The sequence below is a fragment of the Sceloporus undulatus genome, chromosome 3 (assembly GCF_019175285.1).
Source record: "Sceloporus undulatus isolate JIND9_A2432 ecotype Alabama chromosome 3, SceUnd_v1.1, whole genome shotgun sequence".
Lineage (NCBI taxonomy): Eukaryota > Metazoa > Chordata > Lepidosauria > Squamata > Phrynosomatidae > Sceloporus > Sceloporus undulatus.
Genome location: NC_056524.1, coordinates 106,660,508 through 106,774,012, shown reverse-complemented (window position 1 = coordinate 106,774,012; position 113,505 = coordinate 106,660,508). Strand labels below are relative to the sequence as shown.

The 113,505-nt window shown below is 41.6% G+C and overlaps 3 protein-coding genes across 10 annotated transcripts in view; 2 read left to right on the top strand and 1 right to left on the bottom strand.

Moving 5' to 3' along the window:
• TMCO3 (transmembrane and coiled-coil domains 3) overlaps nucleotides 1-24,799 on the top strand; it is a 25,940-nt gene extending 1,141 nt beyond the window's left edge. For all 3 annotated transcript variants that reach the window (XM_042457548.1, XM_042457546.1, XM_042457547.1), the window contains exons 2-13: nucleotides 2,474-3,351; nucleotides 3,848-4,027; nucleotides 4,565-4,756; nucleotides 6,896-7,024; nucleotides 8,540-8,632; nucleotides 9,710-9,896; nucleotides 11,531-11,648; nucleotides 12,429-12,624; nucleotides 15,634-15,784; nucleotides 19,476-19,555; nucleotides 20,889-21,038; nucleotides 24,039-24,799. In XM_042457548.1, the coding sequence (XP_042313482.1) occupies nucleotides 2,830-3,351; nucleotides 3,848-4,027; nucleotides 4,565-4,756; nucleotides 6,896-7,024; nucleotides 8,540-8,632; nucleotides 9,710-9,896; nucleotides 11,531-11,648; nucleotides 12,429-12,624; nucleotides 15,634-15,784; nucleotides 19,476-19,555; nucleotides 20,889-21,038; nucleotides 24,039-24,152 (2,112 nt within the window). In that variant the 5' untranslated portion in view covers nucleotides 2,474-2,829 and the 3' untranslated portion in view covers nucleotides 24,153-24,799. The remainder of the gene's footprint in view (nucleotides 1-2,473; nucleotides 3,352-3,847; nucleotides 4,028-4,564; nucleotides 4,757-6,895; nucleotides 7,025-8,539; nucleotides 8,633-9,709; nucleotides 9,897-11,530; nucleotides 11,649-12,428; nucleotides 12,625-15,633; nucleotides 15,785-19,475; nucleotides 19,556-20,888; nucleotides 21,039-24,038) is intronic.
• A 3,147-nt stretch (nucleotides 24,800-27,946) lies between these two features.
• Nucleotides 27,947-89,477, top strand: TFDP1 (transcription factor Dp-1). Of its 6 annotated transcripts, none has more exons than XM_042458283.1 (12): nucleotides 27,947-28,103; nucleotides 29,743-29,828; nucleotides 43,310-43,376; nucleotides 45,371-45,477; nucleotides 46,020-46,141; nucleotides 48,330-48,495; nucleotides 60,074-60,217; nucleotides 61,747-61,815; nucleotides 71,736-71,887; nucleotides 73,071-73,237; nucleotides 74,030-74,111; nucleotides 88,211-89,477. In XM_042458283.1, exons 2-12 carry the CDS (start codon nucleotides 29,817-29,819, stop codon nucleotides 88,359-88,361), a joined length of 1,239 nt encoding a protein of 412 aa, XP_042314217.1. In that variant the 5' UTR covers nucleotides 27,947-28,103; nucleotides 29,743-29,816; the 3' UTR covers nucleotides 88,362-89,477. The 6 variants fall into 6 exon arrangements, with proteins under 6 accessions (XP_042314217.1, XP_042314212.1, XP_042314214.1 ...); XM_042458278.1 differs by having other exon boundaries at nucleotides 60,071-60,217; XM_042458280.1 differs by lacking the exon at nucleotides 27,947-28,103 and adding an exon at nucleotides 28,136-28,265 and having other exon boundaries at nucleotides 60,071-60,217.
• A 4,377-nt stretch (nucleotides 89,478-93,854) lies between these two features.
• ATP4B (ATPase H+/K+ transporting subunit beta) lies at nucleotides 93,855-100,618 on the bottom strand. The gene is made up of 7 exons (XM_042460481.1): nucleotides 100,507-100,618; nucleotides 99,505-99,633; nucleotides 98,077-98,190; nucleotides 95,895-96,094; nucleotides 95,367-95,423; nucleotides 94,403-94,492; nucleotides 93,855-94,056 (listed from the first exon to the last, which is right to left on the bottom strand). The coding sequence occupies exons 1-7, from the start codon at nucleotides 100,616-100,618 to the stop codon at nucleotides 93,895-93,897; spliced, it is 864 nt and encodes a 287-aa protein (XP_042316415.1). The 3' UTR covers nucleotides 93,855-93,894.
• Between the last annotated feature and the right edge of the window lie 12,887 nt (nucleotides 100,619-113,505).

The window sequence follows — 113,505 nt, the reverse complement described above, 5'->3', positions numbered from 1 at the left end:
ATAAATATAAAATAAATAGATTAAACATTGAAAAGGGCCAGTGCTCCAGCCACTAGACCACACTGCCTAAATAAATATGAAGATAAATATAAAATAAATAGATTAAACATTGAAAAGGGCCAGTGCTCCAGCCACTAGACCACACTGCCTAAATAAATATAAATATAAATGGCAAACCTCCTGTGAACAAATCCTGCCACGAAAACCCCATCATAGGGTCGCCATAGGTCAGAAACCACTCAAAGGCACACAACACACACCTGTCCTTGTAATAGTTAGGTAAAACAAGGAATTTCAGCAAGTGTTGCTTGTTAGCTGGTTGTGTGGCAAGTAGCGCCTACTGAATTTCCTCCTTTGATACATTAAAGGAACAGGAACCCTCTCCAGTTTTCAATCTTGCAATCCTGGTAATATGGAAAGGTCTGTGAGGGGTGTGGGTAAGTTGGTGAATTGAACAGCTTTTCAAAATGAGATAGAAGAGACTTACGCATAGACATCTGGTTCATACTTGGCACAGGCTGTTCTAACTGGAGTCTTGGTACTTTAATGCAAAAAGCTTAAAGTTCAAGCTTAAATCCAGTTAGTGGTTCCAGCTAGTGTAGATTCATTGGGTCAGTGACACTTGCATAGGTACTGTATTGATTTACCAAGTTCCCTGTGATTCAGTGTATCTACTCTAGGTGGAGCTAGAGACTGGATTTAGGCCCTAGGGGTGCTCAGTCCCTTACATGCTATCTGAGATTGTATCCACACTGCAGAAATAATCCACTTTCACACCACTTTAACTGCCATGTCTCAATGTTATGGAATTCTGGAAATTGTATTTGGAGTAGCACAAAGTTCTCTGACAGACAAGGCTAAATATCTTACAAAACTATAAATCCCAGAATTCCATAGCAGTTAAAGTGGCACTAAACTGGATTATTTCTTCAGTGTGGATGCAGCCTAAACTCTAGCTGGTGGGTGTCTTCAACTGTCTGCTTGGGGCCGACAGATACTTGAAAAGGAAGGGACCAAATCCCATCTCATCTTGGAAGCTAAGTAGGGTCAGCCCTGGTTAATACTTGAATGGGAGACCTCCAACAAATAAAAGGTGCTGTAGGCTACATTTCAGAAGAAGGAACTGGCAAATTCTTTGCCTAAGAAAAACCTATGAAATTGATGGGGTCACCATAGATCGACAGGCAACTTGGATACACACACATATAAAGTATATTTGATTATTATACAGAAAAGAAATTTCATACTCCTTGACTAAGAATATGCTCTGTCTGCATAAGACCTGGAAGAGAAGAATAAAGATTAGGGATTCATGGTCCTGTTGGGCAGTGGACAGATACCAGCACAAGTGAGATGAAGTTCAGAATAGGTGTTCCTGTCCAGAATAGGAGGGTTTGAGAGGAATGATTCAAATGGCTTGACCAATAGAAGAGAAGGAAGAGAAGATGAGGAGTTCCAGACAAAAAGGGAGACACGATAATAAAAGCATGACAACAGAGATGACAGTGAAAGATGATGACCAGGGACATTAGTGACAGGTGGATTTTGTGGAGAGGAGAGTGAAATGATAGAAGGGACAGATCAGTTTGGGTACAAGGAATGGGAAAGGAAGAGGGAAGCATGGGAGCAAATGGAAATAACCAACATTTGTGCAGCTTTAAATTCAAATATGTTAAATCTTGAGAAGAAAAATAATGGAGTAGTGAAAGGAGAACCTGGAAGGGCCATGTTTTCAAAACCTTGAGATAAATGAACATTTTTCAATGGAAAGGACCACATTCGCTTGGGGGATAATAATAAAATAATATTTTTTATTTTTTTTTTGTATCCCACCTGTCTATCAGAGATAATGAAGCCAGTAGTGAATAGGTGGAGAGCCCAAAAAGGGTAGGGCTTTTTGCCATCTCCTTTTCTCCTCTCCCTTTCAGGCCTCAGGGTTTGGCTGTAAAGCTACATGTGTAAACAGGGAAGAAAGGTAAAATGTGAGATGGCCACATAGGCACAAAATGTAAACATTGAGAAGAAAGTAGTATCGAATCAGGAAGTGGGAGAAAGAAAGAATAATTGAAAGTAAGAGCAGGAAATATAGAGAATATGAGAGGAGCATGCAAAAAGACATATGTTGGAGGCAAAATGGGTTGTGGAAGGATAATCCTGTGCTGGTGAGAGGGAACACAGAATGGAGTATATATGGAGAGTTCTAACATCTTCAGCCTTCATGTTGGTATGAGTTAGGGGACAAAAGACAGGGCTCTTTCCTTTTCTGATGCTCTAGTAGCATTGTACCTGATGAATAATGTTGCTAATGTAGGTATGGATTCCTCAGACTCTGCAAATTCAGCCTCTTTTGTTTTTGTGTTTGGGAATATGTGTAGAAATGCATCTCTATGCCAATAAGATTTTTTTAGAAGTTGAAAAATCTGGATTGTAGTTCCTGTAAGTAATCTGTTATTTTACTTGTTTTTAAAAATAGGATTGAGATTCTCATTCATTCTCTCCTCGTAAGAAGATCAGACAAACCATTCAGCTGGCCAGATTCACAGAAGACAATTTCATATTATCCAGAAAAAAGAAAGATAGAATATTCCTGAGTGGAGTTGATCTTCCCAGCATAATAGATGCTAGCTAATGCTATGTTTTGGATGAAAAATAGGCTACAAAAGAAGACAAAATTTCTAATAAAAAAGAATACAGAAGAGCTTGCAATGCTTAGCATATTTTGTTTTCAAGCTTTCCGGAGGTTGAATTCATATTTGGTTATGTGGTCCAATAGTATACTATGGATGAGAGCTAATTTTTATTAATTAGTCTTGCTGCATTGTATTTGAGATGCAAAAAGCATATGACAGAAAGTGGGGCATAACTTCTGAGTGCTTTCATACAGTTAGCACTAGAAACTGGACAATGAAAGTAATGGGATTTATTTGCTTTTGGATGTTAGTGTTGTTACTTTGCTGTCAGCTGATTACCTCTGCAGAACATGATGATATAGTGAAACATGCAATAAAGCTGCATCGTGGGAAAGGAGCTGCTATGACGCAAAGGAAACAGTGGCTTGTAGAAAACTGCAGAAAGCTATCTGGACTCCTGCGTCAAAAGAATGTGGTTCTCAACAAACTAAAAAGTGCAATAAGAGCAGTGGAAAAGGACCCACAGCTGTCAGTTGAAGAAAGGACTTTTCAGGTCCACACATTTGAAATTTTTCAAAAAGAGCTCAATGAAAGTGAAAACTCTGTCTTTCAAGCGATCCATGGACTCCAACGGGCGCTACAAGGTGATTACAAAGATGTCGTGAACATGAAGGAGAGCAGTCGGCAGCGACTGGAAGCCTTGAGAGAAGCTGCAATAAAGGTGAGTTCTCCATTGCATCAAACTAAATGGTGAAAAAATAGCCTAACAGAAACAAGTAGGCTGATTTGGACCAATCTGTCTGCTAAGCTTGGAGTATGAATAAGACTGTTGTGATGAGTCCACTGGATAAATAAACAAGCTGGAGTTTCCTGGGGAAAAGGCTAATTAATTAATAAATTGTGGTTTCGGTTAGAAGAAATGTAGCTGTATTCATGTTCTCAGTTCAAGTATGTGTAAACCTTCCCTCTTTTTATTGGAGCCCTTAACAACTTAAAATGGGTTTCATTGAGGATCTTGTATTTGAAAGATGGTTCTAGGGCCACAAAAACCATGGAAAGGGGCTTCACAAAAAGCTCAGAGTTGCTCTGCAACTTTTAAAAAGTTTTTTAAGTTTCCAGTTTTTAAGGAAGAGATTTGAGAAAGTGAAATATTGGGTTTTTTGTTTGTTTGTTTGTTTTTTGCTCTGAAAATAATCTTAGCATTTTAATCCTAATAGGAAGAAACGGAATATGTTGAACTTCTAGCAGCAGAGAAGCACCAAGCTGAAGCCCTGAAAAACATGCAGCATCAAAATAAAAGCCTATCCATCCTTGATGAGATTCTTGAAGATGTAAGGAAAGCAGCTGATAGACTGGAAGAAGAAATAGGAGAGCATGCTTTTGATGACAACAAGTCAGTAAGTTTATCCAGATATTGATATACAGTAATAGCTATCTAGATCTGTTACAATATAATAGCAATTTGCCAGCATTATACAGTTACAGTAATTTCACTCGGGGAGCAGATAGTAACAATGGTTATATTTGCTGAAAGAAAACAAGGGGAATATTAATGCTTACATTGCTTGCTGGAAAACAACTTAAGAATATGGAGTATTTTGGCATAAAAAAAGAAATTGCATGTCATCTTTTAGTAGTGAGAGGAAATTTCTTTTTTAAGTTCTAAAAAGAAAACAAAGAATACTGAGGGTTGCATAGAGTGAACCCTCTCCAGTAATAGAATGGCTTCTGCCAGGTAAGGACCAATTCCACTTTCTGACTTTAGTCCCTGTACAGCCTCAAAACATGCTCCTTAGAGTTGAGAGGGACTCAAAAGCTGATATGGGGTAAGGCCTGCGAGTCTGCAGACGGGAGGAGGAGAAAGTCTGTCCATACAGCAATGAACTTTGCCATAACTAAATAAAAGTATTGATAAATCTTTGCTTCCTTGACAGGTGAGGGGAGTAAATTTTGAAGCCGTTTTGAGAGTGGAAGAGGATGAAGCAGATACAAAAAGAAACATTTCAAAAAGGGAAGTGGAAGATGATTTGGGTTTAAGTATGCTTATTGATTCACAAAACAATCAATACATACTTACAAAGCCTAGAGACTCAACCATTCCACGTGCTGACCATCATTTTATAAAGGTGACAGGCATCTTTGAAAAACATAAAAGCTAGCATTCAAAGATATAGCCGTGTTAGTCTGTAGAATCAGTACGTAGAGAGATCTTGTAGCACCTTTGAGACTAACTGAAATAAAGATGTTGGCAGCATGAACTTTTGTAGACTTCAGTCTACTTCCTCAGATGCATATAGTGGAGTGGAAACCATATATATGCCATTGGTATGTGAGAATCTCAATTGAAAATCAAAATCCTTTGTGTATGGAAATGAAGTAGCAAGTCCAGTTTTAACAATGGTCATTAGTGAACAAAGACATTGTAAACTGGCCAGTGTGTATGGAAATGAAGAAGCAAAATCAGTTTGGAAACTAGTCTGTAGGTGAAGAAAATAGATGAGTGTAGAACGCTCCCTGAGGATGGGGTCAGATAGCGTTGAAATGTGTATAGTGAGTCAGGAAGCCCTTGTCCCGGTTAATCCATTGCTGAGGGACTGTAGTTTATGGATGAATTCCAATTCTGCTGCTTCTCTTTTCCAGTCTACTTTTGTAGTTCTTTTGTTCAAGGACTGCTGTTCTGAGGCCTTAGATGGAATGCCCAGGAAGATTGAAATGTTCTGCCACTGGCTTTTGTGTATTCCCATTCCTAAAGTCTGATTTATGTCTATTTATTCTCTGGCACAAGGACTAGCCTGTTTGCCATATGTAGAGTTCTGATGGGCACTGATGACATAGTGTGGCATAAATCACATTGGAGGATGAACATGTGAAGGTTCCCCTAATAATGGTGATGCCATTAGGTCTTGGATAAATTTCCTGTCATCAATGCCCAGTTAATCTCAAAGGTGCTACAAGCCCTCTTTCTACATAAAAGCTAGCAGTCTGACTTGACTTTTTATAGATCAACATTTCAGGAAATCTATTCAGAATGGCAGACTCCCTGTCATGTAAACCAAAATGCTGGGTTTAGAAAGATGACAATCAGTTAATAGTTATCATCATGGCTCTGTGCTGTGTTTACAGTAACTATTTGGTCTAACAGCAACATAAAAAATGGATGTGTAATTCGTAGTAGGATTAATTTATTTCTAAGAGTTGACAATACAAATATCAGACTACTACTCTGTTTTACAAGTAAAACCAAATATGTTTTGAATGTATGAATAATGGGAGCTAGGGAATGAGGACTTATGTCCTATGTATTCTATTACATTATGGGATTGAAGATTTTTCTTTTGATGTAAGTATAACCCAACCAGTATAATATTTATTGTGATAAATTGTATAGATTTATTTATTAATGTTTTTAATGATGTTTGTTATTCCCCTTAAACCTATTTTTTAGCAGAAAGGTAAGATAAACATGAAAAAACATATAAATGAATTTATTACTTGAATATGTTTCAATGACCCCCCCCCCCAAAAAAAAAAGTAGGAACGCTATTTAGTTAAATAGAACTAAGGAGTTAATCATATGGAGTTTTTCCCATGCAGAAATGGGATTTAAAACAGGGAAATCTCGCAAAATCAGGATAATTTTCACATGACATCATGGGCATTGAGCATTAACACAAAAATAAACCACATAGAAAGTGGACAAATCTGCTTTTTACTTTCGAGATTGTCTTGAAAGTAAAAAAAATGCTGATTTTGTCTACTTTCAATGTGGTTTATTTTTACGTTAATGCTCAATGCCCCTCACAAGTGTAAAAACAATCCTGCTTTTGCAGGATTTTTTCTGCATTTCAATCCTGTTTTTGTATGGGATTAGGCACTTAGCCTCTCTTGTGATAAACTCCTAAGAATTGGGAAGGTCTTCAGTTAAGGAGTAACATTACTATCTAATGTTGAGGCTGAATATGAGCCATATTTACTCGAGTATAAATCCTATTCTAGTCAGGGCTTATTTCTCTTGGAAGAAAAGGGAAAGAAAGGGGTATGAGTGGAAGGTTTTCTCTTCATCTTATTTTATGACCAGTTTAGAGTCTAAGAAATAAACAGGGTCAAAGATTGATAGTGAACAGTGATGATCCAACAAATTAAATCTGTTTTTTCCTGGATTAAGTAGCACCCACTATTGTGAATGAATGATACTTCCATATACATATTATCATATATCTGGAATCATCTCTAGAGAAGAATAGTCTTTTTATTTTATTCATTAGGATATTGTGACCATAGGAATGCTATCCTTGCCTTGTGGCTGGCTGTGTACAACAATAGGTTTACCAACTATGTTTGGATACATTATTTGTGGAGTGCTCTTGGGACCATCAGGATTAAACAGTATCAAGGTAGGAGTATATTTTAAAGATAATTCATATTCTCTGTGTGTTTGTGTGTTAGATGTATGTTCACTATTCAGGAATTTTGAAAGCTGTATAGGCTATTGGCATGTAAAGAAGAGTGTTGGAGTAGGTGAGTTTTGCATCATTTCCTACCTTAAAGTTAATGAAAATAATGCTTTGTACAATATTTGTGTCGTATTTCTAGACTACCATATATACTTGACTATAAGTTGAAAAATTTATGCCCTAAAATTGGCCCTAAAGTTGTGGGCTGACTTATATACAGGTCAGTACAGTAATACTGCTTAGAAACGTCCTGAAAGAAGCACCACCCATTGTGTCTTGGCAGTGATTTCTAAAAGAGCTGCCCAGGCATATTTGTGTGTGTGTCTGTGAGAAAGAGAGAAATAAGTGATTCCTTTCTCAGTCCAATGTTAAAACCCTCTCTGTCCACCAAACACCCCATTTCCCCCCACTTCCTTCCCTTCTCAATTGGATGTTAAAACCTTCTGTCCCCACCAAACACTCCATTTAATTCCACTTCCCTCCTTTCACAATACAATTTTAAAATCTTCTCCTCTAGCACCAGGGAAGTGGTGTTAGGTGGTTGGGAGAGGTCCAGAGAAGGAGGGAGGGAAGAATGTTTTCTCCTGACATCCTTTGTTACATGCCCCTAAGTTTTACCCTCGACTTATCAACCGATCATATCAAAATCCATGATTTTGGCTAAAACCTGAGTTCAAATTGTACATGAGTATATATGGTATGTCAGATAATTTGGGGTAATGAGGATTAGATTATTGGTTTTACTCAACTCAATATGAAGAAAATAGGATAATACTGAAAACTAAAACTAGAGACATTTTAATTGTTTTTATAGCAAAATAGATTTGCCAATTAGAATGCTTTTATTAATTCTTGTTCCAGTCTAAAGCTCATCAGAACCCAGTGTATATGCAGAACTCTGCATTAACAAGATATCCCTTATTTAATGTAACAGTAATTAAACATTAATGGTGGTAGGTTCAGCTAAATACAAATAATACACAAGTAGAAAACATCTCATGGACAATAGCTTTTTAGACACTTTAATGACAATTCTTTATCTTCCTGCTTCATAATGAAATCTTTGTATGTATAATTCTTCTATATATCCCCCCTACATATGGGTTTGCATAGTATATTTTCTTTTTCATGACACATTTCAAACCCAAGATCTGTTGTTCATCTTACTTGAGAATCATCTTTCCTGGTAACATTTTTACTGTAGTGATTTTGACCCTTGTTTTTTCCTGTTTTTTCAAAAACCACAATCTAATGGGGTGATTTGGTCCATATATGCTTTTACAGGTTTTTAGGAATCAACCAAATTTTTAAATCTTGGATTTTTTGGAAATGGGATGTAAGCAAAATATACACATAAGGAGCTTGCCCTCTGGATACACCATGTAGTCTTGTATGAAACTGTTAAAAATGTTGTAAGAAGACTGTATCATATTGAATAAACTTTTATTTTTTCAGTCAATTGTCCAGGTAGAGACACTGGGAGAATTTGGTGTATTCTTCACATTGTTCCTGGTGGGCTTGGAGTTTTCTCCTGAAAGGCTAAGAAAGGTATTGTTTCACAATAGTCACATGCATAGATATTACAATTTCTGAAGAGGGAAGATAGAAAGTCAGAGTGAATGTTATATTAGAATGTTTTAATAGAAACTTTAAAGACAGTTTCAATCCATATGTGCCGTTCTATTAAGAGAAGGGAACTTTTCATTTGTGGAAGGGACTTTGATCAAATGGAGAATCCTGATGGAGGAAGGAGGGCAATTTTTGCCAGTTGTCTAACTTCCCCCACTCAGTAGCTTGCAAATGCTCTGATTATCTAGGAAACCCACTGAAGCAGAAAAAGATGTGATGATGAGAGTTGCAGAGAGAAGGAGCTTTGGCAAAAAAGGTGAGAAGTCCCTCTTCTTTAGAGTAGTTTCCCATGACTGGAATTCCACTCATGGAAAGAATGGATTACACCTAATGTTGGTTGGGGAAAGAGTCTTTGGAAATATAGGACTGTATTGATAAAAACATATATTTAGTATGTCATTTGTATTATTATTATACAAGTTGGAAATGTATTGCTGTAATTTTGAGGTTTAAGGATCCTAGCCTTGATTCTAAATACCTTTTTTATTCTGATATCAAGTACCTATTCCTGTATAAACTGCTTCAGAGAAATTAGTATTGTTACACAGCTTGATTATAAATGAGTGCAAAAATGGGATGTTTAAATGGTCATGCTCATAGTTGGAAGACAAATTAACTGTTTATTCCATATACAACTATTTGCCATTTGGAATAGCAGATATTGTAATACTGTTCCACTTAATTTAAACAACCTTGAGGACCAGGTTTATATTCAGCAGTTGTGAGTGTTCAAGCCCATAGTATATTTTAATAACACAATGATTGTGTGTACCTGCATGTGTTCAAATATATACACATCATATTGTCTGGGAATTCATACTACTCAATATCATTAAAGGCTGGAAATTGAAATTGACAGACAGGGTCAGAGAATTCTTGGTGTCTTACACATTCTGAATTTTTTATCTGCAGTAAGCACTAATGTGATATTGAAAACAATATTTTAAGAATACTGAAACTGTATTAGTACAATCAAAGTTAATATTATTTTCAAAGGTGTGGAAGATATCATTGCAAGGACCCTGTTACATGACACTTCTGATGATTGCATTTGGCTTACTGTGGGGACAATTGCTACAAATTAGAGCCACACAGAGTGTGTTCATTGCTACTTGTTTATCATTGTCAAGCACACCATTGGTATCCAGATTCCTTGCAGGGAGTGCTCGGGGTGATAAAGAAGGTAGGTGCAATTTAACTACTAGATAGAGTAGTCCCATGTAAACTTATCTACTGTACTTGCTGGTATTATGTGCTGCCAAATTAGCTTCAACTTAGGGTGACTTTATGTATTAAAGACTTCTAGTGGTCTCTGTTGTTAACAGCCCTACTCAGGTCTTGCAAACTCAGAACCCTGGCTTCTTTTAATTGAGTTCATCTGTAATGCAGTCTTTCTTTTTTTCCTACAACTTTTCTTTTAATTTTACCGACCTTTCCATTGAGTCATGTTATCTCATGGTGTGTCCAAGTACAATGACCTCAATTTAGTCATTTTAACTTCTTGATAGTGTTCAACAGCCTGAAGTACTGTTCTACCAAAGGCTGCCTGACTAGCTCTAAATTTGTCAACTTTATAGTATCCCACAAAAGTGGATGGTTCCTTCCACCCCACAGCCTTACCAACATCCTCAATTGAAGCTGCTACTCTATGTTGCAGCCTTGGGACTTTTCCAAAGTCATAACACTGATAAATACAGGCCTTCAGTCATCTGGACAACACTTGTTTAGATGCCTACAGGGAGAAAGGCAGGATTAAATAATAAATAAAATAATAAATAATAAAATAAAATACCTTGAAAAGCAAATTAGACAAAGTCATGAAGGATATGGCTTTCAGTGGCTGTTAGTCACAAACTATGTATGCGCTCGTATTATTCCTTTTCCCTCTTTTCATCCTGCTGTCCAAAGTGGCTGAATGTGATACTGGAAGAAGGCATTACTGTAATTAGTTAAAGTTATGGGAAAGGACAGTCTGCAGCACACAAGTGAAAATGCAGAACATTTTTATTGTATACATATGCTTTGATCCTTTCAGCTTTTCATTAATATGTAGGTTAGACAGAAATGATTTGAGAGCCAGCATGGTGTAGTGCTTCAGTGTTGGACTAAAACTCCTGGAGACCAGGATTCAAATCCCTGTTTAACTGTGGAAGCCTACTGGGTGAATCTGGGCAAGTCATACTCCCTCAGCAAGAGAAAGGCAACGGCTAACCTTTTCTGAATACATCTTGCCAACAAAACTCTAGGATAGGGTTGCCTAAAAAGAGTTGACATGAAGACACAAAACAACAGAGAGAAATTCAGAAAGCTGAATCTGGCCAGAGTCTGCTGTATCTTTGTGTAAAACAAACATTTTCAAGGTATTCTGGAAAGGGAATTCAGATGAAGTTCTAGGAAGTGATTTTGAATATTACATTCACTATGCCTCATGCATCTTGAAACATGGGTGTGCACATTTGAATCTTGAGAAAATAAAACGGAAAACAGACTTTAAGGACTGTGTCCACAATATTAGGGTCAGGAAGGCAAAATGACCACTTTTTAAAATTGCATTCAGTGAGTAACATTCTAAAATTCACAACTTGACATAAGGAAATAATTCAACAATATGAAGCAGAACTTCAGATGCATTTTCTTGGATACAAATTTTATTTATTCCTTTACACTTTGACCTGCTAGTGTTTGGATAAAATGGATACATAACAAATACATTATTATTTGAATTAAGAAAGTGACAAATTCTCATTAATGAATTAGTAGTACAGTAATATTATTATATTGTCTATGCATACTTCTTTGTGCTCTTTTGTTGAACAGGAGACATAGATTACAGCAGTGTTCTGCTTGCAATGTTGGTGATGCAGGATGTACAACTTGGCTTGTTTATAGCAGTCATGCCAACTCTAATTCAGGCTGGAGTTGGCACGCATTCCAGGTAACAAAGTTCACCCAAGTGCTTCTGTTCATTACATTTTCATCCTTCTCTTCCCCCAAGAATCTCAGGGTGACATATATGGTGTGTTTTATTTTGCATACATGTTTTTTATTTTGCTTCATGCTTTACCGTTTTAAAGTGTTTGTATTTAATCTCACATCCAATAGCTACTTTGCTATAAATCTTTATGGTAAGTACATATATGTTATGTTGGAAGCATTTCAGAGATATGTTTGAATTAGGCCTGTAAGTATACTGAAGTTGCTTGGCCAGTTTCTTTTCAACAGTAAACAAGTTCCTCTTCTTCCATCTCCAACTGGTCTTTGGACTGTCTTTACTTTGATATGTATTTTGCTGAAGAGGGATTGACCAGTGTACTGGTACATGCTGTCATTTGGATACGCATACGACATTGCACTAAATCATATCTGTTGTCCTTACGATTTAAATTTTCAATACATCAAAATAAAAAAAATACATTATTGTTGAAGTTTTGCTTCAGTGGAAAACGTTTCAGATATTTCGGTTGTTACTTCAGTAGTAACAGTACGTTATCCTTTTAAAAAGTGTAAACCAGGGGGAATAATCTGAACCATAATTGTTGTCTGAAGTTCATTCATCTTTAACCTTTTAAATTTTTGTTCAGCTGTAAATGAAACTGTAAATGAAAAATACAATGTGAGCACAAGTTTTTTTTAATATAGAAGGTATTTTTACAATTTTAGAGAAACCATTTAGAATTATGAGGCTGAAACTGACTTTCTATCTTTCCTTTTCTAGCATTATCAAGGAAATAATGAGAATATTGATGCTGATTGGACAAATTCTCTTTTCTTTGGCTGCTGCCTTGCTTATATGTCTTGTTTTAAAGACTTATCTAATAGGACCCTACTACCGCAAGTTACATGTGGAAAGCAAAGGAAATAAAGAAATTCTAGTTCTAGGAATATCTGCTTTTATGTTTCTTATGCTAATGGTAATTTTTGCAAATACTTATATTTATTGACATGCATCCGATATAATAATGCATTTTTTAAAAAATCTCACGTAATTGGGGGAACAGTAGAGTTCAGTTACAGGAAAAGGTTTATAGGTGAAAACAATTTAGTATATACACACACATTTAAATAAAGTTTCATCTTTTAAAAACTAGAGGTTTAAAAGTGGAGTCCCTGCTGGGAAAACCAGTTACTCCTACCAGCTGTTCTCAAATGTATAGCTTTAATTTCCTTCCCTTTGACAGCTGTCCTTGTAAATTTCTACATAGAGGAACTGGTATTATTTGAAACTTTGACATCTGCCCTAGTATCTTATGATGCACCCAAGAACTCAGACGTTTTGAGATCATCCTTCATTTTTATCTGTTTTAGGGACACCTAGATATCTCTGAAGAACCCTACTTTGGCTCAGTAATTGAGATTTCCAAAACTCAGTAGGTGGCAGTTGTCTTAGGTGTATCATAATAGAACTTGAGTCTTCCTTACACGGAATCCTGAAATCTGAAATAATCCAAAAGCTAAAACTTTAATAATCCAACACTAAAACTGAAACAGGCTGTGTGTGCCTGTCTACAAAAGGCAATGTAAATAGCATTTGCCTTTGGAATCCCTTACTGAGCATGCATGAAAAGCAAAACAAAGAGCAAAGGGAAAGAACATTAGGTTGCTTCACCATCTACCACCAGCATGTTAAAAAAAGCATAGCTCTATATAATAATAATACTTAATTATATTTATTTATTTATACCCCACTCTATATGTAAGGCCACCAAAATGGAAATTATAAGAAAAGTGGAAGCTTGTAAAAGACGGGCCTGAAAGAGATGGGCCAAAAGTGCTGCCTTTGGGCCGATACAGGGTGATGGTGTTCAGATGACATACATCCCCAGATCGGGCTGAAGTTGCCCCACAGCCAAACCTGACACAAAAAGGAGCACAAAAGAAGCGCTCCTTGCCAGTGGTCCATTGCCGAATGTTGTCTGGTCACCACAGTCCTGTGCCAAACGGAGAATGATTGGGGCATATCCTTTTGCCCTGTCTGTTCGAAGCCAAAGAAAAAATCCCTGGGTGCATTTTGGAAGAACCCTTGATGTAGTCTCTAGGTTCAAATGTTTTTGTACTTATACAAGGCTTACCTGACCTGGTTGTTTGATTTCACATGTGCATATTGTTGTTTTTGAATGAAAGTTTGATGAAGCATGTTGAATTGCTCTCCTTTTTTTGTGATGTAGGAACCTATCACTGTTCTTTCTACCTCTGGTACCAATGTTTCTGTCAAAGAAGTAATGTCCAGGAATATAGCTACTTTGTTAACTGAGGCATACCTGTATACGTTAATACAAAAGGTAAAAAATCCAAGCAATACCAATTTGTTACTTAACTATGGCAAGAAGAAATAAATACAATCTGAATTATTCTGAGTTTGGTCCAGTTCCATGTAGAAACCTACGGTGGTGGTAGTAACAATTCATTAGTTAAGGGTTACCTACCTTTTGACTTTTCAAGATTCAAAATGTGACTTATGAGACAAAAATAATATGAGCTTAAGATCCATTTTGATGTCTTCAGTAGTCAACATACTTAGTTACCTGGGCCATTCTGATATCTGGTACGTCATGTCAGCTTGCCAACTAATAATCATCATTCAATGCCTGATGGAAGGGAGAATCCAAATGGTAACTACAAATGGTCCAGGCAAGACAAGGTAGGGGTCTATGCTATCTTTCCTCTCCAGTAAGGTGTAATGAAGATGCATAGCAAGGTGAACGATTTGAACAAATAATGATAAAGAGTTACTTTAAGAGAACTATCCATTTGTACTCTTTAGCTGCTTTATTAATGTTACAGCTTTTGCTTTATGCTTTCATTTTTGGCCTCTCATTATCAGAGAGATACTTTTTATTACTGCAATCAGAATTTAGATATGCCTCAGTTTAAAGTAGATGTGTTCCAGGATATTGCTTCTTTAGCAGAAAAATTTATACTACAGGCATAAATAACATAGAAGGAATACAGAAACGTTCCAACAAAAAAAGAAAAGCAACTCAGTATGTTTCATCAAACTTGTTATTCAAAACAATATATGTGAAATGTAAAAAATCAAGTCAAGAAAGCCTTGCATAAGTAAATACGACTATTTGAGATCTTCTTCCAGAATATATGCAGGGATTATATTTTTCCCCACTAGCCCTTGTTTTCACTATGTGGTTTTGTCAGTTCTTTCCACTGAAATTGCCTATAGCACGTGGCATTTGTTGCCTCTCTCTCTCTTTCCTTACACATACACACATACATTGTCAGTTTAGGCAATCATATCATGTATCTTACAATATAGGCTGTGGTTTATGAAAGTTTAACATATCATTTATTGCAGTGTCTTTGGTACTACAAGACTCTTGATTTTTTTTGCTATAACATATTAAAACAATTGCCTCTATGTCTTATAAAACAGCTGGACATTAAGGAATTTTCTGGGTGCAATAGTGATTGATATGGCACAGCTCATGATAGTTTGCAAAATCATTTAAATTCTAAAAAATCTCAGACTTCATGTGATTGGACACTTGCAACAGGACTATTGTGTCTTCATACTAAATGCATTTACCAGTATATAAAAAGACCTTGTTCATGGGTGAAGGCAATGTGATCTCATAGCCAGAGTACTGAGTTTGTATTTCTGTGTATTTAACAATATGTGTAAATGTCTTCAGGATTAGCAGATAAATCTTTCACTGTGGCAATATAGGCCAGATTAAAAAACAAACAAACAAAGAATCACTTCACAAAGATATATACATTTTTGAAGTCATCAATAATTGTTACATATGTATGTGCTCTATGCATTGTTATTTATGAAACTGTAATGATAAAATGTTCATTAATGAAGTAATATTAGATGTAATATGTTGTTTTGAAGTAAGTTGATTAAAAAAACATATTAGCACATAGAAATTAGTGACACTGTACTTCTTTTCCCTACCTAACAGATCACAGAGTTATTGGACGTTTCAATGGAACTGGGATGTTTTCTAGCAGGAGCACTTATTTCTTCTCAGGGCCCCGTGATTACTGAAGAAATTATGTCCTGTATTGAGCCTATACGGGACTTTCTTGCCATCATATTCTTTGCATCTATAGGTAACTGGTTACAGAAACATATATAAACAAAATTTAATTTTATCAGCTTAACAGGAAAAGGAAATGAATATAATTTCTGTAAAAATGAGTAAAATATTAAGTTATTCTATTTGTTGCTGCAAAACCTCTTGGTACCAATTAGCTGGAGTTAGTGTGATGACACACAGCCCTATTCTCTGAACAACTACAATATTAACTATCAGATCACAGTCGGAAGAACTGTGGAATTCTGTGACCCAATTCTTGTAAATTTTAAAAAAATTAGAGTACAGTGGTCCCTCGGGTTACGAAATTAATTCGTTCCGCGGCTAATTTCGTAACCCGAAAAAACCTTCGTAACCCGAAACAATAAATCCCTATGGGATTTATTCGTATCCCGAAAAATTCGTAACCTGGGTAATTCGTATCCCGAGGTACCACTGTACCATAATACTTGGCACAACAAAACATTTTTGAAACTAAGGCCTGAAACAGACGGGCAGACAGGGGCGACTTCTGGCTGCTCAGGGTGTGTGGTGTTTAGACGTTGCATGGCCCCAAACCACATTAAAGCCGTCCTGGGGTTGTTCTGGGGCTGCCTTAGGCGGCCCAAAAAAAGCAGATGTTTTCCGCTTCTTTCTGCAGTCCATTTGGGATCATGGCAGTAAGCGTCCTTGGGGCTGTGGCATGTGGTTGCTGCAGCCCCAGGGCAATCGGGTTGGGAGCATCTTCTGGCTGCTCCTTCCTGCCAGTCTGTTCCGCCTCTAAAATGATTTTAGTCTTAGGCACAATATTTGTGATCTGACAAAAAAAGTTGTCCCTTTAACTATAACATCTCACAGTCCCTTGAACTGAGAAGAAGTCCTAACAGTTAATGATATTTAAACCAGGGGTGGCCAACTTGTAGAAGTCTGGGAGTTGCTCATTCCACCCACTGAAGGCTGTACCTATTCATCTGGCTAAGCTGCCCTGGCAACACATATTTTTAACTTTTAAAAAGCCCCTCATGTCCTCCAGTGAGTGTGGGGACAAACTCTTGGCACATGATGGCTTCAAAATGTCTTCAAGGAAATGTGATCTTCAAATGCATCATTATGCGCTATGTTGAAGCAAATTTATGACTGGTTTTCCCAAATATTGGGAGAAAAACTATTCACATGAACCATGAAATCTAAAATTTAGTTGACATGAGTATTATCCCTATGCATATGCTAAGTCTATTTATTTTAATTGAGCACACACCTAAGGATATGACTACAATTTACTTGTTAAATCTAATTAGACTGATATAGTTCCTAGAGGTTTTAGATTTAATCCATTTAAAAATACATTGAGCCTTTGGTATCTGCTGGAGTTTGGTTCCAGGTTCCTCCGTGGATGTGGTGTGGATGTAGTGGCTTAAGTGGTTAATACGCTGACTCTGCTGATTGAAGGATTGACAGGTTGGCAGTTTGAGGCCTGGGTGCTGCGTGATGGGGTGAGCTCCCATCACTAGTCCCAGCTTCTGCCAACCTACCAGTTTGAAAGCATGCAAATGCAAATAGATAAATAGGTACCACTTTGATAAGAAGGTAAATAGTGTTCTGTGCAATCATGCTGGCCATATAATCACAGAGTAGTCTCTAACAACGCTGGCTCTTCAGCTTAGTAACGGAGATGAGCACAGCCTATGATCGGACACGACTTGACAACCTTGTCAACAGGGAATGCCTTTACCATTTACCTTTCCTCCATGGATACCAAAATCCACAGATGCTCATGTCCTATTTAATACAGCCTATTTAATACAGTTATGTAGTACAGTGGTGTATCTTATATAATAAGATATAAAATGGCAGAATCAAGTTTTGCTTTTTGAAATTTATATATTTTTAAATATTTTCAAGCTGTGGTTGGACAAATCTGTGTATGAAAGATCTTTTCCAACTTACTCATGTGAAAACTGCATACTAGTCATGAAGCCTTTTGATAAATTAATATTTTAGATCTTGGAGAGTTGTAAAATAGGTCTAACCATTTACAGGTACTTAAGATTTTTCACTGTGTGCCAACTAATTAAATGGTAACAATTTCTAAGAATGTATGTTTTCCCCCCATCTAATATTTCACCTTTAATAAGCTAATATAAATCACCATATCTGCAGCCCAGTGTAATTTAAGCCTGTTTAGGGAGCCAGTTTGGTGTAGTGGCTTGTCTTTGATTACAACTCTAGAGACCAGGGTTTGAATCCCTGCTCAGCCATAGAAACCCACTGGGTGACACTCTCTCAGCTTCAGAAGGAAGGCAAATGAACAATTTGCCCACAAAACAAATCTTGATAAGAAAATTCCATGATAGGATCACCATAAATCAGACACAACTTGAAGGCAGACAACAACAGCTGAGGCCTATTTATTTGGAATGGAAGTCCTACCTTTAGACAATTCATGTTTCCAAATGATTTTCCTTAAGATTTTTAGCTTTAGAGGACACTAGAAACTTGTTTCAGGAAATAATTAAAGCCAATTGCTCAAGTTTCATTTCCCTTCTTACCTTTTCCTCAAGTACGTACCCATCTCCTTTTCCAGATCCCAGTTTTAGCCTGCTCCTTTGCCTACATGTTGCTCTCATACGTCAGAGGTGGGCAAAATGCAGGCCATAGGGACCTCCAACACTTCCTGCACTTCTGGAACCTTACCAGTCCCTCTCAACACTCCTCTTTTATTCATAAAGGTTGGTCATATCCTCCAAGGGAAATTAAGATTTGGTGTGTTTCACTACCTGTTTTGGGCCCAGTGCCAAAAACACCTTGGGAGGACATAATGAAATTGCTTTGTTCACCACTGCTGAGGTGTGTGTGCGTGTGTGCTTTCAAGTTGCCTGTCAACGTATGGCAACCTTGTTAATTTATCATAGGGCTTTCTTTGGCAAGGTGGTTTTGCCAGTTCCTTCTTCTGAAATATACCCTACAGCACCTGGTATTTGCTGGGATTCCCATTCAAGTACTAACCTGAGCTGACCTGTTTAGCTTTCAAGATCAGATGGGATTTGGGATCTGGTGCCTTTAGGATATTTAGGCCCCTCCTTGAAGGTACAGGTAGCTTTTTCAAACCATCATGCTCCAAGAAACTTTCTGGATCAAAGCTTAGATTCCTGAATGCCTTTTCCAGAAAGATTTCTTGTTACTGAGGTTGGTCTACATCTGGGGCAGAGTTGGGGTGGTGTGGGGTCAGGCCAGGCCCCTGGGCAGCCCAGCTCATCAGGGTCACTACAGCCCTGTCTTCCTGCCTCTTGCCATGGAAACATTGCCTTAGAAGGAGGAAGTTGGGAAAATGGGGAACGGCAGTAATAGTGGTCCTTGCTCATTGCTGAGAGATAAAGAGATGGCACTGATAGCAAATCTAGCCATTCTTTTGAATGTCTGCTGGAGCAAAAGCACAGTAGGAGAATGAGAATGAGAAAAATGCCTATGTTGGAAACTGCTCTTACAATTACTTAGAGAAATCCCTATTTTTGATTATTATTTTAGATTTATATTATACTACTCTGATAATTGATGATAATCTCATAATTATTACAGCCTAAATATTATTAGGCTATAGAGCTCTAATAATCTAATTAATTTTTAAAATGTGGCATGTTCTTATTTAACAAGTGATACGAAAGATGTTTTTATGTGTTGCCGTATTTAGAAAAAGTTCTGAGAAATGTAAAACTGTTCTTCTCTTGCAGGCCTTCATGTTTTCCCTACATTTGTAATATATGAAATCACAGTCTTGCTGTTCCTTACATTTTCAGTGGTAATAATGAAGGTACTTACATTTTATTATTTTATAATAGTATTAGATATTAAACAGCCTAGATTGCTCCATTTAGTGGTGCTACCAAATATACCTAACTCTGCAGACCACAGCTGGCCAAACATCACTATTGTGGTTGTCTATGGCTATGGGAAGGATCATCTTTTTGAGTTTATCTTTTGGGCCTCCTTTCAGAAACCCAAAACAAATATGGAGTTCTTAATCTAGTACTGTATGGCTTAAAAATGCAAATTGAAGACAAAAGAGAAGCTTTCCCTCTGGAACCAAGTTTTATTTTAGCTCCAATGATGCAGCTTTCTGAATGCACAGTAACACCTAATACAGATTTTGGAATTGGTATTAAATATATGTTTTGATCTCTAGCGATACTATGAAACTCTAGACTTGCTTTAATGTACAAAAAAAGTTATCTTGAATTCTATGGAAAATGCTTTTTAAAAATTTTAAGAGCGGGTATAATAAGTTGGCTGTTTTTCTTATCTTAATTTTTTGTCAGTTTTTGCAGATTATCATTTTTTCACAGTTGTAAGCATTGTAAATTAATATTCAGTTTTCTTAAGATACTGATAAAAGGTCATATCCTGATTTGAGGCAAATGGAGTTCCAGTTATGCAGGAGCACTTTCCTGCTCCATCTTCCCAATTGCAAAACTCTCTCCAAGCTTTCCTGAGTGTTGAAGTGCATAGAGGAAAATCAGTGAAAATTGGGTTGGCAGCAGATGTGAGCCTCTGCCTGGTTTTTAGCCATTTACTATCTGATACCCTCTCTGTACTGTTTTCCAAAATTTTGCTGAAGACCACTTACTTGCCTTTATAGCAATAGCAGCTTCATTTATATACTGCTTCATACCACCTAAGGCAGTCTCTAAGTGGTTTACAAGTGTAAGTTAGTGGTAGGCTGCAAAGGGAGGGGGAAAGTAGAAAAGCATCAGTGAGCAAACTTCTCTTTATATAAACTCAGTATATAATGCAAAACATGACAGATGTAAATGTATTTCATTATTCTACTATATTTCATTCAAATCTCTCTTACTTTTTCTGTTCCCCCAGTGGCCTGTAGTGAACTTCATTAAGGAACTTTTTACAATGATATTATTTTTAAAAGGTTATGTTCCTGCAGAGATGGGGGATGTGTGTCACCATAAATGTTGTTGGTCTCCAGCTCTTATCACCTCTAGCCATTATAGCTAATGCTGAGGGATGTGGCCAGCAACATCTGGATGGCTACCTATTTCCCATAGTTATTTCACTGAATTCTACTGTATTTTGAAAAAGAGTGCATTTTGTTCTGGTGTGCATTTTAAAAAAAACAATGTCTCTCAAAGTTTTTCCTGGCAGTACTTGTCCTTTCTATGATTCTTCCAAAGAGCAGCCAGTATATCAAATGGATTGTGTCAGCAGGATTGGCTCAAGTCAGTGAGTTTTCTTTTGTCCTGGGAAGTAGAGCACGCAGAGCGGGTATAATTTCTCGAGAGGTGAGCTGTGCTCTTCTTTCAGTGTTTTATATACTGAATCATATAATAAAAGTCTGTTTTATAATGGGTAATTATGAATTACTGCCTTTGCCCATACCAATATTCTCCCACTCCTGAGAACAACATTGAATGCACAGTTTGGGTGCCCACCTGTCAGTGCAAGTAGGCAAGCTCAAACATGAGATAAGGCCTTTTGAATACTTGTCCCCTAGTTCTATTTATATGTTATGTGGATTTAAAATTTTTTTTGTATTTTTTGTAATTACATTTTATACTCTGTCTTAGAGAAATTTGTCCGAAAAATTAGCTTCTGATACTTTTCTCTTTGAACTTGAGAGGCTGAAAAGTGAGCAGAGGAGAAAAAAGAAGATTAATTCTTTGTACACCAACTAGTTTTATAGTTTAAATACCTTCAGTTGTGTCTTCCACTGCAAACAAAAAAAAGGGGGTCTGTCTTCATTTTCACATGGGTAGAAAAGTTGTGACAGGTGGGGAGGATTTAAGCATTAAAACTTACACTCTCATCTGTGCTAGCTTCATCTTGCTATTTCTAAAATTGTTTTTCTTTCTTTTAAAAAATGTTGGGAAGCTTCAACACAGCATAACCTTGCTATATCTACGTATTCAGAAAGCTAGCCCCTACTAGTCCCCTACTTTTTCTAATAACCTTATATATGTGGGCTAAAAAGTAACATTGCAACTCCCAATAAAGCAACTGGGCTGTATTGAGACCTAGCCCTTTATAAATAGAAAGGCTCAGTCTGTTCACTGAAGGTTTATGCTCTGGAGCTGGGAACTTGTTGTTGGACAGGGGTATCAACTTTTTGTGGTTGCTCTCCTCCTCCCTACATTTCCCAGTATTACACTGCTCTGGAGGATCACCCAACAGTGGTGTGACAGGGTGTATGTGGTTTGCACCAATGGCTTCCTCCTGAGAAGGAGGCTGCTATTTATTTATTTAGGTATTTATATCCCACCCTTCAGCCCTAATGGCTCTCAGGGCAGCTTACAATTATTATTTTTAATCAGACAGTTCCCTGCCTTCAGGCTTACAATCTAAAAGACACGAAACAAAAGAAGAAGGGAATGGTGGAGGGAAAGGGGATGAGGTCCAGTGGTTCTTCTCTCCCTCTGAGGCCTGGACCAAGGCAGATGGATTGGAGGGAGGGCTCTTCCTTCTTCCAGGCTAGTAATGATGGAGCTGGACCTGCCTGGTGAACTCCCTCTCAGGCCGGCGGATGGCAGTTATGGAGGGCGGAGTCTCTTCTTTCAGGATAGTCCTGATGGAGCTGGACCTGCCTGGTGAACTCCCTCTCAGGCCGGCAGATGGCAGTTATGGAGGGCGGAGTCTCTTCTTTCAGGCTAGCCCTGATGGAGATGGACCTGCCTGGTGAACTCCCTCTCAGGCCGGCAGATGGCAGTTATGGAGGGCGGAGTGTCCTTCCTTCAGGCTAGTCCTGATGGAGCTGGACCTGCCTGGTGAACTCCCACTCAGGCCCGCGGATGGCAGTTATGGACGGCGGAGTCTCCTTTCTTCAGGCTAGTCCAGATGGAGCTGGACCTGCCTGGTGAACTCCCTCTCAGGCTGGCGGATGGCAGTTATGGAGGGTGGAGTCTCTTCTTTCAGGCTAGCCCTGATGGAGCTGGACTTGCCTGGTGAACTCCCTCTCAGGCCGGCGGATGGCAGTTATGGAGGGCGGAGTCTCCTTCCTTCAGGCTGGCCCTGATGGAGCTGGACCTGCCTGGTGAACTCCCTCTCAGGCCGGCGGATGGCAGTTATGGAGGCAGAGTCTCGTCTTTCAGGCTAGCCCTGATGGAGCTGGACCTGCCTGGTGAACTCCCTCTCAGGCCGGTGGATGGCAGTTATGGAGGGCGGAGTCGCCTTCCTTCAGGTTAGTCCTGATGGAGCTGGACCTGCCCGGTGAACTCTCTCTTAGGCCGGCGGATGGCAGTTATGGAGGGCGGAGTCTCTTCTTTCAGGCTAGCCCTGATGGAGCTGGACCTGCCTGGTGAACTCCCTCTCAGGCCGGTGGATGGCAGTTATGGAGGGTGGAGTCGCCTTCCTTCAGGCTAGTCCTGATGGAGCTGGACCTGTCTGGTGAACTCCCTCTTAGGCTGGCGGATGGCAGTTATGGAGGGCGGAGTCTCTTCTTTCAGGCTAGCCCTGATGGAGATGGACCTGCCTGGTGAACTCCCTCTCAGGCTGGCGGGTGGCAGTTATGGAGGGCGGAGTCTCCTTCCTCTCAGGCTATTGGGGCAAAGGAGAAGGGTGAGTGTACCCTCCAAGCTTGGCGGTGGCAGTGACTCCTTCCTCAAGAGGAAGCCACTGCTGTGGTGAAGATGAAGGGAAAGTGCTCCCTCCCCTCCTGGCACCACCCTCCTCCACTCAAGGTGACATCATGTGTGGGGGTGCCATTGCCCCCCCAATGCTCCAGAGCAGATTTTCAGAGAGGCAGGAGCTACAGGAGTAATCAGCCAAAGTTATCTCCCCAATTCTTGAGCAGGCATGACATATGGACCGATGCCTTTAAAGGACAAAAGGCATGCTCCTTGTCATAAAATGGGACATGCCATTGCATCTTGGTTTTCTTTGCGTTAATTCCAAGTTCGTGTAACAGAAACAATTATGTACATCTGTGAGTAGTGATGCTTCAGTGCCCAATTATACTGATTAAAATCCTAATCTAAATTTGTTGTTGTTGTCCTTATTGTTTTCTGCCTTCAAGTCATTTCTGATTTATAGCAACCCATCATGGGTTCTTTTCGGTAAGATTTGTTCAGAGGAGGTTTACTGAAGCCCTTTTGCCAGACATCTCTCATTTTCGTCTAGTCATGTCTGATATCCACCTATGATATAATATATGTATATGTGTGTGTGTGTGTGTGTATATATATATATATTAGTTGTATCAATTATGTAAAATTAAGTTGATTTCATACATCTGTTATTCTTAAGGAAAAAATGTGAAAGCAACTAACATTGTCCTTGCTAATTCCTAGGTCTACCTCCTTATACTGAGTGTGACGACTCTAAGCCTGTTACTTGCACCAGCCCTCTGGAAAGCTGCACTTATGAAATGTGTACCAAGATCTGAAAGAAGATTAAATTTCTGAAGATATTTAGTACAAACATTTCCATGAAAGAAACAGCTTTATATTCATTACATTTCTTATGATTTCTTATGCAGCAAATGAAAATACGTTTATGTTCCCAGCTTAGTTAGAAGACTTACATTTACATTTCCCCCCACAATTAATATTCTAAGTTTGGGAATATGGACGGATATAATTTCTGACAAACTGATTTTGTAGAACTTGGTTTTTAGATGTCCACAAATTCAGTAATTGACTAATGTGCCTTTTTGATTATTATTTTCAGTCAGTGCAGAAAATGTTATTAACATATATGGTGCCCATGGTACTGTTTAAAGAATTATGTAATGAGTTAGTAACCAAGTTTATCATCAGAAACATTTTCAATGCTATGTAAACTTGAGTTTTTCCATTCCAGGCTGGAAACTGTTTCAGCTGAATAACGAAATATTTTTCCCCAAGTGTTATTTGCTCTAATTGATGCATCTTAAATAATGTAATTATTTGTAACTTTGATATCTTGTCATATTTGTGTTTTGACAAATAAGTTTATTGTGATCAAGTGATTTCTCAGTACAAGTACAGGTATCAAAAATTACTTGTATTGATCATGCTAACTGTTCAAAACCAAAACACCTTAGAATTAAAACTATTTTTTGGAGGATTCATTTTGTGTTTAGTGTCATTTCACTCAGTAACACATTTGGCAGATACCAAGAAGGTCTACCCATCTTGGGAGAAAAGCGATATACATACATTCAGTAAATAAATAAGAAACAGCTTGAGTTTTTAACTCAGAATTTGAAGTCACGTTGAATAAATATTTCAGTCTCCATGTCAGTTCTTAAAGCTAGACACTATTAAAAATTGGCAATGTACTATTGAGGTACAATGCTCTCTTTCAAATACTGAAAAAATATGTTTCTTTAAAAATCTTAGAGACTAGCATTGTTGTTGTTTGCCTTCAGGTAATTTCCAATTTGTAGCAACCCTATCATGGGCTTTCTTGGCAAGATTTGACCAGAGGTTTGCTGTTGCCTTCCTCTGAGGCTGAGAGAGTGTGATTTGCCCAAGTGGGTTTACATGACTGAGCAGTTATTCAAACTCTGACCCCCAAGAGTCCTAGTCCAACACTCAGACCACAATACCATGCTGGGGTTGGTGGTCAGTATTTATACAGTGTCATTTTGATATTAGAGCATTGGTTATTCCCGTTTTCTCAATTTGTCAGGTAAAAATAATGGTAGTCCCAAATAAGCATTTATTTAGACCAGTGGTTCCCAACCTGTGGGTTGGGACCCCTTTGGGGGTCGAATGACCCTTTCATGGGGGTCGCCTAAGACCATTGGAAAACACCTATTTAATTACAGTTATGAAGTAGCAATGAAAATAATTTCATGGGTTTGGGTCCCCACAACATGAGGAACTGTATTAAAGGGTCGTGGCATTAGGAAGGTTGGGAACCACTGATTTAGCCACTGTAGATAGATACTATTAGCATTATAATGTTTTAATGCTGGGATTAACTTCAAGTCTTAAATAGTTAGATAACTAGCACAATTCAAAATTAATTTCAATATTCATGGTTGAACAAATATTTAATTAGGACTACCAGTATTTTTATCTGATAGATTGAGAAAACAGGAGGAATAACCAATGCTCTAATCTCAAATTGATATTAATACTACCTAGTAACCTTTTAAAATGGCATAAGACAATGGCAATCCTCCTCTGAACAAACCATAGAAAGAAAACCCCATGGTAGGGTCCCCTTATGTCAGAAATGGCTTGAAGGCACATAACAGCAGCAAAAGACCTTAAAAGCACTGGATCCCAGTGCAGAAGCTAAGCAGGGTCAGCCTTGGTTAGTATTTGGATGGGGACTGCCAAGGAATGCTAGGTTCTGTAGGAAGGAACTGGCAAAACCTTTTCTTGTTATGAAATTAATGGGGTTGTCATAAATCAATTGGTTACTTGAAGGCACATACATACACACAACTAAAAGAAGAATACAGAAACTAAGTTGGAATGACAACAGCTTGTATGTAAATGTAAATATCTGGGCTGTTTATTGACCTTTTCAGATATTTCCCCCCCAAATCCTTTCTCCCCGTAAAAATTGTGCCTCAAGAAATAGAAGCACCTTTGCCTCAGCAATTGTTCTATCCTTAACATATCAACACGATAAAAGTATTGTTCTGCCTCATACATATTAATATATTAAAGGTATTGTTTTATGTTTAACATTAAATAATGTTAAATTTATGTTTAACATTAAAAAAGAAGAGCCCTCCCTGCAGTCCATCTGCCTTGGTCCAGGCCTCAGAGGGAGAGAAGAACTGCCGGACCTGAGGAAGTAGACTTAAGCCTAGGAAAGGACATGCTGCCAATTTCTTTCAGTTAGTCCCAAAGGTACTACAATATCTCTCTGTGTACTAACATGGCTATATTATTTAATATATAGAGCACCTTTGAGTTAACTGGAATTTAATAATAATAAATAATTTTTTAATCTATATCCTGCCTCTCTTTCTGAGACAACGGGGGTGGCTTCTTTACCCACAGGTGTAGTGGATTGGATCAGAAATTTCCACCTCTTTTAGGTCAAGATATTGCTTATGTGCTATTTGTAAGTATTTCATTGCTTTAGCAACATCAAGATTGTAAAGCTGTGTGCCTGCTAAAACTAAAGACTAGTAAGAGAATTCAAACATATAGCCATATTAGTCTGTGTAGAATCAGTGTCGTCCGAAGAATCGGAATCATAGGATTGTGTTGCAACTATATTAATCTGTACAATACAAGATCTCTCTGCGTAAAGACTAGTAAAGTTGTGTGCCTGCTAAAACATAAAAAGGAACTGATGGAACAGGCTGTCAATATATTTTAACTTAAAGTCTATTCAGTACTGAATTTTGCAAATCTTTTCAACTACAAATCTGTGGCGATTTGTCATTCAAGTAGAAGGGCGAGATTATTATTTTGGGTTCCAAGAAATGAAGCATGGCGCCATCGCATGACATTATGGTAGGCCAGCTAAGGCAACGATTCTCAAGTGCGCCTGGCCCTAGGTGCTTGTTCAGCCTTGGTGCTTTAAACTTTACCTCCTTGCTTTGCAAATATATTTCCCCTTTCAAAATAGTTTCCCTCCATTCCCTACAGATGTGCATGAAAAGACATATGCAAACTGGGCCATTTCATTTGTTAGGAGTATTGCACATAATGTACAGTACACTGGATATGGAACCAAAGCTGTGGCATTTGCAAACTCTACTGTAAGAGAAACTGTGGGCTACAACTGAACGCAGCCCTGTTAGATACAGAATTGAAGGCTATAGCCGTGTTAGTCTGCAGAATCAGTATGGGCAGATCTTGTAGTCTGTTTGAGATACACAGAAAGAAAGAAGTTGGCACAGCATGAGCTTTCATAGACTTCGGTCTACTTCCTCAGATGCAGTTGGCATGTTAAGAGACAGTAAATGCAGGCAGCAGTCATGCCTTATTCCGCAGCTGGAATGACAGACACTGCACCACTGGCATCTGTGCAAGGAAGGCGCATGGGAGATGCCAATGCATGCACCCTTCCCTTCAGGAAGAAGGCGGGATGATAATAATAAGCCTAAGAACGAAGGAAGGAGGCAGACCCAAGAGCCTCGAGTCTCGCGAGGGCAGCGCTTGCTTCCCACTTTGCAAAGACAAGAGCAGCAATCCCGCTCTCGCGCTCAGCCTTCCCGCGCGCGCACTAGTTCCCTGGGAGGGAGGGAGGGAGGGAGGGGGCGTGGCTTTGGAATCCCGAAGGCGCGAAAACCCCGCGCGTGCGCAGTAGCCGATGAAAGGAAGCTGGCGAAAGAGAGGAGTAGGAGGGAGCCTTAATCTCTTCCCCGCGTATGTCTTCTCTTATGTGGGGCACACGACGTTCCACCCCGTCGTGACGTCAGCGCGCAGCGTCACGCCGGAGGGACGCACGAAAGTGTAAGTTTCAATTTTTTCCTCTCTCTTCCCCCCCTTTCCCCGGTCTTCCTGCCAACCGCCAAAAAGAGGCAGTTAGCGCGGGGTCTCCCGCGCGCGACCGGAAGGGGCACCCCTCCCCCACTTTCCCTGGCTCCTCCCCTTTTTCCTGAGAGCGGGAAACAGGTGCGAAAAGGAAATTAAAACAACGCTGGAGGAAGGAAGAATGGCCCGGTTTGGCAGCGCTTTGACTGTGCCTGGCTCAAGGCTATGGAATTCTGGGAGTTGGGGTTTGTTATGGGGCCCAGAGCGGAACAGAGCTCTAGTCCCACAACAAACTCCAACTCCCAGAATTCCATAGCCTTGGGCCAAGAGCCAGTAGTGCTGCCTTTCCCCTGTCCGCCTCGCACATGTGCAGTTGGCATCTCTCTCTCGCTCTCTCTCTCTTTCCATGCGAGAGGCGGAGGCGCTGCTGTCTGGGAGGGCGAGGGAGAGTGTTGTCGTGGGGGATGGAGTTCGCTCTCCCTCTTTTCCTCCCCCTCTAGCTCTTCAGGTGCTGCTGCTCCTCCTGACCTGCCTTTGGACAGAGGGTAGGACAGCAGGTGGGGGAGAAGGAGGGTCTGAGGCGGGACGGCTCAAGGCAAGGAGGAAAACAGCCCTTCCTTCCTTCCGCTTCCTTCCTCCCCTTCTGCTCCCTCCTTATCTCTCTCTCTCTTTCTTTCTTTCTCCACCTTCTCTCCCTCCCTCTCTCTCCTCCCCTTCTTTCATCCCTTTCCTTCCCATCCTTCCTCCCTCCCTTCTTTCCTACTTCCCTCCCTCCCTTCTTTCCTACTTCCCTTCCTCCCTCCCTCCCTCCCTTCCCTCTCTTCCTTTCCTCCCTCCCTCCCCTCCCTGCCTTCTTTCCCCACCTCCCCCCTTCCTTATAATATGAGGGTGAGATTGGTGCCTGGGTGGCCCACCTCTCCCTCTTTCAGCTATGTTGCTGGGCTAGACTTCCAGGGCTCCCCCCTCTCTCCCTGGGCTTCTGAGGCCCTGGCGAGGGGGCGGGAAGGTACAGGAGGCGGGGGCTGGCAGCAGGACTTGTTCTCCGAAGCACAGATGCTGCAGCTCCCCTGGTTTTCACAGGGACCAGCTTCCCTCTCCCCTTTTCTGCCCCAAGGAAGCAGCGTATACATGGACTGGGCCTGCTTGAGGGTTTGAATGGGGGAAGCAGGGTGGGTTTTGTCCAGGGCTGGCACAGAAGAGGGGGGACTTGGGGGGAGGAGGTTGGGCCCCTGAGGCCTAGCAACTGCGCTGCAGTTAATGGGTCAGCCACAGCCTCTCCCCCTCCGCCACCAATGACTTGCCCACTTCAGGGTGGGACGTGCCTGTTTGTGCATGAGACATAATTATGCTTTTCAGTGATCTAATTTAGAGCTGGACAGGACTTAATCTCCCACCATCGCCGCCACAGCCATCCTCTTCTGTCCCTTCAGGCTGGGTTGCTTTATCCTCTCAGAAGAAGAGCAGAAAACGCTTTGGAAGCTGAGCTGTTGCAAGTCTTCATGAAAGTTTTTTTTTTAAGTTTGAGCTTGAAGACTATAAGTTATTGGGCTGAAAGTGAAGGAATACCTAATCGTTAATCATCTCTGCTTTAAAGCGCGTTTCTATTTCTTCTTTTTAGGATATAGAGCTGCTGTTTCTGTTTTTCCTGTGGTGACCAAGCAAGTAAAGAATTGATTTCTTGGACTCGATAACATGGCAAAAGATGTAAGTATGGTTGCTTATAATGATACTACAGGCACACACATCAACACAAGTGCTAACAAATAGTAATAGGAATTAACTTTGACTCTATATAATGTGCTTTTTTATAACTGCATCTAATCAGCAGTAAGTATGTATTGAAGTAGTTATAATGTTGCACATCTGTGCTGTGCTGCATAACTGTATCAGGGAAACTACCGAATTCCAAGGGTATTTGGTAGTACTGCCCTTACCAAATGCCTTTACTATGTTGTATGTATGATAGGTTGTCATCCCTACTAATGACTAGTAGAACAGCTTGAGTGATACTGCTGTACTTTATTGATAGAATCACAGGATCCTAGAGTTGGAAGAGGCCCCAAGGGCCATCCAGTCCAACCCCCTGCCATGCAGGAATATGCAACCAAAGAACCCCTGACAGATGGCCATCCAGCTCTATTTAAAGACCTGCAAAGAAGGAGACGCCACCACACTCAGATGGAGTGCATTCCACTATCGAATAGCTCTTACTGTCAGGAAGTTCTTCCTAATGTTGAGGTGGAATCTTTTTCCTGTAGTTCAAATCCATTGCTCTGCGTCCTATTCTCTGGAGCATCAGAAAACAAGCTGGGTCCATCCTCAATATGACATTCCATCAAATAGGGCAATGTCTAAGTCCTCCAGTGCGTTTCTATGGTATACTTCTGCTGGAAGGTACTAGATTAAAATGAAGTACCAGCAGAATGGCCCAGTTCACAATGTTGCACAAGTATATTCTGAAGTTGGGGGTCTGTTGCCATTTTGTCTACCAAGAGCAGCTTTTTAAAAACCTGTCATCGTCCCTGTCAACTTCAACAAAGATAGAACGATGAAAGAAATCCTTCTATTTCACTGTTGAAGAAAATATGTTTTCCCCCCAAAGGCTATGTCAAAGTCTATCATTTAGCATGGTGGTTTACTTCTCTATTGGATAATAAACTTAGAATCATAGAGTTGGAAGAGACTGCAAGGGCCATCCAGTCCAACCTCCTGCCACGCAGGAACTCTCAGTCAAAGCATCCCCATTGACAGATGGCCATCCAGCCTCTGCTTAAAGACCTCTAAGGAAGGAGACTCCATCACACTCCAAGGGAGTTTGTTCCACTGTTGAACAGCCTTTATTGTCAGGACGTTCCTCCTAATGTTGAGGTGGAATCTTTTCCTATAGCTTGCATCCATTACTCCGGGTCTTAGTCTCTGGAGCAGCAGAAAACAAGTCGGCTCCCTCCTTGGTATGATATCCCTTCAAGTATTTAAACAGGGCTATCATATCACCCCTTAACCTTCTCTTCTCCAGGCTAAACATCACCAGCTCCTTAAGTCGTTTTTCATAGGACATGGCTTCCAGACCTTTCATCGTTTTAGTCGCCCTCCTTTGGACACGTTCCAGTTTTTCAACATCCCTTTTAAATTGTGGTGCCCAGAACTGGATGCAATATTCCAGGTGGGGCCTGACCAGAGCAGAATAGAGTGGCACTTGTTTTGATTTTCTTGATACTAGTAACTTAAAGAGAACCTTTACACCATATAAATACAAGTTTGAAAACTTGTAATAAGACATATGTCAGTTGCCTGGTTTGGCTTGATATTGACTTTGTTCTTAAATACTCCAGAAGTGATCAGAGGTACTTTTTTCATTATTCCCAGTTTTAAGTGCAAGATGGATTGCTGTTTTAGCTAGTACAATACCTTTAATTTTTTGCTACCTATCTGGAATAATAGTTACATCTTTGTCCTCCTTTCTGGCGCACTCCTGCACCTTCCTCGCTGAAAATACAATGGTGTGGTGATTTTTTTCCTCACCTGCTTAAAACATGTTAGCTGGAGATGGTTGATTTGCTACTAACTCTTATTTCATCACAGGCTCAATTAATGACCTAGTTGCTCAGATCTTTAGTACACACCTTAATTCTCATAAGAAAAGATAAATTAGTGCAATGTAATCAGATGTATAAATTTCCATAAGAGCACATATTTAATCAGTAATGCTAATTCCATTGATTTAGTGCAGGCCTACATAATACTGACTCATCAAACTATGCTATGTTTCATAGTTCTTCTGTTTTACAGTGCTGTTTAAGTAGTAGAAACAAGAGATGAGCTGAGTTTAGTTTGGCGAGTTTCAAATTATGCCGTGTTTATTTAGAGTCCAGGGTGCATTGATTTAAATTAGGTAGTTTAAATCAGTCAGTGTTTTAATTCAAGTTTCCCATTTTGAAATTTAATCCTGAACAAGCATTCATAGTGACTGGATAACAAAACACTGGTTTGTGGCTAAGGAGAAACTTTGTAAATCCTAGGTGAATAGCCCAAAGCTCATGGTTCTACAGTTCACATCTACTGAAGAATTACATGAGCTTGAAGACAGGCAAAATATCTGTTTCATGCTAATACACATGCAGGAACACTAAGCAAGGTAACTTAAAGACTTAAGCTGCAATTTGATTTAACTTATTTAAAAATATGCCACCAAACATAATTTATAAACAATCTTGGTTATAAGTCAGAGTGGGCATATGTGGTATGTTAGAAGGCTTGCTGCCAGTTTGGGGAATCAAACTGGGGTTTGGGTTAGTCTTTTCTCCAATAATAAACATAATATATACCTATATATGTAATTTATGATGTTAACAGCAGATACACTTTCCTCCATGAAAATTTGTTTATAAAAATAACCTTTAGTCTGTTTGATAGAATGCTATGATTCAATTTTGAGAGATGGGTGTAGACTTTTCACCTTTTGTATTAAATTCACTTTTTTATCATCTGTCTTTTATATATATATATATATCCTGCCTTATCCCCAGTATAGAGTCCAGGGTAGTTTGAGAAAGATTATAATTTAAATTAAACAATATAAACATGATTTTAAATAAAAAAAAGTTTGTCTCTTTTTTTCTGTACCCTAATTAGACCTTAATCACTTACTTATTAATAAAAGCAGAGACATTTTTAGAGGTCCTATTTTCCAATGAAATGTAGTTCTGTCTTGTAAATTGAATGGACATAAAGCCTGGTTTTGGAATCTAGGATTGGCAGTGCCATTTTAACTACTTTCTCCTCCCTGGACAAAGAAGGGAAATGTCTTCTCAAAATTACTGTAAATTGAGGAAAATGTTTAAGAATATTTTAATTGCTTGATGTTCTATATTTAAAATTTCCATTGCCTTTATTTAAGCTATTTTGCAACACACTAACCTTGTAAGAAGGGCTTTCATGTCCTCTGAGAAAGTGATGACTTGGATAGTGTGTGATTATTTGCTTTTGTAAATCTACATCTTTATATGGCTGTATTCCAAAGAACTGTTCAAATCATTCAGTGCACAAAAGGAGTCTTTGGGCTTGTTTTTTCTTGAGCAGCAGTACACATATGCATATCCCATGCCACATGGCAGAGCTCTTTGAAATTGAGGACACTTTAAAAAGCAGGCTGTGCATGACATGGAGGGGGCATCTGCTGCTAAAAGAAATAAAATTAAAAATCCCATTGTAAATGCCAAAGTCCTAGGGCATGCTTAAAGTATTCTTTGGATTCCTGCTGTTATGGCTAAAGAGAGGAAGCACTGAAGAGACTTTGTAACCATTAATATATCCCTTGGAGCTAGATAAGGAGATAGCAGTGGTACTGTGGTTGGCCAAAACACAGTGTTGTTAAAGAAAGTGGGTCAGAGTAGCCAGTGGCTTGAGAAGGAACCTATAGAAGTACTGGGTGAAGTGAAGAAAGGAAGAACCAAGGAGAGTTGACAAAACCTCAGTAAAGTCAGGTAACAGGAAAGGCCGTACTTCATTGAATTGGGACAGCAATTCAGCAAATGTACACAATTAGGTATACTATTTTTCCTTTACTATTGTTTTACTTTTGCATTTCATAAATGGGGAAGCCCTTTGAGTGAAGAGGTTCAAGATCTGAGCTAATAATATAATTGCATTTCATAATGATGTAAATTAATCAGTAATTTGTAGTTTGTTGGCAATTTTCTTTCTTAAGACAGTTGATAGATTTTTGTCTGTGTATATGCTCTCTTGTGTAGAGGACACATTCAACCCGGAGGCTTCTTTTTAATGATGAAGTTCTTCAGTGGAATAAGAGATTGTTCTGTATGTCAGACAACTGTAAATGTACTTCATATATAATCATGTTTGAAAGCTAGCGTTGAAAATAATATTCAGGCAAGACTCTATTCAAGATTAACAACTAACACTGACATGCACTTAATTACAGTACAACCTCCATATATCAGGTATGGTACCTGTGGTTTCACTTACCTCCCTTCGGGGGGAAAAAGTTCTTCCTGGGCACTTTCTAGATCCTCCAGTGTGATTCTGTGGTATGTTTCTGCTGGACATTGACCATAGAGTAAAAGTGGAGGATCTAAAGATTCCTAGAGAGATGTTCGCTCTAGGCATTTCTAGGTTCTCCAGTATAACTGTGGTATTCTTGGGCCAGAAGTTGTTCATTTCAAAAAAGCTCACTGGTACTATCCACAGTTTCATGTTTGTGTGGTAAGCCTAGGAATGTATCCTCCATGGTTATGGGGGCATACTGTACTTTTTGAATGCATAGGGAGGACATGGAAAGAGTCCATGCTTAATAAGGAATAAGTCTCCCTTTATCGTTTCCTAATCTGCTAAAATAACACCTCTGGTTAAACAAACAACCATAACCTCAGATTGAACGCAACAAAAAATAATAGCTTGTTTGTCACCAAGATGGAAACTTTAAAAGAGGAGAGAGGAGTGTGCAAGTTCAACAGTCATGGTGAGTTTTGCACACAGGAAATCATAGTCATAGACAGGACTTGATGGCTTAAGATCACTTTAAGGCTCAATGCAAATCAGCAAAACTTTCAGGAAGTAAACAAACTTTATGTAGTGTTTAGTATTTATTCTGTTATGATTTAGGGCAGAGATGGGGGAAAGTAGGGTTGCATGCAGCTTGCACCTGCATTTTCCCTCTAGTGCTCCATACTCACCCACATTCCCCAAAATTCCAGGAAACAAGCAAAACCACAACCAATTTTTGGTGACATAATAACTAGACCAAATGGTTTGCTACTGCTGTAAGAGCTGTCTAGATCTCTCTTCTTTCTTCCAACCTAAGCAGGCACAGAAGTGTAGCAGCAGAACCTGCCCACCAGCACAGATGCAGACAAAGCAAAGGCAGTGATGTCCCTTCTCCTCTTGTTGAGAGAGCTCTGCTTTTTCTCTTGGCACGTTACTCAGAATAACCTTCCTGTTGCTGGCTTGAGCAGCCACTTCTGCTATTCCCTGTCATCTTTTCCCTGTTTCTCCAGTTCCATCTACCAAGTGGTTAGTCAAGCCTGCTTCAGTTTTTCCTAAACCAAGAAGGTGATTCTTGGTAGTTGCACAAAGGCAGTGCCCCCTGGAAGAAGGGGAGAATGTGGCAATAGCTTTGCTTTCTCCATGGCTTTGAAGAGTGTAGCTCTTTTCTTAAAACAGGTGAGAGAGAACAAATAAAGAGAAAATTAAAATCACTACTGGGGCTCTTCAGATGGGCACTTTGGGCTGGCTCGGGGTGCGGAGCGCCATGATGCCACGTGCCACTCCACACGGTGTACGGCATCACAGCACTCCTCTGGGGATGTGTATGGATGATGCAGCACTGAAGGAGCACCCTATAACTGTGGCTATCGCGCCCTTTCCAGGGTGCAAAAAGGAGATGCTTTTTTTCGTGCCCTGGAATGGCCAGATTGGGGCTGTGGTGTGTGCGTGGTTCCGATCTGGCTGAAAAATGGGTCTGGCTCCAATCTGGCTGCATAGCCCCTACTGTTACCTTTATGTCTTCATAACTTTAATATATGGGTACCAGCAACCTGACTTCTCCCTATTCTGTGAGCAAGGGGAATGTATGCAGAAATATCCTTATTTCTTGCGAGACTGCTGTCTTGCTGTAGGCATTGTCAGCTGCATCCAGCACTCCTTCTTGCATCAAGGCTGTAAGGTTCTCTGGCACCAAGAACGCCCTACTTTTAATCACCAGATTTTGTAATGATTTCTACCATTATGTACATTGTGTCAATTGTGGTTGGGTTTGCTGTGCCATCACTGCTCAGGGACATTGCTAGTGTCTTTTTAGTCAGTGTCTTGTGAGGCTGTTGTCACTTTCTACAGTGTACTACATGGTCATGAAAAATAACAATTGGTGCTAGGTGGATCAGGGAGAAGTATTTCCTTGGTACTGACCTTTGGCTTTTTGTACAGTAGTGAAAAAATCGAAGTTGAGTGGGAAAAAGTTTAACAAAACAAAAATACTGGTGGTTTTTGTTTAAACAGATTTTCTTGGTTTAATCCTTCCCCATATATATTTTTTTTGCATTAATGTGTAGGACTACACCAGTACAGGACTCAATAAGAAAATTTAGTAGGAATATGCAGTTCTGATTTGATAGCCACTAGCTATAAATAATTGTTCTTAAAAAGTGCTCTTTTAAAGCAAGTTGTTTTGGTTGAACTTATGTTATTTGAAGGATTTGTTTCTGAATGAGATTTCTTGCACTATGAAATAAATTGATTAAAAAGAAGCAACTGACACAGATACGGGTCTAACAATGAAGGACTGCCAATAAACTCTTAAAATGCAAACGGCCAACATTGTTATAGTAAGGGGGTTGGGAAATAGTAATAGCCAGTGTTTTTAAAAAAGAAAAGAATAATCAATTTAAAAACCAGGAGTTTTTTTTTATATTAAAAAATTGGTTTAAACCAACCTGCTTTAAATCAGCCAACCCAGTTTAGATTACACTGTGGGACTTCCTGGTTGCTTTTGCCTCCCCCGCCCCCATTAGACCCAACTAGAAGCAGGGAGCTGGCCTTAGTATCTTTGATTATCTGTATCTTTGCTGGGGCAGATCTTCTGTGCTATTCCAACCCACTTTCTCCTCTTCCCCATTCCTCAAACATCAGACTGGCAAATAAACAATTACAGGGAGCTTACTTTTATATTTTCATTTTTAAAAGATTCATACAAAGCAAAAGAGCATGCTTCAAGGACTTCCACAGCCCTAAAAGCAGCCCCCACACTGGCCATATTTTTCAACCAAATCCTTTCCCAAGGCAAGAGGCCAATAACCTATACATTACAAACACTCGCTTTATACAACCAGATAAATTTTATGCATGGTCATCACCAGATGATCAGTACAAAAATCAGATAGACTACATAATTGGAAGCAGAAGATGGTGAAGCTCTATTCTTGCAGCCCAAACTAGACTAGGCACAGATCATGAACTGCTAACACCAAAAATTAGACTACAGTTGAAGAAGAAATCAAAACCATTATAACAAAAAATAATTTGAACAATATCTCACCAGAATTCACCAACAATGTAAGAACTAGATTTGTGCTATTAAGTATAATTGACTGAGAACCTAAAGAACTATGGAAAGAAACCAAGGACACAATTAAGGAAGGAAGCAGAAAGGCTATCGGTGGCCAAAAAGAAAGAGAAGAAACAATGCATGACAGTTCAAACACTCCAAAAAGTAAAAAAAGAGGTAAAAGTAAAGGGCAATAGGAAAAGGAATAAAACCAAAACCATCAATACAATTGTACAATGGCTAGTCCGTAAAGTTAAAGAGAACTATTAAAATGATCAGTGCAGAGAAATAGAGAACAAAAAAGGAAGAGCAAGAGACCTCTTCCTCAAAATCCTGGAACTCAAAAGAAAAATTCAGAGCAAGGGCTGGAAAGTTCTGCAATTAGAAAAAGACATATTCCAAGATCAAGAAGTAATACAAAGACACTGGATGCAATATACAAAAGAATTATATAAAGGAGATGAAAAAAATGACTGATGCATGGAGCAAAGAATTGTACAAAGATCAACCCCAAATTCTCCTGTGCAGACAGCAAGCTTGCTCTCCATCCATGGCAGACTTGCCATCCGCAGAGAAAAAAGAGAGCCTGCCACAGTACGGGGAGTGAGGAGCATCCCTGGCACACTTGGTGTGGGGCTGGCAGTCAGGGCCACTGAGGGACCTTGGCTGGGTGCTGGGAGGAGCCTTCTGCCTGTCTATGCTGGGGTGGAAGGGGAGGGTTGCCTGGGTGTGTGTGACACGCACGTCCTGGCTCTTGCTCTTCAGCTTGTTGTCTCTAATAGCAGTGTGGCAGTGTGTATGTGCCTCCACTGGGTTCGGGGCTTGCCGCCTGCAGATAGCAAGTCTGCCAATACCAAGGGCCTACTGTATTCATGTTTCCTCTGACAACTGCAATGAACCCTCCATATCGGTGAGGGTTTGGACCTGGACTGTTGTCCCCCATGTCACGTGTTTTAAAATAAAATACATATGTTTACTTGAACGGATCATAGCACAGGCTTCATTTATACATGTCATACCTTTGCAGGTGCCATTATTTCAGTTTTTTAAAAAGTGGATATTTTATAGTGCTGCATGTTAAAACTCCTTAATGTCTTATGTAATCTTCCTGTAGGAAGGGGTGGGCAACTTGCATCTATACAAATGATGTTTGACTGCCAGTCTCATCAGCCCTTGTCACCATAGTCATTGGTAAGAGACCATGGAAATTGCAGTCCAGCAACATCAGGAAGACTGCATGTCTCAGATCTCTGCCAAAATTGGAAATAGGTAATATAATTAGAGTGACTTGTACAGTGGGCTTTGCCTTACGTGGGGGATCCGTTCCCCCTCCCCCCCCCCCCCCCCCCGCATAGGCGAATTCCGCCTATGCTGGAGCCCCATTCATTTGAATGGGGCTCATGCGCGGTGGCGGAGCGCGCGGTGGCGGCGGAGCGCGTGGCAACACCATGGGTCACACCCCATTCATTTGAACGGGGCACACCACCCCGCGCGTTCCTCGCGGCTTGAGCGCACACGCTCAAGGCCACGTAAAGTGCGCCCACCTACAACGCAGGCACACTGTTCTAATATATGGGGATTCAGCAGCATGTGTTGGTTCTACGCTGGATTCTTTCTCGCTGCATTGTACAGTTGATTTTAGAATTCAGCATTGCTCCTGACTCTTAATTTTGATAGAAACTATTAATGAAACTATTTTTAAAGTAGCTTAAGTTGTTTTCCTATTAGCTTGTATTTCTTTTTTAAAAAGTTTAATGTTGGGCATTTGTTGTTTTTAAAGTGTGTAGTGAAGATTTTTCAAGTAAGCCTTGGGTCCTGTTTGTTGCACTTGGTTGTAGACAAGTGCGGATGAGAGAAAGGTTTGTGGAACTGCTGTTTCTCTTTATACCAGAAAAGGTGGCAGGCTTATAGTCCCTCACATTTGTGGCTTTGATACTCACAGTTTCGATTATTCATGAGGTCAAGGCCACTGCACACTCACTCCTCCTCTTCATCCCTCTTGGGCTTTTCCCCTGGGGAGGGAAAAAGCCCAGAGGGAGAAGTCGGGAAAGGTGTGCACGCCAATCCCGCCTCTTTCCCGAAGCAGCTCTCTGCCTTGGGAAGGAGTTTGGGGGAAATCATCCCCCACTCTTTTACAGGAAAGGCAGCTGCCTGGGAAAAGGCAGCTCTCTTGCCTTGGGAAGGGATTTGGGTAAAGTAAATGCGCCCTCCTTTATGCTGTTCCAAGGTTTCAGAGAGCTCCCTGGAGCACCCTGAAGCCTTGAAAGGGATGGAGGGAGCCGTGAATGAGCTCTCCCCTGCCCTTCCAGTGCTTCAGAGAGCTTGCTAGAGCTGTTTGACACTTTAGAAGTCAGTTCAATGAGATGAGGGCGTGCACATGCACAATGCTATTGCCCCCCCTTTATTCACAAATTCTGACTTTTGCAGAGGTCTTGTTCACCTAACCCTTGTGAATGTCAAGGGTTGACTGTATTTGTAACATTGTACTTGAAATTATATAGTGAGAGGGGTTGCCATTTGGATGATGAGAGAAGTTCATATTGGACAGTATTTCTCAAAGACACCTTCAAATACATAGTTCATTATCTGTGAAACTATTTTGTGGCAGTAAACTCATGAATGATATTTCATCATGTGTTACTTTCTACAAAGAACTTCTAACTCCAGATTATTTCATCCTCAGTTATCATAAGAGTTAACTTAGTTGAATTGTGGTAGAGGGGAACAACCTTTTCCTGTCCAGAAAAATGTAATTGAACACCTTTCAGTCTTAAATACATTTTGTTCTGTGACTGTTGAAAGATCAAATACTCCTTTTGCTAGATTTCCATGCCACACTATATTGTATGATTTCATACAATCTCCAGGATTCCTTTCTTAGCCAAGAAAGGTGCTTGCTTGTGTGGTGATAAGAACTAAAAGGTGGTTTTATTTTAGTTGAACTGATGGAGTAATCGTGCATTTTATCTCCTGCTTAAGCCATTTGATGAAATGGCTCTGTTATTTAAGGTAGTAGTAAAGGCTAATGGAGCCAGTTCTCCTCACGGGAGTGGTCCTAAAATGCTTTTAGCTTGAGGCTCAAAAAGATGGGCCAAAAGGAGCAACATCTGCCTGCTTCGGGGGCATGTTGTGCAGATGATGCATGCCCCCTATGTGGCCGGACACTGCTCCAAGCCGACTAATGCGGCCCGAAGCTGCCAGCAAAAGGAGCAGTGAAAATCCACTTCTTGCTGGAAGTTTGTTTGGGACCGTGGAGGTGGCCTGTTTTCAGAATGGGCTGTCTGGTTGCTGCAGTTGTGGGACGATTGCAGGCGGATAGCTCCTTCATAGCTATCTGGTCCGCCCCTTAGTTCATTTTTAAATTATCTGGTTTTAGTAGTATTTTTAAAAAATTGCTTTTAGTAATGTATTTAAAAAATACTTTTATCCATTGTATGTCACCTCAGGGGACCCTGTTGAGTTGAGAGGAGATGGATGGATTAGATAAAAATATGATGGTAGGAGAATCCAGTTTCATGCCTACTGAACCTATTCTGCCCCTCAGGACTCCATTTTACTCCCAGTTATATTTACTTAGGCTGGTGTTTCAGCTGCCTCTCATCAGGTTAACCCTGGGCATGGTGGCATACACTGTATATACTCAAGTACTGTATAAGTCTAGAAATTTAGGTCAAAAAATTGACCCCAGAAACCTGAGTTGTCTTATCCATGGGTCAGTGTAAGTACTGTATCTTAGAAGGAACCATCCCTTGGTGAAAAGCAAGAGTATAATCTGTCCTGAAAGCATTGACACCCCCTCCCTTTACTCTCTCATCCATCTAGCCTTAAGGGTGAGCACAAAGTGTTATGTCTGCTGGAATTTTGTAAGTTCTTTGACATGGTTTTGCTTTACTTCATCCTTTAGATCCTTTGTTATATGCTCCTAAGTTCTACCTGCAACTTATCCATGGGTCATAGCAAAATCCATAATTTTGGCCCCAAAATTTGCCCTTGACTTATACATTAAGTCGACTTATAGTTGAGTATATACGGTACATTACATCTAGCCTGGATTATTGCACTATGCTCAGGGTGGCCGTCTTGATTAGGTTTTGGAAATGGCAGTTGGTCCAGAGTAGAAAACTGAAAACGGCAGGCCTTTTTTACAGGATCACATCACACTTGACCTTGCAGGGGATGTTCCGGTTACCAGTTTCCCAACAGTAGGTAAGGTGAAGGATAGAAAAAGACTATTGCTAACTAGAATTTTGGCTCCAAACTAATACTCTTCTATAACTTTTTGTTTACCAAGTCTTCTCCTTCTTCTTCAGGACCTGTCTGTTCTTTGAGACAGTTTGACAATAAAAGTGGTGCATTGCTGTATCATGCAAACGAACGTGTATAGTACTGGTTGGTTGAAATAGACTTTCAACTTCTATGATAATTAAAGGGTGCTAACCACAATAAAGGTTCTACCTGTGAAAACACAAGGGATGGTCTTTATAGCCAACAGATGTTAGCTGAGCATATTCTGTATATTCACAACACTTCTGCCATAGATCTTGATCAGATAAATTTAAAATAGTAATTTATTCAGTTTATATTAACTTCCAATTTTTACTCTATTTTAAACACATTGATAGTAATATAGAGTTAAAAAATATAGATGAATGATTTTATTTCTGTCTTGTATCTTTGATGCTTTTAGATTCAAACCTGTAGGTTCACAGCACTCCTGGCAAGAGATACTTTTCAGTTGCTTTGTTCATGTTATTCACCATGTGGTATTGGTGGGGTACACTAGGATACATGCTGGATTTGTATAGATTTAGTAAATAACTGTCATTTAGATTTCCAGTGCACCTGTTGTGAAGGTCTGGTCATGGCAGTAAAAGCCAGGTCTGACTCTAGTCTGAATGCCCGTGAGGCCTTGTGACAAATGTACTAGTCATGGAGAGCAACTGTGATGAGGTTCTAATACTTTTGCCTCTGTAAGTTGGTTTAAGTATTTCTACTTTTGACTTAAGTGTGTTGACCTTTTGTGGCACTTGCCTTAGGCCCAGGGAAAAGCAGTTAGAAGAAAAACCCAAGAGTTTTAAAGATCTTTGAGGTGGGAACAGATAGTTGCTTGAGACCCTGGTCACAAAGACAGATATCAATCCTGCACTAAGGATGTATCAGTAAATGCAAGTGGGTAATGCACACAGTACTGGCATTAGGAAAAATGGGATGCAATATGGCATCTTTTGTTCATAATAGGCCTGAGTCACTAGATGATAGGCCTGTGCAAATTGTATGAAATTAGCATTCCCAGTTGGCAGTTACTGTATATGAGCCATTGCTGAAGTTAGATACAGGATGGAAGTGAGAATAAAGTAAACTCTTATCTGACTAGCTTGCCTATACTTTTTTTTAAATAGGTACACATACAAGTCTTTGTTACATTTTTTGCCTCCATTTACTGTTGCACCATTTTTACAAAATGTGTCTTTTGTTATTCTTTGTGCCAGATGCATTAAAACATAACATTTAAAAGAAAAGTTTTAAACTGGTTCTACATGGCATACTTTCTTGTACTGTAGCATAAATACAATTTGAGAAAGAGAAGATATCACTACTTATTTGTAGTTATCTAAATATAATTGTTGATCTCACCAGTACAGAGGCAATGGGTTAGTATGGACCCATTGAATGAATAGGACTTGTTAAGTAATCACCTGTGTAAGTATTATTGATTCAGTGTGGCTTTTCTTGTTAGAACTAGAACTTGAACTGGGGTTTAGTTGTTTCTTGGGATTTTGTTATAACAGCAAAACTATGTTGAGGAGTTAGATATGAATGTGTCGTTAGCTTTCTCAGTCCTTTTCTAAATGATTCAGATAATCCTCTAGTCCAGTTAAGGTGTTTAATACCTGCTTTTTCTAATTTGGTAAATGTGTAAGTGAGCAAACCAGTGTGAATGAGTAGTAGCGTCTAACAACGAAAACTTGCTAAGCAGTAAAAATGATTTAAATACAAGAAACCCAGCTAAAAACAGAGCCATGTACCATAGCATTAATGAACTATTTACACTCAAACCTCTCATAGGATCGTCTTTTGGTTATTTACAAATTTGCATTGATTTTTAAAAAAATCTTATTTCTCATAGGCTGGCCTAATTGAAGCTAATGGAGAGTTAAAAGTTTTTATAGACCAAAATCTTAGCCCAGGAAAAGGTAAGAACATACTTTGTCATAGCTCTTTGTGATTCAAAAGATAGGATTTTATATCTTTACTAGGACTGGTTTAGGTTTGAAGTAATCTTAGGTAAAATGCTCTCTTGTGAGGCACCTAATTTATCTGTAAGCCCTCATGGGTTCATCGAGCTGTAGTGGTAACAACTCATAGTTTCTAACAATGTGAGAACTCTAGATTTTTCAAGTTATGAAACATCCAAAGATCCAGCTTCTTGATGCTGCTTAGAGTTCTGGGCTTGAAAGAAAATATAAAGAAGGGACAGGACAGTTACTTCTCAGTCCCTTTGATAGGTTCCCAGGATGCTGACCAGGGATGTGGAAATTGTGGCCCATAATGTGGTCCCATAAGGGTTATTTTGGCAAAGTCATGGGCCTACCCAAGCACCCCGCCCAATCCAAACTTTTCACTAAAAATTTTTGGAGTGGGGTTTCCACTACCCCCATGTCCGGAGAACAGTATGCTTATTCACACACACCTAACCCCCACCCTCAAACAAAACCAGTGATACAACAAATCAGAAATTGGAACAAGAGATGACAATTAATATTTAGTTTTACATCCCAATTACAAGCTTAACCACAAGAGTCCCCTATCCCCAGTTCTTTTATGCAAAGGAGAGATCTTTTTCAGTACTCCCCTCCAAGACATGAAATAATCCAGGGGGCAAAAATTGCCCCACCATGCCATCTAGAAAATACAAGTTGGCATTTTGAGTAAAAACAACTTAAAAAAAATGTCCCAGTCAAATTCTGAGAAAGCAATTAGAGCAGAAGTCTTTGTACTGTTTCTGGGGATTGATGTGATAGAAATTAAGGAGTAAACTCAGAAACAGATATTTATATTCCAAATGTATTCTTGCCAGTATCTGAATGAATTTTTAATTAAAGGCAGGATACAAATATATCCACAGTGGCTCAGGTGGTTAAGATGCTCACTGTTGATTGCAAGATTGACAGGATGGCATTTCAAGGCCTGGGTGCCCTGTGACAGAGTGAGCTCCCATCACTAAGTCCCATCTTCTGCCAACCTAGCAGTTTTAAAGCATGCAAATACAAATAGATAAATAGGCACCACTTCAGTTGGAAGGTAAACGGCATTCTGTGCAATCATGCTGGCCACATGATCAGAGTAGTCTCTGACAACTCTGGCTTTTTGGCTTAGTAACAGAGATGAGCACCTCCCCCTATGGTTGGGCACGACTTGCCAACGAGGAATAACTTTAACTTTAGAAATATATAAAAAATAAAACGAAGCTCCATTTATTAAATGATGCGGAAGGTGTAAAAATGTATTCTGTGTACTCCAGGTGTGCAATACATATTTAAGTCAGTGAATATGATGGTAAGCTACCTTCTTTCACGGGCAAGTATCCAGAAAACTGAACAGATTACTTTTTAACTTTTCCATTTGTTGTTGTTAACCTATCTTGACTCATGTTGAAAATTTCACTTACTTAACATTTACTATAAAGTTTTGTACCACAGGGTGGCAGTGTTCATACAAAAAAAGAACTCTCAAAACTTCTGCCTACCTTGTGCCTTGGAGACTAAAGCTGAAACTCTAAATACACATTAAATATGTTACAGTAAATATCAATATGTTTGGAAAACTGGATTTCTCACAGTAGCTAATGTAAAAATAAAAAGGCAAATGCTTGCATTGTTTTTTTAAGTCATTGTGCCAGTAAGTCAGAGATATTGTGCTATGCAAGACTCATAATACATGATTGATTCCTGGGTATAGTTATTCCTTACTTCCTCTGTGTGCATGCATATGTATGGTGCCATCAGAAAGTTAAATAAATGTCAAGTACAGTATCCTCTTTTTACTCAATAAATGTGTGTCTGGTGACCCCTTAAATATATTCAATCATTTTACATGTGGAAGTGTACACTGTTCAATAGAACTGACTTAAACTTTAAAAGCTGTGGTTATTACCATTGTTTAACCTTTGACTGTTTGTATATTCTAGGTGTGGTTTCATTAGTTGCTGTTCACCCTTCCACAGTAAATACCCTTGGAAAACAGCTCCTACCAAAAACGTTTGGACAGTCTAATGTCAACATTGCACAACAAGTGGTAAGAAGCTGGTTAGAAACCCTAATTCTGCAAATTGTTCTGTCTAATAGTAATTTTTTTTTACTAACAGATAGTCTAAATACAGTAAAATATACATGTGTAAACAAGTGAAAAACACAAATAATTGTAACGCTAGTTAGAGATCCAACACATGTTGTAATGGAAAAATAAATGTTGATGTCATTTTTTGTGTCATTTACATATGACTGTACCCCGTTCTTTGCTGTAGATTTGGTGAAAAGGTGTATCAATGGGCTGGCAAGCCATGATTTTGACTATCACACACCATGTTATTCAGAGGCCTACATTAGATGTCGGATGGGAGGAAAGTCACCAGTTCCGTTGATGTTGTTTTGGTCTTGATTTTGGGATGATTGGGAAAGGAAAGTAAATGTATTTTTAATTATGGCCGTGGGATATGAATTTTGCAATATATGTAATAAAGAATAAGAAAATTATTAACCACATTGAGGAAGTATATATGATAAACTAGAACTTGAGAATCACTGTATTCCATTGGGACTATTTTGTGTTAATTGTAGGTTATTGGTACGCCTCAGAGACCTTCAGCCCCCAATACTATTTTGGTAGGAAGTCCACACACACCCAATACACACTTTGTATCACAGAACCAGACTGCAGATTCTTCACCTTGGTCTGTGGGGTGAGTAAAAGTCAGATAATTCAGATTGACTGATAGGTTTGGGAATACATATCCTAAAATCTGGGTTTTCTAATAGCTGAAATTAATTAATTTAATTTTTATATAAAATCTGTTTATTTTAGCAATTGCTGAAAAATACTGTTTGATCCTAAAACTAATTTTGTCCTCAAATAAATATGAGCATCAAAATGAAGACATTGCCATATATTAATATACTGCAAAGTACGGAATGCCCTGCTTATTTGACAGATTAGGGACTGGAATCCAGTCCTTTTTTAGTTTACAAATGTAAGACTGAACACTAGATGACCCCAAGTCAGGTGTGTGTGTGGAGGGGGACATGGCACTTATTATACACAAATCCGGCGTGCTTATATTTGAACGTTTTTGTTGCTAAACAGCATCAGGTTGACTTCAATGTGTGGTGACCCCATGAACAAAAGACCTTTAAGTCACCATATCTTCACTAGCCCTGCTCAGGACTTGCAGACTAAGGGCTATTGCTTCCTTCATTTAGTCTATCCATCTGTAATGTAGACTTTATCTTTTCCTACTGCTTTCTACCTTACCAAGCATTATCGTCTTATATAGTCAGAGTATGACAGTCTCAGTTTAGTTATCTTGGCTTCTAAGGAGTGTTCGAGCTTCATTTGCTCTAGGACCAATTTGTTTGTATTTTTAGCAGTCCTCAGTATCCATAGAACTCTTTTCCAGCACCACATTTCAAATCAGTTGATTCTCTTCCTACCAGCTTTTTTTCACTGTCCAGCTTTCACAGCCGTACATAGAAATGAGAAATACAGTGCCATGGGCAGTCCTAACTTTAATATTTAATATATATCTGTACATGTCAGGGTCTTGTTTAGTTCTTTCATAGCTGCCCTTCCAAGTCCAGATCTTTTGATTTCTTGACTGCAGTCTTAATTCTGATTAATAGCTGAACCAAGGTATAGAAAATCTTGAACTATTTCAATGTCTTCACTACTCTAAAGTTATGTAAAACATCTTTGGTCGTTATTTTTGTTTTCTTAATGTTCAACTGATGACCTGCCTTTGCATTTTCTTCCTCCATTTTATTCAGTAATGTTCCAAATCTTTGATATTTTCTGCTAGTAGTATGGTATCATCTGCATATCTTAAGTTGTTCATGTTCCTTCTTCCAATTTTCATGCCTTCTTCCTCTGAATCTAATCCTGCTTTACATATGATACATCATACAAGTTAAAAAATAGGATGATAAAATGCAGCATTGCCAGACTACCTTGCCAGTTGGAAACAGTTCTGTTTCTCTGTATTCTGTCCTAACAGTAGCCTCTTGTCCTGAGAACAGGTTACACATCAGGACAATCAAGTGTTGCGGCACACCTATTTTTTTTTAAAGTGTGAGCAGTAGATTTTCAAAATCTATGTACAATCAAAATCTTTGCTATAATCTATAAAGCATGGGTTGATTTTCCTTTGAAATTCTTTGGTGCGCTCCATTATCCAATATATGCTTGCAATGTGATTCCTAGTGCCTTTTCCTTTTCTGACTGCCATCTTGAGCATCTGCCATTTTTCACTCTATGTATGACAAAAGTCTTTGTTGCAGAATTTTGATGAACAGTTGCGTTTTACTTTTGCTTCTTATCTGTCTAGCTGCTTGGCAAATTTTGTTTGTCATCCATTGAGGATTCTCTTTTTGGCTACAGATAGTCTCTTTTGCATTTCTCCCTCACAATGTCCCTGGCTCAGTCCAGAATTCTTCTTACTCCTGGTCAATTAGGCCAATTATAAAGTATGTATGGTTAATTCTATAGATTTTCTAAGTTTATCTTTGTGTGTGTATTTGTACTATACCTGTATGTATCACATAGTCATATTCTCTCAAATAGAAAGTATAAGCTTACTACATTGTGTGTGTGTGTGTAAGAACAGATTTCATTTATTATTAAATATTTCCAAATATCCATTTAACCCATAGGATTCCAACATAGAGAATAAAAGAGAATAAAATTATTTATGCAAAATGACAACCATAAATGAATATAGCTTTTTAGCATTAAAAGGATCATAGATTATTTTAGTCTATTGTTTCTTATAAAAGATTCAGTGCAACAAGTGAGTCAAATATCAACATTTTTTAGTTTCACAAACCACTTACCTGTGTTAATTGTCTGCATATAATTCATTGGTTCTGTTTTTACAGGAAGCGATATAAAAAAGGAGAGAAGAATGGCAAGGGTTTACGACACTTCTCTATGAAGGTTTGTGAGAAAGTCCAGAGAAAAGGAACTACCTCGTACAATGAGGTAGCAGATGAATTAGTTGCAGAATTCAGTACAGCAGATGCTCACATCTCACCAAATGAATCGGTAAGTTTATTTATGTTCTGAATGTCCCAGAGGAGGGAGTCAAATGAAAATTTATTTGGAAACATCCCCAATGAAAAATGTTCTAATTATAGAAATACCCTAATTTAGACCCAGCTTACTTGCTATCTCTTAACACTCACTCAAATGCCTCTCTTAAGAACATGAGAACAGATTAAACAAAAAGCCTATCAAGTTTAGTGTTCTCTTCATTCATGGCCACCTAAGAGCCCTTGAGCAGCCTACAATTAGGATGTGAGGTTAATAACACCATTCTGTTGTCTTTTTTTTTTTTTTTTTTTTTGGAAGTGATTTTTGAAAAGTCTTGTGGAGGTAATAAACAGCTATCATAACTAGTAGCCTCTGAAAGCTTTATTCTCTATTATAATAATTATTATTATTATTTATATCCAGCCTTTCTCCCCAATCTAGGGATTCAAGATGGCAAACAGCAAATTTAAAACAATACAATTTAAAAACAATACAAAAGCATTAAAATGTATAAATATAAAATTTTAAAAATAATTATAGTGGGCCCTCAGTATCCATGGGAGAAGCTGTTCCGGATCCCCCCATGGATACCAAAATCTGTGGATGTTCAAGTCCCATTGACTTCAATGATAGCGCGACCGCGCCACCATTGAAGACAGTGGCACTTTGGAGGAGCTGCCTTTTCTCCCCCGCCGCCTCTTTCTCCTCTCTTCTCCTCCTCCTTTTCCTGCCACCACCTTCACCTCTTCCCCGCAGCTGCTTCCTCTGCTGGCCTCATCTTCCTCCTCCTCCTCCCGCTTTGCGCCTTGCCTTCCTCTTCCTCCTCCTCCTCCTCTTCCTGCCTCAAGCCACACATCACTTTTTTCTTTCTTCTTTTCCTCCTGCAACACAGTAGCTTCCTCCACCTCCTCTGCCCCCCACTGACTTGCCATCCATGGATGCTCAAATCCGTGGATGGCAAGTCCACTGCTAAGGAAGGCCCACTGTAAATCATTTTTAAAGTTAAAACATCTATGCATTAAAATGTAAAATGTGTTAAAAGCCTATATAAACCTTAAAATCTAAACCGCGTTTAAAGCCCAATCCTTGTCAGTTTGAAAAAGCCTGATGGCACAAAAATGTTTTCATCTGCCACTAAAAGGAAAGCAGGGATGGGTCCATCCTGACCTCTTTATGGAGGGAGTTCCAGAGCCTGGGAGCAACCACCAAGAAGGCCCTTTCTTGTTCTCAGCAAACAAGCCTGAGAGGATGTTGAGACAGAGAGAGGGCCTCTCCAGACAATTTCAACACTAGTGGGCTCATAAAGGGAGATACAGTCCTTCAAATAACCTGGACCAAAGCCGTTTAGGATTTTATAGGTCAAAACCCGTCCTGTACCTGGAAATGGAATAGCAGCTAGTGGTGTTGCAGCAACAAAGGATTTGTGTGTTCCCTGTAGCCAGCTCCAGTTGACAAGTTGGCTGCAGCTCTTTGGGCCATCTGCGGGTTTCTGAGCACTTTTCAAAAGCAACCTCACATAGACTCATTACAATAACACAAACAGGATATAACCAAGGCATGTCAAACTTCTCCAGAAATGGGCATCACTGGCACACTAGCTTTAACTGTACAAATGCACTTCTGGCCACCAACAAAACCTGGGTCTCCAGGCTTGGTGCTGAATCCAGAAGTACCCCAAACTACAAACCTATGTTTTTAGGGGGAGTAGAATTCCATCTAACACAGGCCTAATCCCTATCTTCAGATCTGTCTTTTGACTGACAGGAGCATCTCTGTCTTGTCTGCATTAAAGTTCAGTTTGTTTGCCCTCATCCAGTCCCTAACAGCTGCCAGGCACTAGTTTAGTACAGGAACAACTTCCTTGGAATTAGGTGGAAAGGAATGGTAGAGCTGGGTACACTGGTACCCCGGGTTACGAAATTAATTCGTTCCGCTATTTCTTTCGTAAGCCGAAAATTTCGTAACCCGAAACGCTTTTCCCATTGAGAATAACTAATGGTTCAAGCCCTCCGACTGCACCTGCAAGTCAACCAAAGGCACAATGAAGGCATTAAGCTCTAATACCCTACAATACAAGTTGGCCTGAGGGCACTAAGAGCTTAACAATGACTGGCAGGTCCATTCTAAAGTTTAAAGGTAAAGAAAAAAAGTTTTTTTCTTCTTTGATGGTTCTGGATCTCAGAGACAGGCAGGAGGAGGGGGAGCTCTCAATCATCCCACCCATGGCCAAAGCAACCCCAAATTTTAAAAAACCAACCCAGGGTCACACCTCATGGCCCACATCAAATCCGGCCAGACTTGCCAAACTCAGATCCCACATCCCCACACTCTCAATCATCCACCATGACCAGAAAGAACCCCAATTTAAAACCCCACCCCATGGTCACACTCTAGGCCCACATCAAAGCCAGGCCAGACTTGCAAAAAACAGATCCCACATCACACTCTCAAATCATCACACCCGACCAAGCAACCCCAAATTTAAAAAACAAACCCATGGTCACATCTATGGCCCACTCAAGCCAGGCAGACTTGCAACAACCAGATCCCACTCCCACACTCTCAAATCATCACACCATGACCAAGCAACCCCAAATTTAAAAACCAACCCCATGGGTCACCCTCTATGGCCCGCTCAAACCAGGCCAGACTTGCAAAACTCAGTCCACATCCCACACTCTCAAATCATCACACCCATGACCAAGCAACCCCAAATTTAAAAACCAACCCCATGGTCACACTCTATGGCCCGCATCAAAGCCAGGCCAGACTTGCAAACTCAGATCCCACATCCCACACCTCTCAATTCCACACCATGACCAAAAGAACCCCAAATTTAAAAAACCAACCCCATGGTCACAACTCTATGGCCGCCTCAAAGCCAGGCCAGACTGGCAAAACTTCAGATCCCACCCTCCACACTCTCAAATCATCACACCCATGCCAAAGCAACCCCAATTTAAAAAACCAACCCATGGTCACATCTAGGCCCGCATCAAAGCCGGCCAGACTGCAAAACTCAGACCACATCCCACACTCTCAAATCATCACACCATGACCAAAGAAACCCCCAAATTTAAAAACCAACCCCATGGTCACACTCTATGGCCGCATCAAAGCCAGGCCAGACGGCAACTCCGATCCCACATCCACACTTCAAATCATCCACCCATGACCACAAGAACCCCAAATTTAAAAAAACCAACCCCATGGTCAACTCTATGGCCCGCATCAAAGCCAGCCAGACTTGCAAAACTCAGTCCCACATCCCACACTCTCAAATCATCACACCCATGAACATCACCCCAGAAATCAAACCCAAAGGCAGAAACCCAAAATCTGAACATGCAACCCATGGTCAGCCCCATTCAAAGGATAAAGAAAAAAAGTGTTGCTGGTCTTGGTCTCAGAGTGGGCAGGGAAGGAGTAGGAGAGGACCGCTCTCAAATCATCACAGCCATGACCAAAGCAACCCAACAAATCTAAAGCAACCACACTCTATGGCCCACATACAATCAAGGCCAGACTTTCAAAGTCAACACCCCACACTCAAATCACACACCATGACCATACCACCCAGAAATCAAACCCAAAGGCCAAAAACCCAAAATCTGAACATGCAACCCCCAGGTCAGTCCCATTCTAAGATAAAGAAAAAAAGGTGTTTTCTTACCTTTGTGGTCTTGGCATCTGGTTATGGAGTGGGAGTGCGGCAGGAGGAGGGGAGGAGGAGAGGGGCAGCCCAAAAAGCCAAATTTAAACCAAATTCAAGCAATTTAACCACTCTCAGCCAATTCACGCATTTAAACCACTTCAGCCAATTTATCCAATTCAGCAATTTAACCAATTCAGCCAATTAGCCAATGCACAATTTAATAAAAGTTAACCATTTAAAAAAAAAATTGGTGTTTTTTTAAGGGTACCTTTTTTTTTAAGGGTCACCTTTGCCCGGATGGACGACGGTCTCCCTCTCTAGTGAAGAACTGGTCCAAGGTGTCTGCCTTTGCGGCTTAAGCAGTTCTAAATGGCTAAGGCAGAACATTATCGAAAGGGCAATGGCATGGCTGGTCAGCACTGCTCAGGGTGGTGCTTCTCCACAAAGGAAGCCACATTGTGGAATTGCCTCAGAATGTCTTTAATGTCTGCCGTGGCAAAGATGCCCCCGCAGCCTCTCCTGCTGGCCCCTGTCGAAATGGAGCACGTTCAATCCACGGCCAGCGTGTTGCATCGCCGCCAAAGGCCTTGAGTGCCTCTGTTCGGTCCCGTTGTGCTCCTCGATCAGTTCCTCCACGTCGTTGTCCACCTCGAGTCCCAGGGACCTTGCGATGGTACGATCTCGTGCACCTCTTCTTCTTCACCTGGCTCGCACCTCGGCCGCAAACCCTTCCAGGGAAGAAGCCATCAGGCCCCAGCTTCCTCATGCAGCAAATCAGGTTGCGCCTGCTGATCGCCTGCCAGGCCAGTCCACTCCTTCAAGCACAACCACGATGTCAAAATGCTGCTTCAGAACTCACGACGGGTCAGCTGTGTGCTCTCCGTCACATCGAAAGCAACGCTTGAACAGGTGCTTGGGGTGACCTTCTTGAAGTTGGCGATCACCTGCTGGTCCACTGGGTTGCAGAGGGAGGTCGTGTGGGGTGGCAGAACTGGACCTTGATGAAGGAGAACTCCGCGAGAGGATGTCCTTCTCCAGGCCATGCGGGTGCGCAGGGCATTGTCCAAGAGGAGGAGGCACTTCAAGGGCAAATCCTCTTCCTGGTACCGCTTCACTGTCGGGGCGAAGACGCTGTTGATCCACTCGACGAAAAGGAGGCGTGTGACCCATGCGCCATTGGAGCCAATCCCTGCACCTGTCCTTCTGGATGTGTTTGCCTTGAAGGCCTTGGATTCTCGAGTGGTACACACAGGGCTTGACCTTGCAGTCCCCCCCGTGGCCTTGACACACAACGCAAGTGTGAAGCGGTCCTTCATAGGCTTGTGGGCTGGCTGTCTCCTCTCCTCCTGGCTGATGTAGGTGCGGCGAGGCATCTTCTTCAGAAGAGGCCGTCTCGTCGCAGTTGAAGACTTGCTGCGGACGTAAGCCTTCCTCCTCCCACCACTGGCCTTGACGCGACGACGAAGCTCGGCGGCCTGGTGGTCTGCGCTGGACGCTCGCGTGACGGACGACAGAGTGGATCCCGGTCCTCCTCTTGAACCTGTCGAACAGCCACGTGATGCTTTGAAGTCCCGGGTGGCTGGCTCCTCCTGCGAAGAAGTTCCTTCGCCTGCTCCTTGCTGGCCAGGTCTTCGTAGATGGCGTGGCTTCTCGCAGTGACGCGGTGGTCAGGGTGTCCCCGACTCGCTCCTTTTCCTTGATCCAGAGGAGAAGCAGGCGCTCCATCTCTCGTGCCTCGGGTGTTCTCGCTTGGCGATGGTCGTCACGCCTTTCGCTGGAGCCACAACAGCTCTGATGGCCCTTTTGTGAGGACAGTGCCAATCTCGAAGGGGTTGCGTCATACTCCTTGCAATGTCCACCAAGCGCACGCCCCTCTCGTGCTTGGCAATGATGTCTTCTTGTACTCAAGGACAGGGGCCCTCTTCTTCTTTCACCGCTTGGCTTGGGAGCCATGCTCAAGCCTAAAAAGGACAAAAGGCACAGGCAATGAGCAAAAGCCACAATTGGAAACACCCCACCCCATGGTCACACTCTCGCCCAAACTGCAAAAGTCCCACCCACACTCTCAAATCACAGCCATGAGCACCGCCCCAGAAACACAAACCCATAGGCCAGAAACCCAAAATCTGAAAAATGCCACCCTTGGTGGAGTCTGGCACATGTGACCATAGCCAAGGTTAAAAGTCACACACCCAATTTGAAAACAGCACGCCATGAAGAAATCAAAGCGACATGAAGCCCATCTCCCCAATTCGAGCATGCCACCCTAAAAGAAAAAAAAAACCCAAAAAAATCAAGCCAGCACATCAAGGCATAATCCACACTTAGGAGCATGTCCCTACAAAAGAAAAAAAACCCAAAAAAATCAGCCAGCACATCAAGGCCTAATCCACACATTAGAGCATGCCACCCTAAAAGGAAAAAAAACCAAAAAAGGCTCCTGCACACACCAGCCCATCATCCACAATTCGGCATGTCACCCTAAAAGAAAAAAAAACCCAAAAAATCAAGCCAGCACATCAAGCCATATCCACACTTAGAGCATGCCAACCTAAAGGAAAAAAACCAAAAGGCATCCTGCAAACACCAGACCCATCATCACACAATCAGAGAGGTCACCCTAAAAAGAAAAAAAAAACAAAAAAAATCAACCAGACATCAAGCCTAATCCACACCTTAGAGCATGCCCACCTAAAGGAAAAAAACCCAAAAAGGCATCCCTGCACACACCAACCATCCATCCACAATTCAGAGCTGTCACCTAAAGAAAAAAAAACCCAAAAAATCAAGCCAGCACATCAGCCATAATCCACACTTAGAGATGCCACCTAAAGAAAAAAAACCCCAAAAAAGCGCCTCCCTGCAACACAGACCCTCATCCAAATTCAGAGCATGTCACCCTAAAAGAAAAAAAAAAACCCAAAAAAATCAAGCCAGCAAATCAGGCCATAATCCACATTAGAGAGCATGCCACTAAAAGGAAAAACCCAAAAAAGGATCCTGCACACACCAGAAACCATCATCACAATTCAGAGCATGTCACCTAAAGAAAAAAAAACCCAAAAATCAAGCCAGCAAATCAAGGCCATCAATCCACACATTAGAGCATGTAACCCTAAAAGGAAAAAAAACCAAAAAGGCAACCTGCACACAACAGACCATAACCCAATTCAGAAATCGCCAGTAGCAAAACCACAATCACAATTGAAAACACAAAAAAAAAAAAAAAACAAACCAAAACAACAACAACCACAGCAACCCACACAAAAGCATGTCACACTGTCTCACCCAGCCCACCCCACAAGAAGAAGGTAAAAAATCCAAAAACTAACCGGGTAGAGAAATTGCTGATAGCCGGTCTGATCGCAGATATGGCAAAAGCAGCAGAAAATTCCAATGCGAAAGCCAGGAAAAGTCTGAACCGCAACCAAGAATAGGCTCCAAAGAGACTCTTCTCACCAGTCGCGGGCCAGACAAAGGGGGACAGATCAATGGAAGCGGCTTTTATTCTCAGGCAAAGCACCCCCCCCAATTTCGTTAGACCAATCCATGATTGGCTTGATTTCGCAAGCCAATCAGCTGCTGCTAACGAAATTCAAAATTCGCCAAAGCTAACCTAACCGTAGCCCATGGAAATCTGGAAGCCAGTGATGCAATTGCATCATTTGAATTTCGCGCCGAAAAGAATTTCGTAACCCGAAAAATCTTTCGTATAACCCGAACAGTTTTTCCAAGCCGCGAATTTGTATCCCGAAAAATTCGTAACCCGATCATTTCGTATCCCGGGGTACCAGTGTATTATCAAAATATAAGTGACGCCTTACTTCAAAACTTCAGACAACCTCTCCCAGCAATTTCATGTAGATATTAAAAAGCAAAGGGGACAAGACTGAACCCTAATGTTAGACCAGTGACCAAGGAGTTGAACAGGAATCCACAAACACCACCTTCTGAGAACAACCCTCCAAGAAAGAATGGAGCCACTGTAAAACAGTACATCCAAACCCCATCCCAGAGAGGCGACTCAGAAGGATACCATGGTCAGTGGTATTGAAAGCCGCTGAGAGATCCAGTAGAATCAACAGAGACGTACTCCCCCGTCTTGTTCCTTGTGTAGGTAATCCACCAAGGTGACCAAAGCAGTTTCTGCCCCATAACTAGGTCTGAAATCAAATTGATGTGGATCTATATAATCCATTTCAGCCAGGAACCCCTGGAGTTGAGAAGCCACCACACGCTCTAGTACCTTGCCGAAAAGTGGAAGGTTGGAGCCTGGCCTATTATTGTCTAATATAGTAGGATCCAAGGAAGTTTTCTGCAGGTCTCACCACAGCCTCCTTCAAACATATTGGGTCCCAGCCTTGTTGTCAATAAGCATTAATCAATGCTCTTACCCTATTCACCCAGTCCTCCTTGTCCCTGTTTAATTATCCAGGAGGGGCAAGGATCTAGTACACATGTGGTGACTCTCATCTCTTGAAGGATCTTGTCCACATCCTCAGGCTGCACAAATTGAAAAGTATCCATCAATACTGGATAAGCAGGAGCCAAGGTTACATCCACCAGAAATGTGTCAACTCTGGCCTAAGTCAGAGCAAATCCAAGCGATTTTATCTTCAAAATGGTGACCAAATTCTTCCAAGGAAATTGTTGAGTGCCTTACAATCTCCTCTGGACCAGAACGCAGCAGATCCCTGACCACTTGAAACAATTCAGCTGATGAACGGTTCTGTGTAGGTGCAATATTCTGGCTGAAAAAGCTATTTTTGCTGTCTCTTTTGCTTCACCATATGCATTCAGGTAGATTTTATCCTGTATGTATTTGGTCAGATTCACTCTAGTCTCCATCTTGTTCACTACATTGCTGCCAGCTCCTTAGAAAACCAAGGGGCTGATTTAGGTCCACTCTGAGACAGGATGCTTAGGAGCAATCATGTCTACTGCCCTGATCATTTCTCTACTCCAGAGATCAACTCGGGCCTTGATGGGATCACCTGTAAGGCAGCAAGAAACTCCCCAAGAGCCATCAGAAATCCATTGAGATACAGAAGGTACTTGGTTCTAAGTTTCAGCAAGTCTAAACTTAATTAGGAAGTGATCTGTCCATGACAACGGAACACTAGAAAGCTCCTCTATTCCCAGATTACCATCATCCCTCCCTGTAAAGAACACAAGTTCTACAGTATGCCCAGCAGCATGAGTGGGGCCAGAAACCAATTGGGACAGACACATGGTTGTCATGGTAGACATGAAGTCCTGAGCTGTACCCTACAAGATAGCCTCGGCCTGGATCTTGAAATCTCCTAGCAATAAAAGCTGTGGAGGCTCCAACATCACCATGCATTTTTCAGTTCTCTTTTAAAGTTGGTGATTATTACTGGTAAAAAAATTCAATATTTTAAACACAACACTGTGTGAACTAACTTCCTTTTATATGTTCTGAATCTCACGTGATCCATCTTTAGTAGATTATGCTGGGTTCTGATATTATCTGCTTATGCATGTCCACATTCTCCAATCAGTGCATAGTTTCTTACACTTCTAACATGTCTCCATTTAGCCACACACGCACACCCCAACCTAACTAGTCACAGACATTGTTACTGTTCTTCATAGTGGAGTTACCACAGCCTCTTGCCCTTTCCACATCTTTTACAACTCTGCAATAATTTTTTCTGAGGTACAGGAACCCAAACAATACATATTGTTCAAACTACACCATATCCATTCTCCTAGTTTGGATACCTCATTCTGGAATTCATTGCTATCCTCATCATCATCATCATTATTTTAACTGTGCTAGATTAATTTGGTGTCTTTGTTAGCCCCTGCTGTCTTACTGATCTCCATTAACTCCAGCTAATTTAGGAACAAGTTTAAAAATAAGGTTCCAATACGGATTTTTGGTCCCACTGTTAACACCACTTTCTTGGTTCTAAGGAGCACTTTACAGGTCAGGCAAGTGGTTCATGTCTAGTTGGTCATGTGTCAGTGGATTTAGCCCAAGGGGAAAGGGCAGAGCCTAAAATAAATAACACCATAAAATAAGCTACTTTTCCACTTTTATTTGTTTACATTTAAATTTCATTCTTAACATTTTAAAACTAATAATTAGCAAATAATATCCTCCCACTCATATTTATTTTTGTTAAATTTATATTTATAAGGAAATGAACCTTTAAATCTAGTCAAATTGGCATTAATATGGTAATTACTAAGAGGTTGAATATAGTACTGACTAGCTTATGGATGACAGTCAGTATTAGACACTATATCTAAGAGCCAGTGTGGTATAGTGGCTTGAGTGTTGGGTTATGACTCTGGAGACCAGAGTTCAAATCCCTACTTGGCCAAGAAACCCACTGGGTGACCTTGGGCAAATCACGTGCTCTCAGCCTCCAGGGAAGGCAGTGGTATACCTTCTCTGAACAAATCTTGCCAAGAAATCCTGTGATAGACTTGCCTTTGGGTCACCATGAGTCAGAAATTACTTGAAGCACACAACAATACGTAACAACATATCCTTTCCTTCCATCGACTCAATCTGCCACTGAATTTCATACCTCCCATATACACATACGTGTGTGTGTGTGAGAGAGAGAGAGAGAAGGCATTGGGTGATATAAAATGCTTTTTAAGCCTGATTTTTATTGTAGCTAAATCTCTCCAGTTAAGTATCTGAGTAACGCAGAAATATTCTCTAGAGTTTAGACCCTGCTGATTTTCCTTTTCCCCTTTACCCTGCCCCGTCCCCGCCCTGGTTGAGATGCTGCTTATTTTGGAGTTGCTGGAAGATTTTTCTATTTGATAAATTGCAGCCATTTATTCCAGTGGGTACAGCCACATTCACATCTTGCTCTAGGCTGGGGTGGTAAACTGATTGGGGTTGGGGACCCATGCATATTGTACTTGCTTTTGCTATATTAGTATGCAGACTGTATCCTGAAAATTACCCCATTTGTCTTTTTTTCTTAAGAAAGAAAATTTATCCCAAAATGCAGAACAATTTTGTCATCCTGCTGCTACCATTATAGGTCCAAAAAAGGCCTTTTATTTTCAACACCTGTCTACCCTGTTGTTAAGCTTGCCTCTCTGTCTATCTTCTTATTACCCAGATGTCTTCTGATTTGAGACTGAGATACTGTACTTGGTCTTTTGAGCTCTTACTTTGTACCACTAGAGAGAGGATCCAGCTTGAATCTCTCCCATTTCTTGAATCTTCCTCTAATTCCCATGTAAAATGTACTATTCATTTGCTGTAAACCTCAAGCTTCCTGGAGATTGCTATGAGCCCTGCCCCAAATATTTCAATAACTTGCCTCTAGCGGTAAACAAATTTGCCCAGCAGAGCACAGGTAGTACCTAAGAAAAGAAGCTGAAACTACCAACTATAATTCAAACAATCTCCAAGGTATCAAATAGCAGCCCCAGTTAAAATGTCACAAAGTTATTTTGACATAAACCTGGTGGCACAGTGGCAAATGCCAGTACTGCAGCCACTCACAGCCACAGGGTTGTGAGTTCAGTCCCAGGCAGGGCTCCAGGGTCCACTCAGTCTTGCATCCTTCTGTAGGTCTCGAAAAGGAGTATCCGGCGGGTTGGGGGCAATTAGCTTACACATTGCAAACCTCTTAGGGAGCGCTTAAATGCACTGATAAGTGGTATAGAAATGTACTTGCTATTGCTCTCTACCAGCACTCCTATATAAAGTTCCATTTTGCAGATCTGATCATTTGTTCTGTTGTATACATAATTCTATGTCAAGTTTGTAATGCAAACAATTCCTGTTGTAGTTAACTGATAGCACTTGTGACATTACACCAGTTGTATCCCTGTCCCATTCCCCCCACCACCACCACCACTGATGTACTAAATTTTTCCAAATATTTTAGTATAGGCTATTCTAATATTTTAAATTCATCCTATCTGCAGCAGGCTTATGATCAGAAAAATATTCGACGTCGTGTCTATGATGCCTTAAATGTCCTAATGGCAATGAATATTATTTCCAAGGAGAAGAAAGAAATCAAATGGATTGGCCTACCTACTAATTCAGCTCAGGAATGTCAGAATTTAGAGGTAAAATTATGCAGATATTTGATGTTTGAAATACTTGTACTAAAATCGAGCAATTTCCATCAATTCAGTTACACTCGCCTTGACTTCAACACTGAATTATTTCCATTTGGAGATAGTTTAGTATGATGGAGAACACAGGTGTCATACCTGACTTTCAAAATTGTAATGGTTTTTACTTTAATATACAGCGGGCTTTTCACCATCCATAGATTTGCTATCCACGTATTTGAGCATCCATGGATGGCAAGCCCCATTGTTCTCCATGGTGATGTGTGCACGTGGCCATGGTAGCAGCCTTGTGCACATTGTGCTGCCATTGGGGACAGTGGGTTTTGAGGTCTCGCACTTTTTCTTATCCATGTGTGGGGGTCTGGAATGGATCCCCCGTGGATATGAAGGGCCAACTGTTCTTGTGGAATTGTATAGTTACATAAAGACCAAGTGTAGTTGGGGTTCCATATCCACAAATTTTTATTCATGGATTCAAGCCTCCATGGCTTGAAAATATTTTTTAAAAAATATAAATTCCAAATAGCAAATCTTAATTTTGCCATTTTATGTAATGGACACCATTTTATTATCCCATTGTATTTAAAGGGATGTGAGCATTCATGAATTTTGGTAACCACCGGAGGTGGGGTAGTCCTGGAACCAAACCCCAATGGATAACAAGAGCCCACTGTAAAAATGTAGGTTAGAAGGTGTCCCTTACTTTCTCCATGTTCCTCAAGCAGCTTTGCACTATAAAAGCACTACTGGTTGGAAAGGAGAACAAGGTCTCTTACATGCCAGAAACCATCAGAAAAGTTGTGAAATTTTACATTAATGTAATGATAATGAATGGTTGAGCTCCATTTATTGACTGTAAACAGGGCCTTGAAATTCAGGACAGGAAGACGATAGCAGCAGATTCCATAACCATCCTTTTTAATGCATGCTTTTGTCATTAGAAATTGATCTATTTTTGATTAAATAATTTATATTTTTATGTCTTTTGAATACTGGCTGAATAAGGATATATTTCCTTTGGTGGCAGTGTTGTTCTGGATGTTCAAATCTTTCAAATTTTGTTTTGAAAGTATTTTCTTTTATGCTGAGAGCATTTTTGACTGAATGAAATTTCATCTCTTATCCACTTGGGCGGATACCTGTCTTGTTTTTCTCACTTGACAACTAAAATAGCAACTGTCTAAGATCCACTTCAGCATATCTGAAATATTTTTAAAACATTTGGGTATTTTAAAAAGTCTGAGCAACTAGTTCTAATACATAGTATAACTGTTTCTGAACTTATCTCTCGTTCAGATGTAGATGCTACTTGGAAGTAGGACTGGTTTCTGAGAACAAGTGGAAAACCACTTTAGCTTCACAGAAATAGTTTGAAATTAGTTTGGATTTTAGTTTTTTATACACAGCTTTTATTTCATGCTGTTACTAGTGTATCATTAATACAAATCAAATTCAGATCCTTACTCTGGTTCTCAAAACAATGCAGTTCCTCTTTAATGAGGTTTCTTTGTTTGTTAAAGGTGGAGAGACAGAGAAGACTTGAAAGAATAAAGCAAAAACAATCACAACTGCAAGAACTAATTCTTCAGGTATTACCAAAGAAGGCTATCTGTTTTGGCAAAACAATTTGTATTGTTATATCAGTTCCCCAGTGTGCAATGAATTTATCTGCCCTGGTGCACTTCTTTATTTTACAAGTAACTAAAGTGTCTTTAGGAATAAGAACATAATGTTTTTAATTAGTTCATTCTCAACCAGCAGAGAAGGAGTCATCCCTGCATGGGTTAACTCCTGTCACTGCCCAAGTGAGGTAAGGGATCACATGTTTTAAGAAAGTACAGTATTTCTTGTTGGATCCCTATCTCTTCCTCAGTTCCTTCACCCTGCCTTACTCAGGAAGCTCTGCTCTTCTGTCTTTCTCCTGGCTATTTCTCTCCCCCCCCCCTTTGCTTTTTTTTTTTTTAACAAAATCCCCTTACTTTGTTAACACTGTCAGGCAGTAATAGTTTCCTATTTCTTAGACCCCTCTTCTTTACTCCAGCCATTGTGTCCCTTCTTTATCTCTCTCTGTAGGGTAATTTAAGTTTTCTAAGGCTTCATCCTTTGGTAAGGAAACTAGGGCCCTATACAGACAGGCCAAAATAAAGCTGCTTCAGGTCACTTTGGAGGTATGCTATTTAAATGATGCATGCGTCTTAAGTGTCCAGAAGCTGTGTGAAAGCTGCACTCCAGTCCTTAGGACTGGATCGTGGCTTTGGCACGGCTTCCAAACTCTTAGGACACATGCATCATTGAAACAAGGTACTTCCAAAGTGACTCGAAGCAGCTTTATTTTGTCTTGTCTGTATGGGGCCAAAGATATTTAAATATAAAAATATCAGAGCCAGGCATGTTTAAATCAGCAGAGTAGCAGAAATGTGTTCTTGTCTAACTATGTTTCCCTAAGAACAGAGATTGGCTCCAAAAACAGCACAAGTAGCTTGTAGTTCAATTATTATTATTATTATTATTATTATTATTATTATTATTACTACTACTACTACTACTACTACTTATACCCCACGGCTTACAAATTGTTAACTGGACATTTCCCTGCCCTCAGGCTTACAATCTAAAGACACAAGACACAAAAGGAGAAGGGAATGGCAGTGGGGAAGGGGAAAAGTCCAGCAGATCTGCTGTCCCTTTGATGCCTGAACCACGGCAGATGGACTGGAGGGAGCACCCTTCTTCTTACTCTGATTAGGCCCAATTAGGGAAGGCATTGGGCCTACCTTCTCTTCTCCTCAGAGGCCAGGATGGAGTCAGATGCCTTCTGGGAGGGTTCAGTTTCTTTAGGGAAACAAAAGTTTACTAATGGCTTTAATCTATGTATACATAGAAACTATTTCCTAATTTAGCTAGTGAATAGTTCAGGTAAAAATAATTTTTTATCTCACCATCTTTCCAAGGAAATTTGAGAAAGGAGGAAGATGGAAAACATGCAGTTCAGTAGAAAATCTTTGAGGGAGAATCTGTTAGTCCCAAAGAGGGAGTGACCTAAAACACATTGTTAGTTAGAGAGTGTGTGTGTGTGTGTGTTTGTATGCATGAATCCCTGTCTAAGGAGAGGGAAAGAGAATGCAACTATCTTCCAACAGTCTCTCATGAGAATGGTAGAAACATGCACTTATCAACCACCTCCATTACCATGGCAGCCACCTCAAGAACTGCTGCTGTTCATCAGGTGGTTGATTTATCAGAAGGGGATGTTAACCCCTTATAAGCTTGTCAAAGAGGTTGAGACTACTAAGCCCACTTCACTTAACAAAGCCCAAATATACTTCAGCCCAAGTTAGTGCTGACAGTCAGCAGGGGCTGTGGAGGTAGAAAGAGAAGGCTGTTTTAAGTTCTTCAGGTGCCTTTTTTCATCAGTTGAAATTACAGTGGACTCGCCTTATCTAGTATCTGCAGATTTGAGTGTCCACAGCTCGCCTCAGCTATATTACTCCATGGTGATGCATGCTCATAGAGATGCACACATTCCTGGTCATTGAATAATATGAGGCTTGAGCGTCCCTGTTTTTCCTATCTACAGGCCCCCTGGAACTGAACTCTTGTGGATGGGAAAGTCACTTTATTACTTACATTAACACTTTCTACTTATACCTACCACACAGCTATGTCAGTGATTAGATCTGTTGAAGTGTCAAATTGAGAGTCCTGATGAGGAAGCATCATAAGGCTAGGGCTAGGATTACAACTATTCAGTACAGAAATAAATGCAACTCTGTCCTCAAGCAGAAATCAGCCTTCTAACCCGAGATGTGGCTCCTGACCCACATTCTCAATCAGTCTTCCACTAGAGGTATTGATGTAGCTTCACTGCATTCAGTTATCTCTTAGGGACTTGTCTGAAACAGAGGCTGCATTGGTCAGATTCAGGGGAACAGGCAAGCCAAGCAGAGACATTTCAGTCAAAATGATTTTATTCCTCTTTTGTCTAAAACAGTTCAGCATTGGGTTTGCAAGACTCTCAATTTGACACTTCAACAGATCTAATCACTGACATAGCTGTGTGGCAGGTATAAGTAGAAAGTGTTAATGTGACACAAAAATTAGAGAAAATATACACTTTCTCCAGATGTTATGACTCTTCTTACAGTCTGATTTCAGCACTTTATAATAAATTCCATAGTTTTCAGGAAAGGAGACTGCCCTGAAAGACTCTTAAGGAGAAAAGAGAAAACTCACCTTTTAAGCTTCTCCTCTAACTTTGTGTGCATCTTCCACAGCATCCTTTATTTCTAGAGCAGCCATGCTCTGACTCCAAGATACTTTTGATAACCAGAACTAGATGCAAAGTCCCTACACAAGGCCTTACTGAAAAATTCTAAAGTCCTAGTTTATGTGGTTGATGCCACTAGCGACTCCCTGCTTTTCTCAGCCTGCTCCATTGCTGCTATCAGTGTAGTCAGAATATCCATTTGGCTAAAACACTGGAATGCAGGCATGCAATCTAGATCCAATTTAACTACAGTTTTTTATAAGGGAAATTTTCTGTTTGAGAGGAGGCCCTTAGGGACATCCAAATTTTAAAAAAAGGATAAGAAAAAGGCCTATCCTTTCTATGCCAAATGAAGATGCAAAAAGACAGACTATACAGTCTCCGCTTTTTGTCCTTTTTGTTTTTTCCTCTTGCTCTGGAGATGTGTCTTTCAAACTCACCTGGTCCAGATGCTAGTTTACAGTTCAGATCAGTGATTATTAAGAATAATGAGACAAGGTTATACCATAGAATTTAATAAATAAAAAAACCAAGGCATCACTTACTGAGGTCTCCAGGAACCTAGCAATGTGTCAGATCACCCCTCACCTGTTAGGTCTAGTAGGTCATAGAACCTGTTCCTCCAAATGAAAAGTGTATTCAGTCTTCTTCATAATGTCCAAAAAAGGAAGTGGTATTTGCCTGATTATGGTCCTCAGCTTTGTAAACTAGTAAGTAAAATACAGGCGTTTCCACATGAAAAGCCTGGGCAATCCAAGAGCTCATTTTCCCAGGGGACCATCTCCTCTTGATAGATCTTTCAGAAGTGTATTTGCATATGCTTATTCATACTTCATCACAGGTATACCTTCAATTTTGTTACCAGAATGTGCACTGTCAGTTGAAAGACCTGTCTTTTGGTTTGGCCTCAGCTACTTGAGTATTCGCAAAGGTAATGATAATCCCTGTGGCCCACCTGGAACTGCAGGACATCCACATCGTCCCATACCTGGACAGTATCCTTCTGAAAGCTCTCTTCTGAGAGAGCCTTAATGACCATTGTGTCTCTTCTCCAAAACCACAGTGTTGTGATCAACAAACAGAAAAACCACCTCTCCCCAAAAAGATACTAGTTCACCTGGGTGTCTTAATAGACACCAGCAAAGGTCACATTGCCTCCTCTCTAAAGAGAATAATGAAACTCAAGAAGAGGCCATGGAAAAGGAGCCATGCAGACAGATTAGGGTTGCTAGACCCTTTTCCCCCCCATATGGGTCTTTTGCTCCTTTTCTCTCGGAATGTACTGAGGAGGACATCTGCAGTAAATACTTTCTTAAAACATATGATCCCTTGCTTTACCTGGGCAGTGACAGGAGCTAAGCTATGCATGGATGGCTCCTTTCCCTTGCCTTAAATGGACCGTCATGGTAAGTTCTCTAATGTGCCAATTTTAACAATGTCATATTCTGATTTTAATTATTAATTAGCATTGGTGCCTTATATAAGTTGCTATGTTATCTGATGCCATTTTATCATAAGATCAGTTGTTTTATTCATTTTTGTTATAACTTTTTTATTACTCTAAAACGTGTGCTAGAAATAATACAGTGATCTGGAACAACCTCAAGAGTATGTTTAGACACCCTGTACTGTTTCAGTGGCCATTCCCTGGATAATGCAAAAGGCAGGGGAATAGGATGTCAAGACCGTCCCAATTTGACTATATTGGTACAGGAAACTATATTTTTACACTTCTCGATGGTTGTGAATCAGTGACTCTGGTTCTTTTGTGCCCTGTGTGACTCACACAAATGGCTCATATGCACCTGGAACCTACTAGAGCTATACAATAAGCATATATAATTTTGGCAGTAGCCCCTCCCTGCCTAAGCCCTCAGTTCTTTTTTGTCTGCTGCAAGAGCAGCATCATGAACTATTCTGAGCATTTCTGGGTTTTATCTGATGGTTTTGGATTAAAGTTTTCAGTTTACAGCTCTTGATTCTTACTTAATTTTGGATTTCAGATTGCCTAACAACTCTTTGGGACTGTTTTTTGGTTTGGGTTGTGGGGTTCAGCCTGTTCTACCAACTGTTTGTGACCTCATGGACTTATGGCCTCCTCCACTTTTTTCAGGAAGTATACTACATGCAGTGGGAAGATTCCTCCAAAAGACAGGTATTCTAGGTGCCTTTTGTGCCTGGGAGAGGGAAACAATGTGGGATTCCATGTTCCTTCTCAGGTGTTTATCCCTCAGGCACAACACAAGTGCTTTTTGAGACTGAAGGCTCTCCTTTGTTAAGAGCAGATGATCAGACGCATAAAGCAGGCCTCTTTATGCAGCCTCAGATAGAGTGTTGTCCCATTGGACTGGAACTGCCTCATGGTCCACGTCTGTTCAGACAGCTTCAGGCTCATTAGTTTGGCTTGTCTTGAAGAGATTGTTGTTGGAAGAGTCTAACAAACCTTTGAGAACTCAAGGCATTATGAATTGTCCAGCTGGGTATTCACCCTCAATTAATGTCCACTCTGGGCTGTTATCACTAGATACCAGTATGGGACTGTTGAAGAGAAGATCATTGACACTGAGGCAAGATTGTCTACAGAGATTCAGAATGGTCTCTTTAGATACATAACGAGAAAAAGGAGAAGGATGCATAAGACAATATAAGAAAAAGAAGGTGAAGACCTTTTCATCATGATCCCAGGCGGTACCATCCTGATAGTAGGGCTTGCCATTTATCCTTCAGGTTTTGTTGGCATCTGTTCCAACAGTGGAGAAAAGAGTTCTCCATGCCAATCTCTGTAGGATTCTTCTGTTCAGAGAGAAGTTGTTTCTGAAGTTATGGAATGGGAGTACTCCCCACAGGCTTTACTCATTAGTATGGTGTCTGAGGGGGAGATATAGGACCTATCCCATCCTCCGCTGGTTCTGTCTACACCAACTGATCCTTGTTTGCAGTTGCCTCCTCAGGAGTGGCCTCTAGTTCCTTTATCTCTACAAAGGGAGACTGCTCATCATCTTAGGCACTCTGCATTTGAGATCTGGTTCAGCCACTACTGCATTGTGGCACTTGTGGACTGCCAAAATCAAGAAGGGCATTACTCAATATTTTCTTACCAGTTTCTTTGAGACTGACACAGGTATGATGGGTTCCAAGAAACATATTCCAGATCCAAATTATGCTGGATGGGCTTCTCAGATTACTATGTTCAATTGAATCTTTCTCTGGATTATTATTATCATGACTGCGGATACCATGTATACCATGGAATATCATCATCATTATAGATATGAGACCATACTGCTGTCAGTAGCATTGGCGTCCAGATCTATTCAGGTTCCAGATCTTCTCAGTATCACCATTGGGTACAAGAGCTTTCTGAAGGGGTTGTGTAACTTCACCGAAGGCTGTATAACCCAGTTTACCATGGCATGCTCTGTTTCAATCACTAACACCACCAACTCATTACCGAACCCCTCAACTCCAAGCTACAGACCCTACAGACTTTCTCTTCTAGTGAATTGTCCAGTGCATGTGTTGCATGCTATTTTGCAACTTTAGTCATTGATTTTGGGGCGTGCGTGTGCTGATCTTGTCTTTCAGATCTTCTAACATGCTGCTATCGCCCAGCCTTGGTCATTGAGCATGATCCAGGGCCCCAGAGAGCTGATGTGTGGTCCTTTGTTGAGGATAGCCAAAGCCCTGGAAGTGAATCAGCTGGAACCTTGTATTGTTGATCCAGTCTTTCAAGGGGCTAATAATTCGGCCCCTTCATAGCCTTGATTCCACTCCTCCCAGTATTCTATTATTTCAACGTCAAAGAAAATGGAATGTTTTTATAAAGTGGTGAAGGATGACTGAGAGTGGCTGGTTCATCATCCCAAACTAAATGCAATCACTGTGGTTGCCACCCAGTTGAAGTCCTCACAAAAGTTACATTCCACACTGGCCGATAGAGAGGGAAAGAAACTGGACATTATGAGCCGAAAGTTCTAACAGCTGCTCTCTGTGTCTGGATTTCCAATCAAGCTACATGCATGAGGGCATGCCAGCAATTGTTATGAGAGGAACTGTGGGTAACATGATCAATTTACTGAAGGAAACTGAAAGTGCAGTTCTTCAAGCTTAGACGTGTAGGCTTTCTGTCTAACAAATCACCGCAGTGCATCATGATGTTAATTGCAGTGAGAAGACCCTTGTAGTCACTATAGCTTTGCACTGCTATGCTTGCTTGATTTAATCGGGTCTATCTCACCAGGTCCAAGTGATAATTGAAGACCTCAAGTTGGATGAGAGTAGGTTTAATGCAGAGTCTGATTATAAATTACAGCATACAAGATGCTCTCCATAGCAAGGAAGTTTGGCCTTCACTCCCAGGTACCAACATATAATCAAGAGTTCAACAAGCTAGACCTTTGACTTCTTCCCTACACCCCATCTTCCACAGCAGGCTTCAGAGATACAATCAAGCCTGGGTCTCCATCACCTCAGACTTGTGGGTTCTAGACATAATCATCAGAGAATATGCCATAGCATTTTGGAAGACTCCCCCATACAGATTTTGCACATTACTCTTTTCTTGCCCATTCTAAAAGATGAAGTGAAGGCCCTGCTACACAAAAGACCATCAAGCCTGTTCCTGTCTCCTGCATTTGGGGGGGGGTGTTCTTCTCTCACTACTTCATCATGTCAAAGAAGGTATTCTTCCCATTCTGGATCTTCACAATGTCAGCTTCTACATACAATCCAGACATTTCAGAAGGGTCTCTCCACTCCATACTTCCCTTATTGCAGATGGGAGACTGGCTTGCCACCCAAGACTTAAAGGGCGCCTGTTTTCACATTGCAATCCAACCATCACACAAGCATTTTCTCCTGTTTCATGCTGGGAAGGCTGCTTCCGTGTCCTACTCCTCAGCCTTTCTGCTGTCCCACATGTTTTTCACCAGGTGCATGGTTGTGGTGGCTGCATTGTTCGGTTTCCTTATATTGAAGACTGGCTTTTGGTTGCCCACATCTGCAAGCCTCTCCTAATAAATATTTCACTTACACTTTGACCTCTGGGCTCCTGGGTCTCATGCTCAATCATGGCAGGTCTCACTTGGAGCCTTCTAAACAGGTGTGGTTCATAGGGTCTCCTACAAACCCATGAGCTCAGGCCGCCTTCTAGGGCAACAGGAATTTTGTTCTGTCCTTCAGTGTCTTTGCAGTGGAAGAATGCATACCAGAGATGTCTAAGTCGCCCTGAAACGTACGGCTGGATGAATGATGCTCTTAGCAAGGCATGAGGATGAGACCTGTAGACTTGGTTCCTGCCATGCTTCAGTCCTCTCAACGATTCTTTGTATAGGAAGTTGATGATTCTGCAGGGTCTGGGATCATGCCCTCAGCTGGTAGATGGACTCCTGGAACGTTCAGGTCTGGATGCAGTTTCTTCCCCAACAGCCCGTATTGGTAGTCATGAATTATGCTTCCCTCAAGGGCTATTGGGGCATGTTCTGCTGGACTGACAGTCAAGGATCATTGGTCCTTCGAAGAAAGTAGCTCTGCATTTTCCAGTGATGGAGGGGAGAAATGTTCTATTGTTACTTTTCCACCTCCATCACTGAAAATAAACTTCTCACAGGTAAGCCAGTATTCCTTCAATCCTCTGGAGATGTTGACTCTGAGTGTTCAGACAGGCACCGTTAAGGGAAAGTGGTTCAGGTAGTCTCTGCCAACACCGTGGTGGTCTTCTACTTGAACAAGCGAGAGGCGTACCTTCCTTTGTCTTACAGTTCTGTGGAATCCCATGGGGAATCTTGGTCCCTACCAGTGATCTACCAGAAGAGAATATCTTAATGGATGTCCTGAAACAAGTACCAGTGGAAGTTGCCCATTGAAGATCTTTAGGAACTGGGGTGTACCGACAGTCCATTTTCTTAATTCTCCCTGGAACAAGCAGTACAAGATCTTCTCTACGGCTATCTCTCAGCCATCTTCTGGCATTTCCAGAGTCTTGGCAAGCCTTCTTGCTTTTTGGACCCCTTGGTCAGGATGTTCCTGAGGATACAAAAACATGCACCCACCTGTGATAAGGCCTGCTTGGTCTCCACCAAGGCTCCACCATCACTAGAGCCTTGTGCTGGTTCTTTCCAGTTATCAAGGAAACTGTTCAAGCCTATGGCTTTCTGTGACTTAAGGTTACTCACCTGTAAAACAGCTTTCTTGGTAGCCAACATCTCTGCCACAAGGGCAGATGAGCTCTGTGCTTAAGAGTTGATCCACCTTTCCTGCACTTCCACCAGGACTCTTAGACTGCATATTCTCTTTCTCCAATAATAGTATCTGGTTTTCATGTTAATCGAGACATTTTCCTTCCAGTGTTAATGCGGAGCCCTGCTTCAGATCTCACACATTCTCTGCAGTGCTTGGATGTGCATTGAACACTGGGCTTCTACATAGACCATAGTTGCTTCATTTGTAGGTTTCAGTGGCTTTTTCCCTGCTGTTTCATCAATAGGAAAGTTTTTCCAGTCTCCGTTCAGTATTTATCCAAATGGATTTAAGGTGGTAGCTGCTTTTTGGACGGTTGCTCTTTTTTCCTGTGTTTCACAACACACTCTACTCCTGTGGTTAGTAGCTTGCTAGTCTCCCATTTGTGTGAGTCAAAGAGAACACAAAGAAGAACAGCGGGTTGCTTACATGTAACTGTTCTTTGAGTGGTCATCTGTGAATTTGCATAACCCTGTCCATCCTCCCCTTTCCTTAGTTTTTTGGCTGCTGATTCATCATCCAAGGTTCTGAGGGCTTAAGCATAATGCACACAGGAGATGTGAGGAGCTACTGGCAAAACACTTTTTATATAGGTCTGCAAGGTGTTGGGAGATGAATTGCACAGGTGCAGGTGACCCATTTGTGAGCGTTTACAGATGAACACTCAAAAAACTACAGTTACAGGTATGCAGCTGATTCTCCTATTGTATTAATATCAGTTCATCACCCTTGGGAAGCTGCCCACCTGTACACCAATAGATGAATAATACCATCTCTGGTACTTTTTTTCTAGCCTGCCATTAGATTATAATTTCAGCACATTCAACTTTCCCCTTTTTCTTTAATGTAAATACTGCTTTCTAAGAACAGTCTTCCATAATCCTTGAATATGGTGTGTTTTTAGTTCTGAGGGGTACCCAAATACCCAGAATTCTTCAAATCAGAAAGGCAATTGTTTCTTCTTTCTTGAAAAGAAATAAAACATGTGTTTTAATCCCTTAACAGCAAATTGCCTTCAAAAATCTTGTTCAGCGAAATCGTCAAGCAGAACAGCAAGCAAACAGACCACCAGCTTCTAATTCTGTCATTCACTTGCCCTTTATCATTGTGAACACCAGCAAGAAGACTGTGATTGACTGCAGTATTTCTAATGACAAGTAGGTTTTGGTAGGAAAAGAAGTGTATGGGAAAGCATAAATTCATAGGAAAAGAAATAGTCTGTTTGAAAAGAGGGTCTGAATTTCTTCTTACTGATAAAGTTTTGGATGCAAGTTTTATCAAAACTATCTGGGTTATCAGTTGACAGAAATAATAGATTGTGCAAACTGCAGAATCCCTTGCTCAGATAAGTACAATAGGCCATGGACCAGATCCCATAGATGTTGTTGTTGTTGTTGTTGTTGTGTGGCTTCAGTTCTGTCTTTTGAGGGTGAGAGTAACATGTCTAAGGTCACCCACTGGGTATAATGATCAGCAAGGATTCAAACCCCAGTCTCCAAAGTCACAGTCCAGCATTCAAGCCACTATGCCACACTGGCTCTGCTGAAGATTTTGGTATATAAATTTGGCAGACTAAACTAAGACTGAGTGAGAAATAAATGGTACATGTTACCTTTTGAAAACTGGTTCCAGTTTCTTCAGACTCTGAATGTTTGCAGGTAAGATACTCAAGTAGCAAGTTTTTTTTGGCTTGGCAGACTTCACCTCCCTCCTGATAGTTCTTAGTGTTATCCACTTCCCTCAAATCCAGGCTACTGAGATCCTTAGAAGTTGACTGGAACAATAACCTGGATGTTAACTGTTATTTCCTGATATTATGTCTTTGTTTCCTACATAGTCCAAGTTTGTGTTCTTGGTTAAAAGCAAGTAAATGTCTCAGATCTTTGGGCGTGCTGCATGAGCAAATGTTCACTTCCATTCATTTTGTATTTGAGACCCCTGTGTTGCTAATTTTTAGGTGGCAAGTTTCAGACTACTATGGAAATATTCCTCCCACTCTCCCTGACACACACTGTTTCCACACCATTGGAAACACAAGTTTTTTCACAGCATTGTTGGAACTGGGTCCAGATTCAATTGCATGCAGCTGCAGAAATGGAATTTCCTGCCCCTCCTCCCCTCAGTCTCTCCTTAAACGACTATGCAATATAAGGCAACTGTATATCCTTGAATCATGCAAAATTTGTTTTTACTTAATCTAGAACACTGGAAATGTGTGTAGTTGCTAGCAATGTACATTATATCTTTAAAAGTTGTGTTTTAGCAGAGAATGTGTGGGAGGCAAATGTTTAGGAAAACACATGCGTGGTTTATTGACCGACTTCCATTCACACTCTACAGGTTTGAGTATCTGTTTAATTTTGACAATGCATTTGAAATACATGATGATATAGAAGTGTTAAAGCGCATGGGAATGGCTTTTGGGCTGGAATCTGGCAGTTGCTCAGCGGAAGATTTAAAAAATGCAAGGAGTTTGGTTCCTAAAGCTCTTGAACCATATGTGACAGGTAAGATTTTATGAAATACTTCCTCTTTTATGCTTGAATAATGAATTGAGGGAAGGGCAAACTGCTGTTAGAGCTTGACATAACAGCACCATACAGTTATATATTTTATAATTGCGCTATACAGGGAATGGGAGCCATCATTAATAGGAATGGATTACCATGCTGCTAATCACATAAATTTTGTTGTTAGGTTATTCATTGTAATAACTGCAGAAATGTTATTGACAATTAAGCCCTCATCCTCACTTGGTATCCAAAGATGTTTGCAGAACAGCAGAATTATGCAAAAATATAAAGGTGTCATTGTGACTGGAGTGCATGCCAAAATAGTTCCGACTGCAATAATATGTATCTTGCCCTCTTTAGTAGTGTCTTTCATTGGTTCAGACAAACAAAAAGAAAACAGTTGCTGTTTACATATAAAATACTGCGACAAAAGTTAACTAATCTGTAAACCATACTTTTAATGTTTTTCTATATTGGCATTATGATTCCAATATAAGATTCATTATATACATAGAAGATTTAAAGAACAAAAGCAAATTTGTTTTTTTATCATCACCCCAATAGCTGCACAATTAATTTTATGAAAATATAGTTGGACTGTTATAAGAATAGTTTCATAGTTTGTCTGTAATTTAAATCTTTCTATTTTGCAAATAGTTTCACTTCTGAAATTGTTCAGTGCTGTTAGGATAGTCTAATATATTTTATTAAATATATTTTTATGATTAGACTTATTTTTAATAGAGAATACATTTTCAAAGTTCATTATGCTTTTTTGTTTTCCAGAAATGGCTCAGGGATCAATCAGCAGTGTATACGTCTCGTCCTCGTCAGGTTCAGCTTCAAATGGGACAAGATTTTCAAACAGGTTAGATGAGATTGGTATTTATGTTTACACCAAATTCAGATAGGTGGCAAACATCAATTGAGTTCCTTCCTTTGGAGTATTTTCTGATCCCATTGAGAATTCCTGTATACGCCAGGATATTAAATAACAGTCCACAATACCCAATTACCAGTACAGTGGTACCTCGGGATACGAAATACCCAGGTTACGAAATTTTCGGGATACGAAAAAATCCCATAGGGAATTATTGTTTCGGGTTACGAATGTTTTTTCGGGTTACGAAAAAACTTTTGGTGCTTTTTTCGGCTTTTTCGCACGGAATCGCGGCTTTTCCCCATTAGCGCCTATGGCAATTCGGCTTACGAAGGCTTTTCGGGTTACGAAAGCGGCCGCGTTACGAATTAATTTCGTAACCCGAGGCACCACTGTAGCTGGAAAATACATATTGATATTAGATAGTACATTTGTTTTCAATGACAATAAGCCCTCCATGTGTGCCTTTAGGAGTTTATATTTAAAAGTTAAGTACACTCTTAGGTAGAATGCCTACCTATTTAGACCAATTAAAAATTAGGATCATTGTGTCTCTTTAGGCCTACTGGTACTAAAGTATTTTCAATCTATTGCTACCAGTGTGATGATAATTATATGAAGTGTGGAAATGGACAGTTGTACAGAAGCTTTACAGTTTATCCGAGCATTGGGAAGTGTGTAGCCCTCCAAATGTTGCTTGATGCAAATACCACCATCCTTGTGCAACTATTTATCATAATATTATATTACATTATATTATATTATATAATTAATATTATATCATATTATTCCTGGAGTGCCAAACATTCCCCAAGCCATATCTGAACCATAAGTTCTGCAACATGAAAGATGCTTGTAGCATCTCTTACAAACAGTTGAATTATGTGGGAAACTTTTAATGAAATATTGAGAATAATTTTTGGGTGAGTGAGAAAGTGATCACTGTGATCCTTTATGCTACATTCTACCTTTCCCAACTCAAATTTGGTTTTTGTGTGACCTTTGCTGTCTTTTATGTAACCTTTGAAAAACAACCCATTAATTTCAACCGACACTAGATTTAAGAAAGAAAATGAGTATGTTCAGTGTTAGTCACAGGTTGTTCTGATAGACATTTTTCTTCTTCTTTATACCCCAAAAGTAACTAGTTATGTATTCCTTGTTGTCAGTTTTGCTAGAGAAACGAGGCCAGATCATTTGTTCCCATGTTCCATTTGCAATTTCACAGCTCAACACAGTTTATAGCTATATGGTAGAAGATTGTTGCAAAAGTTTAATATATCAAGTGTTTTTGTTTATTTTGATCAAGTCACTTCACCATATGGTGATGCTATGAATGAGAGACTTCCAAGACACCCTGTCATCAATAGCCCTGCTCAGGTCCTGCCGACTCAGAATCATGGCTTCTTCTTCGTGGTCTCTGCGAATCATACAAATGGGTTTCACTGCGCCTGCGCAGTGCTGCTCGGAACCTACTGGAATCACTGGGCAGAGTTTACTCTGCAACATATTGAAACTTTTTGGCGGTAACTCTGCCCACCCGTTATAAGGCCCCTGCCTTCCCGCTCTTTTCCCCAGTTCCTTTTTTCCGCTGCGCTAGCTGCTTCAGGGAACTTTCGCTTGCTTCGCTTGCTTGGAATCACTTTCGTTTTTTGACCTCGGACTGTACTCTTTGTACAGTCTTTGTCTCCCGCCCCTGGTAACTTCGGACTTTCGGACTGTTGACCTCGTTTACGGATTCTCCTCTGGCTTTGACGACTTTGGAAATGCCTGCACCTTTCAAGAAGTGCGACATTTGCGGGGGCAAGGTGCCCGTCCAAGACCCGCACTCCTCCTGCCTGCTGTGCCTTGGCAAGAACCATGATACCAAGGCCTGCCTGCTCTGCAGATCCCTCTCGTCCCAGGCCCGGAAAAACCGTGAGTCCCGGCTCGCTTCGGCGATTGCCTTGGGTAAGGTGCAAGAGGGAGGTTCGCGGTCATCTTCTGTCCCGCCTTCCGCGCCCCCGCCTCATCTTCTCGGGCCAGTGTGTCCAGTGTTGCATCTGGGAGGACCGCCGTTCCCAGCGTGGTATGTGTCCTGACCGGGACAATCCCTTCCGCCACCTCCGATGTGGCCCGTGGCTCCAAACCGCCCAGCGCCACCGACGAACCCTCCAAGCGCCCCCACAAGTCTTCGGGGACTGAGGGTACCGAGCCGGCCTCCAAACCGACGAGGAAATCGGAGGGCTCGCGTTCTAAGAAGGCTACCGAGCCGGAGGTCCATCTCGCCTCGCCTTCGTCCTCCAAGGCATCCAAGGCATCGCGCCACGCTCCGAAGCCTAAAGAGCTGGCTGTGCCTTCGGAAGGGGCAAAGTCTCCAAGATCTTCCTCGTCGGCAGCGGCTGCTGTCCTCCTGGACCTCCCGGACAATCCTTTCTTCCCAGCGGAAGAGCTTCCCAGGCCTGGGAAAAAGAGGCACCACGACAAGACGGGTCGTGATCCTGCCCCGAAGAAGTCCAAGTCTTCCAAGGATCGGTCCACCACCGACCCACCGAAGGCGAAGGACAAGAAGCGTTCCCCTTCCAAACAGGCCCGCGCTTCCACTTCGACAGCTCCACGCGATCCGGAGCCTGCGCCAGGGGGTCGACGGACTCTGGTACCGGACACGCCACCGCCTCAGCCCACCATGGACTTTGTCCACGGGACAGAAGACACCGTTCTTCCTCTCTCGCCGGAACACCAGTCGCCTTCCCACTCTGGGACCGACGACGAGGACGATCAGCCTCGCAGACAGGGGATACCGGACCTGTTCTTTGATTCTCAATCCGGCCGGTACTATTTATCGGTTTCAGAGGACAGAGCGATCAAGGAGTTCACCAGGCTGAACCCCCATCCTGCAGACCATGGCACCTCGTCCAGATCGGTCCTGACCGTGTCTGTCTTCGAGAGATCTCCATCTCCACCTCGCAGGCGCTCACGATCCTCGACGGACTTCATCCCAACCCTCCCGAGATCCCAAGTCAGGGTTACGGACCCCCTCTCCTCTGACTTGGACTCCGACGAGGAACCTTTGCTTCCGTCTGAAGCTCCTTCGAACGAGGAGGTCCTCTCGGGGTCGGCCTCACCGCAGAGGATGCATAATCCCGAGCCGTCTTCCCCGTCGGACGACGTCCGGTCCTTCACCGAACACGTCGTCAAGATGGCGAGGGCTCTCGACATCGAGCTCGCCTCTCCGGAAGACGACGCGGAGGACCTGGTTGAGCGTCGGGTGCACGGACGAGTGCCTACTCCGCCTTGTCTGCCTCTCCTTCCGTCGCTCCAGACCATCGTCAAGAGGTCCTGGGACTCCCCGGCCACCCTGTCTGCTCCCTCCCGCAAGGTAGAGTCGCTCTGCAGAGTCGCCCCGGCGAGCTGTCCTTGGTTGGCCGACCACCCCAGGCCAAACTCTGCGATTGTGGAGGGAGCCCAACACAGCTTCGTTCCAAAGCAGGCGACCTCCCCTGTCGACCGGGAGGCGAAAAATGTGGACGGACTGGCCAAGAAGGCCTACTCGGCAGCGGCCCTTTCGGTCAAGGCCGCCAATTACACCGCCTGCATGGGGGCCTACATCCAGACCCTCATGGAACGGATCTCCCCCCTCATCCCAGACGTCCCGGATGACATCCAGAGGCAACTGGTGGAAGTCAGAGACGAGACTCATTCCATCGGGAGTTGGCTCATCACCACTTCCAAGAATATGGCAGACTGCTCAGGGAGGGCTATGTCTGCATCCACGGCACTTAGACGCCACGCCTGGTTGAGGGCCTTGGACCTCAACCCCACGGTCAGGGCGGCCATCGAGGACATGCCGCTCGACGGGACCGGGCTCTTTCATGCCGAGACCGACGACCGCCTGAACAGGAAGTTCAGGATGAAGAAGGCGGCGAAGAAGCATGGCATGTCTTCGGCACCGGCCTCTCCGTTCCGGAAGCGTCTGCACCCGTGGCAGCCGCAAGGTCAGTCACAGGGGACCTTCTCCCGGGATCGGCAGTCCCAGCAACAGGGCTCCCAGAGACACCACTTCCCCTCGCAGTCTTCCTCCTCCTCTGGCCGTCGCAACTTCCCGCCTCGGTACCGCAAGTCCCGCCGGCAGGACACCGACCAGGGGAAGAAGAGAACTTGAAGGGACGCAGCGCGCTTCGTCCCTCCTTCACCCCTCTTCTTTTTGGACATTCTGAGGCCCTTTGTTAACACCTGGGCCTCTATAACATCGGACTCGTGGGTTCTCAACATCGTCCGCAGGGGTTATGCCCTCGAGTTCCAAGAGCTCCCGCCAACTGGAGCCTTCATGTCCACTCCCCCCTCGGACACCCTTCTCGACGAAGTGCGCACCTTGCTTGGTAAAGGGGCAATCTCCCCTTTACCGCCCGCCCTATGTTCTAGGGCCTTTTTCTCCAGGTATTTTACGGTACCGAAAGCGGATGGGGGCATCAGGCCCATCCTGGACTTGAGACAATTGAACTTGTTCCTTGACTACCGCCGTTTTCGAATGGTAACCTTGGCTTCCATTCTACCTCTGCTCCACCAGGGCCTGTGGTTTGCGACCGTCGACCTGAAGGATGCCTACTTCCACATCGGGATTCGAGAATCCCACCGGAGATTCCTCGCCTTCGCTGTCGGCTGCAACTCGTACCATTACAACGTTCTTCCCTTCGGCTTGGCCACGGCTCCACGAGTCTTCACAAAGTGCATGGCACCGGTGGTGGCATACCTTCATCAGAAGGGCTTCATGGTCTTTCCCTACCTGGACGACTGGCTGTTTGCAGCTGAATCCCAAGGCGAGCTGCAGGAGGCAGTCTCATTCGCCTTGCGCCTCTTGGACTCCCTCGGGCTGGTCGTCAACAGAGAAAAGTCCCATTTCACACCGACCAGGCAGGTCAAGTTCATCGGGGCCATCCTCAACTCCAAAAACTGCTTAGCCTTCCTCCCGCCGGACCGTTTTCAGGCCTTGACAACGTCCCTCAGGCCGTGCATCTCCCACAGAAGGGTGAGAGCCAGAGACGTCCAAGTCGCCCTGGGCCACATGGCATCGACGACATTCGTCACCCCTTGGGCAAGACTTCGTCTTCGGCCTCTTCAATCCTGGTTCCTCTCCGTTGGAGGACCCTCCGTCCAAGTGGCTCACGGAACCGAGACCGGTGGCCGCCTCCCTCAGATGGTGGTTCGACAGCTGCAACGTCTGCACCGGGATGCGCTTTCATCAGCCCCAGGCACAACTGACTCTGACAACCGATGCATCCCTGGAGGGATGGGGCGCTCACCTGCTCGATCTCGTCGTCAAAGACAGGTGGTCCGTGCAAGACAAGCTCCTCCACATCAACGCTTTGGAGATGCTTGCAGTAGAAAAGGCCTTGAGGGCGTTCGAGTTCGCTGTCACAGGAAGGGTGGTCTTCCTGAGGACAGACAACACCACCGTGATGTATTACATCAACAAGCAAGGTGGTACCAGATCCAGGACCCTGCTCGACCTCACGCTCCGCATCTGGGATTGGAGCATCCAGAGACGCGTCCTCCTCCAGGCGATTCATCTTCCCGGGGAGGACAACGAGTTGGCAGACCGCCTCAGCAGATCTCCATCGGTGTGCCACGAGTGGAGGCTCCATCCCGAGACGGTCAGCGACCTCTTCAACCGGTGGGGAAACCCCCGGATCGACCTCTTCGCGACCAGATGGAACAGCCACTGTCCCCAGTTCTGCTCCAGGAAGCGAATGGACGGATCCCTCGGAGACGCATTCGCTTTCCTCTGGACGGAGGAGCTTCTCTACGCCTTCCCTCCGTTCCCTCTCATCATCAGGGTGGTGTCTAAGATGACAGTGGACCACTCACATGCGATCCTGGTCACCCCGTGTTGGCCGAGACAGCCGTGGTTCGCATCCCTTCTCCACCTCTCCAGGAGATGCTTCCTCCATCTCGACCCTCGTCCGGACCTGCTGTCGATCCAGGACGGACGGATTCTCCACCCGGACATCGAGAGCCTGCCGCTGGTAGCCTGGAGGATACAGCCCTGACTGCTTTGCCGGAGTCGGTGAGGACGGTGATCCTGGCTGCAAGAAAACCTTCCACCCAGCGGTCCTATGCCCTGAAATGGAGGAGATTTTGCCTCTTCCTTGACCAAAAGGGCTTGTCTCCTGCTCAGGTTTCCACTCCAGTGGTGCTGGAGTTTTTGATGGCACTTTTGGATGAGGGGCTGTCCCTCACATCCATCAAATGCTACTTGTCTGCCATTTGTGCCAAATACCGGTTCGGGGGGAGGGTTTCTTTCTTCAAAGACCCCTTGGTGAAGGGGTTCCTGAAGGGTTGTGCCAACCTGTATCTTCCTGTGTCGGTACCAACACCGGCTTGGAGCTTGGAGACGGTACTGTCCGCCCTCCAATCCAAGCCCTTTGAATCGATGGCCACAGCGGACTTGAGACTATTGACTTGGAAAACCGCTTTTCTTGTGGCCATCACCTCTGCCCGCCGTGCGGGCGAACTCTGTGCCTTACGGAGGGACCAGCCATTCTTGAGGTTCCACAAGGACAAGGTGGTCCTCCGTACGGATATCACCTTCTTGCCGAAGGTTGTGTCTGCTTTCCACATGTGCCAAGACATTGTGTTGCCCACTCTCGCATCCAACCCGACGTCGGATGCGGAGCGACGCCTACACTCTCTTGATGTCAGGAGAGCACTGGCGTTTTATTTGGACAGAACTGCTGCCTTCAGTCGGTCCGAGAGACTTTTCCAGTGCTACTCGGAACCGAAGAAAGGGTTGCCTGTGTCTGCGCAGAGGTTTTCCAAATGGGTGGCTGGTACCATCCACCTCTGCTACGAACTGTTGGGCAAACCTCTCCCTGGCAGGGTTCGGTCTCACTCCACAAGGTCAATGGCAGCATCCTCCGCATTCCTGTCGGGGATTCCCTTGGAGGATGTCTGCAAGGCTGCTGTCTGGTCCCAACCTCTGACTTTTATTAAACACTATAGGTTGGACACCAGGGCCATCTGAGACGCAGCTTTCGGGAGGGCTTTGTTGGTTTCAGGGTTGCATTGATTGCACTACTGATGGTTGTATTTTGATTTATGTACAGTTGAAACTGTTTACATTCTGTTCTATGTCGGTTGGTTATGGGACCGGTCTTGCATGACCTCTTGTTCCCTACTCAGGTCTAGCAATGTTATTGCTATGTTTGGTCTCTACATGAACAAAAGACTGACTCTTTTATGGTTCAAGGTGTTTATTATTGTAATAAATATACCTTTGGTTACCATAGCTTTGGTTTCAGGACACTCCCTCCGCCGCATACCTTAGCTTGTCAGTCTAAACCCATTTGTATGATTCGCAGAGACCACGAAGAAGAAGGACAGGTTGCTTACCTGTAACAGTATTTCTTCTTCGTGGTCTCTGCGAATCATACAAATGGGTTGTACTGCGCCTGCGCAGTGCCTTCGGAAACTTCTGGAATCACTAGGCAAAGTACTCTTTGCAACATGTTGAAACTTTTTGGCGGTAGCTCCGCCCATCCCTTATAAAGCCCCTGCCTTCCCGCTCTTTCCCCAGTTCCTTTTTTCCGCCGCGTTAGCTGCTTAGGGAACTTCGCTGTTGAAAAATCTCAGTTGGAATCACGTTTGACCTCGGACCGTTATTTGACCACTCTTTGACTTGACCGTTATTGACCATTTGGCTTGGACTCTGGACTGTGTTTTTGCTCGCTCCTTCTGATTTGGCAATCTTCCCGGACCGGCATTGACCTCGGACTGTCTGACTACGAGTTGTGAGTGGACCATGCCATCAGTCCCCTTTAAAAAATGTTCTGTTTGCGGGGGTAAGATTCCCGGACAAGACCCGCACTCGGCTTGCCTTCTTTGTCTGGGCGAGACGCATGTTCCTGCATCCTGTGCCCTCTGCAAATCCTTAACCCCTCAGGCCAGGAAAAACAGGGAGACTAGATTGAAGGCCGCTATTTATACAAAGGTTTTCACCGCGGGTGCTATGTCTTCTTTACCGGCTCCCTCCACGGCCGCAAACCCGCTGCCGACTTTGCCCGAGACCCCGGCCCAACTTGCTCCCGCCGAGTCCGACAGAGCTGGAGATGTTGCTCCCACCTCATCATCCGCTCCTCGAGCTTCCCTGGATGCCCCGGTCACCAAGGCCCCGCTGGAAGGCGCACCTCGATCCTCCAAGAAGGATAAACAGGAGAAGCGCAAGAAGAGCTCAAAGGAGAGCCGCGCTTCAGACAAGGATTCGAGCTCCCACAAGGGTTCTGCCTCGAAATCCTCTGTCCCTCAGGCCACTGCCGCCAAGGCCTTAAAGTCTCCAGACCCGGCCAAGGCCCAGGCCACCGTGCCACTGGCGCCTTCGGCTTCAAAGAAGTCCCGTGCGAGGTCCCCGGACGGAGGACACTCGGCCGCCAAGCGCCACCGTTCTGAGAAACGGGACACAGACGGGTCCAGACATAAAGAGACCCCCCGAGAGCCATCGGAGGCCTTCAGATCCTCGCTCCACGGCTAGGGCCTTCCGGACCCCCGAGACTGTCGACACCCGTCCCGGCCACCGAAGCACTTCTCCATCTGGATCTCGGCCCCTCTCGACGTTCCGTCACGCTCCGGAGGACATTATTGTCAACCTTTCCGAACCGGCGTCACCTGCCAGCCTGAGGGAGGACAGGCGATCCCCCACACCGATGCCCTCGTCGATGGTCCACCAGGCCTTGGTGCACCGTGCCGCTTCGCCATCTCCTCCACGCCCCTCTGAGGCCGACTATTTTTATGATGAGGTCACGGACACCTACTACATGGCTGTTCCTCGCGACTCCATCAAGTCCCGCTTCAGGCCACCGGCGGAGAGACCTAGACCACGTGCATCCTCTAGGCCCTCCCGCGCTCCTAGCCCCGTTTCGGCAACCACCGATCTGGAGGTCGTTGACCTGGAGTCAAGACAGGAGACATCCTCTCAGGCTCGCTACCACCCTGGAGACGACTCGGATGCCTCTTCGGAAGACAACTATCGGCCGTCCAATCAAGAGTTCGCCCAACCGGGTGCAATCTCCCCCTCGGACGACGTACGCACATTTGCCGAGCACGTGATTAAAATGGGAAACGCTCTTGATATTCAATTCGCCCAGGCAGAAGATGAGGCCTCTGATCCTATCGAGAGGAGGATTCATGGCAAGCTCCCCACTCCACCTGCCATCCCTCTGCTCCCCTCACTGGAAAAATTAGCCAGACGTTAGTGGGCAGCCCCAGCATCGACAGCTGCTAGTAACAGGAAGATCGAATCCCTGTACAGAGTGGCTCCGCGTCCGACATGGCTGATTGAACATCCACGCCAGAATTCGGCCATCGTGGAGGGTTCCCAACGCGCCTCCACTCCTAAAGCTTCCTTGATGCCTTCAGACAGAGAGGCTAAGAAGATCGACGCCCTCGCTAAAAAGGCCTACTTTTCTTCAGCCCTGGGGATGAGAGTAGCCAATTACAACGCGTGTATGGGCGCATACATACAATGGCTCATGGAGAAGATCTCCCCTCTCATTCCTGACCTTCCTGACGACTCCCAAGGCATCCTCTCCGAGGTTCGGGACGAGGCCCATTCAATTGGCAGTTGGATCATCACATCGGCAAGACATTCTACTGACTGTGCCGCAAAATCCATGTCAGCAGCCATTGCCTTGCGAAGGCATGCATGGTTGAGGTCCTCCGACTTGAACCAGAATGCCCGCTCCACAATCGAGGACATGTCCTTCGATGAAGATGGCCTCTTCCACCGCGAAACGGACGAGAAGTTGAACTTCAAGTATAGGATGAGGACCGCCGCTAAGAAACACGGTATGTCGTCCTCTCCTCAGGCTTCTTCCCGTAAGCGCTTTACAGGCATCCGCCAGTGGTACGGGCAGGGCCAGAGGCCCTACCAGCAAGACCGCCCGTTCCAGCGTCAGGACCAGTCCAGACAGCGCTATCCCTCCCAATCCTCTTCTTCTTCGGGACGTCGTTCTGGCTCCAAGTACAAGAAAGGCTACAGGAGGCAGGATCCCGAACAAAACAAGAAGAGGAACTGAGGAGACGCCGCGTACTCCGTCACCCCTTCCTCTCCTGTCTTCCTAGATAGACTGAGGCCATTTTCCACCGTCTGGGCCTCGATCTCCACCGATTCTTGGGCTCTTACCATCGTCCGTAGGGGTTACGCCCTTGAATTCGAAGAACTCCCACCAACCGGAGTTTTCCTTTCCACCCTCCCCTCGGACACCCTTCTCGACGAAGTACGCACCCTCTTAGCAAAGGGCGCTATCTCACCGATAGACGCCGTGGACTTTCCTAGATGTTTCTTCTCCCGTTATTTTACAGTCCCCAAGGCCGATGGGGGCATCAGGCCCATACTAGACTTAAGAGCCCTTAACGCCTATCTCTCCTATAGGCGTTTTCGTATGGTAACACTTGCCTCTATCTTGCCTTTATTACACCAGGGCCTGTGGTTCGCGACGATCGACCTAAAGGACGCCTACTTCCACGTCAGCATCCGCGAGAGTCACCGCAGGTTCTTGGCCTTTGCCGTCGGGACCGACGCCTACAAGTACAACGTCCTCCCCTTCGGTCTGTCCACAGCCCCTCGAGTTTTCACCAAATGCATGGCACCGGTAGTATCCCATCTACATCGCCGGGGCATCAGAGTCTTCCCGTACCTGGACGACTGGCTACTGGTGGCGCCATCGGACCAAGAGCTCAGCCGTCACATTGCCGAAACCTTAGAGCTCCTATAAAGCCTGGGACTGGTCGTGAACCTCGAGAAGTCTCAACTACTGTCCTCCAGGCGCATAAGGTTCGTCGGCTCGATCCTCGACTCAAACACTTGTGTCGCATCCTTGCCCTCCGACCGTTTTCTAGCTCTCGTCCGAGCCATCGGAAAATGTGTCAGCCGAAGAAGAGTAGTTGCCAGAGACATCCAGGTAGCCCTAGGGCATATGGCATCAACAACCTTCGTAACACCGTGGGCAAGACTCCGGTCCCGACCGCTCCAGTCCTGGTTTCTTTCTGCCTTCGACCCAGAGACAGACCACCCGTCACGTCATCTTACGATCCCGAGACCAGTCGCTCGCTCCCTCCGATGGTGGCTCGACTCCCGGAACGTTTGCGCCGGCATGCCTTTTTCTCAACCCCAGCCGGAGGTTGTGCTGACCACCGACGCGTCAGAGGACGGATGGGGAGCCCACACCACGGACTTGTGGGCCAAAGGCCAGTGGTCCCAGGACGAAAAAAGGCTACACATCAATGCCCTGGAACTGCTTGCGGTGCAGAAGGCTTTAAGGGTCTTCGAATCCTCCCTATCCGACAAAGTTGTTCAGCTCAGGACGGACAACACCACCGTCATGTATTACCTGAACAAACAGGGAGGAACCAGATCTCCTACACTACTCGGCATCACACTCGAGGTCTGGGACTGGTGCATAGACCGGAACATCCTACTCCAGGCAGTGCACCTGCCGGGTATCCAGAACGACCTGGCGGACCTTCTCAGCAGGTCTCCGTCTCAATGCCACGAGTGGAGACTCCACCCCGACACGGTGCTCGACCTCTTCAGTCGGTGGGGAACCCCACAAATAGACTTGTTCGCGACTGTCCACAACAGCCATTGTCCCCAGTTCTGCTCCCGAACGCCGAACGAACAATCCCTCGGGGACGCGTTCGGGTTCCTCTGGTCGGGGGTTATGCTCTACGCGTTCCCCCCCTTTCCGTTGATCACCAGGACAGTCTCCAAAATGATGTCGGATGCCACGGATGCCATCCTGATCACTCCATGGTGGCCGGGTCAGCCTTGGTTCCCCTGCCTCCTCCATCTCTCCCGGACCAACTTCCTCCGGATAGAGCACAGACCAGATCTCCTCACGGTTCAAGAGGGTCGGGTTCGACACCCGGACATCGACACCCTTCCCCTGGTAGCGTGGAGGATCCATCCCTAGTACGGCTACCGTCCCCCGTACGCAGAGTCATTCTGGCTGCCCACAAGCCAGCTACTCAGAAGTCCTATGCTTTAAAATGGAACAGGTTCACCAGGTTCTTAGCCGGCAGACAACTGTCTCCAGCCCAAGTCACGACACCGGTGGTCCTGGACTTTTTAATGTCTTTGATCGACTCGGGCCTTTCTCTCACCTCCGTCAAGTGTTACTTGTCGGCCATCTGTTCTTCCTTTCAATTTAATGGCAAGCCCTCCTTCTTCAAGGACCCATTGGTAAAGAGTTTTCTCAAGGGATGCAGCAACCTCCATCCGCAGGCGTCTCTACCTCCTCCAGCCTGGAGCCTTGATGCGGTGCTACGATCGCTACAGTCCAAACCGTTTGAACCCTTGGCCACCACAGACATCAGACTGCTAACTTGGAAAACAGTTTTTCTGGTGGCCATCACCTCTGCTCGCCGTGCGGGCGAGCTCTGTGCTTTGCGTCGAGACCAACCTTACCTCAAATTCCACTTGGACAAGGTAGTTCTTAGAACAGACATTACCTTTTTGCCTAAGGTTGTCTCTGTGTTCCACATGTGCCAGGACATTGTTCTCCCAACTCTGGCCCCGAACCCAACCACCGATGCCGAGCGACCTCTGCACACCTTGGACGTTCGTAGGGCCCTGGCTTTTTACCTCGACAGGACTAGAGAGAGTAGCCGCTCCGAAAGACTGTTCCAGTGCTATTCGGAGTCCAAAAAAGGACTGCCTGTGTCGGCTCAGAGACTCTCCAAGTGGGTTTCTAACACTATTTGTTTATCTTATGAGCTTTTGGGTAAACCCTTACCGGCTAGGGCTCGGTCTCACACTACCAGGGCAGTTGCAGCATCTTCTGCCTTTCTGTCAGGTGTGCCCTTGGATGACATCTGCAAGGCTGCAGTGTGGTCACAACCTATGACTTTCATCAAACATTACAGGTTGGACACCAGGGCCAGGGGAGATGCAGCCTTTGGGAGGGCTGTCCAGTTGTCTGGATTGCACTGACTATGGTCTGGGGTGCACATGTTGTTTTTTCTTTGCATCATTTGCAAACAAGATGTTTACCAGACTCCTGGATTCATGATACTATTGGGTTGAGTTCATGAGATTGTTTGTTGTTTATCTTAAACATTATGATGATGATAATAACAACACCAATTAGACCACTGTTCTGTGTCTCTCTTGCTTTATTGGTATTATCAATAGTGTTGGAGACAAGGTTAATATGACACTCCCTCCTCCACTGACCTTAGCTCGCCAGTCTCAACCCATTTGTATGATTCGCAGAGACCACGAAGAAGAAGGACAGGTTGCTTACCTGTAACGGTATTTCTTCGAGTGGTCATCTGCGAATACATACAAATCCCGCCCATCCTCCCCTCAGTGTCCTGCTCTTTATTGGCTCATCCTTATCGCCTACTTGGCGGAAAAATTGCGGAACTGGGGAAAGAGCGGGAAGGCAGGGGCTTTATAAGGGATGGGCGGAGCTACCGCCAAAAAGTTTCAACATGTTGCAAAGAGTACTTTGCCTAGTGATTCCAGAAGTTTCCGAAGGCACTGCGCAGGCGCAGTACAACCCATTTGTATGTATTCGCAGATGACCACTCGAAGAAATACCGTTACAGGTAAGCAACCTGTCCTTCTTCGAGTGGTCATCTGCGAATACATACAAATCCCACCCTCCGTCCCGCAATTGTCCTGCTCACATTGGCTCTCTCCATCGCCTGCTTGGCGGAAAAATTGCGGAACTGGGGAAAAGAGTGGGAAGACAGGGGCTTTATAACGGGTGGGCGGAGTTACCGCCAAAAAGTTTCAATATGTTGCAGAGTAAACTCTGCCCAGTGATTCCAGTAGGTTCCGAGCAGCACTGCGCAGGCGCAGTGAAACCCATTTGTATGTATTCGCAGATGACCACTCGAAGAAATACTGTTACAGGTAAGCAACCTGTCCTTCCTTGATTTGGTCTGTCTGCCTATTACACAGTTTTTATCTTCTTACTGCCATCCATTGTACCAAATGTTACCATCTTTTGAAATGACTCATGTCATCATTGGAAATGAAGATGTTGATAGGTGAAGTTGAAGGTGCTGTTGAGGATAGTAAAAGTCTCTCAAATTTGTTTATGCTTCAGTGACTACTCAAATGGCGGAGATGGAATGTTGGCCACAAGTTCCAATGGATCTCAGTATAGCGGCTCCAGAGTAGAGACACCAGTGTCTTATGTTGGGGATGATGATGATGACGACGATGACGACTTTAATGAAAATGATGATGATGACTGATAATTTTTGCCTGTAGACTTTTTTAAATGTTAAAATTCAGCAAGCTTCAGGAATATATTCTAGGAAGATAATTGTCAAAAAAATACCCCATCAAGGAGATACTGGTAAGAACCCCAAATTTAGAAATTGCACCTCCAATAAAGTAAAACGAATTGTTTGTTTTTTATGTAGATTTTTTTACATGTGGTGAGGATGTGTGTGTTGATACCAGTGTGTTAATGCAGAACTTTTATTTACTCTTGCTTAGGACTTTTAACTTGAAGGAAAATGCATTTTGCCCCTAAGTGTTGTTGCTAAGTTTGAATATGTAGCCACATCTAATGGAAAATAAAATCTAATGGAAAATTTTAAAATGCATACACTGAATGGCATTTTATTTAGAGTGCATGTAGATGATATTTCATATGGAAGCATAGCAAACAGTTGTTATATTTTGCTGATCATGCAAAAATCCAAAGAAACAAACAAAATAGCCTCTTTTTAAATGTTAGTTTGCGGAAAATGTATGAATTTGTTTCCCTTTTAAAAATTATACTGATCATTGTAATCCCTTTAAATTTATATATTGTGTTTGCTGAATGTTAGGACATATGAATTTCAATTTTGGCAATTGTTTACTGCCAAGTTGGCCAGCTGTGTAAATGTCTTAAAGGTTTGGAATAAGTTTGCTTATGATAAAAATTTGCCTGATTTCTTACAGGTGGATTTTGAGAACAATTTGTTATATAGTTGTTTCCATACCTATAAGTCTATCATATAAAACATGTACTGAAACAAATGTTTATATTTGTTTCTTAAACATCTTCCAATAATCTATTATAAAGTTGAAATTAAATATAGAGAATGTTTTATGTTTAACTCAAAATTTGTCAATCACTTTTAATACTTCCTTTTTTATAAAGAAATTTCAGGGCAGGTGGTAGTCTTTTTAAATTTATTCACAAAGAATTAACTGCACAAATACTGTCAGCTGCCTGTTCTAAGACAGTAGTCTTTTTATTGAAACACAAATAAACTTTTCTGTAATATTTTATGGAGTATAAGCAGTTTGTTTTACTTGTTTAATTGTGGCACTATTAGTTTTATTAATAAAATGCGCGTGGGCATTTTTAACAAGTTCTTTGTTTTTCTAATTGAGATTACTTATGCTTCTGCTTTGTTGACTTTGACTTGTCAAGATTCTTCATTTTGGAAGAGTCTCAGAGCTCTTTAAATGGGGGTAGATATATAACTGAAGATATTTATATATAAATTACGAGCACCTGGAACCAGTATAAAAGGATAAGCCCATCCTTGGCTCCAGAAGGCAAGGTCAAACTGCAGACTATCCTTTCCATATTGGGAGGAGGAAATCCCGTCCCATGTGTCCTTTGCCTTCATGGAGAGAGCGGGGTCATCCTGGTTGCTCCAACGTTTTCCATTTTGCTTTTGAGCTTGTTTACTTAAATGTTTACTTTAGCTTTACTGTACACTTCACCCTTATACTTCTTCTTCAACTTCCCTTCTCCATCTTATCTTACATTGTTAGACAAGTTAGGGCTTAGAGCGTTGGAAGGAGGGAAAGGATTTCTTAATTTTGTTTACTTCACACTGGGGGATGATTTTCTGGCTGTGAGATGCGGTACAGCCCTGTTTATAGGGAGGAGCAGAAAGCAACAAGAGGGTGAAAGGACAGAATGGGCTACCCCTTCTGTTCATATAAAGGATTTAAAAAAAACAGGCTATACTTTCTGCACTGTTTTGCAGAAGTATTCATTCCTCGTTGGCTTTTCCAGAATTTGTTGTGTTACAACCTGGAGTTGAAATAAATTAAATTGAAGTATAGTTGTTGTACACAAAATATTCCACAGGGTGAAGATGCCAGATATTTTTACTTTAATGCAAAAGTATTTGGTGGTTGCATAAATATTCACCTCAAAGTCAACACTTGGTAGAACTACCTTTGGCAACAATTTAAACCTTTGGCTACAAAATCTTTGGGCCCATCTCTTGTCAGCTTTGCACATCTAGATGCTTCAGTATTTGTCCTTTATTGATGACAAAATTGTCCCAGCCCTGTCAGTTTAGATGGGAACCATTAGTGAAGAGATATTTTCAAGTCTTTCTGCAGATTGTCAGTAAAATGGAGGTCTGGGCTTTCAGGTTCTTTTTCTAAAACCCTTTCAGGGTTAGTTTCACTGACTTTGTTTAGTGTCCTTGAACTTTTACTGTCCTTATTACCTTTGATCTTGATAAGTTTCCCAATCCCTGCTGAGGGAACGCATCACCCACAATATGATGCTGGCATTTTCACCACAGGTCTGGTGTTCCCATGGCAGTGAGTACGCTTGGCTTTTTGCCACACATATCATTCATTTTTTTTCATCATATCAGAGAACTTTTTTCTAATATGTTAACTGTGTCTCCCACATGTCTTTTTGCAAACTCCCAAATTACTTGAATATGTGTTTCTTTTGGCAATGGCCTTCTTCTTGCCATTCTTCCATAAAGCCCAGCTTTGTCGAGCATCTGTACAATAGTTATCCCATGGACAATAGTTATCCCATGGGCAGTTTTCATCTGGGCTTGGGATCGTTCAGCATTGCCATTGACTTCTTGGTTGCTTTTTCTGACTATGGCCCTTCTAGGCAGAATCCTGGTTGAGCCATATTCTTTCTTATAATAATGAATTTGATAATGTTCTAGAGGATGTTCATCATTGGGATTTTTTTAAAATACAACACAACCCTAGTTAATACTTGCATAAATTTCTCCCAGTTCCATTTTGATAGCTTCTTGGTCTTTGTGATGCTGTTTGTTTAGATAAGCTCTACTGCAGATTCTGGGGCTTTCCAAAGCAGGTGTATGTGTTGCATCAGAGTAGGCCTGTCACAGCAAAGGGAATGAATACTTAAGCAGCCAACAAGTGCCTGTTTGTTTTTCTTTACTTAACTTTTAGGCCAGAATAAAAATACTTTGTATATTCCCAGTGTAGAGTACAGAATGATTAAAAAAAAATGGAAGAAAACTGAGTAAACAGCTTTTTACTCCTGCACCATTCTTTTTGAATCATCCTGTATCTTGTGTAGATCAAGTGAGGACAATGCCAGTTAAATCCATTTGAATACGAAAGCATAACAGAATGAAATGTGGAAAAGTCAAAAGTGTTGCAAATATTCACTGAAAACTAGAGAATTGCCAAGTATGCCTCAGGCAGGTAGCTTTTCTTTGGGGTGCTTCAGCAGGTGGCAGCTCACCCTAACATCTGTAGTGGAATGCTGCTAATAGATATTTCTTCCTTGTTACCTCTGTTCTGCTGATTAAGAATTAAATCTTGGGTTTAGCATGAAATGTCCTTTTACTCAAAAGAGAGCAGGCCTGTCTGTCTTGCCCTTAGGATATAAACCTCTTATGAAATGGTATCCTTTCGCCCTGCTACCTGTCTTGCCCTTAGGACATAAACCTCTTGTGAAATAATATCCTTTGCTGTGTGTTGACCATATTCTGAGAGGGGTGGTGGTGGAGGAATTTATTCAGACAGAAGCAGAGGTCTTGAAATTTGATTCTGCCTTCCTAAGCAAAGGGGAAGTTAATTCTTCCCTGTTGGATTCACTTCTCATTTCAAGGTAAGTACAATGTGCTCTAGATCTTTAGGACAAGACATCAAGTCACAAAAATGTGTAAGTGAATAAATGATTGCAGTCAACCTGTAATAAAAAGTTACTATCGTTTTATAAAAATCTGATTTCATTAGTATTGAAAAATGGATTGTTGGAAACCATGTCCTGTGAGGAGTGACGTAAGGAGCTTAATATGCTTGGCCTGGGAAAGGGAAGGTTAAGAGTTAATAGGATAACTCTATTTAAATATTTGAAGGGATGTTAGATTGAGGATGGAGCAAGCTTTGCTTCTGCTCCATGGAGCAATGGATTCAAACTACAGGAAAAGAGATTCCACCTTAACATTAGGAAGAACTTCATGACACTAAGGACTGTTCAACAGTGGAATATGCTACCCCGAAGTGTAGTGCATTCTCCTCCTTTGGAGGTTTTTTAAAAAGGTTGGATGGCCACCTGTTGGAGAGTGTGTATTCCTGCATGGCAGGTGGTTGAACTGGATGGCCCTTGAGGGTCTCTTCCAATTTTGTAGTTCTCTCCCTCCCACCAACTTCAACCATCCACAACACTCTGTGTCATCTAACTTTCTGGAGTTGTTTTTAGGGCATGTGAAGGATTCCAGCGGTGTAGACTTCCCTTACATGGATGAATGTGCTCTCTACTCTTATATGGAAATAATGTTATCAGTGCATTTTATTTAGAAAATCTTTCTGTAGCTTGACAGCTTACAAAACTAATCACAGTTTAAAAGCTCAAGTATTTCAGTGTAATAATACATTGATCAGAACAACTGGGTACAAGAAGAGAATTCATTTTTTAAAAAATAGCAAACATCAAGTATAAAAATGCTTCTGAATGTTACATCTTGGTAAGGTAGGTTAATATTCCTGCAGCACAGATGTGACAAGCCTGTTTGTTTGCCAAAGCAAAAACATACAAATAAGGTACATGTAGCTACACCTCTTACTTGAAGTTTGCAAGATTGTGAGATGGCTAAAAGGCATTGCTTGTGAAGATGAGCTGTCTACTGAGGACATTCTTGCTCACTGCCTAAACTTGGCCTATACATTACTTATTTTATTAGAATTTTTACTCATACGATTTTGTGGAAGATGTTTGTTTTAAGTGCCAAAGATTCCAGCATGTTCCAGTTTCCTTAGAGGCTTTAGATGCTTTAAAACGTCCTTTTCCAGCACTATGCCACATCATATGCATCTTAAAATATACAAAGTAGATATCATACAGCTGTTGTGGTGTCTGTGTGGGAGACAATTTGTTGTTGTATGCCATCATGTCCTTCCTGATTTATGGCGACCCTGAGATCATGGGGTTTTCTTTGCAAGATTGTTAAAGTGGATTTGCCATTGCCATTCTCTAAGGCTGAGAGAGTGTGACTTACCCAAGGTCATCCAGGGAATTGAAACCTGATCTCCAGAGTTGTAATCCACTCAAACCACTAGGCTGCGCTGGTTCTGAGTGAGAGAATGTTCTACTCAAATTTTAAAATTCAAAAATCACATCTTGCAAGGGTAGGTGTTTCCCCCACAAAAGGGTATGTTACATGAGTGGTGTCACATGTTTTTGCAGTATGTGTGGCTTTATATTAGGTGGTTTAAGCACCTCTGATGAAATCATACCATCATTGGCTTACATTGGGCTGCTGAGTGTTGTGGAACAGTCAAGCAGAATCATGTTAACTTGTGTAATAAAGCACTGTTATAAAATAGAGACTGAAAGTAAGTTTTATACAGTTGAGCATTACTGAGCTGATGAAAGTTTTGATATTTCCATTGTCCACAAAGCACACAAGCATTCTGTATTAAACTATAGATATTTAAAAGAGAAATCATACAAATAAATACAAAATTATATGATACATAAATATTTAGTTGTCCAGTGTTCTTAACTCTTCAGGAGCTGATCCATGCTGTTACTGCTTAACTTTGTATCCGAACTTTGAATTCCACTTTTCCTTCATATGGATCATGAGGATTATCTGAAGTAATTCCAGTACCAACAACTCTACACACCACATGTATTTCTTTGTTTATGGGGAGGTTGAGAAGCTTTACCGCTACCAGTGGATTGCTGTAGGTTGGCTTAGATGGAAATAAAAGTATAAAACATTTGTCATTCTGTTATCTAAAAAGGTGGACAATCTTTAGTGAATGTGGCCCCACCTTGCTCTCCCCACTCCAACCCATTGCGGACCTTTACCCTGAAGTATTGAAATTTGGTATTAATTAGAACAAGGTGCATGCTATTTAAACATGCTTTGAAGGAGAAAAATGCTCATTTTCTGATGCTTATACCCTGAATATCAGTGGCACTGTGGCATATTTTGTGAAGATTGCCAACAGGTGTTTGTAGCCATGGGCTTCATGTTGCCCTTTTTTGATTTAACACTTTCAGAGGGAGAGCACACTTACAGAGACAAAAACATACCTGTGCTTTACATCCATAGTAGGGGAAGTAGTGGAGTTTAAAAGTTCCATTTTTAGGATAATAATGTATATCCAGTGGGCTCTCATCATTCTGTTGATCATAAATAGGACATGTGTTAGCACTTATAGTATGTGATACAATCTAATCTTAAGGTCCTGCAGCATTTGAGCTGGCAATATTTCATATACAGTGGTACCCCGGGATACGAATTACCCAGCTTACGAATTTTTCGGGATACGAAAAAATCCCATAGGGATTTATTGTTTCGGCTTACGAAGGTTTTTTCGGGTTACGAAAAAACCTCGGCGCTATTTTCAATGGAAAGGCCGCCACCGGAGGGCAGCAGAGAGCTATTTTTTCCATTAGCGCCTATGGCAATTCAGGTTACGAAGGTTTTTCGGGTTACGAAATTAGCCGCGGAACGAATTAATTTCGTAACCCGAGGTACCACTGTAGTAGACCACGGTATGCTATTACAAGTTGCATCTGAGTCTAGTTGAACTCATTGGAAATAATTTTTCACTGCTTTGAAACAATGACATGAACCAACAAAATGCCACTTAAATAACATGCGTATTGCACATTTCCTACTATATGAGCATAAAATAGAAGGCCAGGTATTTACCTTTGGGTTTTTTTGTCTTGCCAATAGCTGCGTTAGAAAAACTAGATAGTGTATAGCTTTACTGAGATACATTACTAACTTGAAAAATTCTGGAGGGAAATTTAGGTGTTGACTTCAAAGTAAGGAATGGGATAAAGTACTTTCTGTTCTCAATTGTTCAACAATGATATAGCTTTTGAGGTGAGAGCAGAAGAAGAACATTGATTACACACTTTTTTGTGCAATTGGTTTTGGTTACACATTCCTGTGTAATATGTTGTTGGGCCCTACTACTGCAGTCCTCCGTAAAGAGGCATTTGACTGCTGTTGGGAATAATTGCAAGAATATAACATGCTTACCAATGTTGTGCAGTTCACTTTTGGTTCTGTACCATTACCAGGAAGAAAATTAATAATCTGTAATGTAACAATTTGATAATTAACACAGTGAAAACTTTGTAGTTTAGCATCAGCAAACATGTAAGTGCTTTGCATGAATGTCAGGCTGATACAGATATTAAATAAGGACAAGCAGTGACTGAGAAAAAATTGTACTTAGGGGGCATATATACCCACCTGGAAGTTTGTTTTGTTCTACTTTTTTTAATAGTTTAACTATGAAAGAACATATTTCTGCTCATGTTTGCCATTTCTAGCATGCTGGTGTTGAATGGGAGTCTTTTACTAAAGTGAGGAACACTTGGGCTTTCACTTTTCTGCAGAGACTCTTTCTAATCTACATGTTTTAACATTATTTACACAGCACTGAATATAGTAGAAAGAATAAGGCTCCAAATTGCCAAAAAAATCCCCTATCTAATACTGTAGTTTTACTTCAGTTGTGTTAGCTAATAAGTAATGTTTCCAAATATCTATTTTTGTACTTACTCTGTTCATTTTTATTATTAAACATGGGCTTCCTTCTGGAAAACCGAACATGGGATCCAGTAGACCAGAGCAATTATCAAGCATATCTTGTGTAAATTTGCAAGAATATTTTGTGTGGTTTGGACCATCAAATGTCGTTTGGATGAAATATCCTTCCATGGAACAGTTGATATTGGTTTGTTGTGCAGTTTCATTGTAACCTACATGTGTTGATAAAAAAAAAAAGGAGGGGGATAAACTTACATTTCCACCTGCATACAGAAGAAAAGACACACAGTCACAGTGAGATAATGGGAGTTGTAAGTAACATCTGCATGGATCTATATTGGGGGCTGCTTGACCTCTATTGCTTGGATTCTAACTAGATCACAGAATATTTGATGTTATTCCCTCACCTTTTGCTTGGGCTCTTTCACACTACAATCATAACACTATGATGCCGCTTCAGTTGCCATGGTTCCATTCTATGGGATCCTGGCACTTTCAGTTTAGATATTTAGAATTGTCATCCAGAGAGTCTGCTTTTTGCTACCTCACTGAACTAGCAATCCCAGGACTACATAGGATGCAGCCATGGCAGATAAAGTGGAATCATGGTACTACTATTGTGTAGCGTGAAAGAGTTCTAGGACACATGTGAAATTAGACAAGACCTTAGTCTGAATTCTATCAGATTGACCCTGCTTGGAGGTAGGCCTTAGCACCAGCCTTGATGCTCTAGTACTAAAAGATACATATAGCTTCTCTGCTTTCTTTGAAAAAGATTTTTAAGATCTTTGGCTAGGTGTTGGTTGTACCTTGTTGATTTCAGTCAATATTGCACTGCGTTTTTACAGCACTATTATTCCACTTTAGCAGTTATGGCTGCCTCCTGTGGAATTCTGAGGTTTGTATTTTAGTGAAGCCTAAGAGCTCTCTGAGAATGCTAGATGCCCCTCCTAAACGGCAATCCCAGGATTCCATGGGAGAGACCCATAGCAGTTAAAGTGGAATAAAGTCGAAGAGCCCTGGTCGCTAAAATGAGTACCCAGCTTTTTGGTGGAAATTAGCTTACACATTGTAAACTGCTTAGGGAGTGCTTAAGTGCACTGTTAAGCAGTATAGAAATGTACTTGCTGTTGCTATTGGAATAATAGTGCTGTAACAGTGTAGTGTGATATTCATGTTACTTGTTATATTTAATAATAATAATAAAGTTTTTATTTGTACCCCGCTCCTTCCCAAGATCAGGGCGGCTTCCAATCAGATAATTAAAACAGAATAAGTACATATACATAAAACAACCAAATACAATAAAAACAGGCTAAAATGCCCCATTAGCCCAACCTCTTGGCCACGAAAGAGGAGGAAGGCCCACAGGATTTTTAGTCGGGGAATGCCTGTTGGAACAGGAAGGTTTTCAGGTCCTTCCTGAATTTAGTAATGCTGTTTTTATTATCAGGTGCTATAGAATATTGAATAAATAGTATATAAATTATATAAAATGTATTGCAAAAGAGTTCATTATATTTTGCAATGGGGTTTGAAGATGAAAGATACAAGATTGCCCCGAAGAATAATTTCAATTCAAAACATTTTGATCTCAGTAAAGTGCATTTTTGCTTAAGTGTAGGTTTCTTCCCTTTTATGTTTGTAGAATGAATTTCCTTGCATGATGATGATGATGATGATGATTTTACTACAAATGTGTTGCTGAAGTCCTCAGTTCAAGATGCAAACTGTGGAGTCGGTGCTTGAATCCGTGGATGAAAAATCCATGGATATGGTGGGCTGGCTGTAAATTGCAACTTGAAAATCCACATTGGAATTCATGATCTTTGAAAGATTATCTGTATCCATAATTCAGTTTTAGTTTATACTTAGAAATAGCAATTTAAATTCATGTCTTTATGGCCATACTTGTGTTCATGGAATAATGGCATCCTGTTATAATGCTACTGTCTCTAAAAATTATAGGATATAGATAATCTTTCAAAGATCATGATATTGCTTAGATATCATAAGTCAGAAGAATCATACATCATCTCAAAATAATGCAACAGTCTATAATTCTAGGTATCATTCTTCAATCTGAACCAAATTCAATGATTTGAGTCTGCCACAAAAAACTGTTTGAAATTCCTACTTTTCTCCCTACTCTAACCAGACCATCTTTTCCCCCAGTCTTTCCCTTCCCCTTTACCTGAAAGAAAGCTTTGAAGAGTCTTAACAAAACCATCCCAGGATTGCTGATCAGAAATATTGTAATAAATTTCCAGTCCTTTTTCGCCATACACATCTGGTCGTAATGTCACCCCTTCATTCAAAACAGTTAAAATTGAAGGCATAAAGAAGAAGAGAATAAACAATGTCAGTGTAGGTAGATTATCTCTGTTAATTTTAACTAAATCTATGGGATTGGAATAGCAAACTCTTATTCTTAGCAACAGTCTTTAGATTACTGTACAATATTAGAAATCTGTTGACAGGAATATTTGTACTTCTGTTACATGATTTCACAGACCATATTTCAGCTGCTTCCTAAATTTAAGAATTGAAAATTAGGAAATAATTCTAATATTTCAAAGGGCATTTTTCTACTACAGTTTTGAAATCCCAATTAAGAAAATGCTGAATCATTTGTTACTTCTAACTCTTTTATCCATCAGTTGTGATAACCAGCCTTTTGTTTTCATTGACTATATTCTGCTACCACACTGCAGAATTGATGCAATTTGACACCACTTGAACTGTTATGGCTCCATGCTATGGAATCTTGGAATGTGTAGTTTGTTGTGGCACCAGAACTCTGACAAGAAGCTAAATATCTCACAAAGGTACAAATCCCAGAATTATATAGCATTTGAGCCATGGTAATTAACGTGGTGTCAAACTGCATTAATTCAGTGTAGATGCAGCCTTTGTCACTATTCAGTGAGAAGGTTGTAACTGTAGTTTAAAGTAAGGAGGCTCATTTGAATTTTCATACTGTGGCTTATGGCTCATGATAATTTGTCAAAAAAGTACGGCCTTATATCCTTTGTAAATTTGTCTTACTTGACAATGCTCTAAAACTTGAGCAAAATTAGAATGAGTTTGATATTAGATCTCACAGCCCTAAGAATGATTGCTGATATTCTGCATCGGCTACTTAGTTATATATGCATAGCTAATATCTGCCAGAGCATCCCCACCCCCCAACCCACTTTAAGGGCCAGCAGCCAAATCAGATGCAGGAGGTCTATTCAGTTGCCAATTTGCTTGCGGGGAGGATTGCATTTCCATCTACCTCATACCAGCAGCTAGTGAGGCTGCAACAAGGACTTGTGACAGGGTTCCTGCTTCTGAGTGTTGCAACCTCACTTGCTGGCAGGAAGGAGGTAGAAATGTCATCCTTCCTCCTACATCAGCAGCTGGGCAGATCTCTCACTTGATCTGGCTGCTGGCTGTTCAAGTAGGCTGGAGAGGGGATTTACATATTCTTACTGCAAGGCTATGTAGCCTTACTGTATGCAGAGCAGTTACAAATCCATAACTGCAACACTGAGTATTGGCCAACATGTTTAACATAAATGCAAAGTCTTTAGTGGATTCTACAGCTTTAACTGAATGCACAGAAATCTGATAGTACCTGGTGATTTTAATCGATCTTGGTAGTCCGGTGTATATGGATTGAGTGTCTTCATTAAAGAGTATATTGCAAGTGAGAACAGCCCAGTCATCACCACATAGAATGCAACATAGTAAAGGCTGATCCATACTATTAAGAAAACATTTGAAATAAATTAAACTTCCTTTAAAACTTCAAAAAAATCAGGATATTGATTACTTTCTAGTGCTACATACTCGTATGATTCAGTGTCTGTTTAGCACAACAATGAAGTCTGTGTTAAGAACAGTTAAAGAACAAATAACCTATTTAGCATTAGAAATTCAAAAGTGTATCTGTAAAGGAATATCTCATCCTCCCTGTTAAATATTCTAGTGTTTTGAACAGGAAATACAGCAATCACCCTTGACTTTTGAAGGTGTTGAATAATTCACCTTTTTGGGAGATGTGCGGATAGATTACGCAACTGGCTAACATGCAGGTTCCAAGAGGACAATACAAGCTGGAACAGCAATAGAATTTGGCTTAGAGAGGTTAGACTAAATGAAATAGCATATCCTGTCACTGAAGTAAAAACTGGAAACCTACCAGTATGATTTTTGAATAATGAGAGCCATTAGGGCTGAAGGGTGGGATATAAATACCTAAATAAATAAATAAAATAAATAAAAATACCAGCGTGGACACTAAGACAGAAGAGGCAATGACCTAAATGCAATTGCTAACAACAGACCCAGCAAACCTATGTGATTTACATGTGTTGTCTTACCATTCAGCAGTTGGCACATGAAGTCTAGTTGGGAATAGAAATTGGATTTGGGCCAACAAATTTCCAAAGTAGATTTTAATAAATAATTTGTAGCTATCACTGGGTTATACAAGAAATGGGTAAGCAACTTCATGGTGATATAAAACATCTTATTAATCCAGAATTTTAATTCTAAAAAATAGTCAGATCCAAATTTCAACAGTATATAAACCACCAAATTACATTATATTTAGGTTTTTCTTGGGAACACATACCCCAGTTAATCAAGGTTCTTCCCATTAACTGTCCTGTATCTGGGTTCCATAAGAAACGCTGGAAATTTTCCATTCTTTGGCTACAGGTCTTCTTTTCATTTAATGTTGCCATTCTTTCTGCACTACAAAACTAGGATCTCCAAAAAGCAAGCTCTTCAACTGCTGGCCAAGGAGCTGACCAGGTAACTATTTTGATTTTATAGCCTTTTCCCTTGAAGGTCATTCAAATATAACCATCATCAGCAAGAACTGATAGTGGCTCATATCTGTTCAGAGTCATGATTTTTTAAAAAAAACACCTGATAACATTCAGTTGGACACTGAAATTAATTCCTATCAAATGTCCTTTCCCTTCTTCCTCCTTCACATTGCGTATTTTGCACAGAACACGCAATATATTCAACGTGATAGGTGTTATCAAAGTAGATTAAATCAACAAATTCCCCAAAGAACTAACAACCACTGCAGCTACAATGTTTTATAGATTTTCTGTCAATGAACCTGCACAGGTACTATGCTTGACAGGCATTCCAATTATTATTCTTTCACAACATTTTTTAATGGTTAGTTGATCCTTGAGTAAAGACCAAAACAGACTGGCCCAAAGGGGTGGCATGACACTGCCCTTGAAAGAGCCGGGTGAGCACTGTGACAACTGCAGGCCATGGCCCCACTCCAGTGCAAAAAGAGGTGGCAAAATGCCTCCCCCTTTTGCACCCAAAAAGGGCAGCTTTTCTGCTGCCTCAGCGCCTTTTTGGTGCTCTGCGGTGTGCATATGAACACTGCTGTTAGAGCACCATCTGGTCAGGTGGGCAATGTGACCCTGGCTTCAGGGTGGCATCAGGGCATGCATCATATTGCTTAGCAACAGAAAAGAATACCACCTGCACATTTTATGTTTAAAAAGAATAAAATTTTCTTTTAAAGGGAGAGCTGAAAATTCAGAAAGCTGGAGGGTAGTAGCGGCTGGAATATCCCTAAAAGGGACCATGCTCCGACTTTCATTGGCAATACCTGAAAATATCCTATCTCTTTGGCAATGGTTATGTTCCTTCAGTGTTCCTCTTGTTCTATTGCAGTGACATTCCCTCTTATTCTCTCAGTGACCTTTAGGTTTGTGGTCTGCCTTGCAGTGGGGTAGGTGTACTGAACTCTCCCCACTTCCATGGCACTGCCTTTTACAGAAGCTTTGTGTTTCAGGAAGCTACCATATCTTTGATCTAACTAAAGATGCAATAAATAACATTTATCAGAATTCTCAAAAATTTTCTACAAAACTGGAGTAATAAAAGTTAATTGAGTATCTTGACAGAAGGAGAAATGTAATAAAACATGGCTAGATGTTTCCACTTTTCCCATTGTGCAAGGGCATGCATGCTCTTGACCCTCATGAATCTTTCTCCTAGAAGCATGACAGAACAGTGATTCCAGATAATGTGACTGCTATTCTGAATTTGGGTATAGTCAAGTTTGCTAGATAATTTGTGATGACAGAATTTGTGGGCCCTCCTATTAATAATAATAATAATAATAATAATAATAATAATTTTTGTTTGTATTTTCTCGCCTCTCCCAGATGGATCGAGGCGGGATTACAGTCCATTAAAACACATACATCAATATAAAATACATTTGAAATACATCAATAAAAATAATACAATTAATCTTAAAACTAAGTCTGCATCGAGTGGTAATGCACTAAATTCATCCAGTGGTCTGAAGGTGACACACAAGATCAGGGGGATAAGCTCGCCGGAAGAGATCTGTCTTAAGTGCCCTCTTGAATGGCTCCAAGGATATAATAAGACTGATCTCCTCCGGGAGATCATTCCACAATTTCGGAGCAGCTGCTGTAAAGGCTCTCTGGGAAGTTGATATGAGCTTAGTTGGAATGTGTTCTAACACGTTCTTCCCAGTTATTCTGAGAGTCCGGGGCGGATTGTGTAGGGTCAGGTGTTCCTACAAGTAACTCAGGCCCAAGCCATGTAGGGCTTTAAAGGTAAAGACCAACACTTTGTACAGTGCCCAGACGCTAATTGGAAGCCAGTGAAGAGATTTTAAAACAGGTGTTATATGGTCAAACCTGGATGATCCGGTAACCAACCTGGCTGCCGCATTTTGAACCAATTGAAGCTTCTGAACTTGGTACAAGGGTAGCCCCATGTAGAGTGCATTACAGAAATCAAGACAAGAGATCACCAGTGCATGTACCACTGCTTCCAGGTCCTTTTGGTCCAGGTAGGGACGCAGTTGGTGTATCAACCAAAGTTGGTACCAAGCACTCCTGGCTGTCGCATCCACTTGAGATGACAAATGTAGTGACGAGTCCAGGAGTACTCCCAAAGTGCATACTTCATCCTTTAGGGGAAGTATGACCCTGTCCAGGACTTGTTGACAAATCGCCATCCCCGGACCTGGGATACCTATCGCAAGTACCTCCGTTTTCTCTGGATTCAGCTTGAGTTTGTTTTCTCTCATCCAGTCTATTACCAACCCAAGACAGGCATCCAGAGGAGAGATGCCATCTTTAGTTACTGCAGCAGTCAGAGACATAGAGAAATAAATTTGGGTGTCATCAGCATACTGATAACACCGTGCCCCATGTCTCCTGATGATCTCTCCCAGCGGCTTTATGTAAATGTTAAACAGCATGGGGGACAGAATGATGCCTTGAGGGATGCCAGATGTCAGCTCTCTTTTAGGGGAGCAGCTGTCCCCCAGCATCACCAGTGCCCCCGATACCTAATTCCCTCAGGCGTTTCAGAAGGATACCATGGTCAATGGTATCGAAAGCCGCTGAGATGTCCAAGAGCATCAACAGGATCACACTTCCCCTGTCGATGCCCAGACGGAGATCATTGACTAAGGCGACCATGGCCGCCTCCACTCCGTATCCCACCCTGAAGCCAGTTTGAAATGGGTCTAGATAATTGGCTTCCTCCAAGATGACTTGGAGTTAGAAGGCACCTGCCCTCTCGATCACCTTGCCCAAGAATGGTAGAAGGGAGACTGGTTAATAATTATTTCTTACCAAGGGATCTAGTGAGGATTTTTTCAAAAGCAGTTTGACCACCATCAGCCAAAGACAAGAGAGAACCTCTCACAGCTGCAGGAGTTTACCGCATACCATGCAGCTGTGGACAAGTCTACATAGGGACCACCAAACGCAGTATGCAAACAAGAATCAAGGAACATGAGAGACATTGCAGACTGAGTCAGCCGGAAAAATCAGCAGTAGCAGGACATGTTGTAAACCATCCTGGACATAAAATGTTTGAAAACACTGAAATTCTGGACCATGCCAACAACTTGCATGTCAGAATGCACAAGGAAGCAATTGAAATCCACAAACACCTGGACAATTTCAACAGGACAGAGAAAACCCTGAAAGTAAACAAGGTTTGGCTTCCAGTCCTGAAAAACTGCAGGATGAAGACTCAACAAATGCAAATGAGAAATCTCCCATGGTCAGGGGCTTCCCAGCAGACAATGAGCACTAATCAAGCAGACACTAATCCTCTTTTGCATATCCTCCCACCCTGCCATTAGCAACAAAACAATACTCATACAAATCACTCCTCTTCCCAGGGTCACACAGTATATATATACCCAACTCTTTTCCAGGCAAGCATTCCCTGATGATCGCAGCCACAGATGCTGGTGAAACATCAAGAAACTCCTCAAGAACATGGCCACATAGCCCAAAAACCCCACAAAAAACTATGGATGCCGGCCATGAAAGCCTTCGACTCCATATCAGTTTAACCACCGTTTGTTTTAGTTGGTCTGGAAATTTACCCTCCTTAAAGGATGCATTGATTATAGATTGTAGCAATGTCTCTGAAATCCCTGATATTGGGTCTGTGTCTTTGCATATTTGAAGTAATTTTAGGACCTAAAAATATATTGATTCTGTGTGACTATTTCTTTAGAATTTGCCCCTTGTATTATACACAAAAGGCCTTATTCTAGACTGCCTTCTTAAATCAGTGTTGGTGCAATTGCCCCAAATCCTTATTTCACCTGTTTGTTGCTCTTAAGTGAGTTTTTTCTTTCTGCTCTTAAGTGGAAAACACCTGTGTATGCACACAAAGAACTTTGCTATGTCTCTTAGGAGGCATTTTGCATGCAAGATTTCTTTGTTGTACTTTGTTAAAGTATTTGAACATACTGTTTACTTTTCATTTCGCATTCTTGTCCTTGAACATACCAGTAATATGAAGGACAGCCAAACCTCCATGTGAAGGTGACTGGAGAAATGCCAGCCTAGCTGAAAGACCATGCCTCCCTATACGAGCATACCAGAGTTTTAAGACCTTTGGGGGAAGGCTTTTTCTTGTTCCCACTCCCATCACAAGAATGGCTGGTAAGAATCTAGGAGATAGCCTTCTCAGTGACTGCTCCTAGGCTATGGACCTCTCAGCCAAGGGAAGACTTGGTTGACAGTCTCCTTTCACTGTTTTCACTAGCAGACCAAGACCTCCTTATGTAAACAGGCCTTCAGCTTTTAACTGGTTGGAGTAATGCAAGGAGTGTGCTGTGTAAGGTTTTGATGACATTTTCAGTATTTGAAATTAATGTTTTAAGCAATTGTATTCAATACTTTTTATTGTTTATATTTCAGACTATTTGGGCTGTATGTTTTTAACATGGTTTAAGCAGCTTTGAGTTTCATATGGGAGAGAAATCAAGATATAAATTAAAAAATACAAATAAAAAATAAACAAATTCCAAGAGAAAGTACTGAAGATGAAGGAAACCAAACACCAAATACTTACAATGAGTACACAACCTTTTTTTTGGTCCTGTGGGCAGCAGATAGTAGTGGTAAGTGGATCAGGGTCACTTATGTGTGAACACATCTTGAGGGGAGGGTTAAACCATCACTCCTTGCTCACTGAGTTCTAGGAATCACTAGTGGGGTTAGAGACTGGCAATTCCCCCATCTTTGCAGTTCAGTTGCGGTATGGGGGAAGGTGGATGGCACCTCTCCAGCTTCAGAAGCTTCCACATAAAGCAGTCGAATAATGTGATAGGTTTGTCTTAGTGTTGCCATAAGTCAGAAATGACCTGAAGGCACACAAAAAACAACAACAAACATTGTACATGAAAAATAGTAAATTACCTCCCTGACTGTTACAGACATAATAAAGTAACACTGTTACAGTTGGTGATTTCAAAAAGTGTGAGTTGCCAAAGTGACTCATTACAAGCAACACTTTTTTATCTGCTCTGAATTACACTGGATCAAGACTGTGATGCTGAAGGAGCCGATAGTTTAGTTCTTTCCTGCATTCCTAACCGTAAAGCCACTCCTTCATTTCAGGGAAAATGTACAGATATATTTGACGAATAAAAGTTTCGGGGATTAGACAAAAATTGTGCAAGGGGGAAACGGCTAGCCCCTTCCCTGCCAGTACTATGGTCTTTATTAAATTCCTCCCTGCATTTTTTCCCTTTTTAAATTAATGAGGTGAGTAATCCAATCAAGGCTTCTAATTTGGTCCAATCAGTAGTATATTTTCAAGGTATGTACTGAAACACAAAATATACTAGAGTAACAAAGTTGTTATGTAATTTGCCTGAACTAAACAGAAAAATTAAAACACCATGTTCTGTGTAGTTTATAGACATGTTTAGTGCCATCTTGTGGATGATAGGTATAAAACAGGGAATGCTAGTTTTGTGGGCTAGCATAGCAGTCAGAAGTATAGCCACTTGCACATGCTTCCTTTTTGCTATCTCTATGTTGTGTGCCTTCAGGTCACTTACAACTTATGGCAGCCCTAAGGAGAACTTAGCATGGGGTATTCTTGGCAAGATTTGTTCAGAGGAGATTTGCCTGTTGTCTTCACCTGAGGCTGAGAGAGTGTGACTTGCCCAAGGTCACCCAGTAGGCTTTATGGTCTCCAGAGGTATAGTCCAACACAAACCACAATGCCACGCTTGCTAGAATCCACAATTCAAGTACCAGCGACTTCCAGTACAAATAGTCACTATTTTTACCATGCTGATTTGAGTAGATATATTTTAAAATATATAAAGAATCTCATCTTCTGAAATAAAAAAAATGTGATGCACTGCTTAAAGAAATATATTTTTTCTTAAAGAAACATGAATATCTTGTGTTCAAGAATATTAAACATACTTATGTTTATTTGAATGTTCTCCATCCCTAAGAATTCCAATAGAATCTACAACACAGAGGTAGCATGGGTCTGTAATCAGTGTTAGCTTCATAATGGTGTTAATATTATACAGGTTAAAGGCATTTCTTCTTACCTCCCATTAGAGTACCAGAAGACTGCCACTGTGTAAATGCTCAGTCACTAGGTTGCATCCAACAATATCCTTGTACCAGTGGGATGGATAGCATTAAAATATCAAATGTCTCTTCACTACAGTATTCAAAGAGAACTTGAGGCAGACTAACTGAAAGAAAGAAGTTGGTAGTATGAGTTTTCGTAGACTTGAGCCTACTTTCTCAAATAACATGCATCTGAAGAAGTAAACTCAAGTGTATGATAGCTCTTGTTAGCACCTTCTTTCTTTCAGTTAGTCCCAAAGGTGCTACAAGATCCCTTTGTATACTGATTTTGCAGACTAACGTGGCTAGGTATTTGAATTCTCTATGGCAGATTTTGCCCCATGTATTCACCATGTCTGCTTCTGGGTGTTGGGAGACCCTCTGGAATGTGTTGTTTTCCTTATGTGCAAAGGACTGCTGCAGAGAGGAGGGAAACAGAAATCCTCTTCGCAATGATGTAAATTTGGATTTAACTTACATGGCTCTTTTTTGAGAGAGAGCCATTGATACTTAGCCATTCTCTTGATTCAGTTTGTGACTACAAGGTGATAGTTAGAATGTACAGACTGCTTAAAAGTAGCTCTTCCCTTGAGTACAACTGAAAGGGATTATTGCCAGGTTTAGAAGGAAGATACCAAAGAGGGCAGGGACCAAAGACCCTTGAGATGCCCAAAGCATATGTGAGGAAACTGGTTATCCTGATACCAGAATACCTTAGTTAATGAAGTATCAATAAAGGAATGGAGCACAGCTTTGGCTCAGCTTCTGGCCTCCTAAGATGCGTGTGTGATTTAAATGGCGTACCTTTAAAGTGACCTGAAGCAGCTTTATTTTGGCCTGTCTGTTCAGGCCTTAAGTATTCTGATTGCACAGTTACTGGGAACCAACTGCAATTCAGTAGTTATTCCCCCTTGCCTTAGCATGCGTCTCCCCTCAACCTACCCAGTTTGACACCATTAACTGCCATGGCTGCATTCTACAGAATCCTGGGATTTGTAGTTTTGTGAGGCATCTGCAGAATATATTGTAAGGAAATCAGGTTTGGACATGGAAGAGGGAGGAGTGAAAATAGGAGGAAGAAATATCAACAATCTTAAGATATGCAGACAACACTATAATACTAGCAGAAAGCCTCACAGACCTCAAACAACTACTAAGGAAAAACAGGAAAGTGCAAATGCAGGCTTACTGTTGAATATAAAGAAAACAAAAATGACATGGAGAACTTACATAAATTCAAACTAGACAACAAGGAAATAGAAATAGTAAAAGAGTTCTCACATCTAGGAACAAAGATTGACAGGAACAGGGACTGTAGTCAGGAAATCAGAAGAAGGTTAAGAAGGGGGAGGGCAGCTATGAAAGAACTAAAAAAGATCCTAAAATACAAAATATACAATTCAATACACAAGTTAGAATCATATAAGCCATTGTATTCCCTATTACCATGCATGGATGTGAGACCTGGACAGTTAAGAAAAAAGATAGGAAGAAAATTCATTTGAGATGGGCTGAAGAACAGTATTGAGGAATCATGGACAGACAAAAGACCTGTGTGTAGTTTTGTCTGGGAGTGATTTGGTCTTTCTGTCTTAAATGTTTCCATGCTTGGATTTTCCCATTAATTGTGAACTAATTAACTCTGTATTATTAATATGGAATTAATATGAATGTATATTCTGTGATGACTGTTTCTACGTCTTAATAGCATCCATGTCCATAAATATTTTAGCTATGTTAAACTAGAAGCAGAATGACATATGCAGAACTCATCCAGCACCACCGCACCAGGTGACACTCTAAGGGAAGGTGAGACCACTGCTCCTCAGACATCTGCATGTTGGCAGAAATGGGCTGTGGCATTTGCTTATATCTCTTTAAAATGCTGAAGAAATGGTGTGAGTGGGGTGAGGGTTAGTGGGAGGAGAAAGGAGATGCCCTAGTGGATTTTTTAAAAATTAAAATTTTAAATTTCAATTTTTAAAATTAAAAACAAATTAATTTTTTACAACTTTCTTTAAAAACATCACACTTATCAAGTTTTTTCCTAAACCACACAAAACTATGTACTCGTAAACACATTTAGGCCATATGTATGATATTGTAATTGAAAGGTATAATTTTAATTTTGCTAGTTGTTTATGTCACAACTATTACCATTACATTCAGTGATATAAGAGAATTATGTTTTATAAGTAAATTAGTATGAAAATCAGGACTAAAGATTCTGTATGGTGTGGGAATCTGGGATAGCAGGAGGTCAATGGAGGGATGACACCATAAGTTACCAAATCAGGTGACGCCAGCCCTAGGGATGCCACTGTCCAGCATGACAAAAATTGTCCACATTATAACTTAGCCATAGCTTGGCTATGTAGTGCAATGCACTATTAGCTTTGAAATATAAGCTTTGCATTTTTGCTAGATGTGGAGGCTAGAAATGCAATCCTGTATATATTGGCTCAGAATTAAAACCTGTTGGGCTCATTCCTAGGATGTAGGATTAGAGCCAAATAACTTTTTCTAACAGAAACATTAAAACCAGGGCAAACACTGCAAGGTACCCAAATATTTCCTTGCTGGCCTGCTATCTTTTTTCTAACTTGAGTGGTAGGGACATGAAGCAAACATTCACTCTAGCAGTGTCTGATCTTCATCTACTGTAAACATTTGCAGAAGGCTGAATTGAAAATTGAGTCTTGTTCAGACCATTGCATTTAGTAAGATTAATTAGCTTCAAATGGCTGCTGCTAGGATATTGTGGTTTTGGTGGAGGAATAGAGAAGCAAAATTCTGTGTCTGATTTACAAGTTATGAAAAGGAATGTTGATCTTCTAACTGTAATAATAATTGCCTGACACACCCAGCAAAGGATATTGGCTTTCCAGTGAATTATAACTTTATTATCTACAGTATATCTGTGAGCAAAAAAAAAAAAAAAGAAAGAAAAGAAAAGAAGAAAAGAAAAGAAAAGAAAAGACACAGTATGTATAATTTCGCAACTATGTGACATAGTTTATTTGTGTTCTAATACACTGCAGTACCAATAACTAAATAACAGAATGGCTGTCAGGATTTCAATGAGCTTCACTAACTCCCATCTTCCAGCATAGTGGCTCTTATTTTCTAGGAGGATGCGTTCTTGTCCAAAGAGGAGAGCCCTATGGTGGGGCAAACTACTTTACTTGTACCCATATGGAGAAAGCCTTCCTGTTTTGTGGAAGGAAGCAGAAAATTACTTGGCTAATCATGTTTACATGCAACACTCTCCCTCCAACTATAAGACAAGTTCTTGAAGATTTTTAACTTACAATTACATATTATAATTATATCTACTTCCAGTGACTGCAAACTACATGCCTCCCCTCCAGTTTATAGGCTGAGAGGTTAGATTCAGAGGGACTCAGTGGTCCAAGGTCACATAGTAAGTTTCAAGCAAATGAAGTTGTTATGTGACTTATGTCCTATTGTGGGATTTTCTTGGCAAGATTTGTTCAGAGAGGCTTGTCTTTGCCTTCTGTTGAGGATGAGAGTGCATCTACACTGTAGAAATAATGCAGTTTGACACCACTTTAAGTGTTGTAGCTTATGGAACCTGGGATTTGTATTTTTACAAGTTCTTCAGCTTTCTCTGCCAATGCATGCACAAAACTACAAACCCCAGCATTCTGCAGGATGGACCTGTGGCAGTTAAACTGGTGTCAAACTGCATTATTTCTACAGTGTGGATGCACTGTGAGAGAGCCTGACTTGCCCAAGGTCATACAGTAGTTTTCCATAGTCAAGTGGGGATTTTCACCCTGGTCTCCAAAGTCATAGTCCAATGCTCAAACCACCACCCAATGCTGGCTATCTAAGCAAATGTTAGTCCACCAAGAACTATGTACCATAAATAGGAGCAGAATGCATAACAATAGCAACTATATTCATTCATCAACAGAAAGTTTAAAAATAGTCTGTAGTATATATACTCATATATAAGTATAATTTTTTAGTAAAAAAAAAATTGAACCCAAAAACCTGGGTGGACTTCTCCACAGGGCAATCTAAGTACTGTACTTCAACTATTTTTTTTAAGGAACCATCCCCAGGTGAAAGGCAGGAGTGTAATCTCTCTTGGAATCACTAATTCTCTTCTTCTCTCTCATCCATCCTGCCTTCAGTTTCCTGGGATTTTGTACAGTATGTTCTTTGGCATTGTTTTACTTTGCTTCCTCCTTTACATCCCTTGTTACGTCCCCCTAAGTTTTACCCTTGACCTATCCATGGATCATATCAAAATCCACCATTTTAGTCCCAAAACCTGCCCTTGACCTATATATATGAGGTTGACATATGGTTGAATATATATGGTATTTTCTAATGAAAAGGTTATGGAATAACTATATACAAAGTCTTCATATCATTGGATTTTTGGGAAAATTGTAGACAGTCTATCTTGTAAACCTCATACCTTTAATTGTCAGTGTGATACGAACCCACTATTTTGTAGCAAGAAGGATCTGATTTTGCATCCTGCAAATGTTACTCAAATGAGATCTATTTCCATATTTTCATTTTTACTGTATTGCATTAACTGATTTTTCCATAAGTAGGAAAGTTTGGCAAGGAGCTTCCAGGCAATGGGGTTTCATCATCTTACTGCTGGAAATGTTTGCCTGACATAGCTTTTGGGGGTTTAATGATGCACAATAGCCAGCAAGTTGATCATTGCATTATCATCTGTTAAATTTAGCACATTTGCAAACCTAATAACTAGTTTTCATTATGGCGGTTTCTTGATTGCTTGTTTCGCTACACCCATTCTCTTCTTTCACTCTAACCTGCAGGGTTCCTTCTTCTTTTTTCTTCTTCCTCAATGACACTGCATGTAATGGACAAATAGTGTAAGTAATACTACTCAATAGTTTTTTACAAAAAATACTAAGCTTATTTTCTCTGTGAGACCCTTCATGTGTTTGAGTCTGGCGTTGGTTCTTGGTCAACTTCTGCCTTGCCAATGGATCACTCTGCTTGAGAGATCCACTACCATCTCTCACCATTTCCCAACATTTTATTGAGAAAAGGCCTTTTTATGAGGAAATGTTCTTCAAGAGGTTAACAGTTTCAAGCATATTTATGCAAACTACAATAGGATTGGGAGCCAATTTAATGGATTTCAGCACTAATTGTAATAGACTAAAAGTCTATTTTTTTCCCAGATGTTTTCCCACTGGCGTTTAATGATTTGACATGGTGCTAATTGAGAGTTCAAATGCAAATCACTGCTCTAGACAGCATTTCAGAATTTTGTAAAGGTTTTTTTTTTTTTTTTTTTTTTTTTTTGCCCATCCACCAAATTGAAACATGGGGAGATTTCCAGTCACATTTGGGGAGATTAGTGGCATAGGGGTGCAAAAGATGACCTGGGGCCTACATGTAGCCCATGGGTCAACCATAACTTAAGAGAAAAGGTTTTGAGATGGATTTAACTGAACAATTTATTTGTCTGTTTTACTTGCTTTTCAGAGAGTAATTGTCTCTTTGTACTTAGCGTTCAGAACCACAACAGAAGGCAAGAGGCCAAAGGATAAATATGTGGTTGTAATATTAGGCAGCATTATGTCAAATACTAATTTAATATGAAGATGCCATTACATGAGCATAAACTTTTTCACTAGGTATTTAGTAAATAATTTGTCCTGACAGCATTATGGGTATTACCTTAAATAGATTTTGCCATTTAAACCAATCATTCAGCCTCATGAAAGTGCTTCTGAACATTATAGCATAAATTTAGATTTGCCCTCAGAATGTGTGTGCAGCCATGCATTTGCTAGCCTACTGACCATTAGTGTGTATTGTACAATCTACAGTACAGTACAGTACTGTAATTTCAATTTTTTAAGGTGGATTCAGAAATAAATTGCAGATTTCTTGGTTTTAAAATATCTTGGTCATGGCAAGAAAAGAAAGCTGCCACACAGTTTGTGACACAAGTGCTCAGCAGCCATAAGCACCACAACAGAGTTTCACGTCACTGGTTTCCGAAAGTAAATGGATAAATAATTAAAGCAAACTGGCTTTGCTCATGGGATTTCTGACTGTAGTGCTGAAGAAGCAACCTGAGTGACATCTGTTGTTCTCCATGGATCATTCTAAATTAAAGTAGTAGGTCACTGACAATCATAATTTTCTTAAATGTCATAGCATCAGTTTTAATGGCCTACATCAGTGGTTTTTAATCATTTTTTATTAGAGACCCCCCTTTTAAATATTTTGTTGCAATAGACCCCCAAAGAAAAAAAATAATAATACGATATATCCTCAACTATAAGTCAACCTCATGAATAAGTCGAGGTCGGGTTTGTGCGCCAAAATTATGAATTTTGCCATGACCCGTGGATAGGTTGAGGGTAGAACTTGGAGGCTCCTTCAGTGTGTGTATGTGTGCGTATGGCAAGAGAGACTCTCACTGAGGCTTTTTTCAGCCAGACGTACCAGCAGGAGAGGACTCTTAAACAAACAGCAATATCAATCAATCACCCAGGACTCTTTCTGCTTGGCTCCAGAGAGAAATAACGCACCACATGGGGAAATCTGAAAGAGCTGCTATCCCATTACCATAGCAGCCCGTAAATAGGTCGATCAGGGATTTTGGAGTCCATTTTTGGGCATAAATTTTTAGACTTATAGACGAGTATATACAGTGG

What these genes read in the sequence shown, in the direction of transcription:
- TFDP1 (XM_042458278.1), top strand. An exon ending in ACATCTCACCAAATGAATCG is followed by an intron (nt 48,496 to 60,070) that starts GTAAGTTTATTT and finishes TCCTATCTGCAG; the next exon opens with CAGGCTTATGATCAGAAAAA. An exon ending in TGCAAGAACTAATTCTTCAG is followed by an intron (nt 61,816 to 71,735) that starts GTATTACCAAAG and finishes ATCCCTTAACAG; the next exon opens with CAAATTGCCTTCAAAAATCT.
- ATP4B (XM_042460481.1), bottom strand. Translation starts at nt 100,618, where the DNA reads ATGGCAACATTAAATGAAAAGAAGACCTGTAGCCAAAGAATGGAAAAT. An exon ending in AAGAACCTTGATTAACTGGG is followed by an intron (nt 99,634 to 100,506) that starts GTATGTGTTCCC and finishes TTTTCTTAATAG; the next exon opens with TATGGATCAGCCTTTACTAT. An exon ending in AAGTGAACTGCACAACATTG is followed by an intron (nt 94,493 to 95,366) that starts GTAAGCATGTTA and finishes TATGATCAACAG; the next exon opens with AATGATGAGAGCCCACTGGA.